The 144,179-nt window shown below is 33.4% G+C and overlaps 10 protein-coding genes and 3 long non-coding RNA genes across 16 annotated transcripts; 7 read left to right on the forward strand and 6 right to left on the reverse strand.

The window, feature by feature from the left end:
* The first annotated feature begins 1,448 nt into the window (after positions 1–1,448).
* LOC133678210 (NAD-capped RNA hydrolase DXO1) lies at positions 1,449–7,825 on the forward strand. Its single transcript, XM_062100453.1, has 13 exons — positions 1,449–1,991; positions 2,488–2,720; positions 3,168–3,233; positions 3,355–3,433; positions 3,593–3,672; positions 3,778–3,801; positions 4,151–4,275; positions 4,567–4,783; positions 4,891–4,947; positions 5,917–5,963; positions 6,628–6,712; positions 7,265–7,328; positions 7,456–7,825. Exons 1-13 carry the CDS (start codon positions 1,574–1,576, stop codon positions 7,557–7,559), a joined length of 1,599 nt encoding a protein of 532 aa, XP_061956437.1. The 5' UTR covers positions 1,449–1,573; the 3' UTR covers positions 7,560–7,825.
* Positions 7,826–8,601: 776 nt separating this feature from the next.
* LOC133692949 (uncharacterized) lies at positions 8,602–11,133 on the forward strand. Its single transcript, XM_062114137.1, has 3 exons — positions 8,602–8,891; positions 9,118–9,635; positions 10,730–11,133. Exons 1-3 carry the CDS (start codon positions 8,663–8,665, stop codon positions 11,009–11,011), a joined length of 1,029 nt encoding a protein of 342 aa, XP_061970121.1. The 5' UTR covers positions 8,602–8,662; the 3' UTR covers positions 11,012–11,133.
* Positions 11,134–15,728: 4,595 nt separating this feature from the next.
* Positions 15,729–18,253, forward strand: LOC133680117 (casein kinase II subunit beta-1-like). Of its 2 annotated transcripts, none has more exons than XM_062102941.1 (5): positions 15,729–16,022; positions 16,277–16,495; positions 16,710–16,819; positions 16,915–17,080; positions 17,685–18,253. In XM_062102941.1, the coding sequence occupies exons 1-5, from the start codon at positions 15,806–15,808 to the stop codon at positions 17,813–17,815; spliced, it is 843 nt and encodes a 280-aa protein (XP_061958925.1). In that variant the 5' UTR covers positions 15,729–15,805; the 3' UTR covers positions 17,816–18,253. The 2 variants fall into 2 exon arrangements, with proteins under 2 accessions (XP_061958925.1, XP_061958931.1); XM_062102947.1 differs by having other exon boundaries at positions 16,725–16,819.
* A 7,316-nt stretch (positions 18,254–25,569) lies between these two features.
* Positions 25,570–29,677, forward strand: LOC133675536 (uncharacterized). The gene is made up of 3 exons (XM_062096950.1): positions 25,570–26,898; positions 27,721–27,979; positions 28,825–29,677. The coding sequence occupies exons 1-3, from the start codon at positions 25,718–25,720 to the stop codon at positions 28,999–29,001; spliced, it is 1,617 nt and encodes a 538-aa protein (XP_061952934.1). The 5' UTR covers positions 25,570–25,717; the 3' UTR covers positions 29,002–29,677.
* Positions 29,678–30,182: 505 nt separating this feature from the next.
* On the reverse strand, positions 30,183–31,575 carry LOC133699708 (large ribosomal subunit protein eL43). The gene is made up of 4 exons (XM_062123095.1): positions 31,448–31,575; positions 31,000–31,039; positions 30,664–30,752; positions 30,183–30,523 (listed from the first exon to the last, which is right to left on the reverse strand). Exons 1-4 carry the CDS (start codon positions 31,448–31,450, stop codon positions 30,377–30,379), a joined length of 279 nt encoding a protein of 92 aa, XP_061979079.1. The 5' UTR covers positions 31,451–31,575; the 3' UTR covers positions 30,183–30,376.
* Positions 31,576–34,971: 3,396 nt separating this feature from the next.
* On the forward strand, positions 34,972–43,824 carry LOC133690245 (novel plant SNARE 11-like). Its single transcript, XM_062110475.1, has 10 exons — positions 34,972–35,479; positions 35,847–35,939; positions 36,665–36,758; positions 36,869–36,906; positions 37,807–37,898; positions 39,969–40,048; positions 41,674–41,730; positions 41,884–41,976; positions 42,065–42,139; positions 43,285–43,824. Exons 1-10 carry the CDS (start codon positions 35,403–35,405, stop codon positions 43,372–43,374), a joined length of 789 nt encoding a protein of 262 aa, XP_061966459.1. The 5' UTR covers positions 34,972–35,402; the 3' UTR covers positions 43,375–43,824.
* Positions 43,825–53,937: 10,113 nt separating this feature from the next.
* On the forward strand, positions 53,938–58,365 carry LOC133674034 (probable serine/threonine-protein kinase PBL19). Of its 2 annotated transcripts, XR_009835106.1 has the most exons (6): positions 53,938–54,773; positions 55,880–56,140; positions 56,921–57,043; positions 57,469–57,633; positions 57,716–57,897; positions 57,988–58,365. XR_009835106.1 is itself a non-coding variant. In XM_062094991.1 (5 exons), exons 1-5 carry the CDS (start codon positions 54,426–54,428, stop codon positions 57,991–57,993), a joined length of 1,167 nt encoding a protein of 388 aa, XP_061950975.1. In that variant the 5' UTR covers positions 53,940–54,425; the 3' UTR covers positions 57,994–58,365. The 2 variants fall into 2 exon arrangements, 1 of the variants encoding a protein (XP_061950975.1); XM_062094991.1 differs by having other exon boundaries at positions 53,940–54,773; positions 57,469–57,897.
* Positions 58,366–59,861: 1,496 nt separating this feature from the next.
* LOC133674044 (uncharacterized) lies at positions 59,862–66,761 on the forward strand. 2 transcript variants are annotated; one of them, XR_009835111.1, is made up of 3 exons: positions 59,975–60,498; positions 66,350–66,444; positions 66,537–66,761. It is a non-coding gene; the product is annotated as an uncharacterized LOC133674044 (long non-coding RNA). The 2 variants fall into 2 exon arrangements; XR_009835112.1 differs by lacking the exons at positions 66,350–66,444; positions 66,537–66,761 and adding an exon at positions 60,768–61,285 and having other exon boundaries at positions 59,862–60,498.
* On the reverse strand, positions 62,055–65,720 carry LOC133674026 (beta-amylase 3, chloroplastic-like). Its single transcript, XM_062094983.1, has 4 exons — positions 65,075–65,720; positions 64,517–64,727; positions 63,248–63,358; positions 62,055–63,050 (listed from the first exon to the last, which is right to left on the reverse strand). The coding sequence occupies exons 1-4, from the start codon at positions 65,602–65,604 to the stop codon at positions 62,259–62,261; spliced, it is 1,644 nt and encodes a 547-aa protein (XP_061950967.1). The 5' UTR covers positions 65,605–65,720; the 3' UTR covers positions 62,055–62,258.
* A 447-nt stretch (positions 66,762–67,208) lies between the features above and the next one.
* LOC133674053 (uncharacterized) lies at positions 67,209–68,481 on the reverse strand. The gene is made up of 2 exons (XR_009835113.1): positions 67,476–68,481; positions 67,209–67,369 (listed from the first exon to the last, which is right to left on the reverse strand). It is a non-coding gene; the product is annotated as an uncharacterized LOC133674053 (long non-coding RNA).
* A 6,542-nt stretch (positions 68,482–75,023) lies between these two features.
* On the reverse strand, positions 75,024–115,547 carry LOC133674060 (uncharacterized). Its single transcript, XM_062095023.1, has 64 exons — positions 115,345–115,547; positions 115,141–115,244; positions 114,393–114,527; positions 114,253–114,303; positions 111,614–111,708; positions 111,422–111,539; positions 110,925–111,026; positions 110,636–110,824; positions 110,389–110,549; positions 109,655–109,825; positions 108,832–108,924; positions 108,399–108,723; positions 108,198–108,302; positions 108,028–108,123; positions 107,258–107,325; positions 105,798–105,918; positions 105,517–105,723; positions 105,207–105,410; positions 104,980–105,089; positions 103,793–103,889; positions 103,583–103,681; positions 102,270–102,434; positions 102,115–102,189; positions 101,580–102,035; positions 101,147–101,494; positions 100,924–101,055; positions 100,525–100,638; positions 100,262–100,446; positions 100,065–100,173; positions 99,666–99,809; positions 99,221–99,511; positions 97,738–98,388; positions 97,447–97,635; positions 96,345–96,448; positions 95,521–95,807; positions 95,350–95,434; positions 94,918–95,256; positions 94,176–94,532; positions 93,419–93,908; positions 92,263–92,426; positions 91,141–91,303; positions 90,784–91,053; positions 89,862–90,056; positions 88,566–88,608; positions 88,254–88,378; positions 87,642–88,148; positions 86,383–87,153; positions 86,175–86,248; positions 85,745–86,096; positions 85,569–85,667; positions 85,340–85,495; positions 83,222–83,403; positions 82,627–83,139; positions 82,144–82,321; positions 81,914–82,050; positions 80,900–81,026; positions 80,523–80,744; positions 80,084–80,443; positions 77,830–77,988; positions 77,434–77,718; positions 77,116–77,331; positions 76,975–77,027; positions 76,187–76,295; positions 75,024–75,644 (listed from the first exon to the last, which is right to left on the reverse strand). The coding sequence occupies exons 1-64, from the start codon at positions 115,439–115,441 to the stop codon at positions 75,297–75,299; spliced, it is 13,077 nt and encodes a 4,358-aa protein (XP_061951007.1). The 5' UTR covers positions 115,442–115,547; the 3' UTR covers positions 75,024–75,296.
* Positions 115,548–125,073: 9,526 nt separating this feature from the next.
* On the reverse strand, positions 125,074–126,298 carry LOC133693757 (uncharacterized). The gene is made up of 4 exons (XR_009842179.1): positions 126,093–126,298; positions 125,892–126,020; positions 125,610–125,762; positions 125,074–125,423 (listed from the first exon to the last, which is right to left on the reverse strand). It is a non-coding gene; the product is annotated as an uncharacterized LOC133693757 (long non-coding RNA).
* Positions 126,299–133,645: 7,347 nt separating this feature from the next.
* On the reverse strand, positions 133,646–135,182 carry LOC133688608 (FCS-Like Zinc finger 1-like). Its single transcript, XM_062108153.1, has 2 exons — positions 134,660–135,182; positions 133,646–134,280 (listed from the first exon to the last, which is right to left on the reverse strand). Exons 1-2 carry the CDS (start codon positions 134,944–134,946, stop codon positions 134,094–134,096), a joined length of 474 nt encoding a protein of 157 aa, XP_061964137.1. The 5' UTR covers positions 134,947–135,182; the 3' UTR covers positions 133,646–134,093.
* Positions 135,183–144,179: the final 8,997 nt, after the last annotated feature.

Consider the following 144,179-nt stretch of genomic DNA (forward strand, 5'->3'; position numbering starts at 1 on the left):
TCGGGTTAACTCGTCAAACCAGGTTAACCCGTCAAACCCGGGATCCGTGTTATGAAAATCTGATAACTAAATAAAAAAATAACATTAATAAACTAAATTAAATAAAAAAATTCATTAAAAGAAAAATACACAAAGAAAAAAGCAAAAAAAAACAGAAAAAAAAGAAAAAAAAAGAAGAAGACTGCTCAGCGTTTCACTGTGGACTTGCAAAAAAAAAATAAAAACAAAAAAAACAGCTTAGCGTTTCACTGTGGACTGCACAGTAAAACACTGAACAGTTTTAGTATATGTTATTAATTAAAAAAAAATTTGGGTTAACTCATCAAACCAGGTTAACCCGTCGAACCCGGGATCCGTGTTATGAAAATCTGATAACTAAATAAAAAAATTAACATTAATAAACTAAATTAAACAAAAAAATTCAGTAAAAGAAAAATACACAAAAAAAAAGCAAAAAAAAACGCATAAAGACATAGAAAAAAATAAAAACAGGAAAAAAAACGGAAAAAAAATGGAAAAAAAATAAAAAACAGAAAAAAATGAGAAAAGAAAGAAAGAAGAAGACTGCTCAGCGTTTCACTGTGGACTTGCACAGTGAAACACTAAGTAATAAAAGTTTGATAACTAAATAGAAAAAAATTTAACATTAAAAAAAAATATTCATAAAAAAAATAAAGAAAAAAAACAACTTAAAAAAACAAAGCAAAAGGCAAAAAAAAAATTGTTTAAAAAAACAAAGCAAAAAGCGGAAAAAAAAATAGCTCAGCGTTTTACTGTGGACTGCACTCGAAAAAATAATTAATTAAAAAGAAAACCAGAAAAAAAATCTGGGTTAACCCGTTAAACTCGGAACCCGTGTTATGAAAGTTTGATAACTAAATAGAAAAAAATTTAACATTAACAAAAAAAAAGCTAAAAAAAGCAAAAAAGTAAAAAAAAAAAGAAAACCAGAAAACAAAATTCGGGTTAACCCGTCAAACCTGGAACCCGTGTTATAAAAGTTTGATAACTAAATAGAAAAAAATTTAACATTAACAAAAAAAAATTAAACAAAAAAATATTTATTAAAAACAAACAAAAAAAATAGCTTAAAAAAAAAAAGACTTCTCAACGTTTTACTATGAACTGCATTGTGCAATCCACATTAAAACACTCACCGATTCCTTTTAGCTATTGTTATAATTATAATAATATATCGCCACAACTAACAAATATGAATAGTGAAACCGATATCAACTTTTTTAATTCTATTGATAATTATCATGTCAGTGATGTTAAAATTTCAACTAAATCTCTGTTAATTGAAAGACATCTCCCCAACTCCAACATTTTTGTTCTGAAAATGGAGAACTGGGCTTGACAAGCCCAAATCATGTTCTTAAACATCGTACCCGTGTCCATGGTCCAAGTCTTAGAAAAGGGTCGGTCGCATGATAAGAAATCAGCAGCCCAACACTGACTCTGTTCCAAAGAAAAAGACAGAAACACGTATTTGGACGGAACCATCAGCAAAAACAGCACAAGCACAACAGCACGCCACGCAGTGTCGAAATCTACTGTCTCCGACCAAAACATGAATTTCGCAGAACAGGAAGTGGATTTATTTGGGGAAGAGGAGGATGACAATAATGGGGCTCGCCGATCGTCCCCTTCCTCTTCACAATCATCGTCGTCGTCGTCTTCCGGCTCTTCGTCGTCGTCTTCGTCTGCCGCAGCTTCATCTTCTTCAGATGGCAGTGATGGCGAAGAGAGCGATGGAGGACGCGAAGGTGGGGGCAGTAAGAGCGGCAGCAGTGGAGGGGAAGAGGAGGGTGGTAGAGAAGTGGAAACTAATAATCAGTATTATAGTAATTATAATGATAGTAACCATGAGAGGGGCTCTGATGTGAATGAAGAAGAAGACGAAGAAGAAGAAGAAGAGAGAGATCTTTTTGGGTCTGATAATGAAGATTATGTTAAAACCACTGTTATCAGTCCTCACCCAATTCCTGGTATAACTTTTTATTTGGGTGATTCTGTTTTGTCTTGGATTGAATTGGCTGTTATTATGGGATATTAGTGGGTTTTAGGTATTTCCCATTTTGATATGCAAGATAATTACCACTACTGTCGCTCAAACTGTTTATAATTAATTAAAAAAAAAACTGAACATTAATTTTTTTTTACTGGGTTATAGTGTTGTTTTTTTTTTACTGGGTTATAGTGTTGTTGGAGCTTGATTTTTGAGAAATAAAATGTAAATTTTTTATGTCATGGATGATTTTAACAACATTAGAGGAAAATGCAGTCTGGTTCTCTTACTTTCAAGTAATAAGATGCATGATTGCCTGTTTACCATTTGAAGCTTTTGATTGTGGGGTGGACTAACCTAGGTCTGCTTCACAATGAGCAACTTATAAATGTATTTATTCATTTCGGTTCCTTTCTTGTCTTGCAATCTGCTTTTCCATATATTCATGGTTTGTTTTCTCAAAATTTGTTTGGCAGTGTTGCCTGCCATGCGCCATCCACACAATCCGGGTAGGGGGAACTTTGGACGTGGTCGTTGGCACAATAATAGAGGAGCAGGCCTCCTTCCCCGGCCAGGATTTCCACCCAGACAGGGCTATGGCTATGGTTCTAAATTTGCAAATGGTCATCGTGATGAAAGATTTGTTTCTGAACTGAAGTTTTCCAAGAGTGATGAAACATTATCGAGAAAATGTGTTGCCTTTCAGGAGGTAGACAACTTATCTATACTTTGTAGTAATGTTTTTTCCTCAGTAATCAATCAAGTACTTTGCTGTTTGATATGCTAACAGTATCAACCAGTATATCAGAACTTCTAGATTTTAATATCTCACCATGTGATGGTTGACCTAGATTACCAAATCTAAGTGTTCTACATACTGGGTATTCTTTTCTCTCTACAGCATCCCCAGTGAATAAGATGGGAGGCAAGTGACAAAAAAAAAGAGAGTAAATTTGAGTGGTTTGAACTTTATGTCCTTGTACAATTTGGCAGTTTTATTTGGACTTTTAGACCCTGCAGGTGTACTATCTGTTACAATGCAAGATCACCTTGCAGATGTACTTTATACTGGTGTTAATCTATTTTGGTTGCTTGGTGAATATTTCTTAAACCATTTATTTGTCATGCTGATGTTTTCCTTTTGCTCTATCCATAGCCATGCGAACTTGCTTGCTATAGTCGGATCGAGGGTGGAGAAGTCTACTTTGATGATCGCAGCTTGGTAAGCTTTCCACACCTCTTTATCCTTGAATTTATTATTCTTTCTGAGGTTTCAATTATGAATGATATACTCTGTTCCTACGTTTACCGCATTCATATTAGTCTTTATTCCACATTATTAGAGGCTTTTCAAGCGTCTTATTTCGGAAGATGTTGGAGCTGATCTGAACGAAGGCTTTGATACTTTCATTGAGAAAAGGGGTATGGCTTCAATCTGGAAACTGTTCTTTGGTTCCATAGCAGAGATGCAATGGACATCAAATATTCAATGTCTCTTGCATTTATGCATGTATTTGTCTGGGATATATTATGCCGAGGGCTAATATATTCAGATGCCTTTTTCTCTCTCCTCTGTTCTAGACTTGGGCTCCCAGGGATTTGGTGACCTTCTTGCATGCATAAGAGACAAAAACATCCCCCTTCAAAATATGCATTTTGTGGTAAGAAATGTATTTTGCCTCTTTAGTTTCTATATTTTATTTATTCCTGTGTTATGTTAGTGAATTCTGTCAACTAAAACTTTTATTCTCCTCATCTTCTCTCAGACTTTCCGTAACAACCTTAACAAGGTAATTTCTAATCTTTTTTTACTATATGGTATCTACACAATATCACCTGCCAACACTAGTGGTGAATCTAAGTTAGCTGGTATGGTTGAGCTACACAATTCTCTTGTTAATCTTTTTTGGGACTCTGTATGGCTTCTCAAAGAATACAAGGAAAATCAGCTTTCATTCAGTGTGCAGCTTAATGAACTATCACTCAAGCAGAAAAAGAAATTATAATAGAGTCAGTATGCACCTTAACACTTGGAAAAGGAAAGAACATGAAAGTTAAAAGTTCAATGGGTTTTTAATGGTTTTAAAAAACCGTTAAAACTTTTGATGGTCTTTCAGTTTTTTTTTTCTTCATACACAGATACTCGCAACTGCTTATATGCGACATGAACATTGGGAAATGGGGGTGCACAAAAGGAATGGAGTTGTCTATCTTGATGTGCATAAACTACCAGAAAGACCGCAAAGCGAGTTGGAGCGTAGAAGGTATTGGACTTGCCTATATTTTGTAATGATGCTGACCTGTCTGTAGGTTCTTAAGGTCAGAAAGCTGCATACATAATGATGTGTTTAGGATTGAAGGATAACTCCTTTCTTTGCACATACACATCTGGATGCTATCTCATTGTAAAAGTCTTGTTAAGTGTTCTTGTTGATTACTTGATTAGAGGTTCATTATGCATATTTATTTTGAACTGTTAAATGATGTTGGCCATCTAATTAGAGTCAATGCAGATGGGTTGCTTCTTAACATGTGTAAGTTCTTTATTAACTTAGATGTTATTGGGGATATTGCTTTGAGAGCCTTGCCACTGAAGATCCAAGGAGAGCTAATGGAGAAGCGATACATCATGTTGATTCCAACGTTGAATATTGTTCTGTGATTAAAACTAAATTAGGGGCTCATCGTATTCTGATGGGTGCTGAAATGGATTGCTGTGATTCAACTGATAGTGGGAGGAGGTTTTATGTGGAGTTGAAGACTAACCGCGAGGTTGGCATGCATGTTTAATATTTTTCATTTCATCTTTTGTTTACTGTTCATCAGTTTAACCTTATTTATACTTGGATAATCTGTTATCTTGTCTCTTTATTATGCAGATAGATAATTATCATCAAGAGGAAAGATTCGAGAAAGAGAAACTGCTGAAGTGTTGGGTATATTTAGGCTCCATCACATATTTCCCTTTTTCCTTATGTTTACTGGCTCTATGTTATTTCTATACTTATGGATGGACACGTGTACTTTTGTGTGTTTTTCTTGGGAGCCAAATTGTGTCATTCATCTGTAAATGGTTTTCTTGGAATGCCAAATTGTGTCATTCATTTCTATATTTTTTTGTCATTGTAGTACATCCAGACATGATATTCTGACATCAAAGGTATATTCCCTTTGCTTTTGATTCTTTGAAACAAAAGGAACTGATTTTCTATTCCTCTTGAGTTTTTGAGCTGAAATTTTATTGAAACCAACCCTATGCAGACACTGGGCATACAAAGCCTAAACAAGGCATTTGAATGAAGCTCTTTTAAAAGCTTGAAACTCTCAATCCCAGAGATTTTCATGTTGTGGCTCTGGTTATGGGTAGCAGTTATTAATTCCTGGATAAATATTATAGCTTACCACATCTTAGAGATCCAAAGGAGGCTAAAATGCAAAAGAAGTAGAATGATAACTACTACATAATGCAAATTTAATTTGTTGATGATCATGAATGGGTGTCATCATTAGATATTTATGCTGTGGTTTTTCCCAAAACCTGTTTTTTATGTAATTGATGAGTCTGTTTCTTAGCTGCTTGGCAAACCTAGATGGTGACCCATTTCTGTGAAAATACTGGTTCATACGAATGAGATTTTCATTTAATTCTGGCAATGTATGTGTTGAACAAATACCACCTTTTATATTTTTTCTAACATTCCTGTAAGTTCACAATTTTCATTGCCCATGTCTAAGTTGTCTTTTTGATAATTTGGTCAAAACATTTTGTTTGTTGACGCAAGATTTATGCTTGCCTTTTGTGGAGTTTCATTATGTGATTATATTATGAAATGGAGTATATAGGCATTTACTTTTGGCCTGTATTGCACGTGAAGGAAATGACTTGGATTGATTTTCTTTTGCAGATTCAAGCTTTTTTAGCTGGTGTTCCTTATATTGTTATTGGATATAGGTAATTTCTAGTTCTGTTGCATAAAATCTTGAGGTTTCTTATGGGACATTTTACATCACATGCATTTTGTGTCTGAGAAAGTTATTAATTTTTTGGGCAAATCTCAAAAATACCATCCAGTTTTTTGTATCAAACAATTTTTATTTTTTATCAATTTTACTATAAAATTTCAAAAATTCTCAATTGAGACTTCCATCCATTTTTATGGCTTTCTGTCCATGTTTCCATCCAAATTGTACATTTTGTTTTTCAAACGATGCCATTTTATATGGAACTTAATGTTTTCTGTTAAGTATTCTAACAAATGCCCTTAATTGAGAAATCAAAATAGTTTAGTGGTAAAATTGATACCAAAAATAGTATGGGTGAAAAATTGATAATACCCCAATACTTTGGTGGTATATTTGATGTTTGGCCTTTTTTTCTTCTTTTGCTTTTCTGGCCTATCCAGCAAATACTCTCTTTTAATATAGATTGTAGAAAAATCCACTTTCCGTGGAAGCACATCAGTTTTGGGGACATTTCAGAAGGAATTATTGCCATTTAATGTCTTGTGCAAACCCACTCAAACATGCTTTGTGCAGAGTGATATTGCTTAATGAGTTGTGGTGGGTCTTCTATTATTTTGAGAAAAATCTGTGAAGTCATTTTGTCTCTTTTGCAGGGATGATGCAGGCCGACTTGTCCGCACGGAGAGATTAACAACCAAGGATATAACACAGAGAGTAAAAATGAAAAACTACTGGCAGGTTAATGCTGTTGTCCTTTAAATTGCTTCATGATTCTAATAGCTACTTTTATTCGACTTCTTCTTGTAGCTCGTCAAACTGGATGGTTCTTTTCTCACTAAAGAAATTTTTAATTTAAAGCATTGCAATTTGTGTTAGTTAGCAAGCCGTTCCGCCACCCCACCTTTTGGTTCCCTCGTCTTATATCTGAAGAAAGGGTTTGTGGTCAGTAGTTCTTTTTAACCTTCCACAGGAAGGCAGTGAGCTTCACAAGAACACACACCACCAACTCTGCTATTTTGAGATCCAATTTCCCATGGGTCTTGTCAAGAGTTGTGCTTGTGCAGCCCCCAGTGTAGAATGGGGATGTTGCAAGCTAGAATGTATTTTGGGTGGGGTGGGGGCTTCCCTGAGGATCACACAAAGGGACCAAAGTAAAGAAAATTTGCAAGGATTGTTAAAAGATGAAAGATGCTGATGTCTGCAATCAAAAACATTGTTTAGATATTACTGTGAAATTCATGTTCAGTATCACTTTCCTAATATCCTGACTTCCACAAAATTGCTTGGCAGGGAGGTGTGTGCCTAGCATTCGCTGATGAGGTATTATGCTGGCTTTATGGAACAGTCAAAGAAAGTGAGTTTGTACCTTTCTGTTTCTCTTTACTGAAAAAGCCGGCATCGGTTACATGCCGGGGTTAGCTTCCACCCCCACCCCCTATTTCTGATAATTAATATGCTTATTTTTGGTTTTGCGGCTTCAGACGAAGATTACATATTGCAGTTTGCTCCGCCTTTCACACGTTTAGAGCTTCTGCAAGCCCAATCTTGCCCTGAAGCGATCACCAGCCATGTTGAGCAAATGTAGAACAGCTGGATACTCCCTGATCAAATGATTTAAACACGGATTTAAATGGGTTTATGATATTGACTTGGGTTTTTTCCCCCTCCCCATTGTTGTTGTAATCTACAATGCATAGTCTCAGCTGAAATCTTGTGCCCATCCTGAAGTGAATTGGCTTTTTTTTCAGTGAAGTGGGCTTCTCCATAAAAAAGTTAGACCTTTGTAAATTCAATGCATTGATAAAGAGAGAAGATTAACCTGTAGATTAAAGTTACAGGTAGCTGCTAAAAGGGATACTGGAGAAGTCTATAGATTGTTCTAAGACCTTTTACAAGTAATATGAAACCACGTAAAACATAAATAGATTGAAAAAATGGGGGTTAGAATCAAATTTATGATTTGGGGGTAGTGGCCAGCCCCAAATTCAGTGAACGTTCTATGCTTTATCCAAAAATATATGGAGAAATGCAACTCTCTAACACGAAAGCAGTTGATTATGCTTTGTTTTTTTTATTTAAAAAAAAAGGGGGAGAGGAAAAGAAAGAAAGAAAAAAATTCAATAAATAAATTTAAAAACTTTAATTATAAGATGAGATTTTTGGAATGATTTTTATTTTTATCTTTTAAATTTAATTTATATTAACAAGTTGAGAGAATTATTAAGATTTTTTAAAAAGAAAAGTCATACCATAGAATCAAGCGAAGAAAAAAAGTTAAGGGGCTAAGATTGCGTTTTAACTTTTAACCACTATACTAGCTTTCATAATTTTTATCAATGAAAAGACTAATGTTTTATTTTTGTGATTTAAAAGTGTTTTTGTAAGATTTTAAATTTTTTTATTTTAAATTATTTTAATATATTAATATCAAAGGTAAATTTAATATATATATATACACACACATTTTAAAATAAAAAATATTTTTTCAAAATAACAACAACTACATTACCGATGAATACACCTTGACTGTTCATATCACATCAGGTGACATGTCGGTGGTCTTCTGTCCGACAACAAAACACCGACTATAGCAAGCAGGCGAACTAGACAGACGCTGCTTATAAAAGAGAAAACGAGAGAGACAAGATCAAAAAAGAAATTCACCACCAACTTATCAGAAAGGAAAAAATGCAGCAGCGAGAGGTAGAGGGAGAGGGAGAGGGAGAGGTAGAGGTAGAGGGAGAGGGAGAGCGAGGAAAAGAAGTGAGGAAAGAAGCAAAGGAGAGCATGACAGAGAGGCTCTCTTCATTGGAGAACCTCTATTTCCCTCGCGCTTTACAATCTCACGCCACTAATCCCTCTCAACGCAAGTCTCTCCTCCTCGACCTCCTCTCTCGCGACGCCGCCGTTTTCTTAGGTCCCTTTTCGAATCATTTTAATCTTTCTCTTCTTTAACTGTTGTCTCTCTTAAAAATAAAACCCTAACCAAAAAATTAATTAATTTTTGAATGAAAGGAATGAATTTTAAGCCTTATGTGATAAAATTAGCTGATTCGAGCCAATCAACTGAACATTAGTTTCCTAGATTTCTCTGTTAAATAAAATTATTTATTTGTTTGTTTGTGTATTTATGTGGAATGCAGAGAGGTACGGAGCGCAATTGAACTCTGAGGAGCTACGGGAATTTGATATCCTAAATTATGACTATGAGATAAACTGGCACCTTAAAAATATTAGAACCAAGATGAGTCCTACTTCGGAGGAATTGAAGTCCAGGTCTGTGACCGTGAAGAACCGCAGGTTGGCTTACTTGGATAAACTCGTACTTGATGGGAAATATTTCTCAGAGGATGCCATGAGGGAGAGAGAGCCGTATTTGCATCATGAGTTTGTTGGCAAGTTTCAGGATCCAAGCGCTAGGGGAATGGCCAGGCCTGGAGAGAGGTGGTCGGAGACTTTGATGAGGAGGTGTGAGGAAGCCATTTTGGTTTCCAAGATTAGGGAGGAGCAGCAGAGGTTGGGCGTGGATGAGATGGAATGGGTGGGTAATGAGAGGAACCAACAGCAACAAGAGGAGGAGGAGGAGGAGGAGGAGGAACACGATGTTGAAGAGGGGAATGAAGAAGCAAAGAAAGTTAACGGCGGTGTGAGTTCCACTGAGGTACGTATTTGAGCTTGTTCTTTGATGTCTAATTTTAATTACCTTTTTCTTTTTAGGGTGCATTATTATGATTCTTCCCAGTGCACATTATTAATCTTTTGTGCATTGTCTACATTTCAAAAATTAATTGTTATTGCTTCTTGCTGTTTGTATGTCATGGTTATTTCTTCTGTTCCGTCTGATTTATAATTGTTTTGATTATTCAAATGCTGGACTGAGAAGCATTAGTACACTGTCTTGTATTTGGCATTTTTCGCACTCAACTATGATAATTGGATTGTTCCAGTTTCTTTTTCTGAATTTAGAATCTTTATGACAATGGCACTAAGCTATGGGTTTTCTTGAGCTGTAATTTGCTTTCATTTCTTTGACAGGAGCTCCCTGTAATTCTGCTTTTCAGCTTTATTTCCATTTTCGATTGCTAAAGCAATGCCTGACTTTTCATTTTTTCCATTTTGTTGGCGAAACTTTGAATGTCGCCACCCAAGTTGCTGTATTACACTTGTCTTTATTAGAGAGACAGTAGTCTCCCAGTCTGCCCATTGAATATCAAACGAGTTAACATAGGGCTATTATTATTATTATTATTATTATATACACAATCACCATGACCAAAGAATGAATATAAGAACTTGGTCAGCCATTCATGAACCATGATAATGAGATGATATGCTGCTGGTATGAAATAGAAGGCTAAGTAGCATTTTACGTGCATTATACCGCAGGCCTAGTAATGCTATCATGAGACCTAATAGGGGCAGATATAAGGAGACGGTTCTTATTTTGGGATTGTAGTGCATGGCAGCACACTGCAAAGCACCCTGTCAATCCCAACTAATGCTTATCTCATTGATGTTACACATGCTGATTCTTCATAATGTGATTTATATGGTCTATGCTCATTTCTTAATTTTCCTCCTGGGTCGTCATATAATGTGTAGACATTTGATGAAAGGTGCCATGTGAATTTGAGTCCTAACATTATTCGCTGATGTAACGCTATTATATAACTTCAAAATTTCAATTCACTGTTAAGAGTACCTAGACAGCCGATAGAATGCATGTCAATAATTTTTGTTTTCCATCATCTTCAGATGTCCGAAGACAGCAAGCTTGCTCAATCTAGTAAAGCAGAGCATGATGAGGCAGCAACTTTATCGGCAGAAGAGATGGGAGATATGATGGGCCAGTTTACCTATATCATGCACCAGAAGTTCCTTGCCGGGGAAGATCACCAGCATTTAGATTACTCAAAAATAGATGATGACGTGACCTTGGATGATCACTGGCTGAGGGAAGCGAACCATGATGCTGAGGATAAGTATTTTGCTGAAGATGAAGAGGATGGCTACGATGATTTTGTGGAACCGCACTAACTCCGTCGCTGCTGCTTTTTTTTTGTTTTGTATATATAGTTAATAGCCTTTGTTTGCTGAATTTACTTTTGTACATATATACTCAATATTTGCTTCTGGGGTCTAATGCCCATTTTGTCTGAGATGCTGTTTTCTACTAATATTTTAGGAGAGGCAGTAGCGAGAAAGTGAACAATTGAAGTATACATTTCAGTGGAGCGGACTCAGTAGCTAATGAATAGTTCAATCACAGGGTTAAAGCTCTATATTTTGAAATCTGCATGCCAAGGGCTTATTGTTCCAGATTATGTTGTAATCAAACATCAAGTGATCGAAGTACGTATAAAATTGCAATAACATCAGAAACCAATACATGCATTTCCAATGTGATGGCTTTGAATCATCAGTGTATTCAGAATTGGAGATGAAAATTTACACGGAAACTCATGTTCATAACTGAATTATGACCATCATGATTAAATTAAAAACAAAGTTTACAAGCTAATTACGGAAATAGCTTGGATACAGCCAGACATCACATCTCCGAAAAACCACGAGCATGATGCGTTGAACAAATAAACCTATATGGTGGTCTAGCAGTGCAAATATGCTACGTTGTGCTTTGCCAAAGGCCTTCTCACCATTGACATTGGGTCCATGCTGATGTTATTCTAATTGAAAAACCAAAATCAAACACGAAAGAGAAGGAGAAAAGGTGAAAATACAACTGAGTTTGATCATCCATTCTCCAAGAATCACCAGCAAGACTCTCAATATACCACCGATGAGCACTGCTAAAGAACCCCAAAACATGTGATTGGTCTTTAGAACCTAGACTAGTTTCTTTTTAGAAATTGAAGATGTGTTCTTCGCTTGCAATATATTTTGGTTATTGGACTTAGTTTCCGGTGATTGAAAAATTAAAGTCCAAGATCTTGAATCATGAAAAATCAAATTTCAACTATTTTTTATCTAAAAATATGAAAAAAAATATTATATGAACCTCTAAAACTCTATTTTTAACAACAAAACATATTTTAATCAATCTAAAAACTTAAAATTAAATTATTTTTTAATAAAAAATGAAACCCTATCTGTTTTTCATGATATCATTAAAAGTGTAAATCACTTCCATTGAATTTCTTTTTTAAAGTTGAATCCATAAACTAAAATTAAAGTTATTTGTGGCTAGAATCGAGCCTCTAAAAACTATCTTGAGAGCTTTCTCTTCCCTTAATTTTTTTAATAGTTTTTTCTCTTATCTTAACCTCTAGGAACTAAAATGTGAAAAATTAAAAGTTTTGACTAAAACATAATAACCTATAAGAACAAGTATTATATTTTTTTTATGTTAATTTTGGTCCTTCATTTCTTATTTGTTTTTAGATAAAAAAATTAAAACTCAATTTCATAAAATTGATCATTAATTTAATTTTAAAAAATGTAATGACAAACTAAATTAGCAAGAAAAAATAGATTGAAATAGATTTTAGTGCGTAAAATCATGAAAACATTACTTTAAAGGATGGAGAGTAAAAAACTCCATCGATCAAATTGTAAACTATAAAAATTATAAGAATCAAAATAAAAAAATAAAAAAGCACAGTGAATGAATGAATGGCAAAATTTGAATGTGTGAATAATGAAAAATCATGTTATTTTATCATAAAATAAATCATTACTATAATGTTAAGATACTTAACGATACATCAAGTAAGTGAGAAAAAATAAATTTCAACGTATAAAACAAAACCTATAAAAACATAATTTTAGATGATGAAATCAAAAAAAAAATATTCAAACCGAATTATAAAACCATGCTAAGATCAAGGATCCAAATGTAAAGAAGGCAAAAACAAATAATAAAATGTGAGTGTGAGCTTTGTGCTTTGACATATGAATACAGTGCATAAACCTCTGTATATATATTTTAAGATTCCTTTTTATATTTTTTTTATTATATTTATGTTGTGGTTTTAAATAAATTTTTGTGATGAAATGTAGAAAAGAAATAGTAATTTATTTCAGACAAAAGGATTGAATCAGAAACATATTTTATTGATAATTGTTGCTTTGTCTTGTATACCTAACCACTCCCATGTTGTAGCCAATGGATGGTATCCTGACAAAGCAACAAGATATTAATAAAAATTCTTGTAATCTTGTTAATAAGGTTTTTCCGGGGCACTGTTGGTTTTTTATTGTTTTTTTATATGTTGTTCTTTTAATTTATGCCATAAAGCGGCGAGATTGGTCACCTACTCCGATCGCTTTTGGTTCCACTCCAAGGTGCAAGCCCAAATAACATCTTGTGGGTTAGACGGATGCGGCCGACGTCTACCGCTAATTAGTATTGAGTAAAACAATTAAAAAAATAATTAATTAATTAACTAGAAAAAATTGAATTATTTAATTAAAAAATATAAATAAAATCAGTCCATTTTGTTTTTTATTTTTGTTTTAAAAATCTAAACTTGATTGAACTGAACCGAACTAATTTAATCCAACCAGCATTAAATACTACTATAAAATGCTAATAGGTATAAAAAAAATCTTAAAAATAAACCCTTATACAGTCCTCACAAACACGCCCTCTTCCTCTCAAAACACAGCCACCTCTCTTTTTTCTCACCTCATCTCTCGTTCTTTTTCTTTTTATCACTTTTAATCCATGATATTACTTTTATAACATTTATTGAAAAAAAGATTTATATAACATTTATAATTACTAATCTTTTCCAATAACAATAACAACAATAGCTCTGATGATGTTCTAAAATCCAATATACTCAGAAATGATGATTTTTTTAGTGTTTGGATAGATAGTTATCACATGTTACATTAATATTCTCTTCTCTAGAATTTAAGAAGTTGATAATTAGTGATAGAAGACTTAACATCTGCAAAACAGTCATTTTATAAGATTTAGGGACCGTCTAGTAATAAAATTGGTGGCTTTTAATAAGAGATTGCAATAAATAAAAGAATAAACTTTGAATTATTAAAAACTTAGTCTTTTTTATTAAGAATGTATGATAGATTCTATGTAAAATAAGACTATGAATAGAGAATCAAAAAATTCTATTTTTTTACTTGGATAGTTCGGATGGTATATATACTCTTTAAACTTTGTCATGTTACTTGAATTGATGAGTTAGAGCATCATTTCTTTCTAATAACATTAAAAAGAGATAAATATTCATTACACAACATTAATGATGGATAAATATCTCTTACACAACATTAATGTTAATGAAAACATGATAGACCTTTCAGAGACTTTTATGCATTTAAGAATATAAAGAGATGATCATTCTTGACTTTTAACATTTCATATATTCTTGACTTTTAACATTTCATATTAAAAGACATAAGAATAAATAAACAAATCTACATGACTTAATATGAGACTTAAAAGATTATCAACTCTATATGTATTAGGTTTGGAAAGATTCTAAACCCAAGGATGATGGCTCTGACACCTTATTAGACCTATATGCACTTGGGTTCAATGCGTATGGGTCTAGCATCTGGCCATACCCATAGCACTTGGGTTTAGTGTGTAGCTGAATCCAAGAAAATTGGTTCTAGCGTTTCACTAACCTTATATGCACAAAAAAAAATCACTCATATTTTTACATACCAAATCGTAGAAAAATAATTATAAATGCATATGAAAGTATGGGTGTTACAGCTGGTATCAGAGCCCGGCTCACTGGTTGTCCGATGATGCTGATGGAGTCGTCGGGCTCCTTAAAGAGGGTGGATTGTAATATTTCACATCGGCAGGTGAGGCTTGAAGGAAGGCCTTATATGAGCATACTCACCTTAACTAGTAAGACGCGTTTTGGGATCATGTGTGGCTGCCAAAAACAAATCCATGAGGTTCATGGGCCAAAGCAAAGAATATCTTGCTAGTGAGGTAGGGTGATACAACTTGGATCCTGCATGTAGCTAAACCTAAGAATGTTGGGTCAAATATCTTACCGAACTTGCATGTATTTAGATTCAGCACGTAGTTGTATCCAAGACAATTAAGTCTGATATCTTACTAGACTCATACGCACTTGGGTTCATTATTTAGTTAAACCCAAGAATATTAGGCCTGGAAGCAAATTCAAACCCATGTCACTTAAGCTTGACATCCTACGCTTAAATACAAGTTATTATCTTGCATTTGACCTTTTTAATTATGAACTTTTAAGTAAATATATCAAAAATATATTCATCTATCAAGCTTATAGAGACATAATATACACACATATTTTAAATTATAAAAATCTAAAAACGGATTAGCGGTGTGTGTTGCTCCCAAAAACTAAGGTATCGTTTAAGATTGTGGTAATAATTATTTTTAAAGTATTTTTTATTTGAAAATATATTAAAATAATTTTTTATTTTTAAATTTATTTTTAATATCAGCATATCAAAACTATCTAAAAATATAAAAAAATAATTTAAAACAAAAAATAAAGTTTTTATAATTGTGGTGACGATTGTTTTTCAAAAAGTTTTTTACTTGAAAATATATCAAAATAATTTTTTTTATTTTTTAAAATTTATTTTTAATATCAACATATCAAAATTATCTAAAAATATATAAAAATAATTTTTTTAAAAAAACACCAAACCAATCAAACTCTAAAAATATGCTTTAAAATCGAAACCTTTGCTGGATATTTTGGAACTCGAGGGTCATGTCAGTAATTTCACGAAACGCATTGTTAATATCTTTCCCACTAGTGAACTGAAATTCAATCGATCGCTTATCCATCGTCCGTCCAAGGAAATCAATCAAAAGAAAAAAGAATCGTGATGTACAGAGAGCGAGGGATTGGTGTGTCCAAGACGGACGTCGATCATCGAAAGCAGCGGATTAGCGATGTCCTCGATAAGCATCTCGACCGATCCTCTCCGTCCAGTTCCAGACCCACTAACGGCAAGGATTTGTTTCTTTTCATGAACAAGCAGCAACCGCCTGATCACAACAACATTGACCATCTCCTCTCTAAAGACAACAACGCCTCCGTTGGTAATTCATCCACTTGTTTATTCCGCGTATTTGTATTTTTTCTTAGAATTAATTTTGTGTTATTTTAACTAATTGTGAGTATTTTCGTGTGATTTAAGACATTAGTTAAGTGTTCTTAGAATCAACAGTATAACCGGACGTTGATCTTGAGGTTGGAATGTATAGGTTTTCTTTTTTCTGTATATCTGAATGTCAGTGTAACTGTTTTTTTTTAATTAGTTTTAATGTGTGAAATAGCTGTTTTTTGAATGCAGTGGAATCTGACACGGACAGCGAAGAGTCTGATGTTAGTGGTTCCGATGGAGATGAGACGTCGTGGATCGCATGGTTTTGCAGTCTAAGAGGGAATGAATTCTTTTGTGAAGTTGATGATGATTACATACAAGATGATTTTAACCTCTGTGGGTTAAGCAGTCAAGTTCCATACTACGATTATGCCCTTGATTTGATTTTGGATATTGAATCCTCTCATGGTGTGATTTCTTTCCTTTTACTGAACTGTATTGTTCATCTTGCTATGTTTATGAATCCTTTATTGCTACTTGTGTGCTGTTTTGAGACACCCTTAACAGACGATAAAGTTTACAATAGCCGTGTTATAACCTGACAATTAAGTATTGGTAGATAAAGGGACTTCTTGTAGTCTCAATCACTTGATTATTTCTAGCAATTGATTCGGATGGATAGGTGATATGTTCACAGAGGAACAGAATGAATTGGTTGAATCTGCAGCAGAGATGCTTTATGGATTGATTCATGCTCGATATATATTGACCAGCAAAGGGATGGCAGCTATGGTGAGGTTTTGCTATTTGACATGGACATTTCCATGCTTTTCTTGATTTTATTGTTTAGGCAATGGCTAACAATAATGCTGCTGCAATTTTAACAGCTGGAGAAGTACAAAAACTATGACTTTGGAAGATGCCCCAGAGTTTGCTGCTGTGGACAACCTTGCCTTCCAGTTGGTCAATCAGACATTCCTCGGTCAAGCACTGTTAAAATATGCTGCCCCAGATGTGATGATATATACTACCCACGTTCCAAGTATCAAGGCAGTATCCTTAATTGCACTCAATATGCTTTTACTGCATATGCCCTAATGGGGAACTAGTATGTGCTCCTTGTTTATATGGCTGTTCTTGGGCAACATTAGTGGTTCTTTTGGCCTAGAGATTGAACTTTCCAATTTGATACGAGCTATGGTGTGTATTTATAGGTCTAAGGGGTTCGTTTTAAGATCGTTTCAGTCATTGATTCATGCTCGTTTTTACTTGTCCATATATCTTTTCCCAGCCATCAAGTAGAGGTCCCTGCAGTTAAGACATGGGGATTTCCACTTGGATGTTGCAGTTTCAAACCTAGGGAGGGGTGGGGGGGGAGGGTGTGTTGGGGATTTGGGGTTGGGGGAGGGCTACCCACTCTCTAGACCTACTCCTATTCAGCCTCCCTGTTGAAACACACACACAAAAAATCCACTACAGGCTATAGATTGTGATTTTGAGGTCGTTATGTTTGGTGGATTGCCGGGATGTCTGTTGTGTTCTATAATTTTTGTTTGCTGATATTATTGCGTGTTTCAGGCTCCTTGTTAATTACCCACTCTGTAAACTCTTGTCTTTTGATCAGCATTTTTTCGCAAGTTTCCTTTACTCTGTTTAGACATTGATGGAGCTTATTTTGGAACGACATTTCCTCACCTGTTTTTAATGACTAACGGGCATCTCAAGCCGCAAAAGGTAGTGCAGACCTATGTTCCTAGAGTATTTGGGTTCAAGCTACACAAACCATAATAATGGAAGTTGAAGCTTATGTGGGCCAAGAAGGCATACTTTATTTGGACATAATTTTGCAGTTCACATAGGCTGCTGGAGTTCTCCAAATATAACAAGATAAGCTCTCCCTCCCAAAAACGGAGGGTAAAGGAAAAAAACCCTTCTTATACGTCTGATGATGTATCATTAAGCCAATCTGCTAGTATCGATTTAGTAGTAAACTAGTAATCTTCAGTTTTAGCTGCCGATTCAATTAGTCTCGCTCGCTCCTTCCTCCCCTAGTTTCCAGTGTTGCAAATTTGCAACTTCCTTTATAGTTAAGGTAATCACATAAATAGCCTTGCAATATATTCTGTATACTTAATAGATCAAGCATCAGAGAGAATTATTGGCGGGTATTCAAAGTTTGTTTTTAAACTTGAAAGCTTTGGGATGTATATTTCAGTTCCTTTTCCACTGGTGTTTGATGTGAAATTCTTATGCTCGACTTTAAGAGGATTGTGAGCTACAATTTGTTATTGCGTCAAATCTTCTGGTGATGATTTGTCAAGATTTGGACAATTATAGGGGTTGTCTCTCCCGGTTGAGCAGATGGAAATTTTGAGTGGTGCCCTCTGCATTAGTTTGTGTGATACAGAGATGGGAGGGCAGCCTCTGGGTCAAATTTACGAGGAAAAAAATAACGCAATGAGAAAATAGAAGATGATGTTAGGCCTGTAGTTGCTTCTTGTGTTGCGGTGAATACCGATGCCTCATCAAAAGATATCGGCTATGGACAGTCGTATGGGCTCTGGAGCATTAGTTTCTGCTATCAGCATGTATTTAGAACACCAGGAAAGAAAATGTTCAAAGAGAAGGAATATTAGGAAAGTATATTCCCTGTCCCTGTATTTCCCTTTTTGAGGGGGTAGACATATTGTTGTTCAACTATCTATTTTTTTTAATTATTATTATTAACTTGATTAATTTCATGAGCTATGAAGTTAACGATTATATAAGCCTCCAACGACTATAAAAGAACTTGAATTTGTAATCATTAGGGAGTAAATTTAAAAGCTGACCAGTTGAACTATCTTCCCATCCATGATTACTATCTTGTATTTTATAATCGAGCAACACAGTAAACTCTGGTTTGTTTATGTAATGCCCGATCAAGCAATGCAATGCCATGAGCCAACTCTTGTGTAGATTTGGGCAAGACAATGCATGGAAGCGTATCACTTCTGGGTTGGAGACCATCTCTGTCCCTCCCCCTCACAAATCACAGGCTCGCACCCTTTCTTCAACTTGATTGGCTAGTGGCTACAGGGAATTCATTTTGTTTTCAATGTGTGTGCTCTAAGCTCCATTTACCTCCAATTCTTCAGTTTCTCTGGGCTTCACCAGCCAGAAATTCTTTATTATAGTGGTTCATTTTACTGTACTACTGGGCCGATGTGCATAATGGAAAATAACCATTTTTAACCTTCGTTTTGTACTTTTCGTTGTTCGGATAGTTGAGGTTACACCTAAAAACTCTCATCCGTGGTAGATAAGTTTGTTCTTAGGTTTAAGCTGGAGGTTGAATCAAATTTTTTTAATGCAAATAATAAAATCAAAGAAAAAAAAAACTTAATCATGTAGATCCAAATGACACCTGGATGCTTAGTAATAATTTGGATTTGAATTAAAAGAATATTCAAGATGACCACCAACAAAGCCGTGATACATTATTTTAAGATACATGATAAAAAATAAATTTAAAAATATATGATAAGAAATAAAATTGAAAATGAGCGGTTTTAATTGAGTTTTCACTATCAATTTATTATTTTCATATCATAAACATAATAATTCAACAATATAAATTATTAAAATTCAATTATAAAATTATAATATTATTTAAAAACCATGTTAAAATAACTTTTTTAGTAAAAAAAATAAAAAAAAGGCTTTTTCAAAAAGAAGAAGAAGGGGTCCAGTCCATGGCCTAGACCTGGATGCCTAGCCTTGCTTTTTTGTTTTTGTTTTATTAATGGGGTTATTTGCTTGCCTAGTTTTCAGCAGGCATTAGTGCCCAGAAAGAACAAAAAATCGAGTTTGTGATTTTGCACTAAAACAATTCATTTTTCAACCAAATTCTCACCTCAAAATATTTGAGAAACAAACTACAAACCTTAATAAATTCTCAAGTGCCCTTGAATTTGACCTAGAAAATATGCAATCGCACCAAAAGAAAAGTTTAAGAATTGAATTAAAAAAAAATTATAAACAATAAATCTACAATGAAATATAAAATAATGCATAATATCGATTTATATGTTTGGAATTATGGTAATGGTGGCGATTCAAATTTCAAAGTGTTTTTCGCTTGAAAATATATTAAAATAATTTTTTTTTTATTTTTTAAAAATCAAATTTAATTTTAACATATTAAAACGATCTGAAAATATAAAAAAAATCATTCTAAATAAAAAAATAAATCAAAATTTAAGGAAACGAGCCTTGATAGTAATCACCCATGCGATTTAGTTTTTTACTTGATAATAGTATAATGTTGAAAATATTTATCTAATGTCCATTCCAGTGACAAGGCACCCATCCGTCGTTGGATTCTAGCTTGGCCCGTTAGATCCATGTTTCAGGGTCGCCTTTATCCTTTATTTTTCCAGTTATGCCTTAAATATAATCAATCAGGTTATTGTCTTTTTTAAAAGAACAACTTTTAGCCATTTTTTCATCCCTTGAACATAAAGAATTTGAAGGATAAAGAAAAAAACAAAATTGAGTTAATTTTTTTTCACGAATATTCTTTTGAATATTTCTTTATTGTGTGTGTATACATAAAAGTTTTTTTTTCCATTTCATCAAAACAATATGGAAAAATAAATTGTACAAGTTAAATAATAAATCATTTTATACAATTTAATAATTTATAAAAATTAAGAAATAAATGAATTAGAGTAAATATTTTTTATGAATTGAATAAAATTAATTAACCAAATAGTGTTTTTTTAATTAAAAAGTAAGAAATTTCTATGAATGAGTGATTTTTTTAATATTATGAAAGAAAATGAATATCAATGTAAAAAATTAATATAATAATTAAAGTATGCATAATGCAAAGAAATAAAAATTCGCCATGTTTTCAAGGAAATTGGATTCAATGATGAAGATGAGAGGATTGAATGATAACAAACAATGTGTATTTGCGATGAAATTATTATGATGCACTTCTAACTATGTTAGCTATTAACTTTGTGTTTTTGTAAATATTTTATTAGACATGTGATTGGTTTAATTATTTATATATCTGAAGAAATAATTTATTAATTGAGTAAACTACAATTTAATTATTTTAGCTTATAAATGAATTATATATATATTCGATAATTACAAATATTTTTTTAAATGAATTTGATGAGCGAATAAATTACTATTTTAATTCGATTTAAAAATTAATAGCCATTATAAATTAAAATAGTAACCATAATCTATTCATTGTTCCAAACATTTCAAATTTAAACAATGAAAACGTATTATTATAGTGTTTGGATGGGAGATAGTTTTGGGTTTTTTTTTATGAAGCTCACATAAAAAACATGTATTTTTAACTTTTAAAACTGTGATTTATACTTTAAAAAAGTTATACCTTTAAAGAAAAACTATCACATCTTCAAGCCAAACACGCGCATATATTCCAATGTAAAACACAACTCCATCTTGATCTCTTGTTCTCTTTTTTTTGTCTCAACTGTTTTTATCTCTTTTATTTTATCCCAATAAAACAGTAATTAAAAGGCAAGAAAAAAGTTAATTATAACGTAATTCTTATAACTCAATAAGAAGCATTTAATTTCTATTTCTTAAAATTTGTATATGTTTTAATTACTCTCTCCATCAAGCCCATATTCTTTTCCTATTTATTTTGTCTTCGAAAGACGGGGAAGAAGAAAGCAAGTAGAAAATTTGATTAGGAGTGAACTTATTTTTTTTAAAAAAAAAACACTACAGGATAATCAAAGCTAGTCAATGAACCTACCTGTTATATATAATATTATTCTAGGAATTGGTAAATTAGTTTTATAAATTAGGACACTAATTAAGCTACAGAAAAGGAAAAGCATAGCTTGAAGGTAGGTGGAGCCATCCCTCCTCGCTCCATGCAATCTCAAGAACGAACTGTAGGTTATAAAGCTGCCTTCATATCTGGGTGTGCTTAGAAAAACCATAGGTTAAGATAATATTCTTTTAAATTTCAACATTTATACAAGCATAAATGCTGAAGTCTGAATAATCATTGCATAGAATTTTGGGCGTCTGACTAATACACTGAACGTTTTTTACGGGGCAACCTTTTCTTGTTTTATTGGATGAAGAACAAGGCTGCTTTTGCTGACTGCATGGCCCTCCCTGTCGATAGGGTGGGCCGTCAAATTCATTAGAGGTAGGGCAAAAAGTGCAAAGCTGTGGAACCACCAGGGTCCAGGGCAAATTTGATGGAGATTAAAAGTTCAAACTTAGCGGATGATACCGGGTCATAGTTAGGTTTGCTTTCTTCTCACGATTATTAAAGTTGTTTTTTAATTTACATTATTTTTAAAAATATTTTATTTAGAAATATATAATAATATATTTTTATTTTTTCAAATTTATTTTCAATATCATCACACCATTCAAAATCATAAAAAAAATTAAAAATATTTTTTAAACACAAAAACAAATAAATTATCATTATCGTAATGTTGCTCTCGTCAACATCCTATCATGTCATCATGGAACATGATAAGTATATATCTTGAAAAAAAGCTTGTTATAGAAACACTTGGATCTCGATCTTTAACTAAGATCTTAAAAAATCATTAATCAAGTTTACTAGCATCCATTTTGGAATTCAAAACATACATGAACTGTGGCTCGTGACTTGTTGGCCCTTGCTTGATGTAGACATTGCATGATTTATAATTAATTGTATAAAATTTGACCAAACCATGTCATTGTCTACGCAACATCTACACAATCCTTCTTGGCAAGACAATCCCAGCCTTCCAATCTCATCAGCATCGCCCACATAATCTTTCCTCCTTGAGATTAACCCGATTAACATCATCCATAATCACTCGCTTAAGATTAATTTTTATGGATTAATTAAAACTAAGTCTTTGCCCATCAAATCTTCGAAAAACGATTCACTTAAATCATGATGAAGGGAGCAGATTCAACTGCTAACAAACAAGGCTAGGCCTTCGAGAGTAGCTAGCTAGCTAGCCATTAGAGAAGAGTTTACCTTAACAATCCATATGAAAGGGAGACCAAGTAAAAGGTTGTTTTCATTCCAAGCATCAATGTACAGATCCCATTTGCGTCCTTTTCTCATGCTCGTATTTCTTCTCCCTTATCTCTCTCGCTCGCTGTCGAAAATACACAAAAGAAAAAGGCAAGCGTTTGGTCCCATACACGACCAGATATGGAACAGAGCGATAAGACAAGCAGTTTGATACATGTTGTAGTGTCCTGTCAAGGGATTTGGAGGCATCGGAGGAGAGTGATGATTTCTGCTGCGCTGGGCCATCAAGAGAAGAAGCAAAGTTGGATAAGAACAGCCAATTGTTTAGGGTTTCTGCTAGAACAGTGAAATAAAAAATTATTTGAATTGTATCCACTGGTCTAGCATAGACAGACAGGTACTAACTACCTCGCAACAGTGAGTCAGCTGATTCATGAGCTGAGCACACTTGTTTAATCCAATCCACATCTCAGTTTTCGGATAGATATAACTTAATGGACGGCGCAAGAAACTCGAGACAGCATGGGTTCTGCTTGTGTTCGAGTCTTCCTATGAAATCCACCTTTGCTTCTTCTTCCTTCTCCTTTTGTTTTTTCTCTTGTGCTTGTCTCTTTTCTACTTTGGCAGCGGTACAAATTCTGCATTGAGCACTGAAATTAAAGTCTAGAGTGAAAATAAAATAAAATAAAATAAAAAATGATAAAACTGTTTTAATTATTGTGATGTTAGATTCAATATCAAACTTTATTTATTTTATGTTTTAATCTTAACTTTTGTAATTATATAAAAAATCAATCTTGATGTTATTAAATTATTCTCGACAAGGAAAAGTATCGTTGAGATAATTTTGAATTTCTATCTTGTCACTAAATAAATTTAAAAAGTTTGATATGTGATGCATTTATAAACAAAAGATTTATCATGAATTCTTTTAAGTGTTGATAATTGCAACCATAGTTTTGAAATTCGATCCGGCCTGACGGGTCGATCCAAAACCTAGCCGATCCGAGGTTGGAATCGGGTCGGGTTTAAAAAAATAGAAAAAGACAAAACCTGGAGTGACCTGACTGACTCGGCGACCCGGTAAAACCAAGTAAAAAATCAGGTCGCAATCCGTTAACTTTTATTTTTTTACTAAAACGACATCATTTTTATTTTTTTAAAAAAAAGAAATTGATTTGGACAACTCGATCAAAACCTGGAATCCAGGTCTTGAATTGGACGAGTTTCAAAACTATGATTACAGCTCAAAAAAAATAAAAAAAAAATTGGATACCTTTTAGAAATGAACAATGTTTGTATTTTTGTTTTAAGAAGGATATTTGAAGATACAATTTGCATTTATCCACTCAATCCAATCCTAACATTTAAAGAAACGGTGTCGCATGAAGAAAATACAAAGGAAGTACTGTTTTTGGATATTTGTTAAAAATAAGCTAATTAAAATGATATTAATTGTTTAAAGGTACAGATATTTGGCAATTTCAGCACAACTGTATGTGTATACGTTATCTATACATCCACTCTAATATCATATCGTGGATACATATACTACACGTGTACTTAATAATTGCGAGTAGTTAAATCCCTTTTATCCTTAAAAAAAACAAAAAAACATTTTAATATTTTATCTTTATCTCTTTCAGTTTCTAATTTATGGAATTCCATAACGCCGTTCTAAAGGGTCCGTCTGCTGCACGACCAGCAATTAATACCATCTCATCGTTTCTTAATTTGTTGTCCGTACACCGTTTGGAATTAAAGTTAAATCTGTTTTTTTTGTTAATTTTTTTTTAAATTTTTTTTGATGTGCTAATATTAGAAATAAATTTTAAAAAATAAAAAATATATTATTTTACTATATTTTCAAATAAAAAAACTTTGAAAAACAACAATAAAATTTTTATTTTTTTCTTGAAAAAAACTATTTAAATTTATAAATTATTTTCACATTGAGTTTTATATTCTCACAAAATACACTTAACAATTTCTTTTATTGTTCATATTTGAGGTTTACGCATAACTAAAATTAATTATAATTCGGTAAAGAGTTGTATTTAAAACTTTCATTATTCATGCACTAGAGTTTTTTTTGTTTAATTTGAGGATAAAATGGATATTTAAACAACTTGAGTGTTAAAAGACTTAACCCTTTGTATTCAAATAAATTTAATATATTCTCATGAATGGGCTTTTAAATTCTAAAAAATAAAAAATAAAAAATAAAAATAAAAATAAAAAGCCTTTTTAACCATTAAACCAATCATACTATATTTACATCATTTTACAAGATAGGAGTAAAATCACTTTAATGAAAAGGAAATAAAAAGATTACAAGTCATATCTTTGTACATTATATTATTTTTCTTAGTTAAAGAAATGTAGACCGTAATTAGGAGACAAGACTGATATGATAGAGTGGTATTTATGTAAATCAAAGAAAAGATGAGGGTCTTGTATTGAAGAGCAAGCGTCAACACGAAATAGATAGTTTTTTTTCCTACCATCTTCCTACATTATTATTCAGTCGTGTACCAGAACCAGTAATGGCAATACAGGCTTGAATTTGAAGTTTTTGAACAATTAGAAGCAACCGGCGTTACAAACAAAATTTGACCTCTCAAATGGCAACACTCTCTCATTCAGACCTATAAATGCATCAAGAGACACTCGTTACGAAACAAAGCAGAAGAAGCAGAGGAGACGAAGGAAGAAGACATATTATCTCTTCTGGTTTCACACCTCTCTTTGATCCTTCAATCCATCAAAAACAACGACAAATCCAAAGGAAAACGCAATCTCAATCAAACCCACAAAACCAACCTCTTCTTCAAATCCAAATCCAAATCCCACCACCAACATCACCAAACCCACCACTATTGACCCACCAACCTTACTTTCAATCTTACCATGAGCAAGCACAAACCCTGTTCAGTAATCCTTCAGCAACACAACAACCCCTTATTTCAACACCCCACAAGAGGCTAACAATTATGGCTCAATCACCACCTTCTTCTACCTCTCACTCCCCTACACTCTCCTCTCTCCATGGCAACCCTAGCCAGTCAAATTCTCATAAAAAAACAATCTGGAACACTATTACCATCCCACTGACTACTAAATTATCTATCAAGACTCTAGCTCACAAAGTCCTTTTCCATTTCAGCCATGCTCGTCTGCTTTGTGTACATTTGACGGTTTTGATTCTTATTGTTTTGCCTTCTTTTTACTTCTTTCTATCAAATCATCGTCGCTTGTTTATCATAAATTTGCTTTTCATTCTTGCTTTCTCAATTACCCTTTTAGCATGTCTCAATCTTGTGCTTCCTCGCTTGCCTTCTCTTCGTTTACTTGTAGCTCGTTCATTGCCAAATAAATTCAAGCCAACACCTTTACCTACAAAGGCTACGAAACCTGTGGTTTGGTCAATTGGGTCTAAGCCAAAAATACAAAACAAGCCATATTCAGGGTCATGGGTTCAGGTTTATAGTAATGGTGATGTTTATGAGGGTGAATTTCATAAAGGGAAGTGTTCAGGGAGTGGGGTTTACTACTATTATATGAGTGGGAGATATGAGGGTGATTGGGTAGATGAGAAGTATGATGGCTATGGAGTTGAAACATGGGCTAAAGGGAGCAGATATAGAGGGCAGTATAGGCAGGGTTTAAGGCATGGAATTGGGGTTTATAGGTTTTATACAGGTGATGTTTATGCTGGTGAGTGGTGTAATGGGCAGTGTCATGGGTGTGGTATTCATACTTGCGAGGATGGTAGCAAGTATATTGGGGAGTTCAAGTGGGGTGTCAAGCATGGTCTTGGTCATTACCATTTCAGGTAAATTTTGATCTTTGAATCTTTGGATATCTTGATTTGATAGCTAACGTTGGATTTTATAGTTTTATTCCCTTTGGTATGTTGTCACTCGTATGATTGAATTTAGCTGATTTAAATTGCATACATGCTGGGTGTTTATGTGGAATTTAAGTTGAGCAAGCACATATTATCGGACTGTTGTGTTTTTGCTCTAGGTTATTTTTTTGTTTGATCATTGAGTTGTTCAATTATGGAGTTTTTGGCCGCTTGTTTTATTTTGCTGTTACAGAATTTTGAATCTGGTCCTAAACTCTCCTTTTGCTCTTCTTTGGGGTTGCTGTATCTCTGCTTTTGGTTGTCTTAGATGCAGAATCCTTAGGCACTAACAATTAGCTTGCTACATGTATAGGTGGGACTTAGGGGCTAATTAAGAGGATGTATCTCAATTTAGATTATTCCATTCTCAAAATCCATGGATGGACTGAAGGATAATTGAGGTTGAAAGAACTTGTTTTGTTCAGAGCTGCAGAAGTAGGATGTTAAAGAGTTCAATTCAAACAATAAAGTTTTCAGAGGCTAAAAACTAGAATATGCGATTCAATTTAATTTCCATTTCACGGTCAGACAATTCCTTTTTCTTGAATCCTATACTTTCCACAAAAATGATTTTGAAATTCTAAAATGAGAAGTAATTTAGTTATTAGTGTAATGCCTTGATGTGTAACTTTTTCCTATTGTTTACAATTGAACCTACACCCACCATTGTTGTATTGCATGAGAGCAATCACTGGTTTACATTTAAGAAATATAATAACCTGGTTTCTCTGCTCTTTTATTACACAGAAATGGGGACACATATTCTGGGGAATATTTTGCAGATAAGATGCATGGTTTTGGAGTCTATCAGTTTGGAAATGGACATCGGTATGAAGGAGCATGGCATGAGGGAAGGAGGCAAGGGCTTGGCATGTACACTTTCAGAAATGGAGAAACACAATCTGGTCACTGGCAAAATGGGATTCTTGATGTATCCACTGTAGAGAATGGCAAACCTGAGTCTCCAAATGCTATTAGTCATCCTAAAGTTGTTAATGCTGTCCAGGTAAACACATGTTTTGCCTTTTGGTCAAGGATGCTTCGTTAAGATTCTCTAGATGAAACAAAAACCATATTAACAAAAAATATTCAGTTTAGAGAATGTAGCGTTTGTAACTTGAGTTGGCATGTAGAATAAAATACTGGATACAATAAGCTGTATTTAAGTCTTGACATCTATGCAAGTTATAATAGGATTGGCCATCAACAGTCAGCTGTTAATTTGGTCAATGTGATCCATGGGACCGATAAGATTGCAGGTCATATGATATGGTGTTTGTGGATTGTACAAAACATGTAAATTATGGAATTCTCTAAGACTTGAACCCTGTGTGCAAGTTCTGCTTTTGATGAACCTTAACTAGTTCCCTTTTATGGCTTTTTTAGGGTAGCAGATTGCTTTGGTTTTTCTTTAGAAAGTAACTTCCAAAGTTTGTTGCATGATTTTACTTGTTGGAAGTGTCTAAGGATAGTGCATTTGCACCGGCTGCAAGCACTCTGTGAGTCACGAGCCATAACCTGAGAAGAATACTTTAAGAAATTAGATACTCCTGGGGTATTGCTCCCACACTTGCATAAAAATGGGACATGCAATGATTACCGCTAACAGGTTCCACTTTTATTTGAGTTGAGGAGCATTGCATCAGGAGTACTTAATAATCTCTCGCATATTTAGAGTTCCTTGTGGCTTTTGATCTCATTCTACCTGACATTTTCGTCTTGGATAATGGGGCTCTTCTCTGAAGTCTGCCGAATACTGAACAATTTAGTTACATATTGATAAACTATATACTACCTGTATCCTTGAACGAATTACTATTATCTTTCTTACTTTTACTGTGGTAAATACAGGAAGCAAAGCGAGCTGCTGAGAAAGCATGTGATGCGGCAAGGATAGAGGAGAGGGTGAACAAAACTATTGCATATGCTAACAAAGCAGCCAATGCTGCAAGAGTTGCAGCAGTTAAGGCCGTCCAAAGACAAATGCACCACCAGAACAGTGATGATGTACCAACTCCTTTTGTTTAATCTTAAAGGGTTTTGGGGCTTCTTCAGAATCATGCATCTGCTATCGGTTGAATACCACAGCATAATGTTCTGATGAGAACTGAAAAGGAACAAGGAAATGCTGCAAAACGACATTTTTGCTGCTACTTTTGCAGTTGCGTCAAATTTTGAGGGGGAATATTTCCAATCATGTTTTAATGTATGATACAGGTGGTTGGTACCTGCTTGGAACCACATTTTAGTCACCGGAAGAGATGGCTGATTGAGGAGCAAGACGGGGACCCCCACTTCCTAATGGTCTCGATACTTTGTATCTACGCTGGTAGAGTCTTATGAATGTTGTTGTTGTTTATCATTTAATTTCCTGTTATGATAAAAAGTATTTGGTACCTACGTGGAACAACATTCAGCAAGTAGAGGCTATGACTGATTGAGGAGCAAGATGGATTCTACCTTTTCCTATTGGCCTCGATACTATGTACATAGGTTGAGTGGGATGTTTAAGATTGAAGGTTGTGTAATAGGCTTACAAGTCAAGGATGGCAATACCATTGATCACAGGGTGTGCCTAAACCTTTTAACTTGTAAATGTAATTGGTTGTATCTGTACTTCCTGCACGGAATGATGCAGCAGTATTATGAGTGGTTTATACGAGAAGTTGAAGCACCCACCTTCTCTGGAGAATTTGATCCATAATTTCTGTTATATTTTATTTTATACCAGTATATTTGCGTATCAAAAGTTAAGTACGAGGAACCGAGGTGCTTTGCTGGCTGAATTCTGCTTTTGAGGGTTGATATTTCATCCAGATTTTTCCCAGAAAATCATTGGAGATTTCTACTAGTTCCCTGGGAAATGATTTCATTTTCCCACAAACTATTCGGTGTCTCATTTATCTCGAGAAGGATTTCATATATCCAATCACCTTTAAGAACACAGCAAAGAAGCAAACCATATGTTTATCTTGCAACAAAGCGTCCTTGCGGTTTTGACCTGCACCGTTACAAGCTGCATGTGAGTGGCAGCCGGCAGGCACTCTAAACAGAAAGGACCAAATTAAACTAGCAACTCAAACAATATTCTCTGGTTGCACTACCAGCGTAAATAGCAGTGAAATGCTTAAAAGAAACATCCCAACGCAAAATTGTAAAGGAGCTAAGCAGCCAAGTATGAGGGCAAGGGAAAAATGGATACGGACAGATTAATCAGAACGCAAAAATCTTAAACAAAATCTTCACGGGATATATTCCAGTGCCTAACCAGCAAACAGTACCAGTCCACAATGGGAAGGGTGCAAATGGTTAGAAAATCCTCAAAAACATTTTCCAAGCAGTCTGTATCTAAGACAACAGTGCAGATAGCCTAGAGACAATAGAGTGGATTCTTGACAGCAGCTCAGCTCTCAGTTTGCTCCCTCAGCCTGCGAATTGTGCTCCTCACTGTCACAGCACTGGCAGTGTTCAATGTGTAGGCACCACCTGCTTTGACTTTCCCACAGTCCTTGCATCCCCAAATTCCAACAGCCTTCCTCTTCACAGCATACTGCAGATGTGGATGAGATTATAAGACAACCATCACGTAGCACACGACAGAAGGAACAATATTCACAGATTCACACACACAAACACAAAACCTGTCAGCCTGCGTATTAAACAGGATCGACATGGTTATAAACAGCTTACCTTCCCACAAAATTCACAGAAAAACTTGCTGTGCTGACTAACCTCCATCTTTTTTATCTGCTTACGCAGACTGGCACCATAACGGGTACCTGCATCAAGAAACAAGTTTAAAAATTAGAAATTTTCAGTCTAAGAACCTAAACTTTGAATCAAACATAAGATACAATGCTAGGAATCAGATTCTTCCTATGTAGTATGGCATTATGAAAGCAATACCACGCGAGTGTACAAGTTAAAGCTTCTTGACTATAATTACAAGCTCAAACATGCAGTTTGTTGAATACAAGTATATTTGGACGAGTAATAGATTGTTTGAAGTGATGGATAGACACAGACCATATTTTCCAACAATCCCGGCCTTCTTAGTTCTCTTAGTCTGCAACCAAAATAAAAAGAAGCACAATTTGAAACATTTATCTCTGAAAATCGAAGTATCAAATGCAAAATGCATTAATCTTTACAAGTGATTCAAAATCGTAGAATCAGAAACTTCTAAGCACCAACCAAGATCCAAAAAATGTATGGTAATTAAAAATCACTTGTAAGATCAGAAAAACTACAATCACAAGCACATAAAAAAAATCATAAAATTCAATCATCCCAAAAATTTCTGAATGTTTAAACTTACTAAATCAAGAAAATTAATTACGGTCCTCAAATCCCAACCATAAAACAATCTTTACAAAGACAAAAGAAAAAACCTGTTTAATTTTAGAAACCGTTTCCATGGAAACAACGTAATGCATAAGAAAACTACACATGCAGATCGAGAGAGGCAGAGTACCATGGTGGTCGCCTTGAAGGATCTCTGGGTTGTGGACTGGAAAGAAGCAGCAGCAGCACCTGGAGGGTTTCTTTTCTTCCGATTTATAAACCTTCAAGTTACCGAATGGGCTGAGAATTAAAATCCCATTTGGGCTCGCATCCGTTTGTGTGGTGGTTTTTTTTTTTTTTTTTTTCCTACCTTCAATTTTGGAAGGATGAGTCAGGACACAAATACTTGAATTTGAGGTAAATATGTTTTTTTTTTTAAGAAAAACTAAGTGTTTTTTTAAAAAAAAATTATTTAATAAATATTATGTTTATGATTTTAAAATTTTTAAAAATAATTTTAATGTGTTGATGTTGAAAATAAATAAATAATTATTTTAATATATTTTTAATTTAAAAAATACTTTTAAAAAATAGTATTACTAAACATATATTCGTGCATCTTTGTTTTTGTGGTATAACTTTATTTTTAAAATTTTAATTTTTTATTATTTTAATATATTAATATTAAAAAAATATTTTAAAATACAAACAAGAAATAAATTAAAGCCGTGTCTCCTTGCTTTCACCCAGAATTGCCATGTCCTTTAGTAGCCGATAGGCTTACCATCAGACATGTTCTTACACAACACTTGTAAAGTAACTAGTTACAAACATGCTGTGGGTTTATTTTTTATATATAAAAAATATAAAAATAGTTAAAATATAAAAATATTAGATTTTTTTTGTAAAACTATGTTCAAGAGTTTTTAGTTTGACTGCATTACCTGACCCAAAAATAATATTTATAATATTAATAATAACATTAAACTTGCATAACCTAAATTTAAATGAATTTGACTGCAACACTAGACTTAATAGCCCTGAATGTAGGTTTGATTGTAAGGTTATGTCATAGAAGTTTGATAATTAAATAGATTAACGAAAAAGAAAAAAACAAACATAAAAAACCAACAGGAAGAAAAAAACCTAATAAATAAAAAACAAAAAATATCTAAATTAATTGGGTTAACCTTTCAACCCAGGTTAACCCGTCAAACCTGAGATTCGTATCATAAAATTTTGATAACTAGATAGAAAAAAAAATTGACGGGTTAACTGGGTTAAACCAGGTTAACCCTTCAAGTCTGAGGTACGTGTTATGAAAGTCTGATAATTAAATAGAAAGAAATTTAGCATTAACAAACTAAACTAAATAAAAAAAAATTAATTAAAAAAAAAGTAAAAAAAATAATTTCAGGTTAACCCGTCAAACTTAGATCCGTGTCATGAAAATCTAATAACTAAATAAAAAACATTAACAAACTAAATTAAAAAAATTATTAAAACAAAAAAACAAAAAAAAAGCAAAAAAAATAAATAAAAAGAAAAAACAAAAAAATACAGCTATATTTTAGTATATATTATTATTATTATATTATTATAAGTATAATTATAATATATAAGTTATTATAATTATAATATATAAATACAGGTATGGAAAAAATTACAGTACTTTTCCCATGTCTAGTACTAAGGTATTCAAATATAGACACTGAAAAGCAGGCCTTCTCTTCGATTTAACGTGGACCAGCTAAATGTTGGCCCATTAACCCAATGCGAGGCCTACTTTTAACCTATTATGAGGCCCATCAGTCTTTGATGATGCTCCATTAACCCAATGCGAGGCCTACTTTTAACCTATTATGAGGCCCATCAGTCTTTGATGATGCTGATGCTGAAGCTTCTCAGTCCTGGAAAAAAAAATGGGCATTTATTTGTGACTTGGGAGCATTTATTCATCAGGATGTGGCACGAAAGGTTCAGTTTTTATATCATATCATCAGCAATTCCATATCAGGGGTACGTTTGTTTATGTGCTGCGGCTGTGTTTTAATTAAAACGCAACATGTAATCGTTTGGTAATAAAAAATATATAATTTATTATGTATGGGCCCCATATATTTTTTGCGTTTTGTCACGCAGAAAAGAAAAAGTAGTATTTTGCTATTTTGTGTTTACTGTACATGCTAATTGCACTGTACCGAACAGTGCAATTAGCATGAACAGTATATGCTAATTACACTGCTCTTGTGAACAGTGCAGAAAGTTGCACTGTTCACTCAAAAAACAGTGCAATTCACTGCACTGTTTACAGGGAATTGCACTGTTCATGTGAACAAGTTGTTTTTTTTTTTTATGTAAATTTTTTTAATAGTTTTTAAAAAACTAGTTTAGATTAAATTACATTCACTTACACTATGATATTAACAATATTTTTTTTGAAAAATTAGTGTAAAGTGAATTAAATTTACTCGCACTGTAATATCAATTTTATACCTGATAATATTTTATTTAATTTTATTACACGTATGAAAACTGTAGTTCTTATCAGATGAATTTTATACATATTAAAATTATAAATTGTTTAATAGAATAATAAAAAATATTTTATATATAGTATTATTTATTTTATGATGTAATAGGAGTAATTAATTCTACAATATTTAAATTTAAAACCATCAATATTAATATATATTTTTAAATTATTTTATAACCTCAATTTCAAAAGCATTTTTAACCAAACACATTAAACTAATTTTTTTCAACTTTAATTTTAACCACAGTTTAAACCAAACACCTATTTTTCAAACCAACCTCAATTTATAAAACAATTTTTTTCAAACCACAACCACTACTACAATACCAAACACGATTGGGTGGCAGCTGCTGTTGCAGTGCAGCCTCATCGGTCCACTGGATAACTGGGGATGCAGTGTCAAACTGATAACACTAGTCCTGCTTAATCTTCTGCTGTTCAACCATTTTGCTTTTTAGATGTTTTTGGAAGGGTGGTTGTAATTGTTTTTAAAATTGTTTTTTTATTTAAAATCTATTAAAAAAATATTTTTATTATTTTTTAAAAATTATTTTTGACATCAACTCATTAAAATAATTTAAAAACACCAAAAAATATTAATCTAAAATAAAAAAAAAATAAATTTTTTTAAAAGTACTTTTAAAATACATAAGCAAACATGACCTAATGTTAAATACATCATGGGATATAAAGCTTTTGTGTTCATTGTTTATTTTTTTGTAAAATCAAGAACCATCCCGTTGCCATAATTTTTTTTTTACATTATTATAAGAAGTAAATCATAACAAATCCTAAAATTAAATTTTAAAGAAATTTAATATCAAAATGATGAATTTGAAAAAATAAATTCAGTGATCAGATTGAAAAACTATTAAAATGATTTTAAAAAATCGTTGCTGGAATCCATAATACAGTAAGTCTTGGTGGATAATGGATTGCTTAATAAAATCAGCACAACTCTTAGATTTCTTTATAATTTTGATTTTAATTTTAATGGGAAACCTAAAATGGCCAATCACCAAAAAGCCAATAAAAACGTTGCGTTCGTCAGGTCCAAGCAACGAGTGGGTTAGACCAGCCCATGCCATTTCTTTCTCTCAAAGTCAACGTTAGAGGCAAACCCATTAGCATTTGCCATAGACCAGAAAACAAAGTAATAATAATAGTATAAAAAAAACCTTAAAACAACAACGAAATAAGTAACGGCACAAAGACGAAATATAAAAAAGAAATACAGAAACTGTCTGTGTTGAGGTTTTTGAGAGAAACTGTGAAACCTTCGATCTCGGTCTCCTTGATCGATTTCACTATCTACATTCTGACAAGGATTCCAAATTCCACGAATTTGAATTTTATCCTTTTTTTAATTCAATTCAAGATTCGTAGCGCACACAATTTAGCTACCAATTGCAATCGTAGGCGTTTGTGTAAATAGATTCGAGATTCAATTCAGTTTTTTAGCGCGGCATTGTATTGTTTCAGAGAGATTATTCTGCATTTGTAAATACTATCGGATTTGATTAGATTTCGAGCTCATTTTCGTCATTCGAGCTTGATTCTTGAATCATTTTTTTCATGTCTATTGGGAATTATTGAATTATAGGCAGAGATGGATCCTTTATCGTCCATCAGTGAAGAGCTAGCAGAGATCAATGGGCAGGTCGCCGATAGTTTTCGAGCTTTATCGTAAGATTTTCTCTTTACTTCTCTTTCTTTGTTTCGTTACAGTATCATCCATTTTAATGTAATTGGATTTGTGGAAGATTGTTTATTTGATTAAAGTTTTAGGTTCTATTTACATTGCCATTTCTTGATCATCTAGCTTTAGTTTTTGAAATTATCAAGTTAATGAACGCTGAAATATAAGATTTGCATGTTCGTCAATGAATTATTTGGCATTCGAAGCTGTAGATTTATTTGATTTGTTTATGAGTTAATTTTGTTGGTTTATTGATGTTGATTTTATAGAAAATCGGCAAGCCATAGGCCGTTGTTGGTGGGCTAGCATGAATTGGATAGTTAAATGCAATGCGTGTTTGTGTTGTTGTCGCAGAAAGGGATTCCAGAATTTGGAGAAGATTAAGGATGCCAATAGACAGAGTAGGCAGTTGGAAGAACTTACGGGGAAGATGCGGGAGTGTAAGAGGTATTCAGAAATTGAACCTCCTCTCTCTTTTCAAATGCATGTTATTAGTGTGCATTTAACAGTTCAGCATTGGCTGAATACACTTTCAAATTCACTATTGAATGAATACAGTACGTGGCTGGGAAAAAAACACTTACCTCAGTGCAAAACATTTACTTTATGGATGACCAATCGTGAAAGTATATTTTATTTTCTTTGTTTATTATGTAACATTCACGCTCTGTTTCTTGGAAAAAGAAAACAATGTTTTACACAGGGCTGTTATTACATCAGTTGTACTATATGTTTTCCTGGATTCTGTGAGAATTAGATGGTAAATTTAAGGGGTCTGGGAGTCTCTCTGACCAATTATAGAATTTTATTTACTGGTATTCCTTTTCTCAGGGTTCCTATCCATATATCTTCAACCTTTTTCTATGCTGAAACTCGAATTCTTTTACAGTCAACTCCATTTCTGCTATCATAGTTTCACATTATAGGATGAATAGTAAGCTCATAGATAAAGCAATGATTGTAAACCCTATGGACTGAGTTTCTAAGACTTTGATATGTTTGGGAATCTTAAAGTCTATAGAGCAAGTATCTACAATCTGGACATCTCATACAATACAGTCAGGTTAATAGGAGATATACTGCTGACACTGTAATTTTACTTTTTTTATCTGTTCTCTTTCATTCATATTCAATTAGAATTAGAATCATAATAATGTCCTCCTGTTTTCCAGGCTTATCAAAGAGTTTGACAGAGAAGTGAAGGATATGGAGAGTAGAAATGATCCAGACACCAACAAAATGTTGAATGAGAAAAAGCAATCAATGGTGGGCTTTTGATTTATCAAGAGCTTGATGCTCTATGTTATTGCTTAATTTTTTTTTGTGTCCCTTTGCATGTCTAATGTTTTCTGAGTTTCGTTGTCATTACTATGCAGGTCAAAGAGTTGAATTCATATGTTGCTCTTAAAAAGCAGTAAGTTGATTATCTTTTTAGAAGTTTCCATCTATGCTTGTGGCACCAAGAGGTAGTGCCATGAACAAAAAATGAACTTTTGTTCTTACTGTTAAGAGGATCTAATTGGATGAACTGATGTCTTCTTTTCTCCTTGAGGTGAAGTAGGCAATGACATGTCATTTCTTCAGTTATAGGATTATGATTTTTTTCCAAGTTTCATCACTAGCTCAATTTCACTTTCTGGAGTTCATATTTTCATTTTCAGTCATCAGAAAAATCTTTGTATTTTTTTTTAAAAAAAAACTTTACCAGGAATTTATCTGTTTGGTTAACATTTCTATCATACTTGACACCCCCTTAATCCGGAAAAGAAGTTGAAATATGTTGATGCTTGTGGTAATTTGGCATCATCATTTGCCATAATAAATAATGCCTTCTCTTTGTTGATGTGAGTGCGTATTTGTGTTTTTTCCTTGCACATCTCTTCTACAATCTTCAAATCTGATTGTGAGTTCATTTCAACAAGTTCAGTTTTGGTCCACAAGTGTTCTCCATGGTATGTTGACGGTTTGTTTTTCTGGTAGCTTCACATTCTTGGTGAATTCACTTAATAACTATCCACAAAATGGAAAATCATGGGATTTTGTATCAGAATGTTGAAGGGTTCTTGGAAGGTTAGAACCCATACATAATGCTTTGCATTTTTCTGAATAAAATATGTTGGTAATTTGTCCTGTTAATGATTTTGTTATCCATGCAAGGATGCTTCTGTTTCCATAACATATCATATTTCTTTTTATCACATGTAGTTAATTATTTTACATGTTGCCTATAATGATTAACAACTGTTTAATAATCTGTCGCCATGCTTCTTATCCTTTGTGTTCCCCGTTTCAACATTGTTGTGTGGTGATACAGATACGCTACAAATCTTGAAAACAACAAGAGAGTTGATCTCTTTGACGGGCCTAATGAAGAGTTACATGACAACAATGTGCTGCTAGCTTCGTGTAAGTTATGACCTTCTCTGTTGTATATGAATCTGTTCATTGATATACAAAGGTTTTAATTGCTAAAAAATTAAGTTTTGAATTTAGGTTTTAGAAATTGTGTGATTAGCATAAATTTTTATGTTAATATTATCGTGAGGCTCTGGCAGTAAATATGCAAGTATGCACAAACACACATGCTCACTCACCTATTCAACCGAAACAATCTTAGGTACAGAAATACCACCACTTATTTTTGGTCAACTTGTTCCGTGGAAGCAAGTCAAAATGTACATGTGCTCTTGATCTGTCACAAGAACTGCGTATATAAGCCTCTGTAGACAAGGGGTGCGAGTTCTTTGTATGGAGAGAGAGAGAGACAGTGTTGCATACAAGTAACCAACCCTCTTTGGAGGTGTTTCGAAGTATGGAATCATGGAAGGTTTGGAAGATAGAATTTGCGAGAGATAATGAGAGCAACGCTATGTACAAGCTTCCCCTAATCATGAAAATAAGCTCCTATTTATAGCAGAAATTGGTAGATCGTTGATAATGAAAGGTGAATTAATGATAAGATGACAATCGCCTTGGTTTTTAATAAAGGTTTACAAAGATCACATGTTATCGATGACATATGGTTGATTTTTGGGCTTCCTTAAGCAAGATTATCAGTGGGCTAATGAGCCTTGGTCGTAGCCCACCAATGGCACCAATCCAGTACTCCCTAAAACATCCCAAAAATCCTAGGCCCAATCAAAGATCCTGCCACAAATCCATTAATTGGGCCTATTGTTAGCCTGTAATGGATCTGGGTCAGATGTCCAATATTTAAAAATATTCATGTATCTACAGCCTCCAAATTGTTACCACTTCCTCTAGCAATCCTGATTCCTTTTACTTTGAGTTAGATGTTGTAGTGTTGATGTCTTATTATTTACATGGGTAGAGTTGCTTGGGGAATGTGAAGTCATAGGTGAGCTAAGAAGGTGGAAATGGACCACTAAGAGGATCCATGGAGGGATAAGTGTCCTGTGCACTCTTTCCCCACTCTCTTTGTTTCTTCTCGTTCTAAGAGATGCCATATGTCAAAACCAAGGGTGTCATATTCAACAGTGAAACCTAGCATGCCGTTCACCAAGGGGCAGTTCTTGTTTCAGTATTTGAAGGTGCAGTGCATTCACTGCAATGCCTGATAAAAGTGGAGACATACACCGCACATGTTTTCATATTGAGTAGATGAATATTAACTCTCACCTTGTCTTTAATTAGTGAGAGTAGGGTTAAGTTTTCCTTTGTTTTTTTTCCTAATGTAAAGCAGGGTCAAGTTGGATCCATCTTTGCTGGTACCATGATAACGGTTGTGCTTCCTACATTAACCTTTTGTAGTGCATCCATCCACTCGCCATTGTGATAGAAATGCTTTAACTATCATTCATTTGGTTCTAGCCTTTTGTGGGTATAATGTTGAAGTGGATTGGATGTCCCCGAGTTTCACATGTTTTAAGCATGTCATCCTAAGTTTGTCCACTCCAAGCGTGAGATTTTCTATTAATTGATGACTTGCCCTAAATAGTTATCAATAAATCATCGGATCCTTTTTGAAAAGGATCTTAGAAAATCTATTTTACCTGAAGAATGTGTATCAAAAAATGGTGACTAGTTTTAGATGGGAGAGTCCCAGGTAAAATGTGATAGATGATTTAGCAGAAGGTTGTGAATAAATTTGGTGCTCTTCTTGGAGATGTGCAAACAAATGGAATTTGAGAGTTATGAATTTCTGATTTGCTTCAGGATTTGACAGTGAAGTTTTTTTGTACTTGAGGGATAGAAGGTAAAGGAAAGAAACTTCTAATGGCATGTTTAAAAACTGAGCTTGGAATTCACTATCTATAGTGTTTCTTACTACTTGTTTCACAAATAAAAATTCTTCTCCTCTCTGTGGTGCTCCAATATACCAATTCCTTCTGTTTCTTGATCTTGTCTTGCATTTGATACAGTTAACTATTGGTGTGTTTAAATGAATGGGATAACAGACAGTATAATTTGATTTTTGTTGAACTCTGTAAGATAAAATCTATATTATATTTGCAGCTATGACAAACCAACAAATAATGGATCATGGAAATCAGATGATGGATGAGACTGATCAGGCAATTGAGAGGGGAAAAAAGGTTGGTTTGTATCCATTTTCTGTGACATGCTATTTTTTTTTCCTTTTGCAATCTATGCACTTTTCAATTCTAGCCTTTTTTGGTGAAGCTAACTTACCAGTTTAGATGCTACAATTTCAAAATCATCTCCAAGATACCTCTCCTCTTTACATTTCCTGTTTGTCATAGTTAGATTGCTAACAAGAGGTTTTAATGGCATGCCATATAATTTTTCTTCGACTGGAAAGTTATAACCAATTCTCCTAGAGTACTGTGTTTCTTTCATTTTACTTTCAAGGTTTACTACATAATCAGCATCCGGCCTCAAAGCTTGGATGACAGTCCATCCTTTTAATGACGGTTGAAAGAAAAAAGAAAAGCCTTAAACTCAAAGATAGATCCGTTCTCTCTTCTTCTTCCAATAGTAATAGGGGAACCTATAGAAGAGAAAATTCAGGGAGAACTGATTGATAAACATGTAGGAGTTTCCTTCCATTATCAATATGCTTAACACACAAGTGTTCAGTTAAAGCAGCCTGATTCCCATAAAGTCATAAACTGGTAGTCATCCAAGGCATTGCAGAGTTGCTGCATCACAATCGGGTCATGTATCCATTGGCGTAGACTTCAAAATGAGAATGGTTAAGGAGTAGCCCTGGAAGAAAAAAGGGCTAATTAACAATCAGTAACTTGGTGGTAAAAATATAGGTCTTCTTCATATGGACAGTCAAGATAATGCGATCCCATTACTGAAATAACAGTGAAAGGAACAAAAAGCTTTGTTGCTTAAATCCTCAAACTTGATTTGGAATGGCAGGTGAACGTGTGACTCAATTGATCAAGGATAGTATGTCATATAGGTCTTATAAATATGGATGATCTGAAAGGGAGCTAAGTGATTCAGTTACTGAAATCAAAAGGAGGAAAAAAAGAAGAAGCTTAGTTGCTTAGAAGCTCAAATTTTATTTGGAAGTGCATGCTGTCCTGAATCTTGTTGAATTCTTACACTCAAACTCATTGATGTACCATTGCATAGAAGATATGCTACTGAAAATGCTTGCAAATCATATACCTATTCAATGTTTCCTACTTGGAGCAATATTTATAAGATTAGAGTGGGCATGCACCGTTTAATAGATATTCCGATTTACTGCAACACCTAACTCCTTGCCCACCTATCAGAATCTAAAGTTTTTCCAATGCACCTCTGAGGCTCTAACCTAGACTTCTTTTAAATTAGAAGCTCCAAACTTACTATTGCTCTTGAATAAGGTATATTCTAGTCATTCACCTCTCGGGATCTGTGATGGATTGCTTCCCTTATGATGAAGTTGGCTAAAGATTCTTTGCAGCGTCTAGACTCCACCTACTATGAGCACCACCATCTATAGAGACATGAGAAGCCAGTGCAGAATTTGATAGTTTTGCAGTATAATACTCGGACATTCATAAGCTTTCCTCTTTAACTTTTTGGTAAAATGAAAGCTCAATACCTAATTTTCCTTGATTGGATCCTTGTAAAAGGCCAAAAAATATTGATTACCACACACCCCAACCCCGGAAAAAAATAAGGAAATTGTAGAATGGTATCTCCTGTTTCCGAGTCTGACATTTGACCTTTGTATTTCTTTTCTATTTTATGCCAGGTTGTTCAAGACACCGTCAATGTTGGAAGAGAAACTGCAGAGGCTCTTAAGGCTCAGGTACATACTTTGACAGCATTTGAAAAATTAACATAATTTCAGTTTGTAATATCCTAGAGTTGACAGTTGCTTTTCCTTTCAAAAGAAAAGGAACAAGTAAAATCTTTTTATCTTTCAATGGCCTGTAAACTAAGAACATTTTTTTCTGTCCAGACTGAACAAATGAGTAGGATTGTTAATGAGCTCGACTCTATCCATTTCTCCATCAAGAAAGCTTCTAAAATGGTGAAGGAAATTGGTAGGCAGGTCATTTTCCAAAATATCCACTTTGTTTTCTTTCATTTACCAGGACTAGCAGTAATTGGGTTTACTTACTTGAAAGTTTTTCCACCAGGTTGCAACTGACAAGTGCATTATGGCATTACTCTTCCTTGTTGTTATTGGAGTCATAGCAATCATTATAGTGAAGGTATATCATACACTTGTTTTCTTTTAATTGAATAGTATTTCCTAATCAATGAAATCTTACTTTTGTTGCCTGTTTGTAAATTACGTTAAATCTCTGATTTCTTTTCTAATTCTGACAAAGCTTCATGGACATGCTCTAATTGTTTGTTGTTTGGTGTGGGGAGGTATCTTTCCCGCATAACATCTTTTGAAATTGAGCCTCCTAGTAATAAATTAAGCTTCCGTTGACCCTCTCATATTCACAGATCTGTAAGAGCTGAAAGAAATCTCGAAGAGTTTTTGCGTATAAGTAGTCCACCTTTCAAATTGATGAAATCCCCCATGCATACTAGCTCAGCCCTACGGACCCTAAAATGTTGGGATCTTTACTGGGTAATGGCCCTTATAAGCTAGGTAGCACTTTGAGATTGCTGACAGTATCATATCGGCAATTCATGATGGAATTTTGCATTTTCTATGAGGTCTGCTTGAACAAGAAAAATCTAACCCCAAACCTTAATTCAGCGCTTCAGCTAGAGCTTGCATAAATTGCATTTAAGGAGTTCATTTGTTAAGTAATTTTCACCATTGCTCGAAGTTCAGTTATCTCACTTATTTGCGTGAGAAATCTCATGGATTATGGAAGCTGCAGAGGTTTCATTTTCAGCCATCACTTAAGAAAATATTAACACCTTACAATTAAGACACTGAATCCAAGATCCTATTATTGTCTTTCAACCTTCATGAGTGCAGCAACAACTGGGCAGATACAAGAACTTCTACATGATCAAATTTAACTCTCATTGACATACACTATGAAGTTGGGTTTTTTGATTGGTTTAAGCACTCTAATAATTTATTTTCAAATATTTTAGTTGGATCAGTAAATGCATTCAAGTTATTGTGGAAGAATGTCCCAAGTTACATTAGAGTTCGACTTCATTGAAGATTGATTTCATGGTGAAACCGTGAAAGTGTCCTTTTTGTGAGAACCCGCTACTGTTTCACCAGATGAATGCTTATTACACAACAAATCTCGTGTTTTCCTCAAGTTATTACTCTTCAAAAAACTATTTGTCAAGTTGACTAGCTTGCTTGCGTTATTTGTTCGTCTATATGTAATTTCTGTAAAATGTTCCTTATTTATAGTTGCCCTTGATTTTTCAGCTGGTGAACCCAAACAACAAGGACATTCGGGATATTCCAGGTTTAGCCCCACCCGCACAGTCACGCAGATTGCTTTGGAATCCTAATTAAGAAACAAGTTAGGAATTGGGATTGTCAGGATCAATTGCAATCCAATCAATCTGGATACTGCCTAGCTTTTGTTGATGGTGGCAGCAGCCAGTGCTACAGAATTGATCCAGAGGAGTGTACCCAGTGTGTTTTCCAGAGGAGTTCACATCCTTAAATAGCAATCTCCGGAGAGTAATCTATTGAATAGCTTCAACCGGTATCTTTGTTCACTTTGTTCACTGAGTGAAGGAAAAATTATCTTTACGCGAGAGTGGAACCTATTTATATTTGAGATTGTAATGGTTCACAGATCTGTATAATCACCCGCGTATGATTGTAGTTTCATAAATTGTTCAATATATATATATATATATATATATATATATATATATATATATATATTGGGTTTCACCGAACTACATGTATGTTTGATAGTGTGGTAATTATTTTTTAAATAATTTTTTATGCTGAGATGCATGTCAATGATTTTTTTTTATTTTCAAAAAATTATTTTTCATATTAGTATATTAAAACATTTAAAATATATAAATCATATTAAATTTTAATAATAAAATTAAATCTTTTTTAAAATAAATTTTATACCGCGTTCACAAACTGTTTATAAGCATGCTATCTGTCTCCCTGTGAGTTTGAACTGTTAAATCAAAATTAGGAAAAAGTTGTCTAAGCTTTTATGTGAATGGGAAAGGGATTACTTAGTCGTAATCTCTCTAGAATACAGTACCGCTATTTTCCCTGGAAAGATGGACGCATGGAAAATTGAAAACCGAACGGGTGGATTCCCTTCCGGCTGTTTTTCTTTTCCATGCCTGCTTATTGACCTCTGCTTTCCTCCTGCTGTCAACCGAGAAACCAAAATCCACTGCCTTCTCTGTAGGGTGTTTGACTAAATCTGGCTCGGGGAATGTGGAGGGCTCCCTCTGATGCTGGAGGATAGGGTTTGCAGAGGATTCTTCCATTTCACACTGGAACTACAGGATTAGCAGCCCGACATGCCTGTTAATCCTACTTGATCAAGAGCACACCACCGCCCACAGCTGGCGTTACAAGAGAACCATACAAGAAAAGAAGTTTAAGGTGGTGGGAACAATGAACAGAGACTCAACTAATACACGGCAAAGCTTGAAAGTTGAAACGAGGTTAAATAGGTGGGGTCCACAGATACACCGTGCCATGTACGTGAACACAACAAGACAGAGAAAAAGAACCGGGAGGGCAAAGAAATCTTTTTGAAACATTTAGGAGATCTCGGGCACTTTAAGGAAACGCAGGACCTCCTTTTACTCACAATACTACAATTATTGAAGATTTGAAAGGCCTTGTGGGGCAAAAATCATCTCCCACTCGGCTCGAATGAGAACACCCTGGAGAACTGAAGCTGCCTGCGTAGACGAAACTCCAATAATCAACCTTAAATCCCCTTTCCTTCTGAACAACTTTATACATATGATTATTGTCCCCACCCATAAATGACATCAGAATCTTGATGCTACCTTATCGTTCTGTGCCATGACATTTCAGGTCAAAATTCCTGGATGTGGTTTCCTTGTAGTAATGCTAGATTGGACCAAACTTTTTTCAAAGCCGAAAAAAAAGATGTTTAGGATTAAAGAAGTGGGAGAAATTTAAGAGTTGGGTCATTGAATATATTAAATTTAATGAGTTTGGTTAATTTAATAATATGATAAAAAAAATAAGCGACAATAACAACAAACAAATAAAAAAAATAACCTGAATTAATTTAGGTTAACTCGTGAAACACCCGACACCGCACATGAGTTGGGGTAATCCTATAAAAGGATGAAATCGAAAAAAACCAACTGTAAAAAAGGATCTGAAAAAAAAACATAAATCAATTCGGGCTAACCTTTCAAACCCGTGATCCAGGTCCAGAAGCTAAAATTATCCCATAAAAAAGCAAACCCAAAAAAAAAAATCATGAAGTCAAATTCCCGATTAAAAAAATCTTAATCAACAAAATATCAAATGATGAAATTGAAAAAAAAAGTTTAAATAAAAAAAATCTAAACCAAAACAAATAGGAATTAAAAGAATAAATACCAAATTTGACATGAGAATAAAATGAAATAAAATGTTGATGGATGCAATTGAAAAAAAAATCAATTAAAAAAATTATTAAGAAAAAAAAAATAGCGATCAAAAGAATAAAAATCAAATTTTATAGAAAAAAATCCAAAGAGAATAAAAGACTTAAGTTAACTTGGGCTAGCCTTTCAAACCCGTGACCCGGATCCTAAGGCTGAAATTATTTCATAAAAGGCAAACTTAAAAATATTATGTGCCTAAAAAGCTTTTATGAGTAATTTCATCTGTTAAGATAATAACTAGAGATCTAATGATGTTTCTAGAATATTTATGTTAGGAAGATCTATGACCTTTTTATATCCTGGAGTTTTAGATTGTCAACCATGAAAAAACCATGAAAAAAACTGGAAAAAAAAAAGAAAGGAGTAAAACTAGTTTTTTTTTCAAAGTTTTCCATCTTAAATAATGATATAAATAATTTATTGGAACCTCATCTAACAACTTAAGTTTTTATTTATATTATTCTTTGATATGACCAAACAATTTTAAATTTGAATCTAACCGTCCTTATTCTTTCTTCTAATTAGAATTGATTAATAGCACAATATAGTGTAGGTCTATGCAAGTTTTAAGACTAAAGAGCTTTCACTTGGGTGTTGTGTTAGAGAATATATAAATTATATTTCGAGATCTTATTTAACAACCTAAGCTTTTGGGTTGAAATAGTTCTTTGACATCTCATAAATGGTGCCAATAACGAGGTTTAGAAAAAAAAATCCGATAAGATTTAGCTTTTTCTAAGGTTGACAAATGGTTTGAAAGGTTGAAAGTAGACTATCGGGCTTGAAAATCATGAGCACCCACCTCAAAAATAAATCTTTTATTAGGTTTAGAAAGAAATTAAAGAAGATATAATGATCAGAACTTAAAAAAATAATATACACTAAGAATTCTAGAATTGAAGCTTACTTTTCTTGGTGGTTCGTGAAAGTTTGTATTCATGAACAACACCAACTTGCATAAAGATAATGGTAGAGTGAGAAAAATAATATGATATTTATTTTAATAACTATTATTTAGGATAATAACCTCTAATGATTGGTGGTTCATGAGTGGAAAAGATGATATCATACATGCCATCCATTAAATATATACATCCTCAATATTGTTTTGTGGGCTTAGATATGATAAGAGAATGTCGGAGCATTTAATGCTTGATACTAATCATACAGAGGATCGGTGGAGTAGTTTGGGCTTAAGGTATGATTGTTTAGACTTATTCATTTGAGGAGTTTATACCAGACTTGTGCCTTCATGTATGTTTGCCCCTTTACCTGAGTGTGTGGCCATATCTTGGATTTAGTTTAAAGACTAATGTATCGTGGGCTAGTTAGGTCAACTTAACTTCTTATAAGTTAAGACACTTTTTCTAGATCTAATAGAGCAATAAGTCATACAACATGTTTAGGTCTAAAGATGTGTAATTTATGCTCGAGCTTTGCACCCCTGGATGCTTCATGACCCATTAGGTTTTTGAATTTGTGTTTTTTTGGGTTTTATCTTATGCTTTGTATAATGAGTCTAGTGATTAGAGGTGTAAATCCTGAATTCATCAATGTCATGTAGAATTTAAGTGATTTTTTAGGAAGAATATGCCTACTAGGAATTCCTAAATGCACTCGGATTTTACACCTTGAGAGATGTGAAATCAAAGTAGCAATTTCTTCTTTGTATTGTAGATTATGCGTGGATGTATTGCATTGAGGTAATATGTGATGAAACTAATTGGAAGGATTGATATGACATCCTTGCTTATGTCTTACTGTATGTTTGGTGAAGGGATTACTATGACATCCTTGCTTATGTTTTAATCTATGTCAATACGGGTAATACAATACATGGTGCTTTAAAAAAAGATATTTTTAAGTAAAAATATATCAAAATAATATTTTTTTATATTTTTTAAAGTTTTAACATCAAAACAATTAAAAAGTATATATAAAAATATTAATTTAATATTTTTTAATGAAATATTTTAAAAGATGAGTCGAACCACATTACCAAATAAGTCCCTGGACACAATTTATATCCTTCAAGGTCATTGATTTTGCTATTTTAGTTATTTAAAAAAATATGGCATTACAAAATAAAAGCATCCTAGAGTTCCTCTGATCTATTCGGGAGTGTTTGGGTTGGAGGTGTGATAGTTTTTTTTAAAGGTACCACTCTCTTAAAGTATACACTACCCTTTTTAAAAGCAAAAAATATATGTTTTTTAGTAAGAAGTATGGTAGGTTTTTTTAAAAAAACAACCACACTTTCCACCCAGATACCCTAGAAGTAAAGATAATAATTAGTAAGATCGAAGTGCTTTTTCCATCGGACCGGTGTGAATGGGGATTTTAAATTTAGAATTTAACGGACACTCTAGCTGACGGACAGGATATAATTATTCCTCCCTTTGTTTCATAAATTATACTATTAACACCATACCACACTAAGCATTGACTAACGCTTTGACAAAAATTTCTTTAACGGTGGAGCATAAATGTTTGGCTGGCAAGCAATAAAGGAACCGGCTCCGTGATAAAGATAGTTTCTAGGTGGGGGTAGGTGCCCGCATTTGACAACTTCTATCTGGAACTGTACAGTGGAGCACCTCCCAAGGAATGGCAGCGAAAATACCAGTTTTTTTTTTTTTTTTTTTTCCCAGTCCAGAGGTGAAAGTCTACTCTAAAGAAATTGATGAACACAGGAATTTAGCAGTTAGAATGAGAAATAAAAAAGAGAATGGTGTTAAGAAAAGAGAAGCCATGGCTATGTCGAGAAGCAGCAACGGCGATCCTTCCTGCTATTTACCATAGAACTTCGCGGCTTCAAGCAAACCCTTGATCAAGTTAGGAGGCTGCTAACGCAGAACGTGCATGTCGAAATATTTTTAGTGTTAATTATTGAATCTATTATCTTATATATGATGGATAGAGTGAGTGCATCATCCAAACTACAGTTTTGATTAGTTAAGTTATAATATTTTAGTTATTATTATTTTTATATTGTTTTTTTAATTTAGTATTTTTAATATATATATATATATATATATATATATATATATATATATTTAAGTATCTTTTAAATTTATGTTTCAATTAACATTTTTCATATATGATTTTTTTTGCGCTTATTTAATCATTTTTAAATAGAATTTATTTTTTTGATAGTGTTGTGCGTATTTAATTTTTAAAAAGATTGTTCTTATTCATTCATTTTTTTTTATCTATTTGTATACATTCATTTTTTTTTATCTATTTGTATACGAGAACTTGTTTTCCAAAATAAAAAATTTTATTTTAAGATAATATTTCTAGTATGTGGAGTCTTGCATAATATTTTTTTCATTTCTATTTTATTAATGAATTTAATATATGTATCTATTTTTAATATTGTTTGATAAAATAAAAAATTAATTTTAATAAACAAATTCAATAAATATAACCGGATAAATATCATGTTTAGTAAAATTAAATATCTTAATTTATACTTGTCTCTTGATTTTTCTAGTTTTATTTTTAGTTATCGTCAATAAACTTTTTTTTTACTTATTAACACATGAAATTCTCGATTTATTTTATTATATACATGCATTAACTTTTTAATTTATATTTAAATTTTTTTTGTATAAAAATACATCAAATATATAAAAGATAAAAAAATATTTAACTCAAAACATAACACGGATTAAATAACTAATTATATTCTAAACTAGATGGCACGCGTGGATAGACCATATCCACAGTGCTAATCAAGCATAATAATAGTTTTTAAGTTCTGTTTATTTAGTTTTTCTATTTCTTTTTTGAAGAATCAAGCAATTATACTAAATATATATTAATTGGAAATGCACTCCCCCTGTATTATTAAATTCATATGCTAAATTAACTTTTTTTTCTATTTTATTGCAAAGAATATTATCATATCGTTTAACAATACAAGTTAATTGAAACTAAATTCTTTTTTTCTTAAGAAAGAAATGGATTTAAAACTTTAGAGTCTAATATATTTAAATAAATTTAATATTTTTTTTTAGTATAGTCTTAAGGTATAAATTTAGAAAAAGAAAGAATGATACTTCGTTAATAACCAAGCAAACCCTTCGGATTTATTCCAACGAAATACGTGTCCTCACTTATTAAGCTCTCATGTATTAGTTACAAGTCCTTTTAACGTGAGCCCTTTAAACATCTATATATCGAATTGACAGAGCAAACGTGAGAAAACGGTCAAGAACAGTAGAGAAGACCAAGTCATGCACTGCAAAGAGGAGAAATTTGCCTGCTTCTCCTTTCTGAGAATTTGATCGGAACTTTCCCCCTTGCGTATTGTGGGTGGCGGCGGCGGCGATGCAAGGAGAAGAAGGGGATGCTATTTTCTATGCCTCTCTCATCAAATCTCTCACGTTAACGTCTCTCCAATATCGGTTGCATTATCCGTGACTCAAATTAAAAAAAAAAAAAAAAACATCAAGTCTTGATTTTTTTCCTGTTCAAGTCGTGCCCTGGTATTCATATTTGTCTCTCTTGGTCAATTACGCATTTCGAGAGAACCTTTACGATATTCAAACTTGTATAGTAGTGAGATTAAAAAATATTTTTTTTAATAAATGAGAAAGTTTTATCATTTTTTAATAAAAAAATGATTTTTAATATAATATCTATTATTGGTTGCTGGTCTCATATTATAAGATTTTATGCTCAATCGAGTACTGGGCAGTGTTTGTAACTATAGTTGGAAAGTATTTATAAAAAATTTTGAATTTATTTTTGTTTTAAATTAATATATTTTTTATTTTTTCAGATCATTTTGATGTGTTATGTCAAAAATAATTTTAAAAAATAAAAATATATTATTTTAATGTGTTTTGGAATAAAAAACACTTTAAAAAGTAACCGCTATCATACTCTTAAACACCCTTTTAAGAGTAGGGTATCTAGGAGTATGGTAACAGTTGCTTTTTAAAGTATTTTTATTTAAAAATATATCAAAATAATAGATATATTTTTTTAAAAAAATTATTTTTAATATCAGCACATCAAAAATTTAAAAATATAAAAAAATAAATTTAAATAAAAAAATAAATTTCAACCACATTGCCGAGTATTCCCTGGATAAGCTTCCCGAGACACATGTCTCCTCAATGGCGTGATCCATGTCTCGCTGGTGGTTTTTCAATATGGGGAACCAGTGGGGACTATACTACTATCTATCAAAAACGAGGTGAGAACTCAGTCAGAGGCCCCCTTCCGTATATTTTACTTCCATTCTTTATTTTACAATTAATTTGTTGTAACTTTTTTCTAAGAAGAAAAAACAAATTAACAATCCTTCCAAATTTGGACTATCTACGAATTTTAATCCATGAATATTTAACTAAAACTTTCACGCCTCTATATATATATATATATATATATATATATATTGGAAATTAAACTGCTGTCAAGATCAGTGATGTATAACCGATAATTTGAAAAAGGATTTATGTAGAGATCGTTGCGAGCATGGATGAATTTAAGGGGGTCAGGTGAGGTTCCGCTCTCGAGCTGCCAAGGCCAAAAAAAAAAAAAAAAAAAAGTCCTTTAAATCCAAAAACGTTACAGCAAATTTTTGGCATTTTCCGCTTGCGTTGTGGTACAATGGCTCCACAGCATAAATAAAGAATCTGTTTATAATTATTGGGATAAGAGTTTGGAATTAAATAATTTTTTTTATAATTTTAAGTTTGAATTTTGTAATTATTAATATAATGATAATTAAAAATTTATATCGTTATTAACTTTAAAGCCTATAAAATTAATTGAGGTATACGCAAGCTGACACGGATACTCATGTTAATAATAAAAAAAGAATCTATTAATAAACATTAAATAAAATCCTTTCAATTTTCCAAAAACAAATCTATTTATTTTCAAATAATATTTATAATATGTGTAGCGTTGCATAGTTTTTTTGCCCTTTTATTTTATCCAGTCAGTTTAATATGTGTTTATTTTCATCATCGTTTTGATTAAAGAAATAAAAAATTAATAAATAAATTTATAAAACACAATGAGGTAAATATCCGGTTTAACAAGATTGAATATCTTGATTTATATCTTTTAATTTTTACAGTTTTATTTTTAGTTATTATTTATTATTTTATTTATTTATTTATTTACATACATAATTCTTGATTTATTTAATTAAATGAATGCATAAAATGTTTTATTTTTATTTAGAATTTCCTTATCTAAAAAAGCATATTAAAAAAATTCTGTATATATAATTTTTTTTTTGAATGTGACTCCCGGCAAACAAGAATCAAATAGGTAATCGACCGGTCCATCGTCCCACCGTCTAAAGCTTATACTGATTTTTTTAAGCTGAATTTCTTTATATATAAAAAAAACCTTTTTTTTTTTTTGGTTAGCCTGGAGGCTGGAGCTTCATGATCAGGTATCCCTCCTTCTTTGAGATAAGAGAAAAGCAGTGAGATTTGAATTTTAATCATCCTTCAGGGAATTGAAGAATAAAAAAAGAAAGAGAAGATAGACAATTAGTCAACTCATGGTGATATCAATGGCGTGCAAAGACAATGACGTCACTGACTGTAATAAAATAGGTACTTTTTAATAAAATAGTGAAAATATAAATTAAGAGAAGAGTGTGTGAAAATATAATTTTTAAAAAAAGTAAAGGCCAACAACAAGGACTCACCGAAGCAGTGATGAGGTGATGCTTAAGTCACCACACAGGACAGCGTCGAATATAGGATGACGTCAGTTACAGTAGTTGGCCGTTGGGGTGATCCTATCTCCTTGCCATAAGTGACATCGTGCATGGCTGTCCTTCTTCCTTTTCTTCGTGTGTTCGTACTTTTACCGTTATATTTTTTTTAAATAGATTTTTAATACATATTTTTTATTATAATTTTAAAAAGTATATATTTTGTTAAAATTATTATAAGATAATTTTTTACATATAAAATAAATAAAAAATAGATTATATTAGCTTTCACAAAAAGAAATACTTGATTGAAACATAATTACGTGTGTGTGATCTATTATAAAAACCAAATAATCTGTTTTCAATTAAATCACATGTAATTTTAAATTTAATTTTACATATAATTTGAATTCAAATGATAATTTATTATAGTTAATAAAATATTAAATTCAGTTATATTATTTAAAATATCTATGAAAATAAATTAAATTAAGAGTTTTAACTATTTTTCTTTTAAAACTGATCATTGATAGAATAAAATAAGTATAGTGAGATCTTTACTTGGAAAAGGCTAATACTAAAACCTGTTATCCATTGATAAATAATTTCTAATCATTTTGTTCCTCATTTCTTTTTTCAAATAATTTCTACTTCATTTTAGCATTTGAGAGATTAGTGTTGTTGTTTTTCATTATCAACGTGTTTTTCCAGTAATCTTCATGTATAGCTCAAGCTTATTAATCTAAAACGTTCATTTTACTGAAAGAGGCGTGGCCCAAATTTGTTGTTTAGTCTTTAATTTAACTTAAATATCCTAGTGATTAATGTTAAATCCCTAAGACGAGGGTAATAATTAGTTATTTTTTAAACATTATAAAATTTTCCTGCGATGCAGGTATATTTTAGAGTATAAATCAATTAAAACAAACGGATTAAAGATCCTAAGTAGAGCATATTAAGAAAAATAAAAATATTTCTAATTGTAAATTATTTAGATTTGTTTTGTATTACTCTTCTATTGTACTCTCTCTCTCTCTCTCTCTCTCTCTATATATATATATATATATATGTGTGTGTGTGTGTGTAGCAATCTTAATTAAACTACTACAACCATAATTTTAAGTGAAAAATTATAATGAAATCTGATCTTGATAGTTATCCATGAACTGAACCAGATAAAATATAATAGTTTTCTTATGATAATACATGCTTTTTACATGATTTTATCTATACATTTTATATTTATTACCGTGGTTAAAAGTGATACGTAAATATAAATTTATCAAATCATCTATCTCTAACTATCATTATTTTTGTATTTTAAATTAATATAGATATTTGATTTAGTTTGCAAGCACCTTCACGAATTATACATTCTAAAATTAACAATTATGTAAGTTTTTAATGATTTTAAAATTTATAAAATTCATACTAATAATCTTTTAAAAATAAACCCAAAATTTAACTAATTTAACTATACCTCTCGTAATTTCAATTGTCATTTCTTGGATGCAAAGCATTGGTCGTTTTGACCGCAGCTCAACTGGTCTAAGCGAAAGTCAGGTTTTAATTAGTAATTAAAGACCAAGCCAAACGTCTGAACGCGCAACGAAGGAACTGTTTGCTTGTGCCGTAAGCTATTTTTTTTTTATTGTTTTAATATGCAATGTTAGAATAAAATTTTAAAAAATATTATTTTAATATATTTTTTATAAAAAATAAATTCCACCACGATCACCTACACTTCCATAAAAGAAGAGAGAACCCATTGAAAGATAACCAACCAGGAAGGAAATGTCTTTTTGGTTATAAATCCCATCCACTTCAGCCCCTTTTCACTTCACTTCTTTCGTTCCCACACGCCATTCTCTCCCTCTCTCTCCTCTATTCCTGTGTGTGTACGTGATTGTCTCAGTATTTTCCACTTTTAAACTGTTTCACTTTTCTTTCCCATCTTGTTCCCCACCGTCATTGCTTCTGTTTTAGGTTTTGGTTTTGAATCATAGTTCATTTTCTTTTAAATCCATGGTCTGCATGCCATCGAATTATTGGTTGGTTCTCTGCTATCATCACTTCTCTGCGATATAATTGCTCTGATCAAAGTTCAGTTCTTTCTTTGCTGTGTTTACACTTTGTATTCAATCCTCAACTGGGTTTCTTTGTTCTCTTGCTCTTCCTTTATTTCCTCCAGTTTTCATTTTTTTCATCCCGCGGTTCCTTTTTGAGGATTGAAAGCTGAAGGAAAAACCATGAAGTGTTTCTATATTTTCAAGGATAAATTTAAGAACAAGAAAGGACGAGCAAATTCATCCCCAGAACCGGGAGACCAAAGCAAATCAAATAGTTTACCTCTGAGTCGTACAGCGAAATCCTTACCATCTCCAAGAGGCATACCTGAATTGTACAAAGAGAAGGAGCACAATTTGCGAGTTTTCAGTTTTCAAGAGCTTAAAGAGGCTACAAATGGTTTTAACAGATTGCTTAAGATTGGAGAAGGTGGCTTTGGGAGTGTGTATAAGGGAACAGTCAGACCTGCCAGTGGTCAAGGCGATCCTATAGTGGTTGCCATTAAAAAGCTCAACAATCATGGCTTGCAGGTTCAATCTCTCTCTGTTTTTTTTTTCCCGTTGAGAATTCCAATCTCATTTTTTCTCTGTAATTTTTGTCCTTAATTTTTTTTTTAATTCCTTCTGTTTATATTTCTAGTTTTTACTCTTTTCAATTGCCTTTTGCATTCAGCGTTGTATTTTGGTGGAGAGACTATATGTATGAGCATCATGCTATAAATTGAAAAAAATATCATGTTTTGCTTTCGCTTTCAGTTCATGATCAAGATGAAAAAGATTGCTGTAAAAATAAAGAACTGAAAAAGGATGCCTTTTTTGGTGATTGACTGATGTACTGGCATACCCGTTCCTGTAACGATCACAAAACTGTAATGCGCTACAGTTTCGAGTCTTCGAATGACCTTACAGATACTAAATTCGAATTGGTTGGGGGAGTTGATGTTGAAATCAAAACCTGACATGATCATGTGAAGAAAGTTTTTGGCTGTCTATGCTTACACGAGACACAAATCATGTCATTTTTCTGTCAACAATGTCTTTGGCCTAGGTAGCAAGACGATTCCGTTTGGATATGCAGGAGTCTTGAGTTCCATTCTTAATAATGTTGGTAGTGATAAATTAGATTTTGTTTCTCATTCGGTGATTGCCAGTTGTATAGGATACAAGGGAGAGAGTATTGTGAATGAGCAGAACTAAGTTGGTATTATCCCAAAATATATTAGCAAGAGAAAAGAAGCTAAGTTCAAATGTCCAGTAGACAACAATCTGCAATAAGCCAACGTCTTCGCATGTCTTAAACTTGAACTTTATGAAGAGAATTAGATTATGATTAGGAAAATGGAATGTTTTTCTTGGAGTTAAGTTAATTGGATCCAAAACGAAGCCTTCAGATCTTGGAATCTTCTATCTAGTTCTAAAATCGTAAATTCTTGAATATTCTTTTAGGGCATATATTATTTCTTCCAACGGTACACGGTTCAAGCTGAAGTTTTTTTTTGTGGTAATTTTGATGAATATTGGCCTTCAATGAGTGTTATGCGTTTTCTTTTCTTTATTGTTTATATATATTTCTTCATTTCATTTCATCAACTACATTGAAATGTTTTTTCATTTGTCACTGTCCTTTTCTGATATAGGGTCATAAACAATGGCTTGCAGAAGTTCAATTTCTTGGAGTTGTTAGTCACCCGAACCTAGTGAAACTTCTAGGTTACTGCTCTGTTGATAGTGAAAGAGGGATCCAACGGCTTCTGGTTTATGAATATATGCCCAACAGAAGCTTAGAAGATCATCTTTTCAAAAGAGGCCCACCCACTCTGTCATGGAGGAAAAGATTAGAGATAATCCTTGGTGCTGCTGAAGGATTGGCTTATTTGCATGGAGGAATGGAAGTCCAGGTACTGTTTAGAATGACCTAGATGTACTGAATTAATGTCCCCTTTACCTGTAACTGTGCAAAATCAAAATCTGTAGTGATCTATGAAAGTGGAGCCTTCTTGCACTTTCATGCTTTCAAGTTGTGGCTATTGGCGTGTGTACCTTTAGGTATTGGGTAAAGGAGGAAATTTCAAGTCAAGGTCTTAAATTCAAAATCGTATCAAATTAATATAAGATAAAATGACCCTTTCTGGGCCATCAGACTGGTTGAGTCATCCAGAATTTGAGCTCCTGGTTTGGATAGGTCGTTGCTTCATGTGAGAACATTGTTTCCCTTCTCGCTGCGAATTGATAAGTCTCCAGCCCTGGAAGATGATATAACTTGGCCACTGTCCTCGTTCTTTTCTGGCAGGGGATTTGATTGGCTCGTAAAAAATGCCCCATAGCTTCCGAAAGGCATTTCTGAATCTACTGTTCAGACCTCTCATTGCATAGATGACAAGTCGCACCATTGCCTGATTTTACACCACAGGATATTATTGTGAAAAACTCCCATGGATAAAACCTTGGCAGAATTCATTTTCTGCATCCAATTTATTGTAACTTCTTTTCCTAAGGTATCTTTTTTTTTTTTTTTGTGATTTGGAGAAGCTGTGAATTGTACAAGCGGGCATTGTGTATCATATTTTGTTTATGAAAGACCTTAACTTTCTTGGCTTTACATTGAAAGTTTTGGTACATTTGAAAGCAGCCTCTTTTCAATTATAAAATTTTAATCTTTTTCTGCCACAACTGTACAGGTTATTTATCGAGATTTTAAATCCTCGAATGTTCTTTTGGATGAGGACTTTAAACCGAAGCTCTCTGATTTCGGGCTTGCTAGAGAAGGACCAACGGGTGATCGAACTCATGTATCCACTGCGGTGAGTAACTTTAAGACATTTATAAATGAAACCATCCCCTAATTTGTGTTCTTCATTATGTTGCTGAACCAAACATTGTAGCTGCTTAATGCAATCACCCATGAACTGCCACACTAGAAGGATGGTGCTCTGATTATTGAAATGATGTCTGGGACACTGAAAAATAGTAGTCTGTCATTCCTAGGAGAAACCAAATTAATCTCTTCTCTTTCCTTTTATTTTTTTCCTTTCCTTCTTTAGTCATATCTATCAAATCATTAATGGATTTTTACCAGCAAAGTCCCACACTATTAGATCTGGATAAATGTGGTTCTGCAGGATGCCTTGCCCTAACCATCGATGATTGAGACAAAGCTTCATGATTATATTTCAAGATTGGTTTTTAGCCTTGCTTGTTTTTGTGTTGATGTGTCTTCTGGTGTCAGGTGGTTGGTACATATGGATATGCTGCTCCCGAATATGTTGAAACAGGCCATCTCACCATTCACAGTGATGTATGGAGCTTTGGCGTGGTTCTCTATGAAATCCTTACTGGCAGGCGAACGCTAGAAAGAAATCGCCCTGTAATAGAGCAGAAGCTTCTAGATTGGGTGAAACAATTTCCAGTTGACAGTAAAAGATTTAGCATGATAATTGATCCACGACTCATAAATGAGTACTCTTTCAATGCAGCAAAGCAAATTGCTAAGTTGGCAGATAGCTGCCTTAACAAGAACGCAAAAGAGCGACCAACAATGACTCAAGTGGTAGAGAGGTTGAAGCAAATAATACAAGATTTAGAAGGGGAGAGCACCTCTACAAATAGGAATGCTGAGTCGTCTCAATCTAGCTTGTCAAGGCGCAAACAGAACAAGGTTTGTCCATGTGTATTATCATAATGGTCTGGCTAGAGCCTGCACATCACCATACTTCACCGGCTAAACAATCTTTTGTGATTCTGGCAGGTATAAATGCTTGGATGTTGAGCACAATTGAATGGCCATATTATCAATGCGCCTGAAATCCATTGAAAAACAATACCCTGGAGTTACGAAATTTTGTATATGAGTTGATCCGAATCAATCTCAATTCGACTTAGCTATAGCATTCTTTTCTTGTTTTACTAGTTATCATTTTTCCTCTGTTAAGATCATGAATGTTGCGAGTAGCATTCTTTTCTTGTTTTACTAGTTATCATTTTTCCTCTGTTAAGATCATGAATGTTGCGAGGCAATACGATGAAGGTACATAGTAAATGATAGAGTGGTTTTGAATCTTGATGCCAAATCTGTGCCTGATGTAATCATAATGATTGATGCAATACGATTTCCATTATTTCTCAAGTTTTGAACAACGCCTACAGCTGCTTTTCCCCTCTTGCCCCAGCCAGCAGCTCTCGGTAGAACTTTTCCCCTCACCACTCTTGTAGCGTATGAATATACGAGGATCAAGGGTTTTGCAGAGTGATATTTTGCAGTATATTTGCTTGGATCCCGCTCAAAAGGAGGAGCCATGATACGCTGCTATGGTTTGCATCCTTGGCTGTGCTCTTACCGAGCAGAAGATGGAAAATCAAAGATTATACAATATATAATTTGATTTGCTGGTGGAAGCCGCACGCACCACTCAAGTGATCCTACACCTAACTTTCAATATAAATATAAAATATAATTTGACCAAACAGATTATACAATGATGATTATTGCTGCTGTTCAACTCTTACATGGTATGTTCCTACAAGACAAGAGTGTATTCTCTTCGCGCTCAAAACATAATTCATCACGAACTCATGCCTAACCGTATTTTTAATTATTTATCTTTGAGCCAAAAATCGCTCACATACAAGTAAGATCGATGTGAAAGCTATCCTCGTACAAAAGATATTTCTTAATGGCCGAGTCGTATGTATGCCAAGATTGACTTCCTTGGAGTCTTGGATGATGACATCTTTGTGTGATTTATTTATTTTAATTGTTTATTAGAAAACATGGCAGCTAATCGGGGTTCACGTGACAACTAAATAATAAGTTTGTGGGTACATTTATTTTTCAAATAATTTTTTTTGTATTAAAATACATGTTAATAATTTTTTTAAAATAATTTTTGATATCAGCACATCAAAATGATTTAAAAACACTAAAAACATATTAATTTGAAGTTAATAAAAAAATAATTTTTTTTTAAATTTTTTCAAAAACACTTTTGAAACGCAGAAACAAACAGGCCTGATTATGGTATACGTGTCAACATGCGACATTGATAACGTGTTAGAATATATTTGTTTAAGAGATGCGTCAGAATATCATTACAAGGTATCAGCATACACTATCAATAAAAAAGTTATTTAAAAGATGCACCGTTCTTGAAAAACATGAAATTCATGCCTTTTATGCGGTGTACCTTATAGATAAACACATTTTAACGAATGTTTTGAAAGTGTGAAAATAATAATTTTTTTAAAATATATTTAAATAATATATATTTTTTATTTTTTAAAAAATTATTTTTAATATCACCATATTAAAACAATTTAAAATATATAAAAAATAATTTAAAATTTACCCCATCTCTGTTTATAACACAATACTCAATGGGGTCTTACTCTGCAACTGGCCTGAGTTCGACATATTGCTATGATTCTTAATTGCACAAATACTTTTTTTCATATGTAAATTGGGTTTTAGATTTAGAGTCTTAGAGTAATTAAAAAGTAACTATTAATAGTTGCTTATTTATAGGAAAAATGATGTTTCAAAAACATTATTGAGAATAAGATTTATATTTTAGATAATTAGTTAATTTTTTAATTTTAATAACCTAATTCTTTTTTTCCTGTCAAAGTAGTATGTGTTGAATGCTTGATATTTGTAAAATATCATGTTATTGTCAAGAGGTATTCTTCTCGGAAAATCTATAAAATTAAAAAAAAAAGTTTGGGATTTAATTGATAATAATAGGGTAAACCATTAAGGCCTAAACTGAGGTTTCTCCGAAGAAAAACTCGTGAAGATACGATAGCCTTCGGCTACATGAATTCATTATTCAAGTGACAAGCATTACATTACAGGCTGGTCTAAGCCGGGTCTGGCCTGATAAATCAAGTGTTTTGAGCTCCGGCTTTGGTCATTGGAGCCCACCTCCAGCCCACATTATGTTCTTAATTACTTCAGGCGTGCTCAATATTTATCCGTGAATTTATTTATTTATAAGAAAAAAGGAAAATCTCAAAGCATAACTGGAGAAGGAAAAGGGGAAAATAGTTCACTTTAATTCGAACAGTAGCCCACAACAGGAGTTTTCTCTGCCGTTTCCTTCTGGTAATCAATTCTAAACAATTTCTCCTCACTTTTTTTTTTTTAAATTTATCAGCTCGGAAAGTGCCTGGAGACTTAATTGAAGATCTTCTCTGTGGAAATCCTAATCGGTACTGCTACAACGTTGGGATTTTGACTTGCTTCCTCATCTTCTGTGTTATTGTGAGTTAAATTGTTTCCCGTCTTAGCTAATTTGTTGTTTTCTTTCTTTCTTTAATTGTACGTTGTGTAATATTGCTGCTTATTGTTTTTTTTTTTTATCGAAATGTGAGTAAATATTGCTGCTTATTATTATTATTGCTGCTGCTGTTGTGAATTTGTCATGTATAGAGGGTTCTATCTTTTTTGGTATGAAACTTGGCGTCAGAATATCCTTCTAGAGTCCTAATTCTCCATTTTTTTTTCAAACTTACTTATGATGCGAGTTGAAGGTGGAAGATGAGGATGAGACGACATGGGGACTATCTTGGAATGATAACTTTGACTAAAAATCTCTTCACACAGCTTTGTGGAAGAATCTTGTATTGAGAGACGAGTGATTTCCTTCAGGATCTATTTGGAAGATCAAAGGCCTTTCTTTACACTGTCTTCTGTCTTTCTTTTCTTTTTGTGTGGTAGGTGGCTTGCATACGATTCTGACTGTTAGTAATCCTACAGAAAACGGAAAAGGTGGTGGTGAAGTGGTACACTGGTACTATTTCAGGCTTTGGGGATATTGAGTTGAATGCTTGGCTTGGTGGAGGTGTCTGTAGGAGGAAAATGGAAGTTATGAACTTGTAGTCCACTAGCTATAATTTTAAGGAATGCGACAAAACTGGGTGTGCAATGGAAAAGAGTCTTCGCCTTCTTATAGATAATTCAGTTACAAATTTAAATTCTGGCACACGGGGAAACTCTTTGCAAGTGTAATTTATGCTACAGAGTTTATTAACTAATTATTTTTATCTAAGTTTTGTTCTCTGTAAATGGGATGGCACCCCCTTGATAGCTTTAGAACAGGTTTCTTTTTCAACAAAAGAAAAAAGAAGAAAGGTAGATACGAGTAACGATATGGAACATTATAGTATATAAAGTTAGGAACAAGTTTAATGTACACAGTAGTTTAACAAAAATGAGACCTGGGAGCTTATGATTAATCTCTGCAATGTTGATCTCTTAGGAAGTATGGTTTCATCTAGTCTTTATAAATTATTTGATATGGTTGCATGGGAAATTCAACAAACTTACATAGTTTTTAATACAAGACAATTCTTCCCATATGATTATAGAAAAAGGTTGCTGTTCAGCAGCAATTCTTTTTCCCTGTAATACAATGGACACATAGTAACTAATAGCCTGACACTCTCCTCTATGAGTTATTTTATAATGTTCAAGGTCTCAGCAACTGCTTGAGATGAGTTCCATCTTGGTGTTAGGCACTGCATATGTGTTCTTGAAAATTGCAGGAATTGAAAAGCTAAGCTTTATGAATCACTCTTCTAAATAATTTGAAGCATCTTTTTCATGGAACCTGAAAGGATTGCACTGCTTCGGGAGATGAATAAGATCACAATTGAATTTTAAAATGTATTTATTTAAGCAAATGTCAAGAGATAGAAATCTGTTGACTTGATGGTATGATGAATGAGATTGACTGATCTTAGAAAGTACGGGTCACCCTAACACACCCTAAATGATGAGTCATCTTTTAGCTGTCCATAATCTTGGCTGACAAAACATTAGCTTAAAAGAATTATTCTCCATTAGTGGCATGGAGATATAAATACAGATTTTGATTCTTTTATATAACCATCTCAAGAGTTTGGCAGGTCATGCCAAAAGTATGGTGCACATGTAAGATACTTTTTCTCTACTCTTCTTTCCTTTCTACCTATGATTCAATGAGCTATTCAGTGTCTTACATGAACGTGCACGTCTTTGTTTTATGCCAGAGCAGCTTCCTTAGTTTTCTGAACACTCTTGTCTTTGATAAAGCCAATGTAAAGGTTAGTTCCATGGGAGTCACACTCCGATAGTTTTTCGTTCCGACCACCTTCTGACATGCTTTTAACAAACTCCACTAATTGCCGCCAGTTGTCCCCTTCAAACAACTTCTTATTCATTCTTAGATATGTAAATGCAGTCAATCCATTGCCAGATTCTGATCTACTTGTTGCCAAAACTTGTGTGTATGCACCTGCATCATACCTCTCCAATGCATTCTCCCCAGCAAGTTCAGTTCCAGCAGTCCTCGTAGCCATCTTCACTTGCCGCACTAATCCTTGTGGAGAACAATTTGCATGTTCTGGCTGTTCTCCATCTCGCATTTCCATGCAGGTGAAATTGAATACAACCCCATGTTTACTGAACATCCGTGCTATTGGTAGGTACCCATCATGGTGTCTAGTATTATAGTATCCTGCAGTTAGTTCAGCTGCATGAGACCTCGTTCTGTAATGCCAATGAATTCCTGCTACCTTTCCCGATAGTTGTGCTCCAGTTCCTTGAAATATTCCTTCTGCAGCTGCTAGGATTTTTTCGCCATGCTCTAGTAGCTTCCCTGAGTACCATTCTAAGAAGAACTGTCCATATTCAGTATTCCATGTTCCATCCCTGCGGAAAAATCCAGTTTCTTCAGGAAAATGATTATACTGGCCGGAATCATGGGGTCCTCCTTGTCCCCAGTCTTTCTTTCCAAGTGCTTCAGCTGATGCTTCCAGTGAAGCTCTCATGTACTGTTCAACATAAAAGTTGTTTTTAGGAGTTAAACTTTCCATTCTTAATAAATGACACGCTATCTGGTTTAATCTGATAATTTGATTCCATAAGATACAACGTGTTATCAATTGATGGGGCACTCAATCTGTGGATTGCTCAAATTGGCTGACAAGCATGCTAAAAAAATTGCAGTTTAGGATGCAACCAAATTTACCTTGTCATAGCATTGGAATTCTCCAATTCCAGGAAACCTCCATGTGCCATTGGTTTCTGGATAAGCTGGGTATCTCAGCTCTCCACATGGACCCATCCCCACTTGAATTTCCTGCAATAAAAGCTGAATCAGTTTCTAAATCTTCAGGCTGTAATATCTCTACTTGTAGATAACCAAGGGGGTTACTCATGATTTTTTTTTCTCTCGAAATGGTTGTGTTCTCCCTTCTATCCCGTGAGGCTCTAATTTTTTATAGCATACAACTGAGTTATTTATTTTCTTCTCTCTCTCATCTTGTGGATCCTTTTTATTTCAGTTTCCCTCCGACAGTCTTGGTCAAATAGAACCAAGTGGAACCTATAATATTGCATAGATGATGATGGTTCTACCACTGGCATATAGATATTGCTGCAACTTTAATTCAGTGAAAAGTGAAAAACATAAAGAAAGTTTGTTCCCTAAGCTTATATTTAGTACCAATGATGAGCTCATAGGAATTGATGCTTGCAAACTAATTAGTGATGAACTTGTGCTTAAACCGTGTTTCAAGCTCAGTAGGCTTTTAAGTGAGAGATTATGCAAAAATAGAAAAATTTATTTTTAACTTCACCTAATAATTTAAATGTTTAGATTGAGTAGTCATTTAATTATTTTCCTTTTGTTTCTATTTTTTTTTGGTTGCTCAAAATGCTTACATAAGACAATAAAATACCTTATTTTCTTCCTCTTCCTCTTCCATAGATATTTGATTTCTAATGACCAACGTTAACTCTTACTTTATATTTTTCATTTCTGTTAATTGGTTGCTTCCCTAGTAGTTAAAACTATGCACACTTATCGAGATCTCTCTGATCTACTACCTTGATATGGCATGAATTAGACATTCAGAATGATTTATTGTTATTTCCTTTGTTTCCAATCCATATGAAAGGGTGGTGATTGATGGACTTGCTGTACAAAACTATGTGACTCCCCCTTTTCTTTTTAAATGTTTGTATTTATGCATGTATGTGTGTGATCCATGAAGGATTTCCATGTTAGCATTCTGTTGATGCACTTTTCAAAATTCTTATCGCCATAAACTAATAACAGTGATTTGATTGGTATGGGCATGTTCTATGATGTGTCTACATGAGTTTGAATAATACTTGAAGTTTGTTACATGTTGTCATTTTGTGAAGTAAATTGATGATTATCTATGCGTCCAATTTACCCAAATTTCATCTCTACGCCCAAAAAATAGCACCAAAAGGTGTGATGTCAGCTCACCATAATAACATCTCCTAGGTAATCTTTGAATCTCTTGCGGAAGCTCCTCATGTAATCACTGTAGACCTGTATGGGTGTCCTTCCTCTTAGTATTGGTAACGAGTCACAGCCCAAGGAAATGTACTCAGGATTCCTCCTTCCTGATCTGTCTGTGTAGACAAGATCAGGGTTTTTGCTCATCTCTTCAAGCACCCATGGAGGCAGGGGAATGCTAAAATTTGAAGAGAAAGAAGGGATTAGTCATTATTTAACTTGTCTTTTGCCTATTTTAAAATAGAGTTAATCACCCGCAACATGCAAAGAATATTAGTCAGGCTTATCAAAAGAAATTAGTACTTAACAGAAGAAAAAAATCACTGCATGGCACTTTAAGTGGCCAAGTGTGAAAAGGTCTTTAATAGGCTCTTGAGGAATCTGAATAATATTATTATTTGACGAATTCATCCCTCAATCTTAAATCTTAAAAGAGAAAAATATATCAAAACTAAAATTCATTGCTTATTTGTGACTTTCACCCAAAACCCACCTCCAAACAGAAAAGTTTAGGCTTTATAGTACCTGCAAGAATCTCCAACATTTCCTCCACACTGATGAAAGGACATGACTACTTGAAGCTTCAGGCCATGCTTTTGCACCATCTGCACAAGCTCTGCATACCCTTCCCAGTTGTATTTTAAAGGCCCATCTTTCTCCACCAATCCCCACCAAGCATCCACCATTACTCCTTCGACTCCTGCACTTCTCAAGGCCATCAAGCTAGCATTCATTGCTCTTGGCTTGTTCAAGTTCCCCCCAATTGTTATTGTGTCAAGTGGCAGCATCACAAACACAGGCACTTTAGAGTCATTGCTACTACGAGGACCTGATATTGCATGTAGTTCTCCCCCCTTCCTGCTTTTCCTTCCTTCTGTCATCAAGATTTCATCGTGTGAAAGCTGTGCTTCTTGCATTGAATTCTTTGCTTGAAGACGGCATGATGGCTTGATATGCGCAAAGCAAATTGTGCCAGAAAAATCATCCGGATTTTTAGGGCTTCTGGTGTCTTTTAGACTGATAAAAGAAGTTGAAGATTGCAGTGCTAAAGTCATTTTTCTTTTTGTGTCTTAAGAACAGAAGAGGGAGAGAAGAAATGTAGGAATGAATGAATGAATGTGCCGTGTGTTCATTTATTAGAGAAACTCAGGTTCAGGTTTTTCAAGGATAAAATTTTGGTGGGCACTACTCTAAAGAGAAAAAGTGCAAACAATGAAAACTACTCTGCCACCTTTTCAATGTCATTTTCACCATATGCGGTTGCACCTTTTTCCTTTATGTTATGCTAGGAAAAAAAATTCCAGTTTTTATTTTCCATCCATTGAATTAATCTTGATTGTCGGATGCTGACTCAAGGGTATAATTGGCATCTTATTGTTCAAAACTTATTTTTATGCATGATCTTTCCCACATGGGAGCTGTGAGGTAAATATGAGCTCTTTACTCTCGTTTGCTTGATAACAGGCAATTGGAATATCTTGAAGGATGAATCTAATATTTTGACTATTGTCTTTTTTATTGCCTACCTGCTTGAAGGTTTAATCAGTTAATTATCCATGGTTTGTTAAGTCAAATGGCTGTAAATTGCAGAAGATTGCTCTAAACTCTATTTTGAACCTATTGGGTTTATTGTTTTTTCTTGTTCAGCACTTGCCTTCCAATTTCTAACGGATGCACATGGTAACAAGTTCATGGACTACAAAAACTTTTTATGATAGTAGACATGCTAGTGAAGATTGCACTATGTGAGCAGGCATTAGCCACTATTACTGATAGAGGGGTTTTATTTTCCCTTTTCAGTTTGGCTATTATCATGCTTATCATATCAAATCTCCGGGAGTGGTGAACAATGGGTGGGTTTCTTTTGCCACTATCTAGCTTAATTACCCCACAAAGTAAGTATGCATCCATTTGGCTTTATCTTCATTCCTACTTAATATGATTTTCTGTGGCAGGTAAAATCTTGATTTTTTTTTTTCCTTTTTAGTTTTGCACAGATTCAGATAAGAGACTGGAGGTTCCTTTTGATTAGGAAAACATGTGGCTGTAATAAGTCTCTTTTTTCATTATTCTTGGAATTCTCTATCTGCATGCTTCAACTATTCAAAGCTTGGCTGCTTCTTTGAATTAACTATTCTCCATTGGAATTGTGAACCTCCACTGCCATGCAAGTCTTCATCAATTATCATCACTTAGATTGAACTTGCCTTTATCTTGCATAACGTTATTCCACATTTTTGCTAGTGTGTTGACTGTTGAGAAATATGAACACCTTTTAGATGCAATGTTCATGGAGAATACCTAGGGTGTTTTCCTCTCTTTATGTGCATTTTGGTATCAAATTATCAATGCTTGGTATTGGATGGAGTTCTATACACAGCATAGGTAAATAAATCAAGATTTAAAATTTAATACCAGCAATACTTGTACTTTATACAACTTAATTATTTTTCTGTATAGGTTTACCTTTTTCCAGTGATCTCTTCACTACATAATCTTGTAGTTTATGGTAGTTATAAGTTGCTGCATTTATCACTATAAAAATGATGAATTGCAAGCTCTCTCTCATTATGTATATAGTGATTGCTTGCTTTGTCTGTCTTGACCGTTGTGAGCACTGGTGTCATGTGATAGCTTTGCAGAGCAACCAATGCCTGTGTTGCATTTCTGAAGAGAAGTGTATTTTTGAAATTACACAAGCACACGCATACTAAACCATTCACAATTTCCTTTGCTTTTTTTTTTGTTCTCTCTTTTTTTTTTCAAAGTTTTACAACTTTTCTTCCCATTTGATGATGATGATGATGATGATGATGATGCCTGCACATATACAACAGAATATATGTTATGTAATTTTCCAGTTTAGCATTAGTCACTGGAGCAAATTCTGAAACGAGAATAAAGTATTGGCGTAGAAGAAGCGTACAATATGTGATAGATAGTTAACCCAGTGGGTCCTCGTTAATAGAGAAGATAATCACGAATCTCTCACACTCGATGTAGATATTTTGGTATTTATTGAAGCAAGGTCGTTTGAGCTTAGCTGCATGCTGCCTGAGTGGTTAGCCATCATTACAATTTCGTGGAGGAAGTGAGCTCTTATCTCTTCCCCTATCTCTCTGACTCACTTTCTCACGCGTCACACACCAACGGGACTTGTGAATGAGAAGACTTAAAAGAACGGGAGAAAAAAAAATGGAAGGGGAAGGGAGAAGGAAAGAGGTGGAACAGGAACTTGTGTAAGCAGGAGTTAACCATGTGGTGAAAATCAAACATGAAGACGTGGGCCTCCAAGTACAAAACATATTTGCAGTTTTAGGGCACAAATTGATAATACCAGCGAGGTTTCACATTATATAGAGTTTCCGGGTCTTGACTACTGATAAAACATTGCACCCCGAAGTTTGTAATTTTGTGACAATCATCTGAGGGAATTAGCTCCATTCTGCTTCTGGGTTAAGCATAACTTCAGCTGCAGTCCCTCCCAATGATATGCCTGTCGTCACCACGAGGCTCTGATTCACATCCGTTGAATTTTGCTATAAAACGGTGGGAATTTATTTTCCAGGCAGAAACTCCGGTCCCGGGCAACTCCTTGCTTTACTTCAGGGTAAATTTGATTTCACTTCAAAGTCCACAGCTCCGTGAGATAGGTGGGATTAACTTTAATTGGCAGTGTCGGTACCTCACTTTTATCTCATGGAGAATCAAGTTTCAAACATCATCTACAGAATAACAGGATCATCTTATATTCTTCTTTGGAGATGGATTGAGACTGAATTTGGACGGGAGGAAAAGACCCCATTTGCGAACACTTTTTCACGCTGGCGCATTGAAGGTACTATTGTCGTCTTGCCTGCCAATGGGTTCAAGGGCCCCCCGCAAAAGTTCAAAGCTCACACGCTCTTCTTTCTTTGCTTGACGTGGTTCTCTAATCTCCATTGCTTGAACGTTACCATTGAAAACGCCTGGCAGCCTTGTTAAGTGGCAATGCCTTGCAGTGCAAGTAATATATCAGCCTGTTTTAAGAGACTAATTAATTCACCCTTTTAATTTGTTTTCGGGAGCAATGAAAAGAGCAGTTGCTGACTGCTACGGCGCGTCAAAGCATGACCAAGTGTGAATATAGCGAAAATGGGGACCTTTTCTAACTAATAATAACTAAAAAGTCCTCCAAAACTGGGCTGGTAGACAATGACTTGAGCCGCGTTTAAGTTGTGTTCAGAAAACACAGATATTTCTGTGGAGGAGGCTATACCTTGGTTTTGGGATCTGGTCCCGTATCTACATTTACACAGTCAAACTCCCCTTCAAGCACAAATACAGGGGAGTCGTGGTTAGCTTGTTAGTTTGTAGAGCATACACGACTTTTGGCCTTGATAGGAATCTAGTTTTGGCTTCGATTGATTTTTTACCCCAACCAAATGCATTGTAAGGTAACATTTCATTATTATTATTATTATTATTCCGGAACGTAAAAAAAGAAGAAGATAGTATAAATAAAAATTTATTTGGTTGAAAAGACATAGATATAAAAATAAATTTGTTTTTAAAATTATTTTGGAGTGAATTTCTATACTTTCAAAAGATACAGTCCAGAGACAATATTTATTGTTTTTATTGCTCAATTATCATTGTAAAAAAATCTTAATTCTAAAATTATCTAAGACATGTAAGAATTAAAATTATTATTATCATAATTTTAAAATTTGATCTGGATACGGGTCGAGAGAGTCAACTTGAATTGATATTTTTTAAAAATGATTAAAACGACGTTGTTTTGACCATTTTTTTTTTATAAAAATCAATGGTTTTTTTATCGGGCTAAGTTGAGTCAATTCTTCCTCTATTTTTCTTAAACTCGATCTAGAGCATAGGTTGGCTAAGTATCAAGTCGATGTATCAACAACAAAAATGTTGATAAGTTTTTTATCCGAGTTTTTATCATATTTTACCTCAGTTTGCTAGTCGACCCTAGTTTTTTTATTGGATTAGATTGGGCCAATCATCCCTCTATTTTTCTTAAACTCGGTCTAAGCCATAAGTTGGCAATGTCTTGAGTCAACTTGCCAAGCCAACCCAGGTTTTACAAGTAGGGTTATTATACTTTATTAATTTCATCACTCAATGTAAAATATGTTAAAAAAATAACATATAAGTTTGACAGTAATACATATTAATGGTAAAACAAAATTTTCCCCCATCTTATTAATCATTAACCAAATATGATACTTCTACCCTTGTTTTTCCTTGTACTTCACTATAAAACACAATTCTATCTTCGTTTCTTATTCCATCTTGTTTCTTTTATTCTTATTGTATCTGTTTTTCGTATCCTAGGACAATAACCATAAATGCATTGCTGGAACCTTTTGCTCATGTCTATTTATAGAAAATCTAGCTTGTCTATCTAAATAGGTTAAAGGCAGTATCGTCCTGCAATTCTAAAAAAAGAAAAAATGAAAAGATAAGGGAGGGAAAACAAGAAAGATCCATCCATTTCTCGTGTTAGGGCATTGCCCAGATACTAAACTAATTTATTAGTCTTACATTTTTTTATGAGAGTCATGAATTTGAATGTGTCTGTCATTCTGTGTTTTTATTATGCTGCTAACGACTCAATATATCAAGTTTGTGTCAAGCTTAATTTTGCTACAATACATAATACATAATTTTAGTAGTATTGCCTAATAGACGGTGGGTTGCACCACTAGAAGTAAAAAAGTCATCTTGAAGGAACTCCTACAAGATATTTCATGGATACTTTGGAACTTCTCTTCTCATGGAGGTTTCTGGATTCTAATTGTTGATATTTTGTAACAAAGTCCTCTTTCATAGCTTATATATCTGTTTCAAACATCATTTTCAACTTCAAATAGTTTATGTAAGCCATTTAACCAACTCAATCTTGAATTGTCAAAAAAAATATGAATAAGGAAAAAAATCAGTTCTTAGTAAAAAATGCTGCTAAAAATAAAATCTATCAAAGAAATTATTAAAGGATAAAAAAGGAAACATGAAGAGAATATTTCAACAACAAGAAGATTTTCTTTCCATGAGAATTTCAAAGGAAAAAAATTAGTAGTGAAAAATAAGTATCTATATGTGATGACAATTTTCAAAATTAGCACACAAAATCAAAATAATTGGCAAATTAACATAAAAGCAAAAAGTTTTGGCGAAATAACACACTTTTATCTTGTTGCGCTTTAGAATAATGACAAGGTGAAACTCCAACTATCTGGCTCAACCAGTCGACTAGATCGTAATGTTCAATGAAACTAATCAACCAATTTAAAAAATAACAAGAAAAATCTCAAAACTTCTAAAATTAAAGGGTCTCAACGAGATTTTTGATATCTAAAGATCTGATGGTTCGCGTAGCGATGCAATGACTACTATAGAGAAAACGACTCCCAGAAACTCTTGTAAAAATTTATACGCGATCCAATGATCGAATAAAAAATTATGATCTTTTTGAGCTGTTATTCTGGTCTGACATGACTAGACCTCCTCTTAGATCAGACATGTCTCACTAGTCCATAAATACATCTGTTAAGTCATTCATATAATCTATTTGAGGCAGATCCTCATTTAGTTATGGCAAACCCATACCCGACTACTCAGAATCACCAATTATCGCAAGCTCGACTACATCATTAACATTGAAAAATAGAGGACAACTGTTGTGTTAACAATAACTTTTAAGATTTTAATTTGAGTCTATTTTTGAGTTTATAAGAAGTTGGACAAAGATGTATATGCTGACTCATAAACCATATTTGTAAGAAAAAGTTCATTAAATTATATTTGACCAATTAAGTTAAATAATTGGACAATATCATGTTTCAAAAGTGCAACAAGATAAAAATGTGTTATTTCACCAAATATTTCTCAAATGGTATTATTATGCAAGATCTTTAAAAATACAGTGCTAATTTTAAAACATGTGATGTGATGGGTAGGTTAAAAAAAAGGCTAGAAATCCTAGTTGTTCGGGTTGGCCGGAACAACTAGACATCTAACTCAAACAACCATAAACACAACCAAATCAATGTTTGATCAAACTGACCTTAAAGCATCTGTCTGGCTCACAAAACAAGGTTATGTTACGCAGTTCAAAGAAACAATATGACACAACCTTATTACTTGTTTTAGAAGTGACTATCGCTTGTAAAAAATCACATGTATATGTCTTCTAATTAGTTCATGTCTCAATGAAATAAAATTTACTGTGTAGTCAAATATTTTTATGATTGCATGCACGATAAGTGCTATTTTTATTGGCCAGGAAAATCACTACACCCATTTATCGTTAGGAAAGTCAATGCTCCATATCCTCTCATTGTTAGGTGAGCTACCACTGCTCCTACTCATATCTTCAAGTAAATCATGTGATCTTGAAAGGTCAGATGTATACACCACCATCCACACAACAAAAAATTCAAAACATCCTCTTCACCATTATACAAAATCTTTTCTCTTATATATCTCTCTTATTTTTCTCTCTCTCTATTTTTCTTCTCACCAATCTATTATTTTAACCATAAAAAAATCCTTTAATTATACAAGGACTTGTTTTGCAGGAAAAATTTCTAGCCCAAAATTAGTCGTGGAAAGCCTGATATCTCTTTGAAGCTTCAACGACTAGGAAACTGAAAAGTGAAATCTTTGAGAAAATTAATATGGATACCCATATCTGGAGTTCCAATCATGTTAAGTTTGAATTCTAAAAACAATGCATCTCAATGCAACACATGAGATGGTTTCTAATTCCTAGTTTAATAAAAAAAATTAAATATATCATTCACTTAAATGACCCTAAAATTCCCTAAAACAATCACCAAATACCATAATCATGTTGTTACAGTCCCCTGTTTTAATTATAAAATATTTATTTTTAATAATTAACTATAAAAATAATTATGTAAAATATATGGCAATTATGGTTCAGAAATAATAACATTAGAAAATATGATTAGAAAAAGTTATGAAACATTTTTATTTCAAGTAAAGTCGTATTTTAAGTATATTGAAAGGCTATATTACAGTGGCCTGAGTTACCAACTCATCATCTTTTTCAAATTCCTTAATTTTAATATTACTTCAAATTAATCTATGAAAAACATATAAAATCACTTCCAATGGCTTCCTATCAATAATGGAGGCACTTAATCAAAAAACAAGTTGTACAAAACTCAATTTAGATGATCTTCCTTTAGATATGGGGCTAAGACAGAAAATTTTTGAATATCATCCTAATGATATAAACAAAGTTCAAAGAGCCTACTTGTCAAAAGGTATTTGTCAATCTCATGATTATAATTTTTCACAAAGAAAGATTGGGATTATATATCGATGATTTGTCCCAATTTGGTTAGAGTATAGTAAGGATGATGATTCAACATTTTTCTTATGTTGTTATCTCTATAAGTCGAATATGAGAAATCAAGCAAGTGGTGATTATTTTGTTGGCATGAAATTTAACAATTGAACAAATAAAAAAAAGATTTGAGATTTATGTTGGAGGTCCTAATAGTGCTCACAACCAAACCTGGAGGAAATACCAAGATTTGATGAATTAAAGGCAACACATTGAAGTTGCTTATGCCAGAATTTCAAATCAAGCTCAAAGAGATTATCAAACCTGATTGACTACAATCATTGATTGTATTCGTTTTCTTTTGTGTCAAGTACTAGCATCTCATGGTTGTGATGAATATAAGGATTCAAAGAATCAAGGAAGCTTTCTTGAGCTTCTATGGTTTCTTGCTAATCATAATCAAGGAATCAAAGATGTTATTTTAGACAAATATCCCGGTAATTTAAAAATTATAGTTTATGACATTCAAGAAGATATTAGATGTGCTGCTGCAATAGAAACCACCAATATAATCTTGAATGATCTTGGTCGTGAGCTATTTTAATTGATAAGTTTCATAATTTATTAGTTAAAGAGGAAATGGTTATTGTTCTACACTATGTAGATGTGAATGGATGTGTTATTAAATGCTTTTTTTGGTATTGTGCATGTTAAGAACACAATTGTTCTATTGTTTAAGGAGGCAATTGAAGCATTATTTGACAAACACTGACTTAGTATATCACAATTGTATTAACAAGGCTATGATGGAGCTAATAACATGCAAGGTGAATTTAATGGCTTGTAAGCTTTGATAATGAAGGAGAATCCATCCACATATTATATTCATTGTTTTGCCCATCAATTGCAACTAGCACTTGTTGGTGTGGGAAAAAAACCATGCTCATATTGCTTTTTTATTCAATGTGGTTTTTGGTTTTACAAATGTTGTGAGAGCCTCATGCAAGAGGAGATCATCTTTGCGAGAAGCAACATAGCAAGATAGTTGAAGCAGTTAATAATGATGATATTCAAGTGCCACTTGAGGTTTACATCAAGAAACTATGCTTTGAAGAGCTAATTATACATGTTGGGACTCATATTATGAATCTTTGGTAAATTTAATTATATTTTTTGCCTCCGTTATTGATGTGTTTAAGATCCTTGTTGAAGAAGGTGTAAATTCAAAACAAAGGGGTGAAGTTTTTGCACTTCTCAACTCAACACAATCTTATAAATTTGTTTTCAATTTGCATTTGATAAAGAATATAATAGGAATGAATTATCTCAAGCATTAGAAAGAAAATATTAAGATATTATAAATACGATGACTTTAGTTAAAGTTTCGTAACAAGTTGAAATGATGAGGGATGACAAATGTGAATCTTTAGTTGATGAGAGTTCTTTTTATGAAAAACATAGCATTGATATTCCAAAAATAAATAAATGATATGGTTGTCATTCATGATCGATCAAGATGTAACACTCAATGATTAACAAACTTGTATCATTACTAAGCTGAGTTGTTTTATACAAAAATTAACATGCAACTTCAAGAACTTAATAATCGTTTTACTGGGATAAACACAAAGTTACTTCTTTATATTCCATATTTGAATCCAAGAGAATCTATTCACACTTTTAATAAGCAAAAGTTGATTTATCTTGCTCAATTTTATCTATTTAACTCCAATTTTATCTATTTGACTTCACTCTAATTTTATCTATTTGACTTCTTCATGGTTGAGCTTGTATCTTAAAACTTGCATGATAGTTTTATTATCAGGAGAGATCGAGGCAGTTGAATAAAGTCAAAAAGCAAAATGACGGGTAATTTACAATCCTTATTATAATTAATAACAATAATCTCTTTCTTTTAAAATAAAATAAACTACAATAAAATAAAAATTAACATGAAATTGGAGTGTCCCTCAAAAACGTTTTTAAGTCATAATATTTTATTTATATTTGATTTCCAATCAGCATACATCTACAAACAGGTTAACAGACAGCATTCTAAAAAAATTCATATGTACTCTTTTATTTAATGCTTTTTGTTATTGTTTTGATTTTATCACAACTGCTTGCTTTCCCTCCTTATTTGTAACAATCTTAACAGAATTGTGTTTTATTTTTGGCCAAAACCACGTATTTTAGACCTTCAGAATATACAAGGCTACACCATGCGAGCCTAAGGGATCACAATCCAAAACAATATCCAAAGATAAGAAAAAATGTGGCCGCTTGGATGTTCATGTAAATTCACTCTCTCGTCGTGCAATTCGTGCAATTCCTGTTGGGAGCAAGAGTGTCACTATTTTGGAAAACTTAAAAAATGTCCTAACAGTCTCTATTGCAATTGTATTTACTGCCAGAAGAAGTGGTTCACTGAGGTTCTGATAATTGTAACCGAGTCGGAAGGTTATCAGCCACCCTCATTGGCTTCCAATCAGATTCTTCCTTTGTCTGTCTAAGAGCAACAAAGTGAAGAGCATCGCTCCTGACCTGATAAATATGACAAGCCCATGGGTATGAATCTGGAGCAGACCAAACTTTCTGCTCTTCAAATTCTGTTTCCTCCACTAGTGACTCCGCTACACAGTATACCGAACAAGGTTCTGGCTCCTCAAAGTTGGAAACAGCAACACATCCAGGAGATACATATCCTTCTGGAGCCCGTGGATGCCAAACAGATACTGGAGCTTTGTAGTCATCCTGACAATTCCTCCACACCTGCACATCTCCAGGTTATGCATATTTTATGGCAAATGATTGCTCATGTTCTACTCATAGACATCAGAATTGGTTGCTATAAACTTGAAATGCATGGAATACCATAACAAACACAAAATTATTAGCCATTCTTCAAATTCTTTAGCCAAACCCTTGTTAACCAATAACAAGAAAAATGCCACCTACCTGAATGGGTTTGCACTTTGAACAAAAATTGAACCCCCCAAACGCTCTTGGATCAATCAAACCACAATTAAGGTTGTGATATTTGACTTAACAATGAGTAGGAAGCAAGAAAAACTACATGCAAGATATTACTTCGCAGAAAAAATACACTCTTTAAATGAACTAACTCATGCCATATGGGTTTTGTCCCCTCTAACTCATGCCATATGGGTTTTGTCCCCTTAAATGTACTCTTCACCTTCTTTAGCAAACAATACCTTCACTAGAATCTGACCAAGCCAGTTGTAAGATTCTATAGAATAGGGCTCACACTTGGTTGATAATTTTTGTTAATGAAATGGATGGAAGCTTCTTACCAGGTCATAACCCAGCGGAAGTGCAAACAGTCTGTCAGTGTTCCGATAAACAGCAGCCACGTTTGGAGGATGGCCGCCAACATGAGCTATGTCCCCAATGGAGATATACCTGCAAGGAAAGTGACATTTCTGGATCAAAATAGACTGAAAAAATTAACATCATCTGAAGGCAAAAACTGTAAAACATGAACAAGGGTAAGAAAAGGCGGCCTCCTGAAAACAACAATTTTATATGGAACATCCTGAAACAGACAATAAAAAGCAGTGTTAATTTAATTCAACTTCCTGGTCATTTATTTCATGTTTCGGTTTTGTGATAAAATTTGTTAAAACCTTTCACTTTAACAAAGCATTACTCAAGAAAATATGGTTCCAGGGAAATCAATACCAAGACACCCCAGCCCCTTCCAATGTCCTTGCATGGAAGCTCACCATTAACAACAAAAATAAACTCTTGAATAAGAATAAAAAGAAACTGCAACCACACGTTGCTTATCAATTTTTCATTTACTGGGTATATGATATCTCAAAAGGGAGTTTATTATACCTTGTATTTCTCATCCACAATGAATTATGGAGCATGAAATCTTAGTTACCCATTTCAACAGAACAATGTTCTCTATTCCTAAACAGAGGGTTGAAATAATTATTAAGCAAACACCTAATAGTTTGATGTAACCCACATTGTAAGATGTTGAAATGTGACATGCTGAAGTAGCAAGTTGAAGAAAACAGCTATTAGTGGCAATATGGGATTTCCAAGAATATAAAGTAAAAACCAGAATTACCCGTCTGGACAAATGGGTCTCCAAATGCTACATATTCCACCGTCTTCTGTAACCTGAAAAACCAGGTGAAGTTTTGCATTTATATGCAACATGGACAAATTTAAATCAACAATCAGGCATAGCTTGATAATTTAGAAGCACCTGCTTCCTATATAGTTTGCACCGGCCTTTAGATTCTTGTTCACTGCTCCAAATCTTCAAAAAGTTGATTGCATGTTTAACAAATCTCCCTTCATTAGATGCATAATTTGATGAGGATAGCTCTCTTGATTTGATAATAGCTTTATTTGGATTATGTGGTTCTCTACCATCAGCTTCACTCCAAGCAAAATAGACATGTCTCTGGCTTGAAGGAACCTAAACAGGCAAAACACAATCAGAATTATGTATATGCAGTCTAACATTACTTTTCAATTTCAATGATTTTTTTAACAAAATTAATGATTTACACAAAACCACCTTTAGAACAAGGGTTTTCATGTCAAACTTGTATGCTTTCCACACTCTACGTACAACTGAACAGATCTTAGTAGCTTGGGCTTCCGTGTCTTCTGATTCTTCTCCAACATTGCACTTTATGACCCGGACAAAATTTTCCGATCTCTTAAAACTCTTAAGATGGAGGAGCAAGTGAGAAGGTTGGTGACAGCCTGCTTTTGCCAACTCCAGGGCCATAAGCTCTTCCCATGCCACATCCCACATGATTTTGGAAGGTTTCTTATCTATCTTGTCTAGATCAAAGCACTAAACACAAGAGGAGAGAAACAGAAGTGTGTCAGATTAGCATGATAACTAGGAAGGATGTTAACTATTAAGATGACTAGCAAGCAATGAATTAAGATTCATGAGACAAACCCGCAGCAGCATGACTCGTTTGTTCGTCACTAGAACAATCTTTTGATAAGGAACGAAAAAATGGTCTTTATAGTAATCAGACCATGCAAATTTTGAGGGCTCCTTGAATATTTCAGTACAGCCAAAATGTCGACTTGCTTCAGCAAGGTAAAGTATCATCTGGGAACCAAAATAAGAAAGTTAAGAAACATATCATCAAGAATTGTGTTAGCAAGTTTTCCTCATTAGATAATCCAAGAACTAGGACTAGGACACTTCAGATTTAATTTATAGACATTTAATTACGAGTTCTGACCATCCTCTCAATAAGCTTCATGCAGGACTTTAATTCCATCAATTGGATGAAAAGTTCTACCTCCTATTTTTTCAATCTGGCAATGGGAGAAAAGGTTATATTTTGGATCTCCAGCGCTCACACATGAACATGCATGTTCCTGGCCACCATTAAATTCCTCTCAATTCTTTCAACAGACGGTCCGCCCAGTGAACAGTAATTTATGGTGGCCATGACAATTGTGACCTTGTTGAGACGTGCTCATGTTTACTATATTCAAATTCTAGACTGGTAGATCATGTGAACTGCATACAGAAATAAGCCCAACGTGTAACACTTCTACTATAATGAACAGGCGGGCTAAATTAGAATGATATGCGGTCTCCAAGTGGAAATCTAATTTTGTGCTAAAATGTTTTATCTTGTGAGTGTTGATCATTGAAGTAACAGTAAAGATGATACTTTTTCACTCCATATCTTCATTATATTTGCGTAAAATAGTCTGTTTTTCAGTAAAAAGATAGTCAGACAATGCGCAAACATAGAAAAAGGAAAGGAAGATCGAGCACAACGGCAAATTCCAAAAACATTTACATATAGGTTACCACTTAACTTTGCAATAAAAAAGACTAGTTTGATTCCCTGTGCTACGCTGTGGGATAGAGCATTTTTTCTCAATGCAAAAAGAGTGTTGGCATTAAAGTTTTTTACCATTAAGAAAAATTTTACTGCAAACTGAGTTTGGACATGCATTCAATAAAATAAATCGAGAATTATATATGCTAATAAATGATAACAAATTTGTTGATTATCGACCTAAAAGCCTCGACTCACAATAAGCTAAGATAAAAATGTTATTTCTTCAAAAAAAAAAAGGCAGAATATTTCTTTCAGTTTGTAATGGGTCTCAAGTTTTATTAGTTTGAATCAATAAAATTAAATTTTATTTTGCTAAATTGAGCATTATATAAAGATCAAAAGTGCTCAAAGGCCTGGCAACCAGAGAGCAAGCTAACCAAAAAAAAAACATCAAACTCAATTTCAAGTCAACTTAATATTGAAAGATTAAATTGGGAATAAAAAAAAGTCAAGCGACAAAAAATTAAATAAAAAAAAAAGTCTGACTTAATTTGGGTAACTAGTGCAACCGATAGTGGATTGTCATTCTTCTTTGATGTATTTTCATCAAAAAATATTTCTTCCATCTCGTATTGCCTCGCATGTTTATTATTTTAAACATCATTTCATGGTCTACCAAACATTAATTTTGTGAAACTGTATAACAATTATTAAATGAATAGCAATAGGACCCAAAAGATCAAGAAAAAAAAAAGATGCAGGTGAAAAAAAATATTTGAGGTTTATTAAATGGGAAGCAAAAGGACCCAATTATTAAAAAAAAAAAAAAACTTGGAATGAAAAAAAAAAAAGAGTTGGGGCTATTCATTGGTCATATGAACAGTGTTTCCATTTATTGATAGTAAGCATAAGAATATGATAGTTTTCAAGTCGTGTTCCATAGCTAATGCAAAAGGTAAAATTTACTAAAAGCAAAATAAATTTTATATCTTTGAAAGATTCAAATTTATTTTTTTTAATCTGAGACACCTAGCCAATATCATCATGCAGAGGTTATCAATTTACTTAAATGGTGAATAACAAAATCCTCCACCACCCCTTTTCTTTTCATTCTAACATGTTTTCATTGATAAGTAACACCAAGTAATATTGAATCCACCCATCCACGCATTTCATTCTAGCATACACAAGAATCGTCACCTTATCAAGTATTCCAAACCATGTCAAATATTTTAAATCACTTTAAACTTGTCAAAGGCTTATGAAAGTGAAACCTAACAATTTTAAAATTTATAACGTCTGATAAATTTATTTTCCTTGATCTATAACCTTTCATTCTACTTGGCTAAAGATAACAAACTCTCTCACAACAGCTTTAAATATAAGCAATAGAAACTGTACCTGACCAGAAGCCTCTTTCTCAGAATACTCTCTCAGAATACCATCAGCACGAATAGCCCGTGGGTTTCTGAACCTCTGGGTAGTGGTCTTGTTATTAAGAGCCCCTAAACATTTTGAGCAACTAGCACCTATTCCATCAACAGTCAAGGAGAAAAAATCTAGTGCCCCACTAACAGGTTGCACAATAAATCCTATGAAGGCACGCCCCAGTCCATGAGCCAGTCCTAAGAATCCATTCTGTCTGGCACTCTCCACAGGCTTTGTCAGAACTCCAGATACCCCAAAGGCAACACCTTGTGCAAAAGCTTCTGTTCCTTGAATAATTCCATCACCTACCCCAGTGATTTTTCGTGACCCAACCTGTTTGAGTGCGAAGACCTTGTTTACAATTCCAGAATACACAAATAAAGTTTCTTGATTAAACAAAGAAAACACACACCTGCTTCGAGCGTAATTGAAGAAACTGTCCATCAGTTGAAAGCTCGGCAAACCCTTTACTAAGAGAAGACAGTGTGGAACTTGTCATACCAAGTACATCTACAGAAAATATCAGATGTAAAGGATTATGTATCAGATCTCTCCAAATACGATTTTGAATGGCAGGAGCAATGGAACTCTTTCGCATGAACCTGTCCCTATGCATCACTCTCCTTAGATGCACCTGAATTGAAGATATCAAAATGTTACATCTCATTTCCAAAAAAGTGCTGCAGTTTATCTTCATATTATTTGAAGACAGAAAATCTTGCAGCTTACAATGAGAAACAGTTGACGTGGAAGTTACCACTACTTTTAATTAAAAGTCAATCATCCAACCTGAATTTTGAGTGCATTTCCAACAGCAGACAGTATTGGGCTCCACACACCTAGAACCCCATGAGGTCTCTGAGATGGTTCTGTCTCCAGGGAAACCTTCAGCCTTACTTCTGAAACATCAATTAACCTGTAAAGACCATAAAGGGAGAAAATTTATAGCTTTGAATCAAGTCCAAAGAACATTCAAAGTATAGAAGATTCCATGGGGAAGAACGAAAACCTTTTCACTCTACAAAAATAAACATGTATGCTTGTGAATACCTTGCATGATTGTGCTAATATATGAATGGTAACTACAGTTGCATTGGCTTATCACATCATGACATTTGTGAATGGAGTCAAATTTGCTCTACTAAATCAAAAGCAGCCAGCATTCCTCACAAGAATTTTCAATAGCTACACAAACTCATCAATTCAATTACAGTAAAGGATATATGATAAGTGCAAATATTACGGAAGATTATCAAACATATGAAGTGATGATCCCAATTGAAGTAATAGGAACCATGAGTTCTACAAAAACCACACCAAACATGAATAAACAGACACTAATGCTTTGAAGCCAGAGTCCAATATGCTTGGTTTCTTGAACAAAAGAGAATGTGAAGGGTAGATAAATGACTAGTAATTTTTAACAAGTTCAGTTAAGGAAAAAAAAAACATATTTGAATGTGCGCACGCCCACGTGTTAACGTTGGAAAGAGGCCAAAATCAGGCAAATATCAGCAAAACCATTGCTTCATCATCTTTTCCCAACAAAGAGTTTCACACCCCTAAATTTAATACACATCAATGTTATTAAGATGGCCAACACTTCAGACATCAAAATAAAAAATGTACTATCAGATATCAGAAGATACAGGTGAAGAAACTAGAAATTCCAGGCAACATAGACTCCTAGGCAAAACTAAGCCAAGACTTTTAGAGTAGAAAATGTAAATCAATCTTTCATTCAGCATTGCAGTAACAATGCACTCTCCCACTTGCAGCTATGATGGGTAATGAAAATCTCACCCTATATGTATCTCTGGATCAACTTCTGTGACATTAGAACTTTGGGGTACACGATCCAGCTGAAGATTGTTATAGAAATCCACCAATGCCCAGATAATTGGTTCATGAATATTAAGCCTCCAAACCTTATCAGTAACCTGGCATGTCCATGCAGGTATTAAATTAGATCATACTGTTCTCCTAAGCACAGTATCATATACATTTCCAGTATCACTTTCACGAAGCATTACCCGTATATATAAATGTGGGTAGACCTGGATGCCATCAGTGCTCTCATTGCGTATTGTAAAAGTAATCTTAAATACAGGATGATGGGTATCAGTGGTCTGCTCGGGTGCCAACAGCACTGGCATCAATGTTAGAGGGAGTTGATTATCAATCTGCAAATTACCTAGTATGAGCTTGAACCTGCCACAAATGCACATATTCAGATCCTTTAGTTCAAGCACCAATTTCAATATGAGGAGATTCAAGGGGTGTAAAGTTGGAAGATATTTAAAGGTTTCTGAGGTTATGCTAATTAATAAACAGATGTATAATCATGAAGATCTACAGAAACACAAAAATTGAAAGCAATTTTGCCCCCTCTCTGGTCTCCCCCCAGATTCAAAAAATCCATTTAATTTATTAAAATGATTCACAGAAATACAGCAAGTGATGTTCAATAATTGCACATGGAAAAAACAACAATTTTTGAACATCATGAGAAATACCTGCTTGTAGACCCACCATCGTAGCCAGTTGAATATGATACAAATACTCTCTCCAAGTACATGTAAGAGAGCTCTTTTGGTCTATGATCCACAACAGAAATCCCAACCACTCCCAGCTCGACTATAAGCTCTATAGGCGCTGCAGCATTTTGCATCGCGCTCTGCACATGTGAGGTTCCCCAGTTTCCAGCAGGTGTCAGAGACATGCTTTCTTCACGTGAAGTTGAACCTTGATAATTAGTGAACCTCCCAACCTTGACATCTCCCATTTCTACAACATGAAACTGCAATCCTAATTCAGCATCTTCTGCAGAAGATATCCCAGTCCCTTCCATATCAAGTTTCCAAATACTATTTCTACTGTCACTATCAACCATGGCATCGACAATTTTTTGACCATATGGATCTTCCCAAGCAAATTTCTTTGTTGAAAGAGGTTCCAACTTAATCCAGGCATTGTCTCCAAACCCAGATTGCCGAATGCTTATCATCTTGTCAGTTCTGTTCTCAATTCTGTTAAATGAAAGTTGCAAGTCAGCCACAGCATGGATAGGTGACATATGTGCAGGTGCTTTGAGAAATGCAACATAACTACCTGATGGGACCATCTGATGATCCGGGGCGGAATACAACTATAAAACGTGATCCTTCTTCATATCCTCGTATTTCGGTCCTAAAAAATCTCCAACTATGATTTTGACCCCTCAAAACCAGAAAGATAGTGTCCTCTTTTGAAATTTGAACTGGAAACGACCATTCTGTATCTTGCAGCCGAACCTAGGAATCGCAAAATATGTAACTTGACCAGAAAATAAATATAGCTCACCACACTATTTAATTAAGTTTTAATTTCTTATGTGCTGGTTTGAAAATTATGCACTCCCTTTTGTGAGGGACACAAAATCATAAGTGTCCAGTTCGCCTGTTGCTAGACCTTCAAAAGATCCTAAAGGTGCTGTTTTTCCAATGCAACATTTCATGTACAAAACTGCTGTCTTGAATATAGGGATAAGAAACTGGGAAATATAATTGATTTTTAGGAAACACAAGATAACATTCACTGGTTTTATGATAGAATAGACCACTGTTGAGGTTCTCCCTGTCCCCTAAATATACAGTCTTTTTTAGCAGTAAAATTCTAAAACCACCCCCAAACTTGTGAAGCAATTGAATAGTTATAAAACTTCTTTTTATCTATTCTGTCCCTCAAAGTTACAACATCATTTGCGATTAACAAAAATTGAAGATATGGCATGCATTAATTGTAAACAAGCAGTTTCTTTACAATTTTCCATATCAGTGTTTTTCTTTGATTGTGGAAGCTTTAATTTGAAGATTATAAAAATAATAAAACACCTAAATGACATAAATGAAAAACATAAGGACTAAATTGAAAATTTATCGAAGTTCAAGGACGACTGTATATAGCAGGTATATAGACAAATTTAACAGAAGAAATAAAGAAAAACATCACTGATATTTTGACAAAAATGATTCGAAGGGATATTTGAAAATCTAAGTATTCTTATATGTTGCTTGACAGATCATTTAGTTTAAAAATTAGTCTATCTAGATCGTCCATCATATTAGTTATTAGTTACATGGTTTACTGGATACTAATGTATATACAGAAAATACCAATCAAATCAATGAGAGATTTACCAATTTAAATGTAAAAAATCTAACTGAATAATTTAAAATGATATGGTGCTGCAATAAAATATTATTAACAGTACAGTTAGGCCAATTTTTCACTAATTCAGCAACAATAAATCCATGGAATGAGAAGGGTAGAATAAAAAAATTTCTACAAAAACTACATACTTATCAAAATTTCTTCTAGGTATCCCTATTTGCATTTTATTTTCTATTTGAATTCTTGTACATTTAAAATAACAATAAATTATGTGCATTTGTTTACAAAATATTGATCACTGATTTGGCAATGCACTTGATTGATCATTTTTCATAAATTAAGACACTCAGCTAGAAAAACTATAGGAATTCAAATAGAAATTTTGACAAAGTACATGCACCACAATTGCGATTAAATCAAATGATAAGTGATAAACATACTACAATCATACAAACATGGAAAAATCATGCTTCTGGTTAAGCTCCATAAACAACCAATGTCAACATATATAGATCCTCAGAACATGTTAATAGAAACTAAATATGAAATTTGCATTAAAGAAGTATGCCAAGATGAGAGACAAGTAGTGGAACAATAATGCATCCCAAATTTTGATTCTACCCTTCTCATAATTCTGATGGTTCAAGGTTAGCCTTTTGAACTTACTCAAGAAATGACTTGCAAATAAAGTTGCTTTACTCTTATGAAATTCAGGAACACCTGATAATAGGCATGATATTTCTCAATTCAAGAAAAATTCTATTTTCTCCTTGGGTGAATATGATAAAGAAAGTTTGATCATTGTTTTCAGTCGCTAAAAAAACTGAGTTGAATGGTTCAATGGTTTTGGTTTAGTTGAATCTATAAGAGTCATACACTAAATACCCTTTCAGGAGACATTCTCAACTTCTGAAGCACACCATTTCATAATAAAAATAAAATGAAGAAAAGAACAGTGCATGTAGAAAAATTATCAATTAGGAGATATCATATCTATTTCCTCCACAAGTAAAATTCCTTATCTCCACAGAAATCAATAAATATTAACTGTTAGAATTCTGAAGGCAATCCACTAACCTGGATTTTATCAGTTTCAGTGGTTTTGCGGTATGCAAAGGCAATTCTTGAATCAGATGCCCGTAGAACCTTTGGTTCATCTTCACTGTTTAGCTTAATAAACATGTCTTGACCAATTCTATTTGTAAAGGTCATGAATGGCCGAACATAAATTACCTAAAGAATAAAACGATGAGTTAACACATATATTAGTAGTGAAGATTTCTGAAATTCTGTGTATATGTATTACCTTAGTAGGGACAGATTGGTAAGGACATGGTTTTGTAGAAACAAAAAGACACATGCAGTTTCCATCAGCATCGTTAGCATAGAAATCCAGAGAGCCATCCTAACAACCCAAAAAAGGTGAGATCATAACAAGGACATTAGAAATTGATAGCTTGATAGATAAAACAAATTGATTACCATATCACCAAGGGGAGAAAGATCTTTAACAGGGCCAAAGTGCTGCTCCTGGTCAGATCGAGTGATAGACGCTGATAGGCCCAGCAAATTAAAGTTCAATGCCGAAGCAATTGTATGACCTTCATATATTTCCTCTTCAGTTATTTCCCCGAGAATTTCTTGTTCTCTCCTTTTGGACCTAAATGGAAGAGCAATTTTTCGTGGATTTTTTTCCTCTGCTAGATCTACAAGCCTAAATCTAAGTGGAGGACATCTGGTGATTGAAAACCAATAAGGAGCATAGACTCTAATGATCTTTGCTAGCAGTGGTTGTTCCTTGTCATAATTGTGATCAAGAACAAGTTGGACAATCCTGCATATTACCTGATTTGTAAGCACATATTTTTCAAAGACATTCTAGTAAAACAAATTATGCAGCATGTTTCAGAACCTTCCAGAAATTGAACTTCTTAAGCTTATTGTTTTTGATGGAAGTCCACTAGGATGAGATATAAGAACAGCTTCCTGTACAAGACATTGGTGAAAACTTCCGAAAAAACATTAATAAAATAAATCAAAGGTGATTAGTATTCAATGCTAACAAAGACAGTGATAAAGCAACAAGTCAACGAGACTAATATGCTTGTAGGAAATCTTACATGCATCGGAACCCATCCTTTTTGTGGAAGTAGTGAAAGAAATAAAGGCTTTCTTATGTCAGCAGTGTGAACCTTCACTGTTTCTCCAGGAGAAAATACTCCCCTAGCACATGCTACAAAATGACCACGTGGTTGCATATTGAGTACAGAGTATTCAGCTGCCAAGGGAAGGCAATTGCTAAAAGTTAATGGAGATTTGACCACAAGACACCAATCCTCGATAGGATCACAACGAATGTCTTTTGCAATCTCTGTGGCTTGTATGCTTACGCAAAACCACAATTTATGGGAACCCTTTGAAGAGGTACCACTTATCTGGCTGCAGTACAATAGTTCTTCAGACTCTGTGAGAGATGATATACATATTCCAGAATCTTTTGGCTCGCCAGAACCCTCAGGTTGTCCATGCTTATCCACCATATAACTCCATGAATATTCATCATGAGTACTAACATTTGAAGGCTTTAATTGCAATATATACACACCAGATTGTGTCAAGGCTGGTAAAGGAAGAGGCATGGAATCTCCAGGCTTCAGTGATCCAACAGATACTACCTGCTTTACATCATACAAAATTTGTTTCCTGGTCCTAATCCATCTCCTTTGCCTTGCATGGTTCGCAAATTCTAAAGGATTAGATGACTCAGGCCACTTAAGGCTCTCAACATCTGGAGAATATACCCAACCATCAGCATCATTGACAGACAAGGTATCCAAATGCCAATCCTCAATCCATTCCCAGCCTGATGGTAATCCAACTCTAGAGATTTCCTGTGTTATTAACAGGTATTAGAAGTAAGATAATGGCATCAAGACAGTAATTCAAACTTTGCTAAATATGACAAAATCAGAAGGTCCAAGAACAGAAAGGGTTTTAAGCTTTTAAACTTCCAAATTACATAAAAGTTCAGTTCAGCTATTATTCAATTTGTTTCGCAATATTTTACAAGGTAACTGAAGTTATGTCTTGATGGTGCCTGGAAGAGAGTTATGCTTACATTGTTTGAGGTATTCTTTCAAGCCCTAACATTATTGGTATACTGGGTAATCTTTTGTCAACAACAACGATTTTCTGATTTTGTGAATCATTTATTTTTCACGCACAAAATGAAAAGTCAATTCTGTAATTGTTACCATATCCTTAATGGCAAGTCCTTGGTCCCTTTGTTGGTACATATATATTCACTATTACTTGTCAAATACATAAACAAACATGTAGGAGGCACACAGAAAACAAACAAATATTCATCATCACTCACTTGATTGTGATCTCCACCATCTGAATAATTTGAGTAGCCAACCCAGCCAAGAGATGGGTTGTAGTTTTCGGTTTCAAAAATCTCATCTGTCTGCACTGTGCTACCATCAATCTGTAAACCTTCAGGTTTGCTTGCAACACTCAGTGACCTGATGTTCCTGATGTTTTCCTTTGAAGTTTTGGGCACAAGGCATAACTCAAGTATAAAATCTGTGTTGTTACGCACCGAAACAAGAGACCTCATGTTCACATATATATTGCCATCCCTTACACTTACTTCACTGGCAATTACGTCATTTCCTAACCGCCAACAAGCAGCAGGTGCAGCATAGTGTAGCCTCACAGTAGTCCAAGGCCCTTCCATGCTAGGACTAATCTGAATAAATCCAGATTTTCTTTTGCCAATAAAAACTTCATCTTTGTCCATGGCTTCAGACCTGGGCGACAAGAGTACAGCACATCTTATTCTCCCAGATGACTTCCTATGTTCATCTCCTTGAGTCATAGTCTGTTTCAATATCACTAGCATCAGAATTAACTAAGGATCCTACGATAATTTCCACAAGACCAACAAAAGAAATGAAAATATTAAGATATGAAAGGCGGTATTCACCATAGAATTGGATGAAGATAAATCAATCCAGGTTAAGTAATTCAGATAGTCAAACTGATAAGAGCTTTCTTTGATGTTTCCTGCTATCTGATTCAAGGGAGCTGAAAAGAATCCAACAGTATCACCTGTGAAATCAAAGAGCAAGTTAATAATGAAGAGGCCTAGTGTGTATTCAGCTACAAGATCTATTTAGTCCGTCACCTGCAAATGCTATTATTGGAATTGAATATTTTTCCCAACAGAACAGTGACCTTAAAGCTATGGGGAAATAGACAAGATGAATAAATATTATACGAAAATACACAGATGTACCTTTTCCCAAATCAGTCACAATTAGCTCCAGCAAGTACTTGTCCTGTTCATGTTTTGAAATGAGAATATATTATATCATCTTTCTAGAAGGGAGAAAGAACAATATACAGAATAAATGCAATTGTCACCAAAAGGACATCAACTAGACATTTAAACATCATGTCAAAAAAAAAAAAGAATATCTGCAACCACGTGAAGTTTTCAGGACTTTCATCAACATCCATTACAAAGAGAACATAGAAACAGATTCAGATGTAACCTCTCAAATAAAAAAAAAAAAGAATATCTGCAACCACGTGAAGTTTTCAGGACTTTCATCAACATCCATTACAAAGAGAACATAGAAACAGATTCAGATGTAAATGCGTGCATCAACAACCATATTATGAATGCCAACTGAAAGAATTAGCTGTTGCAATTGATAAACCAATCAAAGGTTATCTTACCAGGAGTAACTTAGTAAACAAGAACACAACAAGGAGAAGAAAGCACACATGAAAATGGGTGATTTGACCAACAATTGACCATTAGCACAATAATATTCAGGACATAACAATACAAATTGAATAGAGAAGTAAAGGCTATGGTGTACCCATGTCAATCATTGGTAAGTTGTTCAATTATCAAAATGGATTAAATGGAAATATGAACATATATGTGGCGGTACAGGAACAAAAGAAATTAATGCAATTGAACTGCCCCCCAAACCTCCACCCCCACCACCACCAATGAGAAAATAAAACTCAACACAGCGAAAATTATAAGCTACGATGGCCCTGTAAAACAAAACTCCAAACACCTGACCATAAATTACATAAATGGTGAGTTGATTCAAGTTTTCAAATTACAGTGATGAGAATTTGCAAGACCAAAAAAAACTAGTGACTAGTAGAGGAAATAACAAAAGGTAAAACATGTGGTGCTGTAAACCCTGTCGAGTTTGATTGACCTGTATGGTAATATAATTAACATGTCCTCATTTAAAGGTGTGCATTAACATGGTTGTTAGACTACAAAGAATGACTATCCAATTTTATAGGATGTCCTCAAAAGATCAACAAGAATAGAGCGGTACATGTTGAAGGATGACAACAAAAAAGGAAAAAAGAAAATGAGTTCAATTATCTTTTCTTCCTCGGGAAAATTGCATGAGGTAGGAAAGGCAGAATTATCGTCTTTGAAAAGAGTTTAAACCAAGATACAGAAATATTCCACTGAATCCATCAAATTTCAATAGTTGACAGGAAAGAGATTTACAAACTGGAATTCAATAAGAAAACAAGTAATATTCCATACCGGGGAATCAATTTTAAAGAAAAATATTTCACTCCAGTTGACCAATTGCAGCTCATCAGACAAGAAGTTTGAAATGCTTCCACTTGTACGTGCACTTTGTTGATGAGGCAATGATTCACTACCAAGGTTTTGGTTTGGTGTAAGACGGAGTGCTACAACGTATAGATTAGAAGTCAACCCCCTAACTCTTGGCAACTACATCAGAACATTAAAACAATTGGATGGTTAAAATACATGAAAACACTTAGAATATTAATCACAGTATAAAAAAAGGATTATAGTCACCTCTACACAGGGAGGTGTTAAATGAACGGAATAAACAGATTCATTCACAAAACATTTAAATACAGACTCCAGGTAATCAAAGCCAATATTAACCAGCATTTCAATCAATTCCTTAAAGAAATGTTTTGACATGGTTTGTTTAGAATAATGATTGTCACCAGCTAAATAGATTCTGTACTTATGAATGCAGATTTCCTAGAACTTCCATAACCCAATCGATGATGCTAGAGCTCTACGAAAACAATTTGAACCGTATATGCCCTCTCATCTTATCCTTTGAGTAAATATGGCAATTTACTTGTTTCCTAGAGAGCATAAAAGGAAAACTATGTGATGGTCAAATCCAGCATGCACAAATCACACAATGTGCAAAGTCCGTAAACTACAAGTTGGATCTTTAGAAGCAGTCCTATTAAATGCTACCCTATTATAAACCAAGCTAGCAATCTTATCAAGGAGAACGGATAATCAAAATAGAAAATCACATGAAAATCAAGAACGTTAATTTACTCCATAGCATCACCATTAGTTAAAACAGTTTCACATGAAATGAAGTCAAGTAGTCTCCGAAAATCAGACCATGTCACTGGGAACAAGTAAGATTTTTCCTCTATGATATGAAAGAAAATAGTTGTACCTCTGCATCCACTATAGCAACTGTCACCATTGTTCTATCTTTTGTGCTAAGTTTTCCTTTCAAGTGAGATTCCATCATATTTTTTGAAACAGGAACTTTCACAGGCGTCATGTCCCCAGATGGCATTCTTAACACATTCGAGAAGCCCGCATTTTCAGCTGCTCGAATAAAAATGTCTTGACCAAGTTTATTTTGTGGAATTATATAATAGTTTCTCCTTTGATGGACATCAATGACAGATCTCAGACCATGTGTTGGAGAAACTGCTTCCTATTTAACAAGAGAATTCATTAGGTGATGTGTTAATTTATACAGTAAGAGCTAGCAGACACAAGAGAGAGAAGAGGAAGAAGTTACTCTTTTTTTATGATATTCATGGGCATGGCCAAGGTTGCTCCAGCTCGCATAAGCTTGGATAATCATATTAGCATTAGATACTGAAACGTTTATGTTTAGATCCCTGGATGATGTCAAGCGTAGCTGAGATGCTGCCCCTGGGGCATTAAGATCATATTGGTACCTAAAAGTAACTACAAATCAGCCATCAACTGGAAATAAAATTACTGCATTAAGATCAAAAGCCAAACAAAGAATCAAAGGAACTAGCAAAAACCAAACAAATATATAACATACACTCAGTGCAAAATTATATTAGGTTTTTCGTCTCCAAAAACAATAGGTTGGGATGACCAAACTAATCTGTTACATTGATATGCTCTCATAACACGTAAAGAAGTACATTAGCCAGTTCAGATTACTGAGGAAAATGTTTCAGGCACCACTCTTCTAGAGAAGTAACTGTCTTAAGAGGACCTTTAAGATCACAAAAAAAAATTATAAAAAATATCAGAACAAACTTCCAAACTTTTAAAGCACGATGAAAATAAAAAGTCAATGCTTCCACCATCACCAAAAGTAGGTTTTCATTTCAGACGCAAGCTAAGGTAATTGAGCCTCCCCCAAGACTTTCATATATTTTCTGGAAATTTCTACCTACAATGGATGTTTAAGGCATGTCAATGGATCATTTTACTAAAATACCACAGTAAATACCACAGTAAAATTGTTTGTCGTGAATGCTATCCAAACAACAGTTATTAACTACAATGAAAAGTGCCATATTAGAGTCTATTTTACTGTCCCACCATAGTTCAAATATTAAAACATGCAAGCATGGAGGTTGCTATTTCCCAGACATTATATGATAACTGCTCCCTAAATAGTACTAAACAGCTTAGCATCTTCCACAACATGACCAATGCTGTTCAGAAAGAAATAAGAGCATTTAGCTTATCCCAAGAAAAAGAACTGAATGCCATCTGATAGCATTGCACATTTGTGAAGCAAAAACATGGTTTGTAGTGACTCACAGGAACATAAAGTCCCTTTGAACTAGTAATGCTTGGTATCAAGTTACGATATCTGTCCACACAAGACAAAAAAAATCAAATTTTAATTCAATTCAGATATTAGAATTACCTAAGATATCCATCTACTGACTCAACAAGGGGCTCCCACGATTCATACTTATCATTATATGATCTGGCAACCAGAGAGAAACTGGCAGTAGAATTCAAGTAGCCAGCTCTTCCATGCAAGCTGAAACCTATTCCAGTTAAATGTGCATTGAACAATGGAACCGTCTGTGAATTCCACAATAGAATCAGTAAAGACCATTTTGTTGAAGCTTCACAATATATATTCCAGAGGAATCAAATCAACAGGTTTAGAAAAGAATAGACTAGAATAGATTCAACACTTGACAAGACGGCCACTTTTATAGATGATTGCATTAGCGACCACACTTGCTGAGTAATGGGCCTCAAGACATGAGGTTTATAAATAACATTTTCTATTGGTATTGAAACCCTCATAGGATGAACAGAGTAAAACAGAACAATAAAGGCACTAGCATTTTGGAGAATCTGTTATTTGCATATACACTATCGAAAAAATAAGGTCCTCCATTCTAATCATCAGGAGTGCAAAGGAAAAGGACAATACTCAAAAGCTGTCATGCTAATTAAAAGAGAATTGATATTCAATCACCTGCACCCCCCATTCTTTCCAAGAACCATCTGGAGTCCTAAAGGAAGAAGTTAGACATGAAACTTCTTTTATGCAAAATTTTCAAATATTTATATTTTTATCTATTCGATTTTAGGAGATTTTTGGTCACTAGAGGAACAGAGTACAATAGATCATTTTCCATAAACTTTCTTAAAATAAGATTTGGGGTTCCAATAGTGGTACTTCCACAGCTGACAAAATTTAAGCAAAGCCAAGCAAGCAAATCCAAGCAACCAAGCAAATCTTCAAGGCCAATAAAAGGCATAATGGCTATGGTAAGCAAATATAAAATGATCCTTTTATTTTTGGTTTGGATACTTGTTTCATTATTTTTAAAGAGAGCCACTTTATGAGTTCAAAAGCTTGACAAATGAATGGAAGAATGCCAAAATTAGTCAGAACTGATAGGAAAATATCCTAAATGAGACTTGTTTCTACTGGAAACAAATTCAGAGTCATGATTCACATCATTAAGTTCAGTACACTACTTTTAACTGACAAATATTTCAAATAGGCTTTGACTTATTGATAATTCAAAGGAAGCTATATAGAGGATATTTCTCACCAAACCACCATAGTCGTCAAAAATGGCTGCAGAAAACGTTCTAACTTCAGCATCTATGACAGTATCATCTGAACCACTTGGTAAATTGGGATCTGCCAACTTCAGAGCAAACCTTCTTGGTGGTTTTTTCAAACCACTGCGGACAAGAAAGGTACCCAATTCGTTACCAACTGACCATATGCTAAATGATTCTTTCGTATACCTGGCATCAGAAGTATCCCATAGGCTTTCCTCCAAGAACCGATCCTGAGTAACCATATCGCTCCGCATGCATCTTAATTTACTGAAATCAAATTGCTTTGGTGGGCCTTTACATGCAATAGAACCTAAGGAAACAAAGCCCGGGGGAGCTTGAGGCATCCAGAAAGAAATACTGTCCATTCCCCTCTGTTTCTTAATCTGACCAACAGGCTGGAAACTCAGAGGAGCTTTGAAAAGCACTCCATCCTCAGTATCATGAAGGACAACGCAGGTATTTGGAGGCTCATACCTAATTTCCAAATGAGCAAGGAGGTTTAACATTTTTACCTTTAACAAAAGGTTAGTGTTTGTTTTGTGGTTGGTCCTGCTTTTCTAATAGTTTTTTATCTGAAAAAATTAAATTTGTGCTTTTCTAGGTGCTTTTCGATTGTATTCATGTGCTTGTGTAAAAAAAAAAATCATTTTGATACATTTTCAATTGAAAAATACTTTTGAAAAACAGTCTACATCACATTACCAAGCACACCTGTAAGAGAACCACAGTTAGAGCACATACCCTGTAACAGCAATATCACCAAAATATACCATGCCATGGGGGACTACCGGACGCCATATAGATAGTTTATTCCTTGAGCTCGAACCCTGGTTCCACCATATCAACTGAAAACTGGCAACAACTTCAAAACACCGGCCAGAGTTTACAGTTGTCGAATTTTCAGGTTGTATGTCAACATTGCCGGAAGGAGAAGCTTGTACATCTGAGCCACTGGATGCTGAAGAAGATTCTAGAAACCCAAATTTTACATCACGCAATTCATATGCTCTACCTATTAAACTGAGAGTCACAGGATCTGCTGGCAAGAAAGTACCAACAGAATTGTCCACACGCCAAAAGGCTAAATTTGACTGGTATCTGAAATTTAAGCACAAAATTAGAACTCAACCCATTAAGAAATTAATCACAGAATAAATTTTATTAAGAAATAACAACCAACAATCATGAACATGAGGTTATTATACCAAACATGGGGCAAGACAATTAAACCAACTAACAAAGTATTGCATGTGTAATTGTGTGTGTCCTTCCAACTGTCCTATCAGGAAGTGAAATGTTAGTATATATGGTCATTATAACATGATATGATCCAAGGAGTTGGACATCAAAGACTTAAGTTTCCTGCCCGTTTATGTATTTATGAGTATGTGTGCAGTCATCTATCTATGGGCATGTTGGTTTCTACATGCATTGATCTGAATGTAAATTATGTCACAAGTTAATTACAAAAAATCACACTTACGAATTGACAGAATTGATGGTAATACAATCCCTGAGGGAACAAGAAGAAACTAGAGAAGCCAAGATGCAGAAAGCAGCAGATAGAGGGGGTTGTGTTCTTCCAGGGGACACTACACAACCCAACGCAACATAACCTTTGGGTGCTTCAGGAAACCAAATAGAACAGTAGTTGCCTTCCTTGGTAAGGAAACTATCTAGTAAGAAGCTAGAATTGGCAACATCTTGACCAGAAATTTCTTCAGAAGCTAAAGGTGGCCAGATTAGTTTGAAAGATATGGGTCTTTTGACTCTTGCAAAGTTAGTATTCACAGCGACAACTCCTTTTGTAGGCGGCTTGTCCCTGTCATGTGGAAACCAGTCGTACAGTATTCAAGGCAAAGAACTAAAAGAGTGATCTCAGAAAATGAAAATGTTAAAAAGAGGTTCCACTGACAATGGTGTCAAATAGTCACCAAGAATTGCATAACCAGGTGGTGCGCAAGGTCTCCAGAAGGCATATATCTGATCAGTATATGGATCTACACAGTACAATAATAATCAGGTGATAATTCAATGGCTCAAAAAATTTCATATCTTTCCAGACATAGACTAGTTTAAAATGTACTTGTAATTGTTCCAACTTTGTCGAACTGAGAACAGGGTATTGTTTTCTTTGACGTCATCCTCAGAAATGATAAAATGTCCTCTTCAACAGCTAAAAACAGTCTCAAGATGCTGAATGTAAAGTTCATGAATATATCTGAAACAGATAGATGTATATTGGTCTTCCCAGAAGCATTTGAATATTTAACTGAGGTGTCAAAAGGTTCCAGGATTGTAATTCCATTACTCTCCATCATCAAACCAAGTACATTTGCCGTCATTTCAATCGTATTGCCCTTCAAAACAAGCCTGATAGAAGCCAAAAGTACCACGAATGTTATCATTCTATCAGTTCATATGTATTTTCACCAACATCTACAAGGTTACCTTCCATACTTCAATACAAAAGGAAACTGTAGCTATAAAAAAGGGTCAATAGTGGTTCCATTTTCTTCATTCCATGAATAAATGAAACAACTCGTAACATAGAGCAAGAGAATGATTCAAAAACAATCACACAACAATAGCATGAGAAATACATAAAGACCAACAAATTCTTGAAAATGACGAATAAATATATATAGAAGTTAATGAAATACAGTACATGGCAAAGCAGCAGAGACTTCCTACCATCATATACAATAATAAGAATCATAATAAAAATACTGAATATTGCTTGAACATACTTTCTTCGATTGTAAGCCCACACTGGGGGCCTGAACATACTGAATAAGCATCATAACCAAAATATACAGAGTTTCTGCTACATTAATTTTATGAAGACTTTGAAAGATTTTGTAGCAATCAACAAATGAAAAGGTCATAATCAGCTCATGTTCAACACACCTGGCAAATGCATCTAATTGTGCATGCAAAAGTTTGTTGGAGAGATTTGATGGCACCCCTGCATCTTTTGATGTATTATAAAAGGTAAGCTCCGGGCTAATGGCCTGCAAAGAAGCATTAGATACAAAATATCACTATAATGTGCACAACAGTGCTATATGACACATCTGCCTCCAGCTGGCATTGAGGTACCATGCTGGTTACAACAGCATTAAGAGATTAAATAAACTCAAAAAAAAAAAAAAACTGATCTAAGCAGAGTGACAAAGGTTCTTTGAGGGGTTTTAAAGACTAGTGCAAATTTTTTTATAAGGTTTGTTTACATGAGCTCTGAAATAAATTTAAGTTGAGAACAATAAAGCTTTGGAGTTTGCAATGGAAGCAGCCACCCCAGCTGCCTTTTAACCCAGTCAGGTGTGTGTGCGCGCATGTGATTATCTTCTGTCGGGCTGTCCCCCAGAATCAGTAACCATCTTCATAATTTATTGAACTTTGGTTAGTAAGAAGTTTACTTAAAGAAGGTAAGTGGAGCTTTGATCAAGTACTTAGAGGATATATGAAACACCCAATAACAAAGCAAAAAATGAAATCAAACCTATCTTCAAATCCAAGACTCAAACTAGAAGGAGAATATCTAGGATCATATACTTAAAGCTATGAGAAGGTGGAGGTGGCACTAATTGAAAATTTTTAAGGGATGGTCAAGTAAGATGGTCTGGCCATATCTGACATCAGCCTATAAGCGAACCAATGAGAAAGAGTGATCAAATTGAAGGATCAAAACAGAGGAGGTGGAAAGTAAGCCAAAACAACATGCGCTCAAGTGATAAACAATGATGTAAAGTTATAACAACCTTTGATAGATGTTAACCCATAACAGAACTAAATAGAAGCAGCTAATCCATTGAGCCCCTAGCTCGGAATTCAAGCTTAGATGAGTTGAGTTGAGTTTTAATGCCATTTGCTTGGCACTCCATTTGTTAGCCTCCTTAAAATAGTTTGTAGTCTGTTGTTTTTATATTCAATCTTTAATCTCGATACAAAAAAAAAATTCGAGACATTTTAAAAAAAATTGAAAAGAGAAAATAAAAACAAATTTAACCTGTAACTCAACAATAAACTCAGTGGATCTGTCAACCAGAGTGTCTTCAGATGGTTGATCATTAATACTTCTTGAAGATTCAGTGAGAGGAGCATCATCCTGTCCCTCCAATTGGACCTGATCATTCCTTGAGACAGAATAGCCACTATCACTTCCCAAAAAAATACAAGAATCCAAATATTTCCCATTCTGCATCAACAAATATACAAAAAAGGTCACCACCGGGGAAGGTACACTTGTTCAGAAACTCACATTACGCATGAACATAAACATGAGAGAAGAAGGTGGAACCTTGATCACAACATTTTTAAACTGCAACTTTTTCCCACTTCCAACATATATAATAGCCTCCTTGCTGGGTGCAGAGAGATTAACTCCCTGTCTATCTTTTAAATGCAATATTCCACCTTTACCATCATAAGTGAAATGATCAAATCTTTCATCATCAACAATTAAAGGTCTCAATGGAGAGAGAGAGATTTCAGCAGAGGATTGCTGATAAATTGGCTGATCCAGAACAATTGCATCATCCTCATGCATGGGGGTTCTACTTTCCTCATTTGACAGCATATCACCTACTGTTGGAACAAAAAACTCAGCAACAGCCAGAAGAAAATCAAGTGCAACGAGCAGTTGTGGGCGTTGGACACAGAGAGAAATAAATGTTGAGTGTTGACCAAATTTTGCATCAAATATAAGCATTGTAGGGACTGGTTTGATCTCATCTTGTTTCGTCACATTTAAATCAGATATATGCTGGTTTTCATCATCAGATGACAAGTGAAGGAGACTATAACCAATCTTCTCAGGCATTCCTACCGCCAGCCTGAACTCTTCTTCGGTTCCCTCACGATCATCAATCACAGTGAAGCCCTTAAGTGTTGCTGAGAGAAAACCTTCCCCTGCGTTATTAGACTTGTAGAGGAGCCAAGCACCACTAACCTGCATGGAACCAGGCTAGAAAATTAACTATAGAACACTACATAACACTGCAAGAAATGAAAATAAGCAGGATGAGGAATGCCAGACCATGAAACTGTCACCTGAGACTGTCAAAACAAAGATGAAAATTAAGGTGGCAGTAGTTTTACTTCATCTTAGGTTGAATTGCTGCAATTAATAATGATGTTGCTAGATTGATACTAGTGGGCATGCGAGAGGGAGGGAGGGGGAGAGAGAGGAGAGAGAGATCATGGTAATTTTTAAGGCAAATAATAATTGTTGAATAAGATGATAGGGTACATGGGCACGAGGATTTAAACTGGTGTCCCAAGATATCAAGGCATCCCATAAAAGTTGCAGCCATCATAAGCATAATCGTCAACAAATACCATATTCTCTTTAGTATATGAATTTTAGACAACTTCACTGGAAATGAAAAACACATTCTGTAATTAAATTAAGTGTAATGTTTATTTTGATGCAAACAAACTTTAGCAAGTGGCCATAATATATGCATAAGCTAAAAGACTCTTAAGAAAAAAAGACTAAGCAATTGAAAGATCATCCAAGGCTGCAACAAACATGACCACAGCTGCTGCCCACTATTGTAACTTGAAGGCTCTTGCAGATATAATTTTTAAATTGCAACCATAACACATGATACGAAAGTCATTTGATTCCATGATGGGTACAAAAAAGGAGATTGGAAAAAGAGTTGCATCCACCATGATGATTTTAAGCAGAGACTATCCATGAGCTAGTCAAGATCAAAAGGGAGATAACTTTATGAAGAAATTTGCGAGAGAGCATATGTAATTAAATGAAACATTACCTTTATGGTGGCCAGCGATGCATCTCTGGCAACCCCAGCATATAAGCACAATTCAACTAGATTGATCGCAACAGAAACTTTCAAAGAAATCCAGGCTTCCCCATTCCGTGTCTCAGCTTCAACACCACTTGGATCCTGAAGAGCAATAGGTTTTACAACATCAGCAGAAGATGCTACAGAGTCATGGTTCAGTGGGGGCACAGTGTGTGGAGTCTCGGAAATATTTGACGTTGCACATTCAGTGATAATCTGGTAATCCCTGCTTGTCAGAGCTGCTTTTAACTCCTCCATCTTAAAAACAATAATAGATACAAGTATGCACTTCAGTGTCCGCGCATAAATTAAACAATGGAAACAAAAAGGATATCACAGAGAAAGTAACAGATTAATAGTAATTAAGAAAATAAAAGTGGAGATACCAACCCCACAGAACACAATTCAATACCTTGATTGCAGCTTCTGTAATTGGTATTTGATGCAACAGGTCTCGAAGTGACCTACGAATGAGAATAGAAACCCCATTTACATCTTGGATTATGCTTTCACCTAATTCTGTTCCACTGCCAACATTTAAATTGATGTCCTCCACCTAGAAGTCATAAGAACAAAATGAATAAACCGGTCCACAAGATAGAATACCATATGGTTCTGGTACTTGACAGAAATCAATAACTCAAATCACAAGAAAACTTATGGGCATGGGAAAATTTGATAGTCACAACAAACCTTTTGATTAATTTATACTACAATAGGTCAAAAGGAAAGAGCTAAGCATAAACTTTTTCACTTGGATCACTAGTTAAAGAAGCCTACTCATCAAATCTTGTCCTGCTATAATGCTCACCTTAATTGTTAATATTTCTAAATGAACAGCATGCAACTCCCCTTTGCTGCCACCAAGCCATTGAAAAGTGTTCTGAATGGTTATGTGAACCACATCAAGTTTCAAGTAACTGCCCCGAGAAATTTCAAAAGATTAATAGGACATGTCAGCAATCAAAGTAAAATATAATTATTCACTAAGCCTAACTGCAAACTTACTCAGGACTATCTGTTCTTCGAGGCATCAATATTATAGGTTTCCTGAGTGAAAGATCCAACTTCAGAGCTGGTGATCCTTCAATCTCACTGGTTGTGAACCACTTCTCAGAATTTGTTACTTGATCTTTTAATTTGACAAAATTTTTTGAATTGTTGGGAATGAGACCCATAAAGTAACTCACAACCTAGATATGGTTTTGGAGATGCGTGAGAAACAGAATAAGACAGAATAATGGTTGAGATATTACTTGGAATCAATTTACCTCCTGAATAAAGCGATTCAAATAAACAATGCGCACTTCTGAAAGCTGCCCAAAAAGGCTATATTCATAACCTTCATAGTCTTCATCATCAGCACTGAATGATGTAAAAACTAACTGCACAATTACATGTGAGGGATTTTTAAAAGCACAACATAAACAAAATGCAGCAGAGAGGATACCAGATTGTAGAAAACATAAAAAAATGCAGTACAAAATGGCATTAGATTGAAAGATTAATATAGTAGTAAAGAAGCCCACCAAAATTCATTTCATACAGCCCTTTCTCAGAATATTTTAAGGTTTTTTCACATTGTATGCAATTTATAACCTCGAAATTAAAAAAATAAGAAAAGGTCTTTTGCGAAGAGGAGAAGAAAAACAGAAAAGAGTGCTAAGTACCTCAACAAATGAACTGCCCCCGTAATTTCTCATATCACAGATCCAGAAATATGCATGACCACCGGGAAGACTATCATCACTAATTCTTAGATTTCCCAGGGCTGCCTTTATACTGAAAGAGCTTGGGAAAACCTTATCACAAAAGAAACGTAAAAGAAATTAGAGAACAGAATTTAAATCTTAGAAAAAGAAAAATGAATAACACAGAGAAGGGGAGAACAACCTTGATATCAGTAAGCAGATTATCTTGTGACAGAGTAGCAAACTTAGTTTCATTTTCATGCATTAAAAAAATCTGAGCACGGTCCATTTTTAATATCAAATTGAAAATGATCCGGGATTTTCCCTTCCCTAGCAAACCCTTAACAGCAGGCTCCTCAATTGTTGTTAAATCTTGATCATCGACAATGTCATCTCCAGAACTGTCATGTTTTACCATTGCTGATGGTGAATTGTCACTAAAAGTTTCACATTTTTCATCCTCAACATTAATGGCATTGACAAATTCCATGATTGCAAGAATTGTGGGTCTACGGCAGAAAAATGACAATGTAGCCAGGCTCACTGTGACCTGAAACAATAATTTATGGGACAGTCAGTCAATTCACTATAAACTAGAGGTAGTGAGAACAGACAACTGAAAGAAAATTGGCCACCTGCGTGTCGATGTTTTTGTATAAAGAAGAGTTCTGATCATAGATGACTATTTGAGCTTTCACAAAACTATCCATGGTATTCATTATTTCGATATCGTCCATCCTAGCTTGAACAACATCACCAGGGAGTAAGCCAGCAACACGACTAAAACTAGGAGGCTTGAATGATGAGTATTCAGATGAAAGCGAATTTTGGGGACTTGGAAAATCAGAGTTGACCAAATTTTCTGGTGCCTCATAGAACTTGTCTTCTCCTTCACTTGGAGTTGAATTATTGTGGTCAAAAGTCTGGTTCCCAGTATCATCAAAGGATAAGTGCACATCTGAACTTTGAACAAATGATCTTGCAAGGAAACAAGGCTGAGAAACACCATTACAGCAAACTAAATCTTCAATCTCTAAAGATTTAAGAACGGTACCAATGAACATATCATTCTCTCTAATTGAAAGTTCAACCTGTGTTCAAAAATGTAAACCCTCAAAAGAGAGAAGCATAAAACATCCATAAATATAATCATCACGGCATTATTTGTACCTGGCCACCTATTGCTCGAAATTCAAACAAGTGATTCTCTTCAGCAAGAAGCACATTAACAAAACTCAGGTCACGCTAGAAAAATAGCACATGTATCAGATTTCTCAGCGGTTCCATTGACAAGGAATCCCATGACATAACTAATCCAGGCTTACCTGACGATTGTAATTGAAGCAGATCTTTAGCTCATCAAGAGCACCTGTTATAAATATACGCTCCATCTTCAATATATTACTTGCTTCACCACTGTCATTACGTTCAGTTTCTGAGTCCTCTGGATCTGATGAAGTTTCAGAAAGAGTAGTGATAGGTGCAGAACCCTGTGAATAAATCCATTGGTAAGAATCCCTCTCACTGTTCCATGTAAGCATATATCTGATAAGCAAAATCTTCAGTGCGGTAGACAAAAGAAAACTGAGACAGATGAAACTCTAAGGCCAAAAATAGCCACGAAAGGTAAGTGCAACGACCTTTTGGAGCTTATAAAGAACAGGAAGGAGACATTTAAGCTTCTTAAATACACACAAGACATCTAAATCAATTTAGCAATCATCCTTGCAGTTTCAGAAGAGTTTGATGGTATTAAACTATACTTTCAGTTATGCAACAGATTTTATTTCTGGTAAATATTTTGGGGTAACTCAAAAGGTTCAGGTTTGAAGTTCACCATGGCATTGATACATTCCCCCAAATAAAGATTGTAAATGTTCTAAACAACATCAAAGTCCTCCCTATGATCTTCAATAATAAGAGTTTAATTATCGCCAACAAACTATTTTTATGCATATTAGTTTAGATGAAACTATACAAAAACCCATTGTGATTAGATTACTTTATACTGTCCAAATCACAAAATTGGAAAACTAAAACATTAATAACAAACTGGATACAAAAAATTAAAGAGACCAAAAATCAATGCTAAATATGAATAGATACTGGGTACATGCGAACAATATAAGCACCTCTTTGAGAAAACTGGACACTTGTCCAGTTTAGAGCAAGCCTCTAGGGTGAAATAAATCAATGTTATTTGTATTTAAAATAAAAATGATTTGGTTTGACATATGATTTCTTTTTGCTAAAAATATTTTTGCAATCATTAATAATCTGCTAGTTTTTTACATGAATCTAAATATCAGCAGAAATAACTTAAACCAAATGGGTGCTTGTTAAGGGAAGAGCAGCATGGAATAGAAAATCAACTACCTTTACCAAAATTAAAAACCAATCACTTCTTAACAATATAAGAATCATAATTCTTTAACAAAACAAAAATCAATAGGGGGGGGGGGGGTAGGAGTCAGCAAAAACCCATAAACTGCTCAGCCTTCTGATCATCCCACCGCTAAAGAATATTGAGTATGCAAAGTTTTAAGGTCAAAAGTAATTCTTAGATATAAAATTTTTAAGACAGAAAAAGAAAAGGACAAGATCAAATGTGATGGATTGAGCTAAATTAAGGATTTACTGAAGCAGAATATATAGCCCCCTGCAAGCGACTTTGCCAATTTCTCTGTGAATCATCAGAATCACATAGTAATATCAGTGCATTCGCATCTTCCACAACCTACAGACAAGTGATGACAAGAATAAAATGTCATCAAGAATTACTTCCGAGCGCAAAGAGGCAATGCAGATCAATTGTAAGGTCATTAAATTATGAAGACATAACAACAACCTTGCTCAGGGGGCGTGCAGCATCACAAATAGTCAAGACATGCTCCACACCACCAAGCAACTCTGCTGGAAGATGATATACCTGTTTTCCTCGTAAGCTACAACAGTCATAATATCTAAAATTAATAAAGAGAGAACACATTCCAAATAAATAAATTTAAAATAAATAATAAACTTTTAATACTTTTTTCCTCTTAAGAAGAAACAATCACATAATCCCAAACTAAAGTTGTGTGCCACATAATACTTATTTTCTATTCATCATTATTGTTGGTGAGTTAATATAAAATCATTCCTTGGCTTCATCTAGCAGCTTATGATTTTGGATTTAGATGTTATCACCCTCATTCTCTTCAAAATAAAATAAATAAACAAAAATAGTGTTGACGTGCAAGTTTCTAACTCAAATGGCTTTCACTTGAGAAATTATGTTAGTGAGTTAATTTTCTTTTCGGAGCCTTCACCTAACATCTTAAGCTTTTGGTTTGGGATAGTTCTTTGACGATTATTATCAAATTATATAACATCCTAGCATTGAATTTCACAGTCGCACACTTTTTTCCTCTTAAGAAACAAGGAAAACAAAGAGCAGCCATATACACTTTCTCAATGTGCAATTTGGGTTTATGCTAGTTTTCAACATCGAGATACCCTAAATTGCTCTAAATTTGAGCCAAAAGATAGCCCATGCATCAGAATTTTGATTCAAGTACTCTGCTGCCTTTGGACTAGAAGTTTGAAGAATCCAGGATAATTTGATCAACTAAAATTGCCAATACCCTCTATTACTAAAAATGAAATATCTACACCCAAGCACACAATTTGCCTATGTGATTTCACATTGATACAATTTCTTACAACCGTACTATCCTGCACTGTTGCCAAAATGATCAAGCACATATTTCAGTCAACTTCATACTCATACCAATGTTCATTTTTCCATATCAGTTTTCTAATAGAATAATGCTTTGTACTCTTGAGCAACAACTGAAGAGAAATAAATCTTTCAATATAAAAAGTTCATATTAATAAAACTATGAAAAAAAAGAGGCATCAGTCCAAAATAACACAAACAATGACAAAGTACCATGAGTATGCCAAAACAGAAACACTTTATCTCAGAAAATAAATGGGTAAATATTGGTCTTAAGAAATTATAGCATAAATGGACATGAATGGTGTTCAAACCTGAGATAGTGCTTGTAAGATTTTGAGTCCAGGTTTTCTAGTACATACAGAAAAGGACCAACTAAGCAAATATATCGCCGCTGCCATACAGCTTCCCTATTTCCCATGCCCTGTCACAAAACAAAAGAAAACTAACTCTCTCTCTATGTATGTATGCATGTATGCATATATGATAAGAGGCCCCGCATATCCATGAGACAAAACCATGAGGTGGGAGAGAGAAAAACCTTTCGAATAAGAAGAGACAACCACCCCTCAAAGTCTGATTGATGCCAAGGACGAAGAAGATCAGAATTCTCACTACCTTCCTCCTGAAAGATCTTTGCCACTCGCATCAATCGATGATACCGAGCAGGAGAAAAGTGGAACCCTAATGATGGCACCCGTACAGAAAGTCTTGTAGAAGGATATGATGGGTTCTCTAATCGAATCTAGATACCAAAAGTTATTAGTTCCAATTTGAAGTTCCATGGAATCTCTTTCTCATGCATACACATAGGATGTCCAATTTAAGGTGAAATGTGCAGATTTTTTTACCTGTTGGAATGTTAAGATTACCCCGCACCTATCAATAACAGGCAAGAAACTAACACCTTCTGAGCGGACAGAACTAGCAGAACCTTGTGATGCTGTTTGGCTCCAGCGGTAGTCACCATCAACCAAAAAAGCACAAACATCACTTAAAACCAAATCAAATTGCAAATACATATTCTGGTCCTCGGATAATCTCCTTTCATAGTCATCCTGCAAACATGGGGCAATTCCATGTAAAGTTTAGCTGGTCATCCAAAAAGTTAAGGTTAAGTTTGTGATTTCACCTCTGAGCGAATGACCAAATTTCCCAAGTCTAGCAAAAGTTTTGTTGAATGGATGTTGTCGGGGTAAAACTCAGTAGGAATTGTAATCTTTGGAGCAGCAATATCCAGGTCCAACAGAAACCTATCATCATTTAAATGCTAGATGTCATCTTTGTATCAGTTAAATATGATTGAAACATTACACTCTAGGTATCTAGCAGTGTGCAAGTAAAATTAGAGCAGGCCTACGCTATAGTTCAGAGAAGCCTAATTTCACCCTTAGATTTAAAGTTTATTTCATTTAAGGTGTTTAGTATGCCTCCGAAAGTGACTTATTTTCTATATGGCCCCCTCTTGGTTTTTCTTTCAAGCTTACTCTTATATTCTCTCAAATCTCCATGTAAAATTCTAGTTACACCCCTAATTTCAAATTGTATTGACGCACTTGTGACTTAAACCACCCACAACTTGCCAAGATGAGAACCCATCCCTACCATAGCCTCCCTAACAATATTCTAATTGTTGAACAAACCACAGCATCCCTTCTCAATCTGACACCACAATCAATAACGCTGGTGAACAACAACACCATCTCCTTTTAATTTAAAAAAAAAACAGAAAAAAAAGACCAAGAAAAGAAAAGAACTTTATCTTTTAGATTAGAAGCAGCCTGCTATTTCAAGGGCACAGGGTTTACAATATGGCGGTGCTGGAGACCGGATTTGGTTGGTGGGTAGCTTCCGAAAGATTTTGTTAAGGAGATGAGTTTTTGATTCAGGATCTCAGTGCAGGTGTTTTTTAATGGGGGATTTTAGTTTCAATGATCAGCTGTTGGTGGTGCTGGCCGTTTTGCAGGTATGGAAGTGGCCTTTGATGTGGCAATGGTGGTGGTGGTGGTGGTGGATCTGTGGTGGTGTGACTTTGTGGATGGATATAGAATTTTGATAATTTTTAGACTTGGGTCAGCAAAGGAGACAGGTTGGAGGGGGAAACATTAAAATAAAAGTTAAAAACCACCTTATCTTAAACAGGATAAGTGTTTTGCTCCTTGAGTCAAATTTAGAAAAGAAAACTGATGTCAAACATGCTGTGAGTTTTCCTTCTGAAAAAAGAAAACACAATGATACCAAACACCCTCTTAATAATTGTAGATATAATTGTAGATAGTCAGTACAGACAGAACTCTCCAAAATAATCCATCAGCTTCTCATGGTGATATATATGTTCTACTTCACCACGTTATTACAATGAGAAGCTACTGCACATCCATCAATTGTGTAACAGGCAACTTGAGAAGCAAAGTGGAGGAAAAATTATTTATCTAGCCACAGTTATAAAAACCAACCACGGGTGGAGATATTTGGCACATGACACAGATTGCATGCAAGATAACATCACATGTTTCACAGCTAAATATAATGCTTTGCTCAAAGTGGTGAGCAAGGCAACTATAAGAACATAGGAAATGAAGAGTATCGAACCTCGCATGATCCTTCAACGCCCTGTTCACTTGCTGTTGAGCACTGCGCTTAACCCCATCAAATGTCATCTAGTTATCGAAGGAAAGGAAAGAATTATGTGATTTTCTTGTTTATATGTAATTTTACTATCATCAACTTTTGAGCTTTAGACAGCCCTGTTGTGAAATGGATGTTGACCACCCTGGTACTAAAATGGCCAGTACCTCTAATCACAAGAATTATGTGAAGCCATAATAGGGAAAGCAGAATACATGATAGCTACAAACTCTGACTGCAGCTATGACAGATGCAAAAGTGACAGGTGGTGGTGCAGTGAATGAACACAATGGAAAAATTCACCTTTAATTATTGATTCTATTTGGAAAGTTTTATTGTGCCAGATAAGACAAGTACACGAAACTAGGAGCACATGATGCTGAATTTATTTAATCAAGTGCATGGTGATGCAATATCATCCAGGTCACCATATGTCCCACTCTATGAGAACAATCATGCAATAAATCACATTACATCTTGTAAAGCATGCGTGCTTATTTAATTTATAATCTGAACCTTCTAAGCAATTGAAGTTCTTTCTTGAATTTCTTGCACTGCTTACTCCCGAGAGAATCAGCTAAATTTACCACTTCCAACTATCAGCCAGTTTATGCACCTTCCCAGTCAATAACTGACCATGATTATCTTACGTTATAGTATTCTAATAAACTTGGCAAACACTTAAAGCTAGCTTTTCAAACAAAAGTCAAAGAACATGCCTAAATAGAAGGTACCTGCACAGCAGCTGCTGTTTCTAATGCAATAGTCTGACTGACAGCATTACTACTTTCAAAAAAATTGATAATCCCATCAATGGAATCCTTCAGATACTGGAAAAAACATAATCAGTAAACAAGCACAAGTCTTAAGGATAATCTTAGGGAATTAGAGAATAGCAGCATACAGTCATGTAGCATGGAGCAGCTTTCACAGCCATGCTCCAATCCACCTTGGCATCAAAAGGCTTGTAGTAGAAGACACCAATTAGAGAACCAGAAGCAGTTGCACTCTGCATGGAGGAATACAACAAAAAAAAATATAGTCCTACTAATGCCAAGGAACAAAAGTGAGGATTCTAGCTTCAATCACATAACTAAAATCCAACCTCAGCAAGGAGACCATTCGGCGATGATAATTGATATGACCCCAATTTCAAGTCAAAAACTTTTGTCTCTGGATAAAGCTTTATGGAGCAATCAAGATCCTCACATGATAATTCAGCAATATATTCCCGGGCCCCATCAACAAGCTTTGAAGCATTATGTTTCATGTGCACTTCTAAAGACATATTAAGAGTATCTGCCTTCTCATTAATTATCACAGACTGCTCATTTTCGCCTTCCCTGTAACCTATCAATTTGTTTAATTGTTCCCAGTCCTCCTCGCTGAAATGAAATTGTTCACTCTCATCTTTGTCAGATTTATTGTTCCTGAAAATGCATATGCAGATTGCAGACAGATAACATTAGATGTATGGCGTTGCCACATACAAAAAATAGAAACAAATATCATGAGATCTATTCTCAAAAACAGTTTACCATCCAAATGACCACCATGATGTCTTAGGTTTCTGTTTCCTTGAGTAACGATCTGACTCCATCGACTGCTTCACATATTTGTGAGCCAACATCCTGCACAACATCAAAATAATTCAAGTGAGAGCTTGCTAGATCAGCATCCAGGAATATACCACAGATTGTAAAAATATTTTTAGTATGATTCTAAGCAACTATAAAGCTGTAAGGTCGTGCATGTATGTATCCATGCAGCTACCATGTATGGACAAGGAATGGAAAAGAGAAGCTGCATAGAAATATTTGCAAATAAGAATGTATACTTGTATTTCTATCTCATTTTTTATACAATCTTCTCTCCTGTCATAAGACATTGAGTATAAAATTCACTTGACACTTACTAAAGCTGCACAAAACAAGTCATGCTCTCATAATAGAAAAGACAATGTAGCCTTGTGAACCTGAAAGCAACAATTGGAATTCAAACATCATGGATACATCTGTACTTGCATGCAACTAGAACTGCAATCATAAAAGTCAAAATAATCTGCACAGGTTCGAGTTCAATCTGCACGGGTTCGGGTTCGGGTTCTGGTAGATGACATAGTACTCGTGCTAGAGGTATTAGACCAGATAGCTTAGGATGAGAATGATTTGAAAGGGAAGGAAAAGCGCTTGCTTTGATGGAAGTATATGTAATTTAATATGGAAAATGAAAAAACAGAATAAAATGCAGCAACAACATACAAGGATGATATTAAGCCACTTCTCAATAAAAACCAAAACTTATTTTGCTTAGAAAGCACAGCTAAAGGGTAACTGTCATATAACACCATAATTCTCATACCTCCACTGCAAAATGAGTTCAATATCAAGTTCGCGATCAAGTTCCTCAATTTCTTCGTTGTCATCAACAATTTCATGACTGGGATCAGATTTAAGCAGAGAAGCATATAGAGAGATGTATCTCTTGCGTAAGCCTGCATATCTCAGTACTTGCTCCCAGGATAATTTCCCACTGCCAGAAAGATTATGTCCTTAGCAAAAGCAGTGATAAAAACACATGCAATGTTACACCAATGATATCAATGAATTCCCTATTAAGTTTTGGCTTACACCAAGGTTTTTCCATCACTGTATCTTTTTGTGCAAGCCCTGGACAAACTGACCAGTCATGTTCAAGATGGCATCTTGTGGTACATGCTATTTGCCAAAGATCAGAACAAACAAAACCAAGAGTTCAATTTGCATACAACCATGTTGATGCCAGGAATAGGATGAGGTGTTAGTTTGGATGGAGTAGAGGACCATTTTAATACCTAGACTACATCTATAAGGGAAAGTTAAAGTGAACATTACTCAAGTCTAACATAAGGTGAGTGAAATAGAGAAAGCAATAGTAGTAATACACAAATGGGAAGCACACATTATGCTAGGGCTGAGTTTTCTAAGACCATAATTAAACCAGCTATGTTCTAAGGTGATTAATACTTGAATGCATAATTACCTAAATTCTGGGAGAGCTTTCTGGTTTTTGCTTGTTAGCAACTTACATAGAAAATAAAGTAGTTACTAAAATACCTTGCTTTCTTCGTCTGGTCAGAAACAGCTTTGTAAGCATATCTCCACCAGGACCTTGGATTAGATTTCACTGGCAAAAGCGGACGATAATGAGCAAATTTTAAGCGTTGGTTAAAGGCTGCAAAATTATCAGCTAATTTTAAAATATCTCTGTAACCGTCCTGCAAACACAAAGATATGACTTAGTGGCGAGCAACTGAACCTGTCTCAAAAAAAAAATCAAGCTGGACTTGATACCAGGGAATACCTTTGACAAACTCAATGTCACATCATTCAAGTTCACCACAGCCTTCTGTAAAGGTTGGTCACTATTAGCAGATTCTTTTCGCCGCAGCTTTGAGTAAGTTGCATCCCCCGTCACTGGCTGCAGAATGTATGAGTGCTTTACCATCATATGATCTGCTGGTTTTCCATCCTTTGTACCAAACCTAAAAACCTAAAGCTCACCAGGGGAAAGTTTTCATAAGATCAATGAAAAAACAAGACCAAATAGATGATGCTGATTACTATATCAAAGATGACTAAGAAGACAGCACCTGAAGCCACTCTGAAGGTAGCAAGTCCTCCCATGACTTGTCAATATTCCATGGTGATATATCAGAATCCAGATAAATTGCAAGTTGATCAAGTTCAACAGACTGCAAGGCAATGAAGAATAGAAACATGAATTGCAAAATAAAGGAAGAATGACAGAATCATAAACCTGAAAACTACCCAGGAAAAATTATAAACTAATAAAAATCCTTGTTCATTGTTTGCTTAACCAGCCTTCCTCTGTGCTAGTGTAAGGAATCTCACATGAATGGAAAGATCAATTAGCCCTTCAAAGTATCAAGACCATATTAAGCCACATTTTTCCTTCTAAAACTGTCTCCAAGAGTATGCTTGAATCCAGTGCTCTGTTATAAGGAGCAAACTAAATACTTTGATGCGTTTAAAATTAAACCACTAAAAATTGTTCCACAGCTTCACCACTAATCGGGAATCTATCAATGTATCTGTATCTATCTATATATGGCATGAAAATTAGAACCTTCTGAATACGGTCTAGTGCACCCCCAGAAACAAAGGTTTCCATCCCATTATCATCAACTGTCACAGCAGAGAGTTTGCCCAAGGTTACCCCAGCTGCAAATGGGTGCTCGGGATTGCTACAAAATAGAAGAAAGTTTCGATTGAAGTTAATTGATAGCTAGAAAAATGAACACTCGGAAGAGAACTATACCTCTCAAGATCCTCATATCTGATATGGATATTTGAAATTGAAAGCTTCAGGTTCCCAATTATCGTGTTGATCAGAGATCCAAGCCATGATGTATTCTTCATATACAAGGAAAATAAATGTTGAGGGCATGTTAGATTATAACCAGATTCAGGGTATAGGATTTCCAAGAGTGAAACTACCAAAAAATATCAGAGAATTTAAAGTAATAAACTTTTTAAAAGGAAAGAAAGGAGTTCCAACAATTATAATCAGCCAATTTTCCAGAAACAGATAGTTTATTTAATAGTAACAGTGCATGAATTACAAAACTAGTTGCAAGAACACAGCCAGCAAGGCTGGTATAATATTCAGTTAGAGAATCATAAAGATGCAGAAGGCAACATGAAAATTTTTTCTTCATTATTTTTTAATTTTTAAGACAGCGGAAAAGAACATATTCGTGAACGATTAAAATAGGTTCAGAAGAAAGACACGCATCAACACATCACTTCACATGGACACACACTTACCTCAGAAATATCATGTCAGATAGACAATAACTACAAAAAATAGGATACAGTGTAGGCAACCACCAGGTGATCTTAGCACCAGACCAGAGGAAAGCATTTTTCCCTTGCATTTTTCTTCCAAGTACTAATGCAGTTTAAGAAACCACGAAGGGGAACGATCACAAAGCAAAAGAAGGTATAAAAGAGAAGTGTCTGAGAAAGAAAGAACAAGAAACAATGCAAGCCAGAATCTTCTTTATTTTTTTAATCAAGTACAAGCCAGGATCTTCTTAAGTAATGAAGAACGAATTCTGTGAATAAGCAGAGTTGATTAGATCAAAATGCAATTGACAGAAAAGAGAACAAGGCTCGCAGGGAACTTATGCTAAACCACAAGATGATGACAAAATCAAGGCACATCCACATCCTCTCTCTTTCAGTCAAGTTTTGACCATAAGCATGGCATTGTTGAAGAATGTTACTAATCAGTTATAATATGCTCACAACTAGTAGGTAAGCAATTAGTACTTTATACAAGAAGAAGAAGAAGAACATGAAATTAGTGCTTATCATCTCTACCCACATAAAACTTGCAAAGTTCTTAATCTTCCTTTCCAGCTTACACAATTTAATAGTTACTTTTGAACCCAAAAGTACTGGTGCATCTTACAGAGGCATCTCAAGCAGTTTGCTTAAAAAAAAAAAAAAAACAATCCACAATTATTACGTACCAAAAACACAAGGTTGCTGCTCACATTTCAATATGAAGCTTCACAGCTTACATCAGGAATGTATCTTTATTATTAAAATGTACCCAGAGAAAAGGCATTGTAATCCTAAAACGCTAGATATCCAGAAGAAAAGGCACCCAAAAACTTAAAGCCGACACCTAACCTAAAAATGAATAGCTGCTAATGATATCTGGATGAATTGAAGTCACAAACAAAAATATGGAGGGTATCTTGGTGAGTTCAGAAAAGAAGAAGAAGAAGAAGAAGAAGAAGAAGAAGCATTAAGACTCCACAAAGCAAATTAGAAGGTGGATCATCCTCTAAAACATTATTTTCTTGCATGGAAAATTAAGTTGACGGTGTTATTAATAGCATTCATTTGGTTGTGCCTATATTCATACATGATTTATGATTACGGTGTTATTAATAGCATGCATTTGGTTGTGTCTATATCCATACATGATTTACAATTAAGTTGGAGAGGATTTATAAGACGGGCTGATAGTTTCATTTCTTAGAGGAATAAAGAAAACATACTCCTATATTCATCAGATGTTTTCCCAAAGTAAAAGGGATTTAGCCTCAAAAACTCCCTAGCCATTTACTTAAGATCCATACAGATAATTACAAAGGCCTTCACTAACTATGATTCCAAATCTTGCAAACTTTAAATAGAATTTGTATTTCAATGCCGACTATCACCCACCCATTTCATGTGAGTTGCCTGGGTCTCATCTTATCATGCTGTCAAAAACACATGGAAAATAGTAACTCACCAAGCCAAAGATCATGCCACCACAAAATTCTGGTACTATCTCCCACTTAATATGCTAAGCCTGAAAAATCCATCTATTCATCCTTAATGTTCTCCACAAGATGATTCCAGAATTAGTTCAGACTACAGAGGAACTACATGACCTAGAAATAGCAAGGAAAAAAATAGATGGTCCATAGGAGCAATCAGTTTCTGGGGGGGGATTTTCATAGATGACACAAGGTAACGTGTCTAATATATCTATACCAAATATCAGTCTCATTGATATAATACCAGAACCCCATATAAAATCATGTTTTTTAGAAAATATGAAACATCTGAGCCATACAAAAGAAAGAGAGAGAGGGAGAGAGGGAGAGAGGGAGAGAGAGAGAGAGATTTATTCATTAACAAATAAAAGGAAAACAGGAACAGGAATACTAGTCCACCGCAACTGCCAAGTCATCCCAATTGGAAAATGTTGCCCAATTACAATGGTGTACTTGAGACTCTTCTAGGCAAGTGTGAAGCAACATCTCGTATGGTTTGAAATCAAAAGAATTGCAGAAATCCTATAATGTAAGCCCTAACACTCACAGTAGTAGTTATAATGGAATCATAGACAATTCTAATGTCTGAAATTTCACTGCAAAAGAGCTACCATACCATTTCTGATGTCAACTGTTGCGCCTTCTCCAAAAGCTTCATTTCCATTTCCTAAGCCCAAAAGAACAGACAGGTCAGTTCATAATAAGAAAAACATTCCATAGAGCAAACAAAATCTACTTGGGTTCACCATGTCCTACCCGAACTCGGCTTTTCTTTGCTTCTTGAACCACATCCTCAGTAAGCCCGTCAACTTGAGTTGCAGGTTCAGCCAATAAAAATATGCGATCCAAGTAAACTAAAACCGGATCTTGGCCTAGCCTGCTCCATGGAACCTGAAATCGAAAAGTGTCACTCATGCCTCTTTTCCATGGACTCATATGCAGAATGCATGCATAGTAGGCTTGCTAAGGTGAACAACAAATATGGAAAATAAAGCAAGTAATTTAAGACATTAACTTCATATTTTCCGTATTAATCTACAGCAAAAAGTAAAGAAACGAGAGAGGGTGCGGGATAGAACATCCTCCAGAAAAAACAGAAATTTCTTCTTTCTTTTTTTTCTTTTTTGGTTTTGAACAAGGGCTCTCTGCCTTTTTCTCCATTGAAATACGCACTTGAATTCACTTCAACATTATCGCTTATACATCACTCTTCTCGATTGCATAAGGTTTCCATCCAATCTCTAGTTCTTATAAGTTCTTTGGGATTTTCAACCTCTTAGAATCTTATATAGATGAAGTTAAGACAGGATATCATTTTGTAACTTCAAACTCTCAACTCTTTCCACTTCTCTTTTGAGAGTGGATGGAACAGAGAGGAATCGTTATACACATTTTGTGTAAGTCTAGAAAGGATCCTAGTTGTTTCACAGTGATCAAGCAATCATGTTGGGTAAACCAATCATCCCACCTCGACATATAAGAGATCATAGTAAAAAAAACCGACCTTGAGTTTGACTGATCCAAGAAATCCAGCCTTAACCTTCACAGGCAACTTCAACGCATTGAGTGCCTCGGGCTTCAGTTGCATATTCGTTAGCTCTACATCGCCTGTTTCACATTTTTACACGGCAGTGGTAACTAGTAAACAAAAAGGAAAGGCGATTTTCTAAACCGAGACAAAATTACTAAGAGGGTTAATAGTGGAAACCTTTCCAAACGCTGATCTTGAGAGCTTCTTTGTTGAATCCTCTCACATAATTTCCTAGTAACCTCTGTAACAAAGACGCCACTTGATCCTCCAACATCTTCCGATTTCTTTTAGGATCAACCAATTTGGAGTAACATTATCGGTCGCTTGATAGAAAGGCAGGAAGAAGAGGAGAGAAAGAATGAGAGGAGAGAAGAAATTGGTGTTAATTTATTTTTATTTTTTGGGGGGGGGATATTTTGGGGGATATTTTTTTCCTTTTCTTTTTTTTTTTTTTTTTTGAGATAGTTTCGTCGGTAGTAGAAAACGCTAGGTGACTTTGGAAGGGACAAACAAGCAGGGGGTGCTGTTTAACTGTTTTTGTTACCATGTTGCTGACTTTTTCAAATATTTTTAAAAAAAACTATATTAAAATAATTTATTTTAAATTTTTATAATTTTTAATATAGTTAATCAAAATTATTATAAAACACTAAATGAAATATTATTTTTATTTTTTAAATAAAACACACTTCTAAATATACTTAGATAAAATTTAAATATACTTTCATAAAGTTTGGGATTGTGATAGTGATTGTTTAAAACATTTTACTTGAAAATACATCAAAATAATTTTATTTATTTTTAAATTTTATTTTAACATCAGCACATCAAAATAATTAAAAATCATAAGAAAATTAATCTGAAACAAAAACAATATTAAAAAATCTTTAAGAGCATTTTTTGAACGCAAAACACAAACATTTTCTCTTTGCCATGAGCTACAAAACTTTGATTTTAAAAATATTAATCTTTTTTTTATTTTAATCCTTCAACATTTTGATTATTAAAAATTTAAATTCATAAATTATTTTAGTTTACTTTATATATAATTATCTTGATCTCATAACTTGAATCACAAGCTTGGTGGATTAACCATGTTGACTCAGATTTTTTTTCTTTTTTAATTGGTTTTTTTCTCGATTTCACCCTTTAACATTGAGTTAATTAGAAATTAGACTTCATAATTTGTTTTGATTTGCTTTTTATGATGTTATCTCAGTCTTATGACCAAAGTCACAGGTTTTATGGGTTCACTAGGGTCACTTTACTGTTCCTTTTTTTAATTTCATTTTTTTTTATTTTATCCTTCCACGATTAATTGATTGAGAATTAAACTTTCATAATTTATTTTGATTTTATTTTTATAGAGTTATCTTAGTCTCGTGATTCAATTCACGGGCTCGGGAAGAGCTCAATTTTTTAGTTTGTTTTACATGATATTATTCTAGTCTTATGATCTGGATTATGGGTTTTACGGGTTGACTCAAGTCATATTTTTTTATCTTTTTTTTGTTGATTTTTTTTTCAATTTCATCGTTTAATATTAGGTTTATTAGGAATTAGATTTCATGATTTGTTTTGATTTGCTTTTTATAGGATTATCTCGGTCTCATAACTCGAGTTGTGAGTTTAGCAGGTTAACCCGGGTTCACTCAAGTCTTTTTTTGTCCTTTTTTAATGGATTTTTTAAAAAAAAATCATCCTTCAATATTAGGTTGATTGGGAATAGGACTTCAAATTTGTTTTGATTTGTTTTTCTATAAGGTTATCATGATCTCATGACCCAGGTTGCGGATTTGGCAAGTTAGTTCGGATCCATCTCATATGTTGTCATTTTAATACTTATAAAAAACTATGTTGTCTTAAGTTCTTTTTAGTTAAATTATATTTTTACTAATCATCCGAGTTACTTTTAAATCCATCAAGTTGATTAGGTAACATTAGGTTAACCTACACCCGATTTATATTTTTTTATGCTGAAAAATATTAACAATGCCAAGATATTTTTTAATATTTTAAAAAAATTGGTTCGGCCAGTTGTGACATATACCAACAATCTAGTCAACTTCTATTTGCAATTACATAAATTAATATTTATTTTCAAAACCTGTATCTTATAATAGAAACAAAAATGGTGTATTTATTAGAAATTTCAAATATCATTGAGCTCCTTTTATGATTAAATGGAGTGTTTTAGAGTGTTGTAGCGGTTGTTTTTCAAAGTGTTTTTCACTAAAAATACATCAAAATAATTTATTTATTTTATTTTTAAAAAATTATTTTTGACATCAGCACATTAAAATGATCTGAAAACACCAAAAAAATATTAATTTGAAGCAAAGAAAAATAATAAAATAATTTTATTTTTTAAAAAAGCGTTTTTGAAACGCAAAAACAAACAGTTAGTAAGAGTGTTTTTAAACTAGCTTATGCATCCACCAAAATTAGTTTCTAACAAATTTAAGTAGATAGGTGTTCCGCGCTATGCCATGAGCCGAGTCAAATATTTCCTAATATTAAAAAAAGCCTCAAGCAACAACAATTTAAGTAAATTCAGGTTAAATCTACTAAGACGATATCCAAGATGTGAAATTAAAAAAAAAACTCACAAAAAGAAAAGGCGAAAAGAAATTGCAAAGCTCAATGCCTAATAACTGAATGGCAAAAGATGAAAAAGAATTTTTAAAAAATATAACTTCAAATAATAAAACACGGGTCAATCTAGGCTACTTGACTAGCCCATGCCTCGCAATACAAGACTGAGTTAAAAAAATAGAATTTCAAAAGAAGGGCATAGAGAAAAAAGACTCAAGTTCAATAAAAAAAACATAAAAACGAGCTAATCCAAATTAAATTTACTTACCCGTTCTCAAAATAACTTAATAGAAAATAAAGCTAAAAATAACAAAGGTCAATGACCAAATTTTCAACGTCAAGTTATAATTTTTTTAAAAAAAATCAATGTCACGGGGAAGAAGCTAAGGGATAAAAAATCTCAAGTGAACCTGGGTTAACTCGATTAACCCACCACCCACGACATGAAATCATGATAAAAAAATAGACTTTCAAAAGAAGGACCTGTAAAAAAAACCATATTTAAATAAATAAATAAATATATATACACACACACACACACACACTCTTAAGATAGCCCAAGCTAACTTGACAAACCCGCACTTAGGATAATCCAACAAAAAAAAAACCGAAAAAAATCACAAAGCTCTAGGGTCGATAATTTAATACTAGATGATGAAATTGAAAAACAAAATCAACCTCATAACAAAAATCACATAAAAAAAATATGAGTCAACCTGAGTTAATAACGAACCTGTTATATGGGATATGAGATTGTGATAACCCAATTAAAAAAAAGTGGAATAGACAATAAACCCAAGAACCTAATAATCAAATGTCAAATTATGAATTTAGAAGAAGAAAAATTAATAAACGACCCCAAAAAGGACCAAACATAATTGGCCTCATGTCAAGAGACAGGGAAAACCCTGTAGAAAGACAATCATGAAAAAATAACAAAGTAAAATCTCCATCCATAAAACAATTTTAAACTCAAACAATATGAACCAAATATGGTATAAAAAACAAAACAAACAAAATAATTAAAGGCTAAATTGGAAAACAAAATAAATCAAGAAGATGATTAAAAAAAACATGCTTGAAAGAACGAGGACCAAGATTTGATTAAAAAATAAAATAAAATGTTGAGGGGCAAAATCAAAAGAAAGATAAATTAAGAAAATAGAAATAACAATAACGAGGACCAAAATTGGATTAAAAAAACAAATACAATAAAATTACAAAGGAAAAAATTGAAAAAAAATAAAGAAAAGTATATAAAAACAGAGAAAGAGCAATCAAAAATTGAAGGACCAAATTGGATGCAAAAATCAAAATTGAATAAAATACCTAGGGGCGAAATCGAAAAAAAGTTAAACTTTAAAAACCATCAAAAGAAAAGATAAGTAGTAGTTAAAAGAATGGAAGCCAAAATCAATAAAATTACAAATAAGAGGACATGATTGTTTTTTAGAAGGGCTGATATAAATTTCAAAGGCATGAGAGAGAAAAGAGAGAGGAATGGAAAAAAGTTTCATCGCAGCCCAACGGACTTCTACCGTAAGCATACGCCTCATTGCTGGAAAGAGGATGACTGACTGCTCTCAACGCCGCCATGTATGAAGGATTTTGGTAACCATATGGCCCCTCATGCATTGTTCAAAAGGCTCAGGGGCTGTCACATGGTGACGCGTGCAACTTATTTTTTAACAATATTTAACTACTTAAAAATACTGAACAACCCCTAACTAAATCCAAAAGATACAAAAAATAAAATAAAAAAAAAGACTAGAATGTCGTTGAAACGAACCTTGTTTTTGTTAATTTAAGGGTAATTTTGTAATTTAAATGTTTAAAAAATAAGAAAGAAAAAAAAGCCCCTCCGCACATGTTTCCTTTTTTTTATCCTAAAGGTATGACCATAAATTTACTGTATATTTTTTTTTAAAAAAACAAAGAAATTCATGACCGAAAGCTTAATATTTTTTTTATTTTTAGGGTAAGATAATTATTTTACTATGATAAAAAAAAGGTGTCATTACTGATTTATCCCTAATGAATTTTGCAATGATTAATGGATCCGAAAAACAATTATACCCTAATTACAAGCTTCTAAGTTTTTAATTTAAGGGTATAAATGTTATTTTATTTTTTAAACGAACAACGAAATGTGTGCTCCCATGTTTTACTTATGTCTTTTTAGATTATTTTTTTAACGGTGAATTATCCACTTGATTATATATTGCATTGAAATGAATAAATTTATTTAAAACGCTAGTTTTAATGTTAGAATTCAAATAATAACAATAATAATAACAATAATAATAACAAAAAAACCTTTCCTATTATCAACTCCTAAGAATTTCAAATATAATAGAACCAGGTTGACATAAAATGGTATAGAATTTTTTATATTGGAATTTTTTTATAAATATACTAGCTAATTTGTTTCAGAATTTATATCCAAATTAATAGGGTTGTGTTCATAATTAAGTAACTAATTATCAATAATTTCCTTTTTTTTTTAAAGACAGCAGGTTGCATGGTCACTCATAAGGCCACGTCAACTGCTTTGCAGCAAATTTGCAGATTTACCATCATTCGGAGTCGATTGTGGGTCACGTGCCTAAGATGGCGGGTGGAACAAATAGCTTCACGAGATCTTTTTCTCGATTGCAAGCGATCCCTCATTCCTATCGCAACATGGATGCTATACGATGCAGCGGTGCCTGCGCCGCAAGTCGAGCACGTGTCAGCTCGTGGTGCCTTCGCCATTATTCTTGGCGCTTCGTCATCGGAATGAATTACAAGTCACTGTTTTTTTAAAAGTTGTTTTTATATAAAATGAATTTTTAAAAAGTGAATTATTTTTTAATATTTAATAGTATTATAAAAAATAAATTTAAAAATATTTTATAATATTTAATTATATCATAAAAAACAAACTGAAAAATAATTTATTAATATATTTTATAAATTTATTAAAAAAATATGGACCGAATATGACAAATAAAAAACTTAAAGGACTATTGAGTTAAGAAATCCAATTTTATAAATTAATTCAAATTAAAAAAAATAACAATAAAAAAAGTGAAGAACAAATCTATAAAAAAAATTTAATAGGATGAAATTGAAAAAAATATAAATTATTTCAAATAAAATAAATAACAATTAAAAACATGGAGACTAAATATGATAAATAAAAAAATAAATTAAAAAGAGATGAAAAAAAAACTAAGAGAATGAGGACTAAAGTTGGTATAAAAATCAAATTAGATCAAATTTTAGGGGTTAAAATTTAAAACAAAATCAAAACAAAATATATAGCAATCAAAAGATTGAGAATTAAATTTAATATAAATAAAAAATATTTTTAATTTTTAAAAATTTGTAAAAAGTAGTTTCATTCTAAAATAAAAGGAAAACAATTTTCTAAAAACCAAATCAAATTGAGGATAAAAATGAAAATATTTTATAAATTATTTAAAATCAAATAAATAACATCAAAAATAATGAAGATCAAATATGATTGATAAAAAAAAACTTCAATTAAGATAAAGATAAGATAATAACAAATAAAAATAACAAAAATAAGTATCGAAATTGGTATAAAAATAAAATTAAATTAAATTCTAATGGACGAAATAGAAAAAAAAACTTCTATATAAAATATATAACAATAAAAAAAAATTGAGGATTAAGGCTTGTATAATTCACAAATAACAACTATTTTTTAATTTTTTTGTAATTTCTAGAACGTGTTTTCCACAAAAAATAAAAGGAAAATACTTTTCTAAAAACCAAACTAAATTTTTATTTCATTTAAAAATGTTTTTTATTTACTAACTTTTCTAAAGATAAACAACTACAATGTATAGAAGAGCACTTTTTATTAAACAAATATGACCTAAATATTTATTCTTTTTTAAAAATGGATAATCTATATCAGAGAGTTGAAAAAATAAATATAAGAGAATCAAATGAATCTCCTACTGTTTGATCTTTTTTTCCACTCTATCTGTGTTGTTTGGGAAATTACATTTTACATCACAAAAATTATGTTTTCATGACACTTTAAATCTTCACTCTAATATGTAAAAAAAAACCAACAAAAAAATATTGAATTATTTGCAAGATTATTTTATTTAATGACTAAATAATATATTATAATATTAAAATAATAAAGTTACCATGATTACTGGATTGCCATTTTTGTTTTATGATTTTATCAAAAAATTGTTCCTAATACGGTTAAAACTTAATGTAAGAATAAAAAAAATCCAGTCTTTACATGACCATAAATAACGGATGCTAAATCAATATAATCCAATTTTAAAAACAAGAAATCCAAATCTTTGTTTGTTTTTTTATGATGTTCTAAAAAATCCAAGTAACTTGGAGACAAGGCTCATATCTTGAATAATCAGTTATGACAATTTGATTCATTCTCTTAACTCAAGTTGGTTGATGAGTTAAGATGATTGATACATGTAAAAGGTTTCTTTTAATGAATCTAGAGACTTTACAATGCTCAAGAAAGTATTTTTTCAAGGAAAAAAAGATAATGTTATTTTAGAGAGAGATTTTGAGAACAAATATGCACTAAAAAACCAAGATTGAGGAACTAGACTTTAAAGGATTTATGATATATCTATATCTCATGAGTCTTATTTTTTTTTATGCGGATAAAGGGTTAAAGTGTAATTTCATCCTAATAGTTTTAATGAATGAAAATATCTCTAACATATGCATTAATAAAGAATAAATATCATTTACACAAACATTAATGTTGATAGAAATATAATAGGCTTTTAGAGGACTTTTATACATCATTCATTATATAACTTTGATGTTGAAGGAAATATGATAGTTCCTTAAAAAACTTTTATATAATATCTCTTACATTAATATTGGTAAAAATATGGTGGACTTTTACACACCTAAAGGTGTATGGATAATACTTAATAGGATCTAAAAATATAGTCAAGCTCATTGAGGCCGAGCTTTTCCCCTGGGTTGAGTCCACGAGGGCTAGATTTTTTTTCTAGACCGAGTCTATGACATTGGGTTCTTCTCTGAAACTGAGCTTATGACATTGTGCTCTTTCTCATGGTTGAGCCTATAAGAACTAGGCTTTTTTTATAAGCTGAGCCTATGATATTTGAGCCCATAAGTGCCAGGCTCTTTTCTTAGATTGAACCTATGAAGATCAGGCTCTTCTCCAAGAATGGGACCATTAAGATAGGGCCTGAGTACGTTGCTTGAGATCATGAGTTTTGATTCTTTTGAGGTCTAAGTCCATTAAATTTGGGTTTATCACTTTTCTTTTTTTCTCATTTTTTATATATATATGAAAATAATATGCATAAGTTTTTGAAAACTTTTATCTTAAATATTTAGTGATAATATATATATATATATATATATATTATTTTTATTACTATCAAATTTTATATTATTTCCTCCAGATAATTATTCTTTTATATCTATATATAATCACATGAAAATAATCAAACTATTATTATTTTTTTATCTTTGTAGTTGTTTTATATATCATAATAAGTTTTTATTTGAATAATCATGTTTCGGATAACAAAAACATGTCCTCTACAAAATTAGAAAGAAACTAATGAATAACAAAAATGAAGTTTTAGTTAAAAAAAATACATTTTTTCTCACTTAATTTAAATTATTTGATTTTTGACATATATTTATTGTAATTTCTTTAAGTTTGTGTTCAAATAAATATGTTGTTAATAAAAAATATTGTTTCATCAAAATAAAAATAAGATAACCATGTTAAATCTTGATTAATTTAATAATACGATAAAAAAAATAAAATAAAAACAACATATAAAAAAAATTATTGCTCCTGGCAAAGCTAGCCTAACATATGAATCTCGTGACCTGGACATAAGATATGCCCATTTTATATGTCTATCGCGCGTCCAAAGTCATGAGTTTATGATAATTCAATAGAAAAAAATTGACAATAAATAAAAATAAAATTGAAAAAAATAAGAGAAAAAAGTAGATTATGATATTTAATATCGCAACACGGATTATTTACCCAGTTGTATTTAACTAATTTGTTTATTAAAATTAATTTCTATTAAAAATCGACGCACACATAAAATTTATTGAATAAAATAAAAGGAACAAAAAATACAATGCAAGACTGCTTATATTAGAAATATTATAAAAAAATATTTTTATATTTAAAAACAAATTTATTTTGTATAAAATATATATTGTCATAACTCATTTTTGGATTATTCCAAAAAAAAAAACCTGAAACAGTATCGTTTTGAACGACACTATTCTCCTTCTTCCCTTGCATGCGCAAAGGCAGGGGAAGGAGAAGTTTTGCTCCCCTGTATTTTTCTCGGTTTCTCTCTTTTTCCCCGCTTGCCCAAACCCTGACAAAATTCACGCCCCTCACCTGCCACTAGACAAAGATGCAGAGGGGACAAGTCCCGCAGGCGGCTGCCAAGTGGCCATCCGACCACTCTCTTACCCCTATGCCATGATTGGACATGGATAGTAGCTCTCTCTCCCCTTTTTCCTCATTATAACTACTAGGAGAAAGAGATGAGCAAGAGGGGGAATAGAGGAAAAGAAGAGAAAAAATAATGGAAAACAGAAATTAAAAAAACAGACGAAAAACATAGGGAATGTCGAGGAAAAAAAACAGAAGGAACCGAATGGCATTTTCACGGTTGGGAAAAATAGAAGGGGATGTCTATTTAAGAACCGGAGGAGCTAAAAACGAAGAAGAACAGAGAAGGGAAGATTTGAGCAGAGCAAAAGAACAGAAAAACAAGAAAACAAAGGAGAACAATAACCTCCCTCTCTTTTGGTCTTTCTCTCTGCCGTTGGAAGCAACACCCCTACCTCGAGCCACCGTCAACAACAACACCATCATCGTTAGAAATAGAAAAAGAAATAGAGAAGCAAGAGAATAGAAGCAGGGAGAAGAAGAAATACAAAAAACACAGAAAAAGGAAGAAGAATCACCGGTCAGTAACCGTAACGCCGCTGCCATTGCCACCAGTAGCACCGCGAGAACCGCTGGTCAACCTTCCTCCCCTTCCCTTTCTTCTTCATCGTCACCAGCTGCTCCACTTTTCTGCGTGAACAGTAGAGAGAGAATTAATCTATGAGATGATACACAGTAAAAAAAGAAGCTCTTTTAGTATGTAGTTGATGTAATTATCACATAATTACCATGCATATCAAGGGGTTAATTAGCACGAGGCTTAATTAAACGAATTCAATCGACATAAGAGTTAATGGATCAAACTAAAATAAAAATAAAATAAAATTGAATAACTGACATAAATCTAGGGGTAAATTTAAGATACTCGCCTAAAATGAAAAGAGGAATTGTTCAAACTTCAAACAAATCCCCACAAAATGAGATTCTTCGTCGTAACAACCTCTCTAAACATGGCGTCGTGATATGCAAATTGCCCTTATCCAGGGGTTCTCTGCACAGTGTAGCAAAAGGCAGATCAATGATACTAGAGTTAAAGGCCGAAGCAACAAATTCACGAGCAACAAAAGCATTCAGAATCAGACCGGGAGTCAAAGCAGGCAGTGTCAAGCCAGCGTAACACCGAACACCAAGCAGGATTGTAGATTCCAACCATACCGTCAAGAACTTTGAAGAACCAAATGAACTTGCAAATAATAACAGAAATCATCATATAAGCAGTAAAGACAGAAGAAGCAGTAGCACGAACAAAGCATGCACATAAGTGAGGAACAACAGCAGTAAAATGGAAGCAGAAATATAATACAATTGCAGAGAACATAATAACATATATAATGCTAAAGTAGTAGAATGAAGTAATATAGCTAGAAACCTCATTGCAGCATGGCCAAAAAGTTGGGGACAGCTTGACAGTTCCGAATCTTAGTTGATGCAAACAAAACCTAAACCTAATGCCTGCTGGATAGAGTATCATCATCAACGCCGCTAGGTATAAAGGCAGAGCTTCACAAGAAGAGTAGTGAACCTGCAAAATTGCCAAGGAAAATGGGCGGGGAATAAGAAATGGGAGTGGAGGGGAGGGGAGGGGTGTTAGAAATTGCAATTAAACTTTCAGAGGCAAAAGAAAATCAACCAAACAATGATATCCTCTGACCTAGAAAATAAGCTTTGCTTTGCAGCAAGCAATTGCCTAGCCAGTTTGCTTCCCTCTTGGTGTGAAACAGTGAAAGAAACATTGCTACTTTGCAAGATGTGAGATAAGAAAGGCACTGCTGCTACAAAGCTTGAAAAACCAAAAACAAACGGTAAGCACAAAGAAAATAATTGAGCCAATCATAGCAAGAGGAACAGTCACCTGACGGACTTCGTTATCCCTTTCCTTCCAAACAGCATCAATAGAGGAGAACAATATTTCCATCACTCGTTACTTAACAAGAGACTGTGTATGTTCAGAGAACTAATATACCAGATCCAAAAATACATCATATTTCTATATTAAAATGACCTTTTTCATCTCGCGGCAGCACTATGGAGTTCCGGATCGTCTTACACTCATGCATTATTACCATCATCGCAGCCATAAAAAGTGGCAGGCAAGTCTGGTTTTATAAGACTTGTATCACAAATCACGCACAACATTAATTATGCCAGCTTTGCTAGAAACAACCTGTGAGTACTGTTTAGAATTGTTACAGTGATTATAATTTAAAATGTTTTTTTATTTAGAAATATATTAAAATAATACTTTTTTTATTTTTAAAAAATTATTTTTAATATATCTGAAAATATATATAAAAATAATTTTAACAAAAAAATGAAATAAAATTTGACGGCACTGAGCCCAGGAACCCTAAAGAAGGCATACCGCAATCTGTCACAATAATTTGGCTCGTCTTTAGTCTAAAACTCTTCCCTTAAGGACAACATTTTGTGGAGACATCTTGAAGGTTTTTTATTATTATTATTAAAAGGGATGTTTGGGTCTGTTTGTGTGTATTTTAAATAATCCCACGAATTCTGAAGTTAACGATTATATAAATCTCCGATAATCATTATATTAGTAATTACAAGGTTTGAATCTAAAACTTAACAACTATAAAATTTAAATTTTAAAACTCAAAATAAACTTTTTAATTTCAAGTTTTTACTATTTAACCACCTCCCCAAATTATTGATATTTTAAAGCTTCTTTCGAGAAGTTGATGATTCGGGCACTGTCCTAGATTCTAGGCAAGTAAGCACCAACTTCTTGTCAAGGAATTGATTCTATAGTATCCTAACAATGTCCGGATTAAAGAGAAAAGGTCGTCGAAGGCGACCAAATTACTACGTCATAGAGCAGCATGACGCAACTTCGTTGACTTTCTCTCAGGATCTTTTTTTTTTTATTTGCAATATAATCCTGAGAATTACTTACCAATAGAAATATCAATAACTTGCAACGCGATGGTGATATTAACGACAATGATAGATTTATGTAACTGTACAATCGGTCTACATTACGTGGGCTTCCCGTTCAGCAATTCTTGATCCAAATGTGCAAACAGCTTGTTTGACAGAATAAAAATTAGATAAATCATAATAGTTACACCTCTTTTTAGCTGCTGCTTTTTTTTTCCGGTCAAACCATAGTTTTAGAATTTATTTTTATTTTTTTGCTTTAAATTTATATTTTTAGATAATTTTGATATACTGATATCAAAAATAAATTTTAAAAAGTAATAAAAAACATTCTTTTAATATATTTTTTTAAAATAATATTTTAAAAAACAACCATTAACACAATATAAAATACTACCTTAGAGTTTCTGTTGTGGACAACTGAGTATCAGGTTCTACATTTATAAGGCATAAGGCATGGTAAGTAATTCTATGAAAGAGATAAAAATAAGACAAAAAACAAAAGAGAATGAATTAAAAAAAGAAGAAGAAGAATTGTAATACTACCTTTTGTCTCTAATTTTCTTTATATGCTGCAAGTATTGAGAATATCGCAGAATTCATCCTATTATATTGTATTGGCGGATGAAGAAGGTTACATCCTCCCTTCACCTAGTTAAAAAAAAAATAAACAATAGAGAAGTTAGTCTTGCACGATGGCAGAGGCCTCGGAGGGGTGCCTACAACTTCGAACTTATGGGATACTATTCCTGAAAATCTCATTATTGATAGATAATTATATTTTCCGTAGAATGAATTTCTAACATTCAAATTTTCTGGGTGCTGTGTCTCGGACGAACAGCATGTCAGGCAGAATCAAGACGTGGTAATTTTCTCCCCATCTCTCGCCGTGCCATGCACAGGTGGTAGGCAACAAATGTCATTTTTTTGGATTTAGCTTCTTTTTTTTTTTTTTTACTCGGTTTTTTTAAGTTACCTGGGCCATTCTGAATTGGGCGTCCATGTTGCTGTAATTCTGTCCCTATTAGACAGGCCTAGTACTAAATCATCAAGGGCCTGCTCTTGACAAACCCTAACCACTACTTAGAAACGAGATTTAGGCTAATATGGACATGGCCTAACGAATGAAAGGTTGCATTCAAGAGATTCTACAGAAACGAACAGGGGCATCCTGACCATTTAGAAACCATCCCTTGCACGCGAAGTAAGAATCTGCTTCTCTTCAATCGGTGGTTGAATGGTTCCACCTCCAGGTCAAGTGGTGGTGTCAAATATGTCCCCACTTCAGTTGGCCAACGACAGGCTTTAGGTGGGCACCCTCGCATTTCATTTGCAAAGGGGCATTTGAGGAGTTGTGCTTTACAGTATGAGAAATTGTGTACCGAACAGTAAAAAAGTCCAGGAAAAAAGCTACTGATTTCCTACTTTTTTTTTGTTTAAAAGTTCAATTTACTATTTTTCCTAGTAGTATTCTTGTACGATAGATTTTCGCTAACATTCCATCCTTCTATTACAATTTTGTCACGACAAGTGGCCAGGCCTAGCGCCATTAGCTCTCTTCTCTCTCCAACTATAGACATCCTGCTCGCTGATTAATACTTACCATCAACAGTCATAGTGGCCTTAATAAGAAATTTTTTTTTGGGTAAAATTAGCACAGTTAACTTAAAAAGGAATGCAGACCAAAAAGGATATAATTTGATATCATCGCGCTTTAGATAAATGACATCCACTAGAAAGATCACAACTGCATTTTACCATTTTGAAGCGTGACATTTATTAAATATCATTCTCCTTAAGTGTAGGAACAATTAAAATTTAAATAGTTGAACACTAACAAAACACATAAATGTTGTCTTTGTCTCATGAAAAAAATCATTGACGCCCTCACTTTTCTTTTAAAAAACCAGTTAATCATTTAGATTTTTCCCTTAAAAGAGCCTAGAATTAAACTCATCTTAGTCTCTAAGCATTCTTTGATGTTTTTATATCAAAAAACCATCATTCTTTTTGTTGCTGCCGCCAACACCCTAGGCCTTCTTGTAGTTTTATAAACAAGGTAAGCATTCTACATTACTATTAATTTGTACCTGGTTTGGTTGAAATCAAATAATTGTTTAGGGTATGTTAAATCAATAATAAATTAGTTAAGAATACAATCAATTAGAGTTTATTTGATATAGTTAAGCATGAAAATAAGTTCAAATTAATCATTTCAATTAATTATGAATTAATCATTTCAATTAATTATGTGTTGTGTTTAATTTAAGTTAAATTGTCGATTTAAGAATTTTGTGTATATTGTTGGAATCGGCTAATAATGTAGTTAAATACATATGTGTTTATAAAATAGAGCACAACTGCAGTTGAATTATGATGAATTACATGTTTCATTGAACTGTTGATAAGTTGATGAATTTAGTATTTTATTAGAATTATATTAATTTGCTAGGAATTTGTGTTTAATTTAATGCAACTGAGCATGCAAATAACAATTGCTAATGTATCATAAATTATGTTAAAAATTTTATTAAGTTTGTTTTAATGTTCAATTTTGGGAATTTGATTGAATTTTTATGAATTTTGCCAACTAGTGTTGAGGTAATGCAATTTAGTTAAAATTATGTTAAATCAACTAGAATCCTATTATTTTTATAGAATGTCCTATAACATATTTATATTATGTTATTACGGTGGCAATATTGTTCCTAAAGTGAATAGTAATATCACATACAATGGCTAGAGCAATATGTTGTTAACTAGTAATTTAAGCTTGTCATATGTAGAAATAAAAGAAATAATTTTTCATGGATTTAGGTGAAATTATAATGATATTGATGTTGAAATAACTTGGAGGTGTCAAATTGATTCTTTCATTCAAAGTTGTTTGAACATGATGATTTTGTATATGAGTAGTCGACCAAAATATATGCATGTCCTAACTTCTATTGGTCCTTTAAATTCAGTTGGTAAAGATCAAAATAGTTTATTATCAGATGATTTGTTGCAAATGAAAAATGATACTATGTTTGATAATCATTTTACTGATCAACATAGATTTAACTATTCTGAACCTAGTAACAATGAAGATGATGTTTATGATGAAATTATTCCTCATGATCCTCAATTTAGAGATGCTTCCAGGTCTAGTTTTTTCGTTTCATATGATTAGGCACTTAGTCATAGACGTGTGCCAGGAGAGTCTGATTTAGATGTTAGTCAAACATATAGTAGTAAAAATAAATTGGTTAATATTGTTTAACGGTGGCACATTGCACACTTGGTTGAATACCGAGTCCAATAATCGAAGTTAACATTTGTTCAATTACAATGTATGGTATCAAAATCCAAATGGTATTTACGTGAGGGATGTTATATAAGATTGGATTCATTTGAGATAACAAAGTTAAAAGAGCCACACATATGTGTTTTAACTTTTGTCCAAAAAGACCACCAACAACTTGATACAACTTTTATTGCTATAGCTATATCAACCCTGGTAATGAATAATCTTTCAATAATGGATGCAGGCATATGAGATAAAATAAAATTGTATTACAAGTATAAAATATCATATGATAAAACATGGGTTGCAAAACAGAAGGTGATAGAACATCTTCTTGGTTCACATAAGGAGTTATTTAAAAAATTATCTAGGTTGTTATTGGCAATAAAGGAATCAAATCCTGAAACAAGTGTTGATTGGACACACAAATGATATCTTGATGATAAACAATAATTATTGCGAGATTATTTTTTTTGGACATTGTATTGAAGGTTTCAAGTACTATAAACCACTTATTAGTGTTAATGATACATATTTGTTTGGGTGATATAATGAGAAGTTATTGATTGCAGCTACTTTTGATGCAAATAATAAGATATTCCCACCAGCTTTTGCAATTGTTAATGAAGAAAATAATGACAATTGAAAATGGTTTTTGCTTTGCTTACGAAGATACATTATAAAAAATATTTAATGAGGATGCGTTATGAACCTTTTACGCACAAATTTGATTTGTGGTATGAAAAAAATATGTAACATGAACCCAACATATAAAGAATGGGTTGAAAGGGAGCCAAAAGAAAAATAAGCTTTATGCTATGGTGGTGGTTACTGATATGGTAATATGACAACTAATCTTTCAGAATTATTTAATCATGTTTTAAAAAATGCTCGTGCAATGCTTATTTTTGATCCAATGCAATTAATATTTTATAAATGTAATAGTTATTTGGTCAAGTAGAGACGTGAATCTAGTGATGTCTTTTAAAATGGAGTAATTTAGCCCCCAACAATTTAGATTAAATTAATAATGAGCATAGACAGACCAGGAGATCATACTACAATGTTATTTTGACTCCGAGTAACAAGTTTTCCAAGTCAACACCCTATTAAATCAAGTGTTATGAAAAAAGTCAGGCGAGTAGTCAAATTGAATGATCGAACATGTATAAATGATAAACAACAAACATTTTATCATCCATGTTCACATGTTCTTGCATGTTATACCGAGCATCACTTGAACTTCACACAGTTTGTTGATGATTATTACACGGTTCAAAACTATATGTTAGTATATGGAATGTTATTTTGTCCATTACCGAAAGAGTTATAATAGACTGATTACACTGGATCTCGAGCTGGAGTAGATTCATATAGATGAAAATTAGAACATGGTCGACAGATGTCAACTTATTTTCATAACGAGATGGATGCAAAAGAAGGTCATGCATATTATAGGTGTAGTGTATACAATGACACATGATATAATAGAAAAACATATCATAATCGACAACGTATGTATAACAATTTGTTAGGTTATGTTATGATATAATATGATATTTTTTTAAGCATATTAAATTTATATAATTTCACACTAATCATAGATACTATTACACAGGATGCTATACACTCGCGGTGGTAGATCGTCTACTCATATTAGGCATGGAGAAAATGCTTATGATATTCATGTAGAGCATGAGCATGAGCCTGCTGAGTATTAGTCACAGTATATGCCTACCAGACCAGTTGACACTTCTATCCTGCGACTTCAATCGGATGATGTATTTGTTGGTATTGTAAGAATATTTAATTTTAATATATTTTAAATTTGTGTTGTATTTGATTATCATTAAATTTTGCATTTTCAATAATTATAATTTAAGTTGTTATGCAAAAGAAAACCATTATTTACTGTCATATATAAAGGTGGATGCGACTGCATGAGTGAGTTCAACCATATGTGGTCTAGGCAGGGTTTTTGTATATTAGTTGTCTTGACGACTTCAAGCTTGACCAAGGCTTGATCCATGCATTAATTAAGCGATGAGATGTGAGACACATACGTTTCATATTAGACATGAAGAGATGACATTAGCATTACAAGATATGATGGTTTTGCTTGGATTGTTTATTGATAGATGAGCAGTCACATCTATTGGTGTTTGTAATATGATTATGTTATACGAGCGATCATTTGGATTAGCACCCACTCCTTCTGAGTTAAAAAGGGTAACATCCAGTTGTGCTACCGATGAATCTAGATCATCCAGAAGCAACATAGACATAGATAGACGAGTTATGCTTATATATTTTGGGATATATATATATATATATTATTGTTTTGCATTCCTGAGTCTACTTGTGATTATAAAATATGAAAATACATTAATTTTAGTTAGAATTTGTTGATTGAAGTTATTGTGATTTTTTACATATTTTTTATAAAAAACACAAAATCTTAGATACAGTTCATATATAAAGGAAACTATACCAAAAATTTGATAAAATTATAAAATAAATCTAGCTCTTTAAAATTATATAGTAAATAAATTTTTGGAATAATAAAAATTATAATTTTATAAATTTTTTCAAGCTTAAAATATAAAAATAACTGAAAATGGTCTCTTTGAGATCAAAATCTAGGTTCAGAACCACAACATATATCAAAATGTCATGGTTTTGAAAAAGTTATGTTTCCAAACCATGATATCCTCGTACCGTGTTATTTCACCAAAACCTTTTCATCCTATACTATTTTACCATTTATTTTTATTTTAGATGCTGATTACCCAATTTATACCCAATTTATCCCAAATCAGATTGGTTAAAAAAAATAATCTTTAAAAACCTCAACACTAACAAATATAACAAATATTGACAAGTAACTAAAAATATAGAAGGAATAGAACACTCTAAAGTCTAAAATTGCATTCCAACAACGATTGATAATAATTTTTTATTAAAATTATTTTTTATATATTTTTAGATTTAATATCAAAATTAATTTTTTAAAAATAAAATAACAAATAACACTTTATTCGTTAGAAAGCCACCTTTCCGTTTTTGAAATTCCACTACTGGGCCACTTACAGCTCCGACTTACCAGGAAACCATCTCCCCTCTATCTCTCTGTCAAACTTCGATGACCATTAAAAGACACGAACCAACTCCAATAAAAGCTACAAAGTAATCACACAAAAAGATCTAAAAGAGGCACAGACTGACAGAGAAGAACTAAAAAAGAGATTTACTTGTCATCATCAGCCTTCGCTGTTCAAGCGTGACTCCATTAGCACCAAAAACCTCCCCACTCCCTTACAAAAAAGACAAGAGAGAAAGCACTCCACAAGGCCAGATCAGGATCTACAGCCCATTACACTCTTTCTCACGTAGTAATTCACAGCTATAGTTAACAAGGGGAAAAAAATTCCTCAAAATTGTTTCCGTTTCTCCTCGCTGGACACAAGGCCATATATAATCAAACCATACCATACATACAAGATCTTTCTCTTTGAGAGCTTTTTATATATGGACAAAAACCACCATCATATCATAGTAGTAGTATTTTCTCTTTCCTTTTCTTTTATTTTGTAGAGGAAATCTGTAGGCTCTCTGTTTTTTTTTTTTTTTCCTTTAAAGTAAGCTCCTTTTCTTTTTTCCATCTCATTTTTATGCTGCGGCAACGGTGCCTGTACGAGAAGAGTAGTCCTGAGCTTTAGTAGGAGATGTCGATTTCTTCTGGTCTTTTTTCCTTAATGCTTTCATAGACGAAGAGAGATTCCAGTTCTTTTCATTGGCTTCGTCTATATCTATTTGCTCTTGTCTGCACTCTTCACTGCAGAATGGAGTGTCCCCTCTGCAAAAACAAGTTTTACATCAGAATCCAACCCACACGTTCTAGCACCACAGATTACAGAGAAAAACCAAGATCAAAACTAGCGAACTCTAATTTCCTAAACGATCTAACAGATAAAAATAAAAGTCACTTCCATTCCTTTGGCTCACTTAGGTTTTTTTTTTTTCAAAAGTTTTACGGAAGATATTACTGTTAATATAAGGTCTCAAATATTCTTGGACCTCAATAAAGAAAGCTGTTCTTACACAACAATTGACAGATTGATCTTGTAAGTTTCATTTGGTTGATAATGAAATCCGATTCCAATCAAATTGGAAGTGAGAAAATAAAAGAAAATCAGCAGTAACTACAACTAAAAAAAGGAGGAGAAATATCTAACCTGTACATGAAGATGTCTCTGTTATCACCGAGTGGTTTCTTGCAAAGAAAACAAGCTTCCAAGAAATGGGGTTGGTGATCTTCATATCTAGAGTCACAACACCTTGCCGATCTTGGAGAAGACACCAGAGATGAAAGGTTTCTAGAACTACCTCTTCTCGCATAACAGAGTGACCTAGAGAAGAATGGGTGATGATTCCCTGAAGACCCAGCTTCCATATCTGCAAGAGAAGCTAACCCATCATCTTCATCTATGAAACAAGGCCTTCTTGAAGATGAGAACTCCATGAATAGTATTGGTATTGAAGCAATACTAATGTTTTGAGGTAATTTGCTGCTTTGAGTTTTTCTGTTGTCTTCTTCAAGTTTTCCTTCGAGAGAGAGAGAGATGAGGAGGTTTAGTAAAGAAGGAAACGAGATGGCTTTGAGGAAGGATGAGTGGGTGATGGGGAGTGGCAAGTTTTTAAAGAAAGAGAGAGAAGGGGAGAGGTATAAACAACGGCAGGCTTCGAGAATCCGTGAAGATGAATCTATTGGCTCAAAACTACCCGCATCTCCAAGTTACAGTTGATTTGATTTTTTTAGTTACAAGAGATTATGAGCTGATTGCCCCTATTTTCTCACTTAATTACACATATGTCATTGTTCTCAAACTGACTGGGCTATTGAGGAAAGTTGTTTTTGTAATTCCCGTCAAAATGAAGGGGAAGAATTCATACAATTCTTGATTTGGACCTCACCTTCCACGACCCCCGCCAGCGACCATCGTTGTAACGTCAATATTTGAGAAAGCCACGCGCGTGGATTGCGCGTTTCATTACGTTTACACCCCTCCACGGTCAAGGGCTTGTTCTTTGTACAGGCTTTCATAATCGAACAGAGGAAAGATGGAATTTTGACTGAAAACATTGCATTTTTCTTTTTTAAAAAAATACTGTGGGTATCCGGTTGAGTCGATTAATTTTTTAAAATATTATAGTTAGGTAAATATTTAGTAATTTTAAAATTAATAATACTTAAATTAACAATTTTTAAAATTAAATTTAAAATCTAACCAATTAAATTATACTTTTTAATATTATTTTTTATATAATGTGCATGTAATGGTTAACTTTTGTAACCATGAAGTTTTAATTATTTGAGCTTATCTTTATTATTTGTGTTTTGAAGAATGAATGAGCAAATGAAAGGTAACGTCAAATGAAGCACTTGTGATCTTTTTATGAATACAAGTCAAAAAAACTCGTATTTTAAATTATTAATCTTGGATTTTTATATTGTTAAAGTCAAACAAGTTGATGGGAAAATACCTCTGTATTGCTTTAAATAATTAATTTTCAAATCTAATATCTCAATTCTCTATTGCTTGGGGGTTAAGAAAGGAATTCATGTAACATAGCTTGCTATTGCAATATTTTATTTATGTAAATAATGAATTCTCCAAAACGTATATAGCGATTGTGATATTATTTAGCATGTAATGAATTCTTCAATCAGAAAAATAATATTATTGGAGGATAAAAAAAAAATATTTGACAAAAAAACAATTTATTCTAATTTTATTAGTTCTTAATCATAAAAAATCAAAAGAAATCTCAAAGATTAACTATCATCAAGATCAATTAAAAGAAGAAGGAGAAGAATTAGAAAGGTTTATTTTTAATCTCCAACCATCACTGCAATTAGCATTGTTAGCTTTTGATGTTTATATGATTTTTTAACAACATGGAGCTCGTTAGATTATTTGTTTGAAAGTGTGATACGATTGTTTTTTTAAAATATTTTTTACTTGGAAATATATCATAATAATATTTTTTTATTTTTAAAAAATTATTTTTGATATCAACAGATTAAAATGATATAAAAATATTAAAAAATATTAATTTAAAGCAAAGAAAAAAATAAAATTTAAATTTTTTTAAAAATATTTTTAAAACACAAAAATAAAAAAACTCGGTGATTGAAAAAACATTAATACCGTGGGGTTATGAAAACATAAATTTGAGGGTAATATTATATATAAGCAAATTAAACATTAAAAAATATATATTTACATTATTTCACCTCGTTTAATGAGAAGCTCATGCTATGGTAGTAAGAAATTTGAACTTCATATATTCTTGACAACACAAACATCATAGCTCTCGTACTGCCAAGGCAATTTTGTTTTTCCTTCTCCCCCCTCGAGAGAGAAAATGCAAGATCAACAATTTTAGAGAGATATTCTTCGTTTTCCAGCCCCTGTATTCACGACATAATCATATTTTGAATAAAGAAATCTCTTTTAAAACCTTTTAAGTTTTGTTTTCGAGGCGTGACATGTTCTTAATCTTCTAAACCTCTCTGTTCTTGCACAAGATCTCATGCTTTATATAAAGATAAATTAAGAAATAAAAAAACTCATAAAAGCAAGGGGACCTGGCTAGCCTATCATTTTACATCAATGTTTAATAAATATCAACATTTTTGTGGAAAAAAAGTATTTTACACACAATAATAAATACGAATATCAAGAATATGTAGAATTACATTGGGATGAGAGTTTATAAAATACTTTTAGGCCATGTTTGTTTTCTGGAATTCATTTTCTGGAAAACCACTTTCCAAACTTTCCTGTGTTTGTTTGCCACTAGGAAAGTTGGTCAACGGAAAACACTTTCCGGTCAACGGAAAACACTTTCTGGTCAACAGAAACACTTTTCGGTCAACGGAAAATACTTTCCAATCAAAGAAAAATTTATGTTTGTTTTCCGGAAAGTGGTTTCCGGGAAACCACTTTCCAAACTTTCATGTGTTTATTTGCCATTGGAAAAGTTGGTCAATGGAAAACACTTTCCAGTCAAAGGAAAATTTGGCTTGGTTTTCAGGAAAGTGTTTTCCTGAAAAATTTGGGCGGAAAACACTTTCCGCAAGTTGTGAAAAATTTAGAAATGTCATTATTTGCTGATTATTTGATCCCCAAACTTTTGATTGCTATATATAATTTGTTTTGAATATTTATTTTTCAATTTCTTCTCTTAAAATTTAATTTTTATATTAATTTTGGTCCTTATTTTTATAATTGCTATTTGCTTTTTCCTTATCATTTTTTTATTGAGATTTTTTGTCTATCAAATTTGATCCTCATTCTTTTGATTTTTACTTATTTTATTTAAAATAATTTATGAAATGTTAATTATTATTATTTTAATTTCTTCACCTTTTATTTTTTTATTTTTTTAGATTTGATCTCTATTATTTTGATTATTATTTATTTTATTTGAGATAATTTATGAAATTATATATTTTTTTTCAATTTCATTCTCATTCAACTTTTTAATTTGTAAGATTTGTTCCTCATTATTTTAATAAACTTGAAAAAATAAAACATTAATAAATTATTTTCCAGCTTATTTTCCATAACATAACCAAACACTGGAAAGTGTTTTCCAACTTATTTTCAATTACACTACCAAACATCGAAAAATACTTTCCCGGAATTCACTTTCCTGAAATTCACTTTCCAAAAGGAAACTACTTTCCTGCAAACAAACGGAGCCTTAATTAAAAACCCACCCATGAGGATTATAAATTGCTTCCCAAAACATTTATTTCACGGGAGTTTAAAAAGTAAATAAGCTAATAGGTTTTTAAAAGTTTGATTGTAGTTATTTCTTTAAGTATTTTTATTTAAAAATATTTTTAAAAAATTAACACATTAAAATAATTAAAAATTTTAAAAAATTAAACTTAAATAAAAAATAATAATGTAATTATAAATTGCTTCCCATAACATTTATTACACAAGAGTTCAAAATATAAATAAGTTATTTACGATACAAGATGGTTTATTTTTAGTGGGTTTTTAAGGATGTGAACACAGTTATTTTTTATTTAAAAATATAATAAAAAAATATTATTTAAAAAAATATTTTTAAAATAAACCACATTAAAATAATTCAAAGCCATAAAAAAATTAACCTTAAAAAAAAAACACAAATATCTGTTTGGCCGCCCTCCTCGTTTAAAAATGTAACTCGCTAGATATTTTTCTTCTCCCAGTGGCGCGCCACGCGCCAGACAGTGCAAGCAAGTGTAAGACGGTCAAGCGCCACAAATAAGACGCTGCACACTTGTGTTGTCCTGGCATCACCTTCTCCAAGACCCACGGTTTCACTTTACTCTCACCTTTCCTTTCACTCAACCCCTCCGTATGACATCACCTGCCCTCTCTTTTTCCCCATTATTCTTTTGTCCTTTTTCATCACAAACCCTGGGACCCACAGAGGACCCACCTGCGTGAGCCATTAACGATGGACCCCCACGCACAGCCATGCTTTTCTACCACGATGGTGTGGGCTGCGTATTGCGATGGCTAGAGAGACATCGCTTTCTGGCTTTTGTGTTAAAGACATCATAGCTGAAATGGGCATTCATTGGAAAAAAAATATCTAGTTCCTAATTATGCTGATGCTCTTCTCGACTCAAATTCTTGTGAATGACAAAATCTGAAACGGGCATTTTTATTTCTTCGAACAAAAATAAAAGAGACAAAATCCTTCGATGTTCTTTTTGGAAATGGTGATTTGATTCATTCTTGAAAGGAATTTCCCTCGGCCAACGTTGTTGAGGTGCTCAAACCTTGTTCCACACACCAAACTATTTATTTATTTATTTATTTGGAGGGTGCATTTAAATAATAGTTGCCGGAAAGCAATTTGCATCAATGTTGCCATCTTAGAGCACCAATTATAGTAATCACATGCATTTTTTATCTTTGTATGGAACTTGACCACGTGGATGGTCGAGATCCTTGCATATCGAACAAATACAATTGATTATATTTCGAATATACGACCTCGACAAATATTATTGTGTTGGGCAACATAAATTAATGGAACGAAGGTGCCTTTTTTTTTTTTTTAATTTCAACGCTAAGCAACAAACGGACTGAGTAAACAAGAGCTCGGATCAAGTATTAGAGGCCATTACACGTGGTTCTTTAACCAATATATTAATGCAAACGGCTCGTGTTCCGATGTTTTTGTTTCCCCAACCATGGGCTCTGCCCGTGCATCAAGGCCAGCCAGAAACTACTGCCCACTCTGCTCCATCTGCCCGTACTTCGGTGAATAGCTATACACTGTACACGTGTGGTGTGGTGCTTGGCACCACGGCAGCCCCTAGGTGCATTTCCTGATGCCACGTGATACAATAAACGACAAAAAAAGTGACCGCACCACGTAATTAATGACCAGGGCGGTGATTTCTCCTCGGGTGAATCGCCCTATATCGTGGGCATTCAAAAACAACTTTTAGCACACAAAAAACATGTTTAGATGATAATGGTATTTAAAATAAAAGTAAGAATAATTTGATAACCAAGTTATTAATAAAAAGTAAGAATAGTGTAATAATTGGGTTATTTTGTATTTTTTTTTAATTAATGAAGGTATCCGGACCACCTTATATATATCTCGACTAAAATCATGAGTTCTAAAATTAACAATCATGTAAGTATCCGGTGGCTAAAAGAAAACTCAAATTTATAACTACTGAGAAACAAACTTAAAACCTGACCAATTGAGCTACCTCTCAAGATTCTAATACTCTAATTATTAATTTGACTTGATGTAATAAAATTGAACTGTTTAATAATATAATTTAAACTATATATAGCAATAACATTCGAATCTAAAAAAGACTCGACAACAATCAAAAAAAATAAATGAGAATAATAATTAAAAAAAATAGATAATTAGAAACTCACTGTCACGCCATTATAAACATTGTCCATGCCAAAAAGAGTTTTTTGAGACGGTTCAAACTCAATTGCAAAAGCCATGACAACCACATCAGAAGAAGCAACATGGGTCGCTAAATTAATGTTCCATAAAAGCAAATCGAATAAGATAAAAAGAAGTGAGTATCCATTTATATTTAATAAATCAATTTTATTTAATTTAGTAATCAAATTTATAAAAAAAATAAGTTTAATAAAAAACAACGAATAAAAATATTTGAGGTAATATAATTAAATAAAAAATTAATGATAAAACCAATGTTATACAAAATATGAAAAAAAATTTAATTTCTAATTGAAAAATATTAAAAGATGAAATTGTAAAAATATTAGCTAAAAACTGATTAAAAAAACTCAAAACAATCCAGGTTTGCTAAGTTAATTTTCAATGCTTGGAACTCGTGAAAGAAGACCAAATAGAATTTAAAATCATTTATTACTTATTTTTACTATTACTATATCGCTGCAATAAAACTTTTTATAATTTAATTTCGAGTTAGCAACCTGTGTCTTTTCATTCTTTTCTTCCTTGCTTGCCGTGGATAGAAAATTAGAAAAGTTGTGTGGATAAAACCAAAAGAAGGTTCAAGCCCTATGGTAAAGTTGTTTGAATAAGGTGCATTTAGAATGTACCAGTACTTGTGATTCGAAATAATGTTAATAAGAAATTATATATATTGGCATTTCTAGATATATTATTTAAGAGAATCCACATAATAGACAAAGTATTATATCATATAGTATTTAGTAAAATCTTGTCGTTGTCATGACACACATCAGTTCACGAGGAGATAAAGAAATAGATCAACTATGTGTTACTTTTACAAGGAATATAAAAAACGACATATTAACATATCATTTATTAGCATGTCGTATGGTAATATATACAAATAGAAATAAGAAAAGTCTTATTTGTTAATTCTAAATCATTAGTTTTTTTTTATTGAAGGAAATAAGATTCTTAAAAATAAAAATAAAATAATTAAACCATTAATAAATCCAAGCTACATTTTCTTAAGCCTAAGCGATCTCCTCGTTCCCCTAATTGGATCGGGAATCAAATTAGTTATAGAAACATGATTTTAATTAGTGATTTATTAGTTAACAAGAAAATATATTACCTAAATAATTGAATAGATTAATTTCAAAACAACAATGATCAATTATGACAAAATAAACTCGTACTTTATCTTTTTTATTGTCCTTTCTTAATAATAAAAGATAATTTAAAAAAAAACGAGTTGACCAATAGAATTATATGTTTTTGAATCAGAAAAAAATAAATTTACTTTTTAATTGAATTAAAATTTTAAATTTGAACTCAAATATTGGTCCATGTTTTGTTTAGGAAAAAAACTAGAAATTCAGATTTGGTTATCATGTCATTCAAAAAATTGAGCAAAGTAAAAAGAATAAATGTTTTTATCGAATGTTTTTGTTCAAATGGATTACTTAGATAATATCATGATAATATTTCATTATACATATTTTTATTATACTATCCTGAAATTCATTTTTTAAGGAATTCCATACCGAAATCAAACATTCTGAAATCAAACTTTGATAAATAAATAAATAATTATTTTTATTTCAATCATTATTTTTCTCTTTCTAGAATAACAAAATGGATTCCTCCAATATAAAATAATAATTTCAACGGCAATCGCTACTTCAACCTTCAAAACCACGATCATTTTTTCTCCTTCTTTAATAAGCATTTTCATCTTAAAATCAAAAAAAAATTAAAGGAACTCTTTAAATGGGAGCAGTTGATTGTGTCAGAGAGAAAACGTCAACCATTAATTACACCGTAGCCATTAATTCAGTTACAGATCAAGTAGTCCAACGGTGCTGCTACAACAACCAACATTTCCTCACCCCTCCAACCAATTATAGCAGCTGCGGCAGTGTACCAATTATAAACGGGGCAGCACCGTTCTTATTATTTTTAAGAAATATATATTATTTAAATGTATTATATAGCAATATATATATATATATATATATATATATATATATATTTAAAAAGCAACTAATATTATATTTTTAAATAATTTATGAGAATATTTATTTTTGTGTTGAAAAAATATTTTTAAAAAAATTTATTTTTTTACTTTAAATTTATTTTTTAATAATTTTATATTGTTTTAATACATCGATTTCAAAAATAAATTAAAAAAATAATAAAAAATATTATTTTGATATATTTATCAAGAAAAAAATCCTAAAAATCAATTATTACCGCGCTTTTAAATATCATACGAGAATATTTGTTTTTGCGTTGAAAAATTAATTTTGAAATTTTTTTAATTATTTTTTGATAATTTTAGTTTTTTTATTACGCTGTATAAAATAAATTATTTTTAAAAGTATTATTTTAATATATTTAATTTTTTTATAAAAAAATAACCACTCAACTAGGCATTACCTGTTGCCTTCGTCCGACTTCTACTATTCTTTGGCGAGGGGTTTGTTCTTCTCTAACATTTGACTGCCCTTCAAGCACGTGTCATGCATTGATCGGACCATTTCAAATCTATACATCAAATGATTATTTGATTTAATTCTCAAGGAAGATTTAATTTCCAGAAAGCGATTCTTTATTAGAGGAAGCAATCCACGCCGTTTAATTTACTGCTCCAGCAGTCAACGATGCCCAGCAAGACAAATTAATTCATACCCACGTCATCCCCTGTTTGCACCAATAGCGTTGAAGAACAGTAGTAGCTGAAATATCTGGATTCGTGTAGAAAAGAAAGAAAGAAAAAGAACTCCCTGGGTGTCCAAATTGATATTTTTAATTTATTAAAAAATTCAAGATTAAAATAATGAGACGTGTTGGTCTACCAGTCATGGGAAAAAAAAAAAACTTCATTTCTTTATCCATATTTTTATTCTTGGCTGTAGCAAAATCAAAATGTTTGTCTAGTCATGTGACGACCTCATTATATTTCTTTCTGAAAAGCCATAAACAAATTATTATAGAGGGAGTGGTGTTTGCGTTCGTGCATTGAATGTGACATGGTAAGGATGTTTTATAATATAGTTGTGGTTATTTAAAAAATATTTTTTATTTTTTAAAAATTAATTTTAATATTATTATTAAAATAATCTGAAAATACCGAACTAGGCAAATCTGACGCACAGACCTGGACCAGCTGATTGGTTGACATAATATATTCATTTAAGCTCACAGCATGGTCCAACGTAACCACAGCACTATTAATGTGTAGTGTATACTATATAGTATATAGCGAAGTCATTTCCTCCTGTGCAACCTTGTTGTGGAAGAGCCTTTATGAGACGGGAGAAACATAATAAGGATTTTTCACTGAAAATATCATTTATTTTCCTTGCATTAATCACCCGTTAAAAGTCTAAATTAATGTAATATAAAATCAAACAAGACAGAGCGTCCTGCTGGGAAGCTCTCCCTTTTCAACTCGCCAGTTACTGATTAACCATCGATGTGGGCATGCATGTCCAAAACCGTGATGAATGTTAGGAGGCTGCACCCAAGGTCAATATATAGTTGTGTTGGAGGCTTGGAGCTGAGTTTTGACTTTGAAAATTTGCTGAGCTCTCCAGAACATTAATTTTCCAGCATTAATTCATGCTGCTAAATGGTACAGAGCAAGGTCACGGTCATGTTGGAGGCCTCATTAGCATATTTATTAAGGTCGGTTCGGGTTGACTTCGCCGAGGAGTGGGATCCTGAATCAAAAGGGCAGGTTGGAGT

Source organism: Populus nigra, chromosome 1 (genome assembly GCF_951802175.1).
Source record: "Populus nigra chromosome 1, ddPopNigr1.1, whole genome shotgun sequence".
NCBI classification, from domain to species: domain Eukaryota; kingdom Viridiplantae; phylum Streptophyta; class Magnoliopsida; order Malpighiales; family Salicaceae; genus Populus; species Populus nigra.

Bases quoted from the DNA above. Each gene is read 5' to 3' on its own strand.
- LOC133678210 (XM_062100453.1), top strand. From the start codon at position 1,574: ATGAATTTCGCAGAACAGGAAGTGGATTTATTTGGGGAAGAGGAGGAT. The intron at 1,992-2,487 runs GTATAACTTTTT...TTTGTTTGGCAG, and splicing joins CAGTCCTCACCCAATTCCTG to TGTTGCCTGCCATGCGCCAT. The intron at 3,434-3,592 runs GTATGGCTTCAA...CCTCTGTTCTAG, and splicing joins TACTTTCATTGAGAAAAGGG to ACTTGGGCTCCCAGGGATTT.
- LOC133692949 (XM_062114137.1), top strand. From the start codon at position 8,663: ATGCAGCAGCGAGAGGTAGAGGGAGAGGGAGAGGGAGAGGTAGAGGTA. The intron at 8,892-9,117 runs GTCCCTTTTCGA...TGTGGAATGCAG, and splicing joins CGACGCCGCCGTTTTCTTAG to AGAGGTACGGAGCGCAATTG. The intron at 9,636-10,729 runs GTACGTATTTGA...CATCATCTTCAG, and splicing joins GCGGTGTGAGTTCCACTGAG to ATGTCCGAAGACAGCAAGCT.
- LOC133680117 (XM_062102941.1), top strand. From the start codon at position 15,806: ATGTACAGAGAGCGAGGGATTGGTGTGTCCAAGACGGACGTCGATCAT. The intron at 16,023-16,276 runs GTAATTCATCCA...TTTTGAATGCAG, and splicing joins AGACAACAACGCCTCCGTTG to TGGAATCTGACACGGACAGC. The intron at 17,081-17,684 runs GTATCCTTAATT...TACTCTGTTTAG, and splicing joins ACGTTCCAAGTATCAAGGCA to ACATTGATGGAGCTTATTTT.
- LOC133675536 (XM_062096950.1), top strand. From the start codon at position 25,718: ATGCATCAAGAGACACTCGTTACGAAACAAAGCAGAAGAAGCAGAGGA. The intron at 26,899-27,720 runs GTAAATTTTGAT...TTTATTACACAG, and splicing joins CTTGGTCATTACCATTTCAG to AAATGGGGACACATATTCTG. The intron at 27,980-28,824 runs GTAAACACATGT...TGGTAAATACAG, and splicing joins AAGTTGTTAATGCTGTCCAG to GAAGCAAAGCGAGCTGCTGA.
- LOC133699708 (XM_062123095.1), bottom strand. The intron at 30,753-30,999 runs GTCTGTGTCTAT...TTCTTGATGCAG, and splicing joins CGGGATTGTTGGAAAATATG to GTACCCGTTATGGTGCCAGT. The intron at 30,524-30,663 runs GTAAGCTGTTTA...CCACATCTGCAG, and splicing joins TCTGTGAATTTTGTGGGAAG to TATGCTGTGAAGAGGAAGGC.
- LOC133690245 (XM_062110475.1), top strand. From the start codon at position 35,403: ATGGATCCTTTATCGTCCATCAGTGAAGAGCTAGCAGAGATCAATGGG. The intron at 36,907-37,806 runs GTAAGTTGATTA...GTGGTGATACAG, and splicing joins TATGTTGCTCTTAAAAAGCA to ATACGCTACAAATCTTGAAA. The intron at 41,977-42,064 runs GTCATTTTCCAA...TTTTTCCACCAG, and splicing joins TGAAGGAAATTGGTAGGCAG to GTTGCAACTGACAAGTGCAT.
- LOC133674034 (XM_062094991.1), top strand. From the start codon at position 54,426: ATGAAGTGTTTCTATATTTTCAAGGATAAATTTAAGAACAAGAAAGGA. The intron at 54,774-55,879 runs GTTCAATCTCTC...TTTCTGATATAG, and splicing joins TCAACAATCATGGCTTGCAG to GGTCATAAACAATGGCTTGC. The intron at 56,141-56,920 runs GTACTGTTTAGA...ACAACTGTACAG, and splicing joins ATGGAGGAATGGAAGTCCAG to GTTATTTATCGAGATTTTAA.
- LOC133674026 (XM_062094983.1), bottom strand. From the start codon at position 65,604: ATGACTTTAGCACTGCAATCTTCAACTTCTTTTATCAGTCTAAAAGAC. The intron at 64,728-65,074 runs GTACTATAAAGC...TTCAAATTTTAG, and splicing joins AATGTTGGAGATTCTTGCAG to CATTCCCCTGCCTCCATGGG. The intron at 63,051-63,247 runs GTAAATTTGGTT...TATGTTGAACAG, and splicing joins AATTCCAATGCTATGACAAG to TACATGAGAGCTTCACTGGA.
- LOC133674060 (XM_062095023.1), bottom strand. From the start codon at position 115,441: ATGTTGGAGGATCAAGTGGCGTCTTTGTTACAGAGGTTACTAGGAAAT. The intron at 101,056-101,146 runs GTTGTTCTCCCC...TTTTGTGATAAG, and splicing joins ATCTGCTTACTGATATCAAG to GTTTTCCCAAGCTCTTTCAG. The intron at 99,512-99,665 runs GTATTGAATTGT...ATTGTTTTTAAG, and splicing joins TTACAGAAGCTGCAATCAAG to ATGGAGGAGTTAAAAGCAGC.
- LOC133688608 (XM_062108153.1), bottom strand. From the start codon at position 134,946: ATGGAGTTCTCATCTTCAAGAAGGCCTTGTTTCATAGATGAAGATGAT. The intron at 134,281-134,659 runs GTTAGATATTTC...TTGTTTTTGCAG, and splicing joins AGAGACATCTTCATGTACAG to AGGGGACACTCCATTCTGCA.